Source organism: Pieris napi, chromosome 5 (assembly GCF_905475465.1).
Source record: "Pieris napi chromosome 5, ilPieNapi1.2, whole genome shotgun sequence".
NCBI lineage: Eukaryota > Metazoa > Arthropoda > Insecta > Lepidoptera > Pieridae > Pieris > Pieris napi.
The window spans coordinates 8,991,501-9,097,425 of NC_062238.1; the positions used below are offsets into that span (position 1 = coordinate 8,991,501).

The 105,925-nt window shown below is 33.0% G+C and overlaps 4 protein-coding genes and 3 long non-coding RNA genes across 9 annotated transcripts in view; 2 read left to right on the top strand and 5 right to left on the bottom strand.

Moving 5' to 3' along the window:
- Positions 1-4,372, bottom strand: part of LOC125049919 (chymotrypsin-1-like) — a 4,454-nt gene extending 82 nt beyond the window's left edge. The window contains exons 1-5 of the mRNA XM_047649444.1: positions 4,239-4,372; positions 3,360-3,489; positions 1,794-2,037; positions 1,353-1,499; positions 1-340 (exon numbers count right to left, since the gene is read on the bottom strand). The exon at positions 1-340 is cut by the window's left edge and continues 82 nt beyond it. Coding sequence (XP_047505400.1) covers positions 191-340; positions 1,353-1,499; positions 1,794-2,037; positions 3,360-3,489; positions 4,239-4,347 — 780 coding nt within the window. The 5' untranslated portion in view covers positions 4,348-4,372 and the 3' untranslated portion in view covers positions 1-190. The remainder of the gene's footprint in view (positions 341-1,352; positions 1,500-1,793; positions 2,038-3,359; positions 3,490-4,238) is intronic.
- A 26,224-nt stretch (positions 4,373-30,596) lies between these two features.
- Positions 30,597-41,111, bottom strand: LOC125049561 (probable 3-hydroxyisobutyrate dehydrogenase, mitochondrial). The gene is made up of 6 exons (XM_047648931.1): positions 40,924-41,111; positions 37,356-37,538; positions 36,531-36,648; positions 34,816-35,026; positions 31,140-31,296; positions 30,597-30,782 (listed from the first exon to the last, which is right to left on the bottom strand). The coding sequence occupies exons 1-6, from the start codon at positions 41,050-41,052 to the stop codon at positions 30,621-30,623; spliced, it is 960 nt and encodes a 319-aa protein (XP_047504887.1). The 5' UTR covers positions 41,053-41,111; the 3' UTR covers positions 30,597-30,620.
- An 8,543-nt stretch (positions 41,112-49,654) lies between these two features.
- LOC125049512 (sulfotransferase 1E1-like) lies at positions 49,655-89,154 on the bottom strand. 2 transcript variants are annotated; one of them, XM_047648862.1, is made up of 7 exons: positions 89,093-89,154; positions 58,142-58,276; positions 54,831-54,930; positions 53,073-53,392; positions 52,006-52,100; positions 51,460-51,619; positions 49,655-50,860 (listed from the first exon to the last, which is right to left on the bottom strand). In XM_047648862.1, the coding sequence occupies exons 2-7, from the start codon at positions 58,230-58,232 to the stop codon at positions 50,724-50,726; spliced, it is 903 nt and encodes a 300-aa protein (XP_047504818.1). In that variant the 5' UTR covers positions 58,233-58,276; positions 89,093-89,154; the 3' UTR covers positions 49,655-50,723. The 2 variants fall into 2 exon arrangements, with proteins under 2 accessions (XP_047504818.1, XP_047504817.1); XM_047648861.1 differs by lacking the exon at positions 89,093-89,154 and adding an exon at positions 71,343-71,585.
- On the top strand, positions 61,576-62,279 carry LOC125049514. The gene is made up of 2 exons (XR_007117015.1): positions 61,576-62,042; positions 62,196-62,279. It is a non-coding gene; the product is annotated as an uncharacterized LOC125049514 (long non-coding RNA).
- Positions 65,076-65,658, bottom strand: LOC125049516. The gene is made up of 2 exons (XR_007117016.1): positions 65,301-65,658; positions 65,076-65,144 (listed from the first exon to the last, which is right to left on the bottom strand). It is a non-coding gene; the product is annotated as an uncharacterized LOC125049516 (long non-coding RNA).
- LOC125049513 (sulfotransferase 1E1-like) lies at positions 84,765-97,660 on the top strand. 2 transcript variants are annotated; one of them, XM_047648864.1, is made up of 9 exons: positions 84,765-84,863; positions 89,513-89,597; positions 90,019-90,153; positions 90,417-90,516; positions 94,524-94,686; positions 95,511-95,637; positions 96,412-96,506; positions 97,040-97,217; positions 97,507-97,660. In XM_047648864.1, the coding sequence occupies exons 2-9, from the start codon at positions 89,513-89,515 to the stop codon at positions 97,620-97,622; spliced, it is 999 nt and encodes a 332-aa protein (XP_047504820.1). In that variant the 5' UTR covers positions 84,765-84,863; the 3' UTR covers positions 97,623-97,660. The 2 variants fall into 2 exon arrangements, with proteins under 2 accessions (XP_047504820.1, XP_047504819.1); XM_047648863.1 differs by lacking the exon at positions 84,765-84,863 and adding an exon at positions 85,290-85,420.
- Positions 97,661-100,788: 3,128 nt separating this feature from the next.
- On the bottom strand, positions 100,789-103,017 carry LOC125049602. Its single transcript, XR_007117033.1, has 2 exons — positions 101,791-103,017; positions 100,789-101,702 (listed from the first exon to the last, which is right to left on the bottom strand). It is a non-coding gene; the product is annotated as an uncharacterized LOC125049602 (long non-coding RNA).
- Positions 103,018-105,925: the final 2,908 nt, after the last annotated feature.

Below are 105,925 nucleotides of genomic sequence, written 5' to 3' on the forward strand. Positions count from 1 at the left end.
TTTATTTAAAAAAAATCAGATACATATTTTAATCAGAGACATTATAGACGCTATAAGCGTTAATTTAAAAATTTAAAATAAAAATTTGATTTTATAGTCCAAGTTCAGTGATATTAATGCAATGTTAGATATGAAATGCATATATTTATATCCATATATGTTCTTTAGTTTTTGGAAAGGTCCTCGTGGTCTAGGATTTTACCACGGTGTCAAACATCCAATTCAGCATTGATGACATTCGGGCATTTATGTCTGGCTGGCTGGAGTTTGAAGGCCGATTCGATGCAACAATTACTCCAACTAACGATCTCTTTTCCAGCACTGGGCCGCCAACATCACTCTAAAAGTTATAATAAAAATATATTTATTTTCACTAATCTAGGAAAAGCATAAAAAGTTCTGTTTATGAACTGAACTTAATTTATTTTAATGTTGCTTCCGGGATGTTTGCATCAAACGCTTTAAAAGTTTGTTCATCTAACTTAGTTACTGAACGGAGCAATAATCTATGGACGCATTTTTTATCTTTACTTTATAAAGTACTTGTAATTTTGTCAAACCTAGACTACTTTATATCAAACAATGTAGTGTTTCAAACGTTCTTTGACTTTATAATAACAAATAGTCATAATTTTTGAAGTGTGTGACATGTGAGTATAGGTTGGGTAATTAATATTAAACACGTGTTATGAAAGGTAATAAACTTCAAAATTTACTAGAAATTTATTAAATATATGACCCCCCATATAGACACATTTCTCGGAACAAAACTTGTGGCATATCAGTCATGAAAATCGGCTAACAGGTTTTACTATGCTTTATAGAAACCTACCACTCCAGTAGTAGGCCGCGCGTACCAAGATTGGTACGCGAAGCCAATGAAATCAAAAAACACCCCAATTTCAATAGAGAAGACGGCCTAAAATTGTCAAACACCTGGGATCCAATAATATCCAAATTAAAATCTCAAGATAAACAATCCGCGAAAATAGAGGACACCGTGAGCCATTTCTGCCAAAACCCTCCATCTTTTAGTCGATACCAACTCCGGGGAAATAAATACAGATAATACAACTTTTTCTACAGCTGTGATACTTTTTGACATTCAACACCTTTTGTCTTCAGTCACCGTAACCACGCACACTGTAAAGCACGTGAAACGTCAGAAAATTTAAAATTATGTAAAATAATTGTAAATTTATAATATACATAACTTCAATCCGGTAAAAAAGTGTTTTCTTTAAAAGGAAAAAAAGTTTTTTCTTTTATTCGTAGTATGTGGCTGCGACCTAAAACCTTGAGTCTTTTTGAAACAATACATTCGAATTTAAAAAAGGCTTAAAACAACTTACAAAATATTCCCGATCCTTATTATAACCAGAGTCATTTTCGGTACAGATTACGGAGTCGGGTATAGATGTCTTCAGTTTCTTGCCACAAGCATTATTTGAGAGAGAAGTTACCATTTTAGATTGCAATAAACCATTTGGACTTCTGTCCTGCAAAATTCAAAAACAAAATTTGTTACTTATTTCATAAGCTTCACTAATGAGTAGCATTTATAATAAAATTATATTTTAGGAAATAGATAGGAGATAGGAGACCAAAACGTGTAACGTAACGTGGTAAACTCATTATTAAAATAAAAAAAAATCGATTTCTCTAAAACCATTTTATGCATATATATGGATCGCAAGATCCTGCTTTATTTCAGTATTTGAACTTTACTGAAATTATTTGGCAAAGTATTAAACTGTAACTTCGTTACTTCGATTCTCAAACAAGGAACTTACACCTTTCAGCTTCCATCCAGCAGCCGTCAATTCTTTTCCCTCGCCAATTAGACTTCCTGATACACCAACTGGATTTACTGTTCTCTTATATTCCATGTCTTCGGTTTTTAGCAGAGCGGCCGCATATTCATACTTTTTACTATTGTAATTTGGATGGATTTTAATTTCTAATACCTTATAGGCATCTCCTTTTTCATTTAAGTTAACTGTGCCTATATGAATAACCAGCGATTTAGCTTTTAATCTAAAATAAATTGATTATATTATTCCCTTAAGAACCTTCGTCGGTAGCACCAACATACAACCGGGCTACTTAACTACTGACTACTAACAACTGCTTAAATAGCCTTAACTTGACTAGAAAATATTAAAATAGCAGATTATGAGCCTGAAAGTCCTTCCAAACAAAGTGGTGTTTGTTATTATTAACTTTTAAAATATTTCGTAGTGTACTGGGATGGAAATCTGTTATCAGAAAAATAAAGTGTAATTCGTTTTTCGTAACATAATACTTATTAATTTATTTGTAAATATGTTCATATTACTTAAAAATATAGATGTCTAAATATTTAGGTTTCAGTGGTATTTCTATCTATACTAATATTATAAAGAGGAAAGGTTTGATTTTTTGTTTGTTTGAAATGAATAGGCTCCGAAACTACTGGACCGATTTCAAAAATTCTTTCACCGTTGGCAAGCTACACTATTTCCGAGTGACATAGGCTATGTTTCATTTTCAAAAAAAATTAGGCATGCTTACTAAAACTTGAATAATCTAACCCAAGGTGTAAAAAAATAAACTAAAAACTTCCTTCAATCGTGTGCGCTGCGAAAACTATTAATGATAGAACAAAATGATGTATTACAATTTTTCAGGACACATCACTATCTATAAAAATGTTGCGACAGCATGTCTCTATCTTTTATAGTTACGTCACAATAAGCGTCCTTTTATTATTATTTTTTATTAAAATACCACCGCTAGAAAAGGCTCTTTATTCGTACCTAGGTATTGATCCTTATCAAAATAATTACCAACGTTTCACATAAGCTACAATTTCATGGCATAACCACCAAAAAGCATGGTAGATTGGTGTTCTCCTGCCTTTTCTCTTGAATAGTTTACTACTATGTAATATAACAAAAATCTTAGCCACAGCAACGCTTGGCCGAGTCTACTAGTAATATATATATATTTAATTTAAGTTTGACGATTATTTAAATGATCCAAATTCTTGGGATTGATTTGCTCCAGCTCAAATATATATGGCTGCTCTGCCTTACAATTTGTAAGACTCAAAATTTGACGATTAAAAAGAGTGTCGGAGACTTTCTTGCTAGTTCTTCTCACGCGGCGTAAGAGCTTTTGACTTGCGAATTGGTAGTAAATGTAAATTTCTGTTGACGTTCATAAGTGTATTTGGTTACCTTTATAAATAAAGTTATTTTGAGTTTGAATATATTTATGAAATATCATTACAACTACAAAAAAATAATGTCAATTATCCTTAAAATTCAGGAACTTATAATAACTCGGATATTTTTATTTATGGTATATAAACTTACCCTTCGACACAAAGGGCCGACGTCACGATGTAGTTTCTGAACACTATGTTTCCAGCACATATATGTTGATTATCTTTCCTAATAGAAACTATGAATGCGAATCTTTTGGGGTTGACTTTCTCAGCCTCCACTAAAACAAAATATTGCTTAGGAAACTATTGAAATGAAAATTAAACTAAATAGTAATTTTGTCTGTGCATTCATATGTTTGTATACAATACGAAATTACGCTAGCTATATTATATGTATATAAATTACCTATTAATTACCTTTTTTATAATTACCTACTAATTAATTATTTTTTTTCTTGACATCAGAGATCAAAGCAAGAAATCTTAAAACGTGTTCAACGTTCTTATATTTGATACATTACGATAGCTGTACTGTTCCTGAGTCATCAAAATACTTTTAATAATAGAGGATTTTTGTGTTACTCTATATTAACCACTCGCGTAAAACAATTGAATATAAGGGAAATAATGAAAAGTTAATTGCTATGTAACGAATGAATGCAATGTAACAGCCGAACCAGGCACTCGGTTATACATGTCTGGCTATACTTTCTGGGCGTAACTCCGACAATTTAGGAAATCGCCACGCTTATAAAACTAAGAAAGCCTGAGTGAGCAAAATGACAGCCTTGGCTCGTACAATAGTGATCATATTTATAACATACAAACTAAGAAGAATTTATACTAAACAACACTAAAGCAGTAAAAATATAATAAAAACACTAATAAAACTTAAAATTGGTATACTTATATTGGTCTACTCAATCAAATTAAATATATTTCTAAAACGATAGAACCTATCAGTTCTTTTGGAAATTAGTACATTTGAAGATTGCACGTATGAAGTGAAGCCAAATCTTTCACTTACCCAAAACACTCAGTATGAAAATTGCAAAAATAAATTTCCACATTTTGATTGTGTGGTGTGGTTTTACGGCCTTGTAACAAAATGATAACAATAGAGTTTTGTAGTTCATTTTATAGTCTGTTTAAATGTAAAACGTTATTGTCTAATGTATTCATTAGTTGATATTATTAATTACTTATTTTATCTTATTTACGGGGTGGGCTGTTTTTATACTCGTAACTTTTTGGGTAAGATAACGCTCATAGTCTAATAGGCTACTACTACTACATCTATGCCTACGGTGTTTGATTCGTATAGCAAAAAGCTACTTGAAAAATGTTTCCCCATAACCCATACTTTCTGGTTTCATGATATATTTTTAATAGGCGTTTAGGTGATTAGTAATCTGTTTCAAACGCCGTCGACAGTTTGGGTCTAGGCATGCTGAATTCCTCACGACGTTTTCCTTCATCGTACGTAAAACCTACAATTTCTGGTTTTTGTAGTAAAAACTGTTTATTAAATCTCAGATTTAACTAACTATACAAATATTAACATTAAATTTATGTGGTCGTACTATTTTTTTTAATTATGACTTTGGAATGTTCAAGTTATTTTATTTTTTATTCATTAATTTATTTGCCAAACAAAAGATATAATATTTAAACTTACTTACATACTACCTTAAACACACTTATATTATTACTACTTAAAAAATAAAAACATTCATCATCAGTCTCTGTAACAGGTTTAACAAATATATCCAGTTCTGGTGCAGAACTGAGGTAACAGTTATGCCCCAAAATTATAGTCGGAATTGGTGACTGCTGGCGGAGGAGAGTTCGTGAGCTCCACTCAGACAGCAGGGCATGTCTGAAATACTTTCCTGGCACATACACTCTAAGCCAGTTTTCCCAACGTAGGGCCCTCGCCCCACAGGGGGGAAATTAGATTGTTAAGAGGAATTTGAATTTCAGTTTTTTAAATTATATTATTACGTTATGAAAATTTACAAAAAAAATCCTAGTAATTGCGTCCTAAAACCTACCAATTAAGTTTCTTAATTGAACAATTACATTTTTAATATTAAAAATTATGTATGCTACATACCAAGAATTTTAGATAGGCTAAGGTGGCATAAAAACGTTTGAGAAACACTGGTCTAAATAATGCTGGAAGCAGGCCCATACAGTCTGTTTATCACCTTAAAACATTTAGTCCAAAGTAGATTGACAATTGCTGTCTCCGTATTTCAAGAGATTCATACTCCAACGTCTCCAGCAAAAACGCAAATGGGTACAATACCCGTAATAGTATTGTATTGTAGTAATATTTACGCTGGTAATGTTGCCTTTAGAACCGTTTTTGTACTTTTTCAACGCTCCTGACTAGTGCAGCATAAAATTACGCATAACGAATCCGATGCACTTATATGCAGGATTATAATAGGACCTATTTTCTAAAGGTACGTTTAATGTAACGAAATGTAAATAAATAAATAATTGGAAGGCCAGTGAAGCGAGAGCCGCAATTAGTTGGGTAGTTGCTTGTAAATATTTTCGGATAAGTGGCGCGGACCATCAAATATTGTATGCTTTAAATAACCCTGACTGAGGCCATCTTTTATTAATTAAAAAAAGACCCATTTACACTCAACAATTATTTTTATTGGTTTAGAAATGCCAAAAAGTACAAATAGAAAGGCATAATTTCAATTTTTTACTAACTATACATACATTTTTATTTTTATACTCTTTATGACCTGATAATTATATTGATTACCTTGTTACAGAATCGAATTCATTGTCTATGGTTTAATAAATTACCCAAATACTACAAAAATAATTCATATGAATTATTACAGAATTCAATAGCATTTAAAGGCTGATAAAAATATCCAATCTAAAAGTTTGTTAAGGTTAATTGTCATAGAAACCTAACAGATGCTTTCATTCACTGCCTTCTACGTGTTGTTCTCTCTTCTGATCGTTTTAATTATATGAATATGATAGACTTGTGTGTTACAGTAAAACATCCTGTATTCCACAAAAACCTACTAATTATAAAATAAATTACATCTTTATCAGTAAAAGATAATGAAGCAATTAATAAATAACTATATACTTTTTCTAATTATCAAATTGAAAATTAAATTTTATGAAAATATTGTTTTAAAAGGAAAGAAGGGAAAATTTTATCCCATCTATAACACCTTCGCTTATTTAAGTAATAATGTGAATATTCCCGGTCTGTTGCAGTCTTTGAAAAAGAGATACTCGGGTAGCCTTAACTTCTCCGACACTTTGGTCATATTTATATGTTCGCAGAGTGAATTGTGTATATTATATGTTCATTATTATATTTTATTTTTCTCGACATAATCGTATTGGCATAGTCCATACCCTTATTAAGCCATTATGTCCTAGACGCCTTCGTTATTTGTTAAAACAAATAAAATAAAATAAAAGTCCAAGTAAAAAATAAACCAAGTTGTTTACAACTTAGTTTATTTTGAGACCCCTGGCGGCAACCAAAATAATTAATTACATTATGAACTAATGTATATATTTTTGTATACAGTACCTACCTAAATAATTATATTTGTAACAATTATGTTGTGTTTTTCATTAATATATGGTTTAGTAGTATCATGTTTTCCTTAATAAATGGATATTGCGAGACAAAAGTAATAAAGCTTTAATTCGATTCTGTAATGCCTGAGATTAGCGAATGATTTAAATACTAGTAAAATTCAAGAAAAGTGGACTGTTACCACAGTTACAATTTATGTATAGAAAATTAACTAGTCCAGTTAAATCCGAAACAAGAAACCGACGAAGTTAAAACACAGAACGAAGTTAGAACAGTGCTAAAATTTAATGCGAAATTCATTTAGGATTCCAAAAGTTTCCAACTGTTTATTTTGAGTGCTACTTTTAAAGTTAATCTTACTAATGCAGTTAAGTTTGGCTCTATAAAAACTTTTCGCAAATAGTTACAGTTAGTTCGGGATTGTGTATAAAAAAACGTTGACTTAAGTCAAAGATTGCAAATCTTTAAATATCAAACCGAGAAGGTTTCTGTTATAAAATAGATAATAATTGTTCAATGTTTGTTTTATTCCATAATAATAAAGATTAATAATTAAGCCTCATTTATTCCTTGAAAAATTAACAAAATATACATATAATATTTTTTTTTCAAGGACCTCCTATTGAGTATAGGCCTCCTTCAATTGGCTCCATCTCTCTCTGTTTTGAGCATTTTTCTCCCAATCCACCTTCCAAGAGGGCGACCACGCTTTCTTTTCCTGGTGCCCTTTCCACTTTGTTACCCTCTTTGTCCATCTGCCATTGTTCAATCGAGCGGTATGGCCCTCCCATTTCCACTAAGTTTTTAGCAATAGTGCATCAGTAAGGTTATTGGTTTGGCAAACAAAGGTTTGTTTTGTTCCTTATTCTTGTACTTCCATACAAGAGGAAAAACATTTTAACTTGCATGCAAATAGTATTTGCGCACAAAATAAATCTATATATAAACTATATAGCTATATTGAGCTACAAGCTATCGTACAAAATCTATTGTATGCTCCACACAAATCCCTTCTGAAAGTTTTAAATGAATTTACGCATATAGTTTTGTCCGTGTAATTTTGTCGTCGCTCTATCCCCGGATGCGCTTCTAATTTAGACGAGAAATTAATGAGTTTAGTTTGCGGTTTTGTACACCCGTGAGTTATTGCAGTTTCTATGAACTATCATTTAATATTTTCGTAAATTACGACATAGATTTAGCCTGTTTATTCACTGGTATTTATTAGAAACATTAAATGCACGCTTTAGCCGTCTCCATTTTGGTCACGCAATTTATTACTGATAAGTCATTTAAATTCTCAAAAATTATTAGAGGTTGCTTTGTGTATCTTATTTTATATAACATATATATAAATTTTAACATTTGCTCAAACGGTCAAGGAAAACATCGTGAGGAAACCGACATGTCTGGACCGATTTAAATGATTTTTTGTGTATGCGTTTGAGTGGAGCCCTGGATGGTTTATATTCACAAATCTGCAGTCGGTACTTTCATACTTTGAAATATCATGCAGGACAACGTCTGTGGGTCCGCTAGTAACATATAGTATTAAGTTGCTAATTTTGTGATTGGTTTTTCTCTTAATGAAGAACCCATGAATGGATTATTTTAATGAAAGAAACCAAATGAGCAGGCCTCACTAAGTGACCTGCACTTGTAAAAAAAGCGCCAACTTTTTCATTAAGTCACCAAATTTGTGATGGAATATGGCTTATAAAAAAAGTGCATGCGTACAAAGTACACATGTCAGAAGTGAAATTTCTTTGGCAAACCAATTTTTAAGTCATGTTCAAACTTTAGATTTCCGAGACTTAAAGGGAGGGAAAAAGGAAGATATGTTAGGAATTTAATTGTCATTAAAATATTAAAAGTGTCGAAAATTAATACAAAAATTAAATTTATTTCTTCGATGATAAGAACACGTGGCATTTTTAATTTACAATTCGTCATTTGAGATTTCAAAAAAATATTTTGCATATAATATATAAAATACTAATAGTATTTCATAAATTCTCTTTACGAAATTTTAATTTTAAAAATAGGTAAATAATTCTATATGGTAATTTCGTCGGTTCGGTAAACAAAAGAAAAAGACAATTTAAAATATTACGACAGTATAGTTGGTTTCAGTCGATAATAGAGGCCGTGATCGATGTGAAAACTTTACAAACAAAAAGCTCAAACAAAGGGATGTATTGGAAAGAAATAATCTAGAGAGCAACTTCTGTCGTTAGCGCTTCGTAACTTTGCTCGTATTCCAACTTGCGGAGTTAACCTTTCTTTGTTTATTTTATGAAGGTTAAGCAACAATGCGCTTAGTCAATTGATAGATGGGTATAGCTAGTTCTCACAAACTTTTCCAGTTTTTCAACACGTTCATTGTTCTGTCAACACACCATGTCACCTGTAATAATGTTCTATGTCTCAGAAAATTGGTTAGTATATACGAATTCCTTTTCTTTCTTATCTAAATAGCAATACCTATTTTATATTTCTTTACGTGTGATATGCAAAATAATTTAAAAAGTAATTAAACTGCTGACGTAAATAATAATTAAACAGAGGACGCTAAATTAAACGGAAATTTAAACCTAATTGTAAGTGTTTATTTTCAGGTATATTCATTATTCTAGGGTATTTAAACTTTATTCAGAACAGTGTTGCATTAGTGACTTCATACGCTGAATTCTCTAATCACCTCTCCTCGCTTCTCATCTCTCTCATCACATCGCTGTTGATTCAATCCTCGGCTGTGCACCAATAGACTTTCTATGTAAGAATGTAGGACTCCTGAAAACATCATGAGAAAACTGACATGAAGACGACGGCGAGTGTCAGACACAGAAGTCTGATCATAATCAATGGTTTCGAAACATATATACAGAAATATAAGACCCAGACCTGAAAGGTTGTATCACCACTGTTTTTTGAAGTTATACTTCTTTTGGCGCGTTAGGGAAAAATGATGAGAGTAAATTTTTACGATGCGCGCGTCACAAAACCCAACACCCTGAAGTTAGCTATAGTCAACATTTTAGTTTTTTTGTAGATATACTTCTTTTGGCGCATTAAGGAAAACTGATGAGACTAAATTTTTTCTATTGTTAGTTAGAGAGAGAGAGTTAAGATAAAATTTTTGAAAAGATTTTTATCTTGTCACGCCAAAGAAGTATAACTTGTAACGCGTGTGCATAATACACACACGTATTTTTTATATCTAATATATAAAATTCTCGTGTCGCGGTGTTTGTGGTTAAAGTCCTCCGAAACGGCTCGACCTATTCTCATGAAATTTTGTGTGCATATTGGGTATGTCTGAGAATCGGACAACATCTATTTTTCATCCCCCTAAATGTTAGTCCACCCCTCAATATTTTATTTTTATTTTTAGATATTTTTTTTGTTTTTATTTTTTTATGATACAGCATTAAAAAATACATACAACCCCTAACTTTCACCCCTATACGATCAACCCCTATTTTTTATTATAAATGATATACATGGCAAAACGACGTTTGCCCGGTCAGCTAGTAAACTTTATAAAATTGTAGTGCTCATAATAAGCTGGTTATTAATTTACTTTAGAGTGTAGTGCATCTGAGCCGAACTAATTTAAACTCGATACAAAGTTGTATGACGTTCATAGCGGGTTGTTTAGAAACAATATTACCAGCTTGCTATTTTAGAAAATGTAATGGCTACGGCTGTATCTAGATAACATAGAAATACTAGAAGTGAATAATTTGGCGAAAATAAGTAATCCTACTGTAATTACAATCAATCTATCCATCCGTGACTAGTCACGGAATTAAAAATAAGAGCCGACACTTTTAGACCAAGCGAAATTTTACCGAAAATAGCCATCTAATTATCTTAAACGCTAACCCGGCTTAGCACACACATTCAGGACCCTGAAAGCCTTAACCCGGGTCATATTTTTCGGGTTATATGACATTCACATGTAACGTAACTTTATGTTAGTTGACTGTATAGGTGTTTTTCCTAAACAGTTCCAGATTGATTTTCGGCACAGCCAATTTCTCCCATGTCTACTTCTTACTTCGACTTCTACATTTGACTTAAAAATATGTAGGTTTCTGTGCACGAATAAGGACATTTATAATATATAAATACAGGGTAGAAATAAAAAATTTAGCTTCATAAATAAAGGTACGCAACTATCAAGACAGTTTGCTCCACAAAATGCTTTTATACATTTCTTTTGAGCCTTAAATACCCTATTTACTTCGACTGAATTTCCCCAAACTATAATTCAAAACATATGCATGTTAAGCAGCTAATACCGTATCAAGGTTAACAGTTTCCCTTAGTCATTTTAACACAAAAACATTTGTGTTTAACACATTTATTTAATCAGTCTTCATCATTTTATTGTTTTTAAAACCGTTTAACTTTAAAAAGTAATTAATATTTCAATGACGCACAAGGTTTTTTCCAGACAATTAGTTATAATCTACCGCCAATAGCGACGAGCCATTGTAATGGTCTTTTTTTGACGTTCATAAGTGTACATTGTGTTACCTATATGAATAAATGATTTTTGACTTTTTGATGCAGAGTAAATATCTCTATGGTGGCCCCTCGACTTTAAGAGTTTTTCTGGATTTTAATTTCTTGCATCATTTTGGCCTAGACCAAACCAACCAAACTCCTAAAGTTACTTATATCGTAAGTAACTTTAGATCTTAAAAATTTACACTTATATATAGACATGAAGAGCCATAACCATTTACATATAATGCCAAAGTCATTGACAAGTACATCCTATACCAAAGACAATAGAAAGATTTCTCAGTTTTATAATACATTTCTTTTACAATTACGTTCTACAGAAATTGTCTTCGTATACAAAGGATTTTCGCACAACGGCCTAAAACGAAGTGTCAGATATCTGATAGCCAAATTCGAGTAGTACAACCTCCATTTGAGCGTAAAAAACAGAATCAAACAATTTGTTCCACCGATAGGTCCAGCTCTGACAAATTCAATCAACACGCTGACGTGGCATTTCATATTTTCGTCACTGCCCCTGGGAATTGTTTCATTACATGTTATACCGATGGTGTCTGCACATTACGCTGTAACTTATGCGTAACGTTAACAGTACCGCAAGTCTACGACAGATTCCGTTTGATTGCTCAAAGGTATCACTAGTCTAACATGCGACATAAAACAACAGATTTTATAATCAAATTCAAACGAAGTTTCGTCTGAATTTTTTTATGTAACAGGAGGCAAACTGGCCCATGAACGCCTACATTGCCAGAAAGCTGGCAAGTGCGTTGCCGGTCTTTTAAAACTTGGTTACGCTTTTTTCCTGAAGGACCCTAAGTCAAATTGGTTCGGAAATCCTTGTGTGGGCAGCTGGTTCCACATAGCGGTGGTGCTCGGCAAAAACTGCCTTATTTGATTACTGGTTTTTGTTATACTTTTTCATTGCTAGTACTCGTATAGTCTTATCATAGACAAACCTATGTGTTAGTGTTTGTTTAATATTCAATAATAACTACAGCAAGAGAAATTCCGGTAGACCGAGACTGCGTTGGTGGGATGGAGTTGTCAAAGACGTGTACGAAGTTGTAGTCAAGAAACACGAGATAAATTATTGTGGTGACGAAAAATACTTACGGAGTCTTAGCAATATGCTCTGTTTTTCACTTTTTTGCATTTACTGTGTTTTGATACATAACTCACCTTCACACATTTAATCGGGCGGAGTAAACATTAAATATTTCAATAATTAATGATGATTTGAGTTGTTTTAACATTATTATTTAGTTATTTATTTCGTACTCCTCCTATAGATTTTAATACGTTGCGAAATGGCAAAGGTACACGCTAAACGATCGTGCGTAATGTGTTCGCGCCTTTTGAGTATTCAAATGAAAAATGCTTTTGTACCTGCAGGCTGCCCTTGTAAATTGAGATAGGGAAATAGCAGTCTAGCTGTTACCAATTCAATTCCAGCTTGTGTCATTTTTCTTCAAAAACTGTCTCCTTATTTCGCAGGTTCAATTTGTCTTTTAAAGTAGAATATAAATTGTACTGTGTAATGAAGTACTGCCCTGCGAATCTGTAACTCACTTTTCGAACTCACACAGCGGTTTTCGCATCGACAGTCGCTCTCAAATCAGTCGGGAAGCAGTCATTGTTAAAACTATATATTTTTTTTATATATAATATATATGTATATATCTTCAAGGACTATGAGGTTGTAAAATACTTTAAAGTAGTCAAACAAGATAAATTAGAAAATTTAAATATAAATTATCAAAAGTAATAAAGTATGGATAATTAACCAAATCGTTAAGTAACGACCTTGAAAATACAATGTAGTTTTATATTATCTACATTATTTTAGTCCTAAAAATATTTCCGAAAATGATGAAGTATTTAACGTAATAAAATTATCACTCAGCTAGAAAGTTCGACTAGATGATTCCTATAATTAGAACATTTTCCTTATTGAAAGCCAGTTTTCTTTTCAATATTTGTCGCACGTGCACCGTGGTGAGCACATTATGAAAATAGAAATCGCATTCTCATAAGCGATCCTGCTTTATCAGTATTTGAACTGAAGCTATTTACTCATACCATTACATTGGCAAAGTTTTTTGAAGTTGACTGTCTATGGTTTAATTAATTATCCAAATATTACACGGCTAATTCCTATGAACCCTAGTTACTTACACAAATTCAATAGCATTTAAAGGCTGATAAAAATATCCAATCTACAAAGTTTGTTAAGTTTAATTGTTATAGAAACCTAGAAGATATCTGCTTTCATTCCCTGCGTTCTACATGTTGTTCTCTTTTCGCAACGTTTGAAGTATAATATGAATAGAATGGACTTGTGTATTACTGTATAATATCCTGTATTCTACAAAAATCTACTTATTAAAACACCTCCACACACATTTAGCTGACCGGGTAAACGTCGTTTTGCCATGTATATCATGTATAATAAAAAAATAGGGGTTGATCGTAGAGGGGTGAAAGTTAGGGGTTGTATGTATTTTTTAATGTTGTATCATAAAAAAATAAAAACAGAAAAACATATCAAAAAATAAAAAAAAAATATTTAGGGGTGGGACTACCCTTAACATTTAGGGGGATGAAAAATAGATGTTGTCCGATTCTCAGACATACCAAATATGCACACAAAATTTCATGAGAATCGAGGTCGAGCCTTTTCGTAGGAGTTTAACCACAGCGCGATACGAGAATTTTATATATTAGATTGTTTTATAAGGAAAGAAGGGAACAATTTATCCCATCGCTAACACCTTCGCTTATTTAAGTAATAATATGAATATTCCCGGTCTATTGCAGTCTTTGAACAAGACATACTCTGTCTGCTTTAACTTCAGTAATTTACCACTTTCCTTTTATTATTTTTCGTAGCAGAGTCTTTTGGAGTAGTAGAAGCACAAATGTCAAATGCATCTGCAATGCAACTATTAGGATCGGGTAAAATTAAAAGTTTTTTAAGCTACTTAATGATTATTTTTGTGTATTTTATTTGTCTGTCCCCCTAGGGTTATCCCCTTTTACCAAATCAGACATTATAATAATAAAACCGAGAAATGTATGTTATTAGACTTATACTACGTACACATAATTTATGTTTAAAGTGCCTTTTGAGATTTTCTAATTTTCCACTCGATTCACTCTCTGTCCTATTATATAAAGCGATCTCTTTTCAGTTATCCGACTTTCCAATAGAATTGTCATCTATACATGTAGTCACACAATTCAATATTTGTTTAAACATACACTATTTTTATATTATTTATCTGTTACGTTTATTTAGTGCATATATATAACATAGTGCCGTTTAGAAACGAATAATTGAAGCGAATAATCTGGAATTAAAATCAATCAAATGAAAATTTAAATTCGTCTAGTTATATACAAAAAATAAAAAGTTACGTAAATTAATTCCTATTAAATATTTGAAGTACCCATTATTTCCGTATATTTTTCCTTCATTTATAACACTCATAAACGCACTAGTTTTTACTTGTTTAAATATACAAATTTAAAACCAATTTTATTATTTCATAAGATTGACAATAGTTAGGGAATTGTTGGAACTTTAAAAATTCAATACGAATGTTGGCAGATAAAAAAATAATTGCCTTTTCCTTTCACGTTCTCGAACGCAATTTAAATTGGCCAATCAGCGTCACAATTTTTCAACATGGCGGCATATTAGTCAAATGTGTGCACACTTTTTATTTCTGGATACAAAATTCTGCACGTGTGGAAAAACTTCCTACTTTAGGTTTTATAAGGTTTCTCGAATAAGTACGACGCACTATAAGGTTTTTAAAGGTAATTGGCAAATAGGATGGTTTCATACTGACAGCAACCTCATATAGTATTTTTATTAAAGTCAAAGTAATACCCATTTAAAAGTCAAAATAATAAAAAAAATAGCTTATCTTTTTAAACTTAAAAAAAATTAAATTACTAAATTTTTAATTTTGAAGTTCGAAAAAATCAAGGGCGTAAAAATCACGAGAACAACTACCTATACAAATAAAGATTTTTAGGAATGAAAAACGCCACGTATAATGCTACCGAAAGCCTGAAATCACGATTAGCGTTGAGCCCTGCGGCTGGAAACGAAACTTACTTAAGTGGAACAACATCCTTTGTTATATAATTTCGCTAGATTTGTATTTTAAATAAACGTAGGTTATTAATACAGTTGATTTAAGAATGTGATGGTGTTGATATGCACACGACTCAAATAAAACAAATTATCTAATTAAACACACAAACAATTTCTTTTATCAATAGCCATTTAGGAGGAATTTATTATAAACACTCGCACAGAATATCTAATATATAAAATTCTCGTGTCGTGGTGTTTGTGGTTAAGCTCCTCCGAAACGGCTCGACCCGGTCAGCTAGTTATAATATATATATAAGACAAATCCTTTATCCATTAAAATAACATTCGTGGTTTCTGACCGAAATTATTAAGGAGATTAAAGACAATACAAATTAATTCAACAAGTTTAACCATCTATGATTAAATTATGTTAGACGAGATTAAAAATGAATTTATTTAAAATGTATTTTTAATTTACTTGGCAACGTCAAATGTTCGATGCTTAAAATTATTATAAACCATAGCGATAATACTTAGCTCACCTAACCAACGGAAAATAAATTGGCAACAATTTCCAAGACGACGCAGAACGTCCAGCACAAGCCTTCATAAAAGTGGGCGATGGTAGAAATCTACCTCGGGACACATTCGAAACTTTAATCATATATTTCTCTATATATGTAGTTCATTGAAATGTTACAATTTGAGGGCCAAACTGAACATTTGTTAGAGGACGCAATTTTATTTATGGGACATGTAGGGGGGTCAATACAAGCTTAAACCCAAGTTTGTGGGGTGTTTTTTTTTTTTTTTTAATGGCTCTGGCACGGTTTGTGCATTAGCCAGCGTCAAGTATGAGATTTTTATCAATCGTTCTTTTTGCCTTAGAAATTCGATCATATCCTCCATGTACGGTTTAGGCACTCGCCCGGTACCGCACAACCCTCCCAAAAGCCGAGAACAAATTGAAATTAAATTAAAACTTGCCCTCGAACCGGGAACCGAACCCGGTACCCCTCACCTAGCTGCTACTTAATAAGAACGCTAGGCTATGAGGCCCCCATTTGTGGGGTTGGCGACCTTGTCCCCCGGCCGCCATCTTGGAAAAAGGGGTGAAAACACGTTTTTGGCTTTATCTCCTAAATTATCCATCGTACCAAAAATTTGTGGTGACATCTTTTGTGGCAAATCTCTTTGCCTACAATTGTTTCTGTGACTTTTTTATCATAAATCTTAAAATTCAAAAAGTAAAAAAGTGAAAAAATTACCTTTTTTGCTTAATAACTTTTTTCTTTTTATTTTATCAAAAAATGTATGTTGTATAGAGCCCCCCCACCCCTACATATCCCATATGTTGTGTTTTATAACACGTCCACATTATGTAACCTTGTTAAGCAAATAAATAAATAAATAAATAAACATTATAACATAAAACAATACTGTACACATTAGAATAACAATGCAATATAACCATTTTAAATAACAAAAGAAAAACAAAAAAAACGTAGATGCTGGGTTAACATGTTATTATAACATGTTTTATAACATTCAGTGTCCACATTATCTGAAACATGTTGTATAGCAATGTTGTATAACATGTTATGTTATATAGTCTGTACGCACCTTTACATTTCAATAGATGACATAATGACAGAAATAACAGAACAGATACAAATATATTCTGTAAATTAATTTGACTGTGTTACGGAATATCTTCTAAAATTTATTCAAGTATTTATGAGTCAAATATTGACGATGCAAGTCTGCGCACACACGGTCTAATTGATCATTATGGAGCGAACGTGTCCTCGCTCTTTCATTTATAATGACTGATTCAAAATCAATATTAGTACGCGCTCTGCATTTTCTATGTTATGTTGTTGTTTAAGATAATTAGGAAATAGGCTTCGCGTGTACGTAAGCAATTTTATAAATCGCTATAAAAGTGATGTCTACACGAATAAAACAGGACTTTACGATAGCAAGTTTATTAGTTATTGGTCGTATCGTGTTTCTGTGTCTGTGTTAGAGTAAATATACTAATAACATGATTTCAGATTATTGGCCAAGTTATACCATCTCCTTCCACTTGACCGTATTCCAAGACGAGCGGTTCCAATCGTCAACGACCAATCTCTTTCCAAGCGGCTTGATCCCTTGGCGTTGCGTAGAGATGTGGGGGGTCACTTTGCATCTTCTTGATTCTTCTTTTTCTCTGAGTTGTTCGGATAAAATAATACCCGCAGCAGAGTTTCATCATCAGACGTCGAGTCATCTGTATAACCAACTCCACTTCCGTCGTTCCACAACTGAGCGTTTTATAAGGCTTTTGCCGCTCACCACCACTATGTGGAACCAGCTGCCTGAAGAATTCGACTGAAGGTCGTTCAAGAAAAGAGCATACCAATTCTTAAAAGGCCCGCAACGCACTCGCGAGCCCTCTAGCCCTGAAAGTGTCCATGGGCGGCCGTATCACTTAACATCAGGTGAGCCTCCTGCCCGTTTGCCTCCTGTTCCATAAAAAAAAAATATTCTTAACATGTGATTGGTGGAAGACAACGCCGACGTTTTAAAATAAACGTTTTCTTTGTGATCAACACAATTGAAGTCCCTTTATTTCATTATGTGTGTGTGATTCATTACACAAAAAAATAACAGAACAGCATCTTGAAGACTGTGGCAGATAACCTGTGTTCGCCTATCATGAAGCATTTTGTGCGTACACTTGTCGGTTCAGATCAACGAGTGTATGCATAGAATGTTTCATGGGTTTTTATGTTTAGCTTTTTAATACTAATATACTAACACTAGTCCGTAAGTTTAAACTAACATAATGATGGATTATTTTATCTGAACACATAAATAAATAAATAATAATAATTATGGTGCTGATTGTTGGTGGAGGTATTTGGCTTTTTTTGCTTGGAGGATATCACAGAAAATGCCATAGGAAATGGATGCAAAGAGTCATCGATCAGAGAGATTTGAGTCATTAAGGTCGTTAAGTTTCTTCCGTCATCAACAGAGGGGGCTTTCCTTACCAAAGTAAATAGAAGAGAGGTGATACCTATTATGTTACGTCCAGAAAGGTTACTTAATCCTAGATTAAGATATTATAAAGTTATGACACAAAAAAAAGAGTAGGTTTTATACTCGTTAATATTAATAGTGTTGTTGTACCTATAAGATACGCCCTTTGGCCTATTCAGGGGCCTATGTCCCATGGTGACTTAATGTGTCTTAAGCGACTTAATATCAAAACAGGCGATGGAAATAACCTTAGGTCACGCTTAATTACATTCAATACGAATGCCATCGCTACTAAAATAATTGTTTAATTATTGTATTTTACCCTTCTAATAATAATTTATCGTTACACTTAAAATAGATACCAGTAGATCTCCAGATACATCAACAAATCGATTGCGGCGATGTATATGTCACCGTAAAATTGTAAACACCGTTAGATTGTAATATATCTCGCGAGATTGTAAACTGTCGAAAGATTGTAAACCTCAACGAACTGCTTACAATTTAAGGTATAATTATTCGGTAGTTATATGAAATTGTTGGGAAGTAAAATTAATATGTAATTGACCAAAGAAGTTTGAATGATAACTAAGTTAGTGTAGTACAATCTACCAAATAATAATACTTTAAATTGTAAGCAGTACGCTGAGGTTCACAATCTTTCGACAGTTTATAATCTCGCGAGATAGATTACAATCTAACGGTGTTTACAATTTTACGTTAACATAATATATACAAATAAACCGTACAATAGGATTTACACAAACGACTTCTCATTGCTAATACAAGAAGTTTAATTTTACATCAAAAACGAGTTGAACACCCTCAAACCGCACGAAATCTCCTAATCCCGCCTCATCCGAGCCATTGGGCCCGCACGCTTGAGTTACAGGATCAATCTATTTTCAATTTTTCCGTGCCCCATGTGAACAAATTGAATGTCTGCCCTATATGACACGGAGTCGGGATTGCTGGTTTTACACTGAAGGGTTCTGATAATATACAATTTGTAACTGAACTTTGTACATATTAACGTTAAAAAAAATAAAGTTACTTAGATTGTGAGTAATAAACACAATGTTTTTGTGTGAGTTGAATTTACATAGTCGATATTGTATCAAATATTATTACACTAATTTTACGCTAAAATTTTATGTAAAGAAGCAGTAGTCGTACTATGAGAAACTAGTCAAGCCCATCAAATCATTTAATACGCAGTAAAGATGCTGTGTCCATGGCGCAGTGTTGCAGAGTTGCGGGGTTTGACCCCCGGTAAAACCATTAATTGCTATCGGAAGTCTTCTTGGTTAAAAATGTTAATGAAAAAACTATCAAATTCATATGGGTTTATCGAATTTCAAGAGAAACTTTTTTTTTAAATCTTTAATCGTGCTTAGTATTATTTGCGTCACTTCAAAATCATTTGACTATCTATAAATAACGAAAAGACCTCTGTCATGGAGCATTGTAAAAGTAAATTGAATATGTCTTTAACATATGATATTTCGCCGAGAAATGAGAATGTTTGTGGATACAGATTCGAACATTTGTATTAATGTTTCAAAGATGAAACCAAAAATATCCCTGTCGAAATCCGAGTCTTTGATAGAATTGATATTGAACATTAACGATATTACAATCGTATGTAAAATTATTTGTTTGACTTGCACATTTTACCTCTTCAGCGTGTATTGTTACAATCAGCTCAATAAATAATATATATTAGAATTAAAATATTTATTAAAAGAAAGTTGTGAATTTTTTAAAGTGTCTCTGAGTATCTTTGTTTTGTGTTTATTTTTACATCCGGGGCTTAAAAATTAAACCTTAAACCATTTTAACATAGGTCACAGATCAGGTTATCCATATGTTCGCTCCGCGATTATGAAAAATACCAAATACTAAGAGTATTTGGTATTTTTATATAGGACAACGAAAATAAACATAAATAACCATCTACATTAAAATAATAAATATAGAAAGAAACTATGAAAAATGCAAAACGCGAAACAAAAAGCACAAGTGGGACTATAACCACAGGCATTAGCAGGAGCACAGAGAAAACAGAGTTCAGAGGATGAAACAAATCTTGTCTATTAATTTGTCCGTTTCTTTGCACAACTGACGTTTTTTCTCATCTCATGTTTTTCGTAATTTATTTTGTTTATGTCCGCAATAATATAATTTCCCATCATATACCATTTTATTTCATTATATATTTCGAAATTTTCATAAATAAAATTTTGATGTTGTCTCTTTTACTTTTTTTTATAATTATAAGAGAAAGCTTATTCCTTGCTGACCACACCGCTCAGATAGGAGCTGCCGATTGAAGAGAGGATTATTAGCTCATTCAAATAGGAAATGATATTATTTAACACTTTTTATCTTGGCCTACGCAGCGTGCCTCAACCCTGAGGTCCTAGGTTGGATCACCGACTAAGCACCAATGGTCAATCTTCGCATTAACCGGTCGGTTGTATGGTGAAGTAAAACATCGCAAAGACACCGGCATGCTAAAGACGCAAAAAGTCGACGGCGTGTATCAGGGACTGATCATCTACTTGCCAAAAACAACCAAATGATCACAAAATAGATACAGAAATCTGAAGTCCAGACCTACAAGATTGTTGCCTATTTTTTTACACACATCTACCATGATTTTATTTTTCACTATTTTTGAAATTAATAAAAATACTACTACATTTTTTATATACATATCACACACAAATTTAAACAAATAATGATTACTACGTTCGTACATAAATAGAAAATTGCATGGTTGCCGCGAATAATTTTTTGTTAGCAACAATTTGCCTGTTCGCGTACCATCGTTTGTCTTATTCCAAAGGAGCTGTAAATCCGTGACTGAAATAACACGAATCATTGTCCCTACTACGTGATTCACTTTATTTACAATCAATATAATATTATTTATTTGAAATTTCCTAGAATTCTCTCTTTTATTCTTTGATTTGACTTTGTTTTTGTAATGTAATAAAATAATGTAATGAAAATTAATTTCAATAAATGATAATCGGTTTGATATCAAGCTTATAATAAAATTTAATTTCTTTCCTTTTTTTGCTAGAATCATAGTCGTATTTTTTATTTACGTATCAATAAACATACCTGAAACGAAGCACTTGCTCTAAATTATTTAATTGGTTACATAATATACGTAGCTGGATCATTGCTACGAACTCCGTGACTCATTTTGGCGTGACAAATTGAACATTCTGAATGCAGGACTAGAGAAGGCAGAGGGTTGAAGTGAAGTGTGTGCGGCGTGCGCTAGATTGCTTGCGCTGCTGGCTTGCCCATAGAGTGCGGAGGACGCAGAGCATCAATGGAGTGAAGTCTAACCCGATTCAAAGATTGTCACACAAAAGACGGTTTTAAAATTGTGCAATGCAAACCGAAGTAACAAGGGTGAAAAATAACATAATAAGATATTAAACACGAACTAACAAGGGTGCAAAATAACAGGATAAGATATTATGTCGTCATCAGTCACGTGTTCATGTAATCGACCGATTCGAGTTTCATTAGTAGCACCTACAAAATATTATAAGTAGCCAAAGCTACATGGAATATGAAATCGCTTAAAATAATCTCGAAGGAACTTTTTAAATACATCATTTTGCGAGTTTTATAACATTGAAAATTTTCTTTGAAATTTCTTTGACTAATCAAATGTTTCTTGTAACAGAATTATGGGAGTTTGGGAACGTTTCGAATAAATTATATGAATGTATGTTATGTTATTGTTACAATTTCAATTTTATTTAGAGTTTTAGTATATTTGTTTTAGACAAGTCTATTGGATTAGTGCTTCGACTTTAGGTTATTTTTTTTTTATAGAATAGGGGGAAAATTCGGAGGGATGCGCACCTGATGTCAAGTGATACCACCGCCAATGGACACTCCCAATCAGAGATGCGTTGCCGGCTTTTTAAGATTTGGTATGCTTTTTTATTGAAGGCCTCTAAGTCGAATTGGTTCGGAAATATTTCAGTGGGCAGCTGGTTCCACATAGTGGTGGTGCGCGGCAAAAACTGCCTTAAAACACGCTCAGTTGTGGAAAAATATATAATGTCTTAATTTAGTTTTCTATTACTCTGGCGTTGATTGATACATCATAGCGTTTTAAGTTACTAGATAAGGACGAGATAGAGATAGATAGAGATAGCTACCATGGCCGAATCTGTCTAAAATTCTTTAGCTTAAGTTGTATGGGAAAGATCGCGAGTCTTGACTAGCAATCTTATCCTACGAGTTTAAGAAAACCTTAAGTTGTAGTTTGTATAAAATAGTTTGTATTTTCACCACGCAGCCAAAAAAAAGAAAAGTAAATCTCCATGGATTAGTGATTGACAGTGTTCTTCATGGCCCTATGGGCACAGGAACAACTATGGGAACAGAACTTTTGATACACCTATCATATAGAGTAAAACTTATATAAAAACACAAAAAAACTAATTCGGTCCACATGATTACAGTGTAGTTTATTCATATCTAGCGCCAATACACTGAAATTTTGATCATTTCTGATATTTCCTTTGGGAGGCCAACTTTGTGGCTGCGAGCCAAATCCGAGAGCTGTCTGATGAAATAGATATGGCCGGTATTTGTTGGCTTATGAGCTTTTTATTAAAACGTGATGTGGACCGCAAATATTTCTATGACAACGGCTGGATGTAAATTTTTATAATTCCTTCTCGAACGGCGTTCTAGAATGTTCTTTCTGGCTTCGGAAATGTTCCCATATTCTTACTCTTTAGCATGTCATTCCTTCCTCGTATCACACCTAGACAATTGACTATGGAATGTTCTTCATCTAAGCCGTATACCGATCCTGAAAACGCCTGAAAACTGTACCATGTGAATAGACTTGCTCTATAACAGGCTGAGAAAATGTTTCAGGCTCTCAGCATGTTTTCTATAAGGATTGTGTGGTTTTATGAAACCACGGTAAAAGTGAAACTTTTTTTCACATTATAGACATTCAACTAAAATTTTTTGGAATAATATTTCATTAAGGGTATAACACTCGCTTTATCAATCTTAATTTTATACTTGGAAAATTGGAATGACGATGGGAAATAATAAAAGTAGACTAAGTCTCCAACTAATATTTTTATTGAACTCTGTGTCTTAGAGAGTACATACACATATTAAATAATAGTGTATACACTACACGGTTAGCTGCTGCGACCTATAGGCGCCGCCATATTGGCGCTGCTATGACGAGCGCCTTTCACTTTATCCCTACTCCGCGGCCAACCGTCACGCGACATGCAACACACAGACGAAAACGTTTGAGGCGATGTAATAAAAGTTTCACTTTAAAAGTTGTGTAATTTCAATTTTACCCTCTAATTATTTTAACCTCTATTCAATCGGTCATAAATCATATTTCACCTTGTTGAAAACGTCTCTAACTTGTAGGAAAATCGATAAACATTTTATTTAACCTGACTTTGTAAGACTATTATAGCCATAATCTATCAGTAGGGTTTTAGGCAAACAAAAATCATCCATGAAAACTAAATAAGTGTTATTGCACTCTTGTTATCTTACGTCGTTTTCTATCAAATCATGTTACTCTATGATAAAAGAAACTAGTTTTTATTAATTAAGTTAATAATATTCGGTGACCGTATGTGGCAATAGTGGGACCTTGTGTACTTTACAAAACTTACGACTTCTCAGTAATTGAAATGTACGCGATTAAGCGCATATTTGTATACAAAATAATAAAAATATTGAGAATTATACAAGGTTACGTAACTTGGTGAAGTTTTAGTTGTTATTCATAAAAATACTTTTATTACGTGAAAAGTAGACAATACTAAGAGATTTATTAGGCTAAGTCGCCATTGCAAAATATAATTATTACTCAAATTGTATTATTTTTTGTATAAGGAATATTTATGTCCAAATTTTTTGAAAGGTTCGAAATGTTATTTTTTTCAATATCTAATTATAAATTAGTTAATTCTGTTTCCCTTCAACAAAATGAAAGTATATTTTTAAAACAAAACCGTTGATGAAACAAAGAAAGTTCTGCATCGGCACGCAACTGAAATCTCAGCAAGTAGTCAGATCACGTGCGTTCTTTTGTCGCGCGCCGCAAAACGTGTTTCGGTGATTTTTCATTTATAGTGAACAATTTTGTGCTTTTACAAGGGATTTTATTGCTTAGACCGTTTGCTTAAAGAAGTTACGTTCACGTTTGGAGTTTTTGTGATTTTTTGGAATCCTGAAGTGTGTAAGAGTATTCCTATGTTGCCTTTGTGTACCTTTATTTCGTCAATATTGAAATATTAAGTAGCACTATAGACAATATTGTATTTCAACAAATTGTATTACAGTTAATGCGGCGCTAAAATATCATGAAATACAGTTCAGCAGGTATATACCTAAAGCCTGCCAGACCAAGGAACAATGCAGCCTCGTTATTTTGTAAAGGAAATTCCGATATCAAGTATTTAATAAATACTAATTGTCTGATAGTACTCCTAAGTTACCCTTATGACGTAAGCTCTGATAATTCATACTTGTAAAGACGTGATACAGAACCTCAGAAATCAAAAACAGAAATCGGAATCTATTAAAAGAAGAAATAATCGGAAGCCTTTATGATTTTCCAATATACTTTTCATATAGAGTATTTTCACTTTCTTATATAACATACTAGCTGGCCTGGCGAACATCGTACCGCCTAACAGTCGATTCTTTATTTTTTTTTAATACTTTTTCTGCTATTCGGGACACCGGTTTAGCTAGTAAGATTAAAAAAAGAAAGTTGATAATACAACAAATACATTATGTCAAAAAATAAAAATTTACCTTTTCGAAACCCCTCCACTAACACTTGAACTTTATGATATGGTATTAAAGTTCAAATTGCTTTTAAATATTATTACGAATATTTTGTGTGGGAATATAGAAAAGTGTTGTTTTTAGACTTTATCACTCAATTTTTAAATTTTTCTCTCCGTAAGAACCATCCTCGTACTTCAAGGAATATTATAAAAAAAGAATCAGACAAATCGGTCAAGCCGTTTTCATGTTATGTCGTGACAACGGAAAACGGGTTTCATTTTTATATATATAGATTATGTACCGTGTTTGTTACCATGGTTACGATGTTATTTCGATACAAAATGAATACAAGCACGTTTCATAAGGCTGATAGAGTTGAGAGTCAAAGGGAAACACACCCGCGCGTAATCCACTTCACACTGAGGCATCATTTCTACGTTACTTTACCTACTATTTTCTGTATGCAAGCATTTAATTAGCCTGTGCTTTTATACAAACATCAAAGAGCATGAATGCAATACTGTATTCACGGAATTGTACTTAATAAGAAAGATATGTTAGAAGTAATAAAATCAGTGAGTAATGAAGATACTTCGTTTCTTTAGTTTTAAAATGTTTACTTAGTACGTTATTGACTATGTATAAAAAAATACTAACATTCTTTAAATAACTGACGTTAAATAATAATGCTTTGTATTATGACTTTATATAATGATTAGTGTTAGTTGCTGTTTCGTACATTTAAAAAAAGTTTTGTAATACGTAAACGTTATGTCTAGAGTAGTCTTTAATTTATTTTAATTTTAAAAACAAGCAATTAATACCTGCAGCTGCGTTTCATCATCGGACGTCAATGCACAATACAAAATACCATCCGCTTCACCTAGACGTCCGTAGCTGAGCGTTTCTTAAGGCAGTTTTTGCCACGCGCCACCATGTGGAACCCACTGCCTACTAAAGTATTCGACTTAAGGTCTTTCAAGAAAAGAGCGTACCAATTTTTAAAAGGTCGCCCATGCATTTGCGAGCCTTCTGGCAATGTGAGTGTCGATGGGCGGCGGTATCAGTTAACATCAGATGAGCCCCTTGTCCATTTAGTTACACAAAAAATCAGCAACTTACGAAGCAATAAACATTTTTGTAAACTGTAATTTTGTTACAATAATCTATTTATATGTGCGAAACAGTAACTAAACACAAGTTATTACAGTCTTTTTATAAGTGCCAAAGGTCAATTAGATAATGAATATAGTTTTTTTTAATTTATTTACAACAATAAGCATGCTCAAAAAAGTAAGAAAACGACATTTCACATTTTGCACACATCAATTACAGTAGAACATAAATGACACAAGCAAAAAAAAATATAGAAAAAACAGGAAAAACAAAAACGCAAATTTAAATTAATACTTATTATAAACTTAAACCTGAGTGATAACACCTAGACGTTTTTTTTTAGAACGGAGGGCAAATGGGCAAGAGGCTCTCCTGATGTTAAGTGGTACCGCCGCCCATGGACACTCTCAATGCTAGAGGGCTCGCGAGTGCGTTGCCGGCCTTTTAAGAATTGGTACGCTCTTTTCTTGAAGGACCCTAAGTCCAATTGGTTTGGAAATACTTCAGTGGGCAGCTAGTTCCATATAGTGATGGTGATCGGCGGACGTCGAGGTGATACGGGTGGAATTTTGTATTCTGCCTAGACGTCCGATGATGAAACTCAGCTGCAGGTATTAATCCAAACAACTCATCTGAACACTCTCCATGGTATAAGGTTAACCGTAAACGTTTTGAAACTAACGTAAGTTTATAAATCTGTGTACCTACTGATAATACTTTTACTTCACTCAGTGATTTGGCTATGATCCAATAAAAATACTACAAAAATTCACTTAAACACGAAAAATACACAAAATTAGAGTTTTTCATAAGAGATTAAGGGTTGTCTTTTCTTGTAAATTATTTTTCGTAGAATTTAGAGAATTGGAAGTCAGTGTCAATGAGTAATGGCAGATCGTGAGCGGAATGCGATTTAAATTTTTCCAATACACTTCGTACATTAAGGGACATTTCGCAATGCATCAAAACTAGATTAATTAATTTTAAATTCTTGTCTACTTTTCCATACATACAAACTCCAAGGGATTCGTTCTGAAACGTACGAGTATAACATTTCTCAACTGCAATTATATTTGGTTTACTCGCGTACTACATATTAAAACATGACTTATTCAGAATTTCCGGCTAGCAGACTAGGACAGGATAGAACAGAATGACGTAAAGAGGGAAGCCTATGTCAGAACGTGACCATAAAACCGGTTGAAGAAAAATTAATAATAGTTGTTCTTTACAAATGATTGGTAATTTTATTTGGAAAATATTGTTAAAAAAATAAAGGCTTTATTTATTTTCAGTCCACCTCTAAACGGTAACTTATTACATTATATACATAAGTCGATGTTTTAAATGCTTTTCAGCTACATCGAGAGACTAAAAAATCATACAGTAGACAGAAATCTTTATTATTGAAGTGAAACTTCTTTATCGGGGTTGGAAAAAAATTTAGTGTAACATTTTTGCGTTACGCGCCATGTTGCTTTTTGAAGTCAAACTTCTTTATCGGCGTTAAAATATGACATATAGTATGTTTTTGACTTTGAAGTTTGACAACGGATTACATTTTCGACTTGAAATTTGCTAATCGCAATTTGCAGCAATTAATTTGTAAATTGTATGCTAGGCAGTGTATCAAAATTTACTGTGTTTAAAGAAATAGTTTCGGTCCTCTAAACTTAAAACAAACCCATTATGGCTCTGCGTACAACAAAGGTTTTATATAAGTTTCACTTCTTACGTGTGTACACCTAGTACACGCACACATTTTTTTTATAAAATTGTTATTAACGCTATCTATCTATCTATTGTTTTAACTATAAAGCGGAACATAGCAAATTCTAATTTTACTATAGATAGCTGTTAGTTATTTATTTATAAGTTAAATAATTTACCACGAGAGTGAAACGATTCTGTATTATTGCAATAAAGTTTAACTGTGAAATGTCAAAATATCAGATTTATATAAATCGTTAAATAAATAATAAATTTGTGATAAATTGACGTGATTATCTCTTTTAAAAGATGATGAAACAATGTCAAATAAGATTGCTTATAATTTGAATAATGCGTGAGCTTAAAAGCTTTCTCCCCCTCAATATGAAAGACCCTGTTTAAAGGTTGAACATTTTTGCACAAACTCCCTTAATTTTCCTTTGTGAGATAGCTTACGTGACTTGAATATTAGCTACAGATTAGATTCTACAGTAATTGCCCAAGTATTGGAATCACCAGTACGTAAAAATATTTTTCTTATTGAAATCTTATTGTATTTTTTCTTTTAAATATTTAATTCTCTTTTAGTTTTTACTTTTGTTTATATAGTAACAACAATATTTCATATAAATGACTAACACTAAATACACATAGCACATATTACACCCTAATTAAACAAAACGTCAAATAGTTAAGAATAATGCATCAGTGATTACGAACTAGTTTTAACATTTTAAAACTAATATTACTGCGTCGATAGAGCAGTGTTGGCCTAGTGGCTTCAGCGTGCGACTCTGATACCTGAGGTCGTAGGCTCGATCCCCGGCTGTGCACCAATGGACTTTCTTTCTATGTGCTCGAACGGTGAAGAAAAACATCGTGAGAAAACCGACATGTCTTAGACCCAAAAAGTCGACGGCGTGTGTCAGACACAGGAAACTGATCACCTACATGCCTACTAGATTTAAAAATGATCATGAAACAGATTCAGAAATCTGAGGCCAAGACCTAAAGAGGTAGTAGCGCCACTGATTTATTATTTTATTACTGCGTCGATGTGAATCTCGAACGTCCTAGTTCTAATCCGAGGAAAAAAAAAATTCTTTTCATTACTCATTAATCTAATGATCTTATTTTTTCTAACACACAGCCTTCTTTCTTATTAAGTAAAATTATCTTGATATCAGTATTAAAAGCACAGGCTAATTAAATACTTCAATTGTTAAAAGTAACGTAGAAAATATGCCTCAGGGCCAAGTGGGTGACATCGTGGGTTACGGTTACATGAATTAATATTAATAGCTTAATTTAGGTAACGACACGTCTGAGATTCTGATCCCATTGTGTGACCGACGTTGTCAATTTGGTTTTAACAAAAGTCAGTTTCATTACGTGTCCTTTACCGTGCTAACAAATGTTATTTGCACTTGAAAACAAAATTCTTTTGTCATCCTCAAAAGTCAAAAGGCAAAACTCATTTATTCATGTAGGTAACACAATGTACACTTATGAACGTCAAAAGAGAAATATGACATTAAATGCTTCTAATTTTACATTTACTGCCAGTTCTCAAATCAAGGGCTTAGAACGGAAGAGAAGAATAAACTCTCCGCCACTCTTTTTAATCGCCAAGTTTTTTATTTTACACAACGTTTGTAAGGATCTGCAATCATTATACCATGTTCCACATGACATCTTAAGTAATGAATAATAATAAAATAAATAAAAAACAAAGATTTGTCCTTCGAAAATTTCGAAAATACTTTTCTAAAAAGTTTATTTTTTAATAGGAATGAGGTTTTTGTTAATTACTGCCAAACATAATTACGTTGTACGTACATTCTTTAAAATAAGAAATCTTTTAATTTATCACGGCAATTAAACATGAACGGAAAAACCAAAGCAATCAATCAACGTTAACTAGCGAGTGAAAGAAAATCCCCACATTTACAGTTTTGGGCAACTCAGCAAAGGGTCCGAATGACCAACCATTTGACTCCCATTTATTACTCGGCCACATTATAAGAATCTTTTGTGTGAGAAAAATATGATTACGACGGAGGGCGCTCCATTGTCCTTTCGATTTTTTACACAAAAAATCAAATATGGCGGCCATTCGCATTCTAAGCCTTCGCGGGAAATTAAAAATGTCGCAATCCCGTGGCCGCTGCCTTTTTATTTGAAATAATGTTGACGTTTGTAAGAGGTTTCTTTTTATTTTTTTATGTCTTGGCATTTTCAATGTTCTCGTAGTTTCAGAGTTTTCATTTAGAAAATATTTAACGGTAAAATAAATATGAGCCTGTTTATTTCGCACTATTCTATTTTTTATTACTTTTTCATTTAACTTGAAATAAAAAAACACTTTTTTATTTATTATATAGCAAAATTTCTAACAGGTAATAGCTAGAATTTAGAAAGAATAATAAGGCAAGGGTCGAAAAAATATAACATACAAAAAATATATATAATTTAATCTACTTTTTAGCAATCTCGTTTTTTAATAACTGGTATATGAAGGAAAAGTCTTTTTCGCCATAACCACGACTCTGTACCACTCGGTAAAGCTGCGTCGCAACAGCTCCAAGTGGGATGGGTGACCGAATGCCTAACGCCATCTGACTGGCCAATTCCAAGTCCTGAAAAAATTAAATTTATTAAACGTTTTTTAGTTAATAAAAACATTTTTACGTTTACTCTGATGTTTATCAAATTATTAACAATTGACATATATTTTACAAAAATCTTTTAAATATTTTATTAGGATTTGTATTACTATCAGAGTTTCGAAATGCAATAGAAATTAAATATGTATTACATTTCGATGACTTTATGTAAGCTTAAACATTTCTTTAAAAAGATCACCGTCAATGCAAATGAATATAACAAATAAACTAACTTTACGTATTTTAAAATATTTAACTTTATTTAAACTGATTTATATGTAAGGCATATTTAAGATTTTGCACCTTCTTATCAATAGTTCTAACACGTACCTTGACCATCAGCTCATTCTTGAAGCCGTTATCATAATTTCTACTAGATGGTGCAGTTGGCACTAAACCAGGTACCGGGCAATAGACTTCAGTAGACCAGGACCGAGCTGATGAATTGTTCAGTACATCCAACAGTACTTGAGGATCTAGACCCATTCTATAAAATAAAAATGGAACTATGTTATGGCCGATGTACGTATACAATGACTAATACAACAGTGAAAATTATACTATGTAACGACGTTACAAACGTTCGTAAAGTGTTTTTTTTTTATGTTACAGGAGGCAGACGGGCAGGAGGCTCTCAGATTAAGTGATACCGCTGCCCATGGACACTCCTACTGCCAGAAGGCTCGCAAGCGCGCTGCTGGCCTTTTAAGAATTGGTACGCCCTTTTTCTAGGAAAGGATATGTCTATGTGTCTCGATGTCTAACACGTGCTCGTCCGGTGAAAGCAAATATCGTGAGCAAGAGATGGTAGATCCCAAATTGTACAGTAGAAGAACAAAGACTTCTCACTTATTGGTTCAAGCCGTACAAAATAAGAATATATCAATCAATACACATTCCTTTTCATAGCAAAAAACCATCTTAAATCTCAGAATAACCCAAATCTCAAGTGAAATGACGACTTTGACGCCTTCAATAAAAAACCCTCAACCCTTTGATTTACATACAAATATGATTGGCCATTCGAAGATACCACTTAAGCCTACTCAGTGAACTTGATATAAAATATTCCTTCACTCAAAAGTATTTCTTCAGGACATAGGGATATAGAACAAATTTCAACACATGATCAGACGGAATTATTTGAATATACTTCAGAGTTCATGTTAGATGGATTAATTTTATTTGAAATAAAGAAGTGCTCTATATATATATATATATATAATTCTCGCGTCATAATGTTCGTTCCCATACTCCTCCGAACCGCCTACTATCTATCTTTTAAACCCCTAAGTGATAAGGGGTTCACCCAAAAAAAAGTTTATTTTATTTTTAGACAATTTTTTATATTTTTAATAATACAGCATACGAAAATACATACAACCCTTCATTTGCTTCTACCCTCTACGATCTATTTTTTATTTGTTAGTTAAGAAGTTATAACTTGAACTCTGAGGTTTATATAGAGTATTAACCTAACTTTCATTCCGGAAAAGTGGGTATATACTAAAAAGTTAGGCTAAGTAAAATCACATTTAGTTCGCGGGGGCAGCTAGTATTTTATAAATAAAAATGAAACCCGTTTTCCGTTGTCACGACATAACATGAAAACGGCTTGACCGATTTGTCTGATTCTTTTTTTATAATATTCCTTGAAATACGAGGATGGTTCTTACGGAGAGAAAAATTTAAAAAATTCAGTGAAAAAGTCTAAAAACAACACTTTTCTATATTCCCATACAAAATATTCGTAATAATACTTAAAAGTCAATTTGAACTTTAATAACATACCATAAAGTTCAATTGTTAGTGGAGGGGTTCCGGGAAGGTAAATTTTTATTTTTTGACATAATGTATTTGTTGTATTATCAACTTTCTTTTTTTTATCTTACTAGCTAGACCGGTGTCCCGAATAGCAGAATAAGTATTTAAAAAAAATAAAGAATCAACTGTTAGGCGGTACGATGTTCGCCAGGCCAGCTAGTATTTTATAAATTCGTTAATTAAACCTGAAATTTACAACACGTCTCTATGTATGAACTCTAAATAGCTGCTTTTAAATAGTAGTATATTTTAATAAAGCAATAGTAGTAGTATATTTTAATAAGCAGATATATACTTTACTTAAAAGATACTAAGTTACTATACTTCGCATTATGCAACGGTAATATAAAATTGACCATTCGTCAAATGACCATTTCCACGTAAACTCGATTGCCGTAGTGTTAGTAGACCCGTTCGGTTAGTAACGTCTTATTACTTTTCATCTTGAAATATTATTTTAATAATTTATTACCTTGATGTATAAGCCGATGTCAAACTCTAAATTACTTCAATCTGAGAGGAAATTGTATTTGTCTGAAATTCTGTCAAATTTACATTTAGATAATAGCTTCTACACAAAACATTTTTAAGGTCTTATACAAACGTAACGTTTAATGTAACCTATTTTTTACTAATCTGACTATTGGTAGCATTGTTTCACTTATGGGGCATCTCTCTAGTGGGTATGAACACAAATACGTAAAAAGTAGCCTTTAAAAAAATGCTAATTGTAATTCCGAGTTTTTTGGAGTAGATTTACTAATGGGATTTTTTTTTTACTCGCGCTTTGCTGTTCGTATAGATCTTTCTTTTCCCTATTTGATTAAGTATGGAAGTAAAAATTTCATTTTTTTTTACTAAAATATAGCTTATGTATATTTTAAGTATACTAGAAGTTTTATAGTGGCATGGTTACTAGTGAATTGATGTACATATATGTCGCACAGAGTTAGATGTCACGATGTTATATACTACTTGTTTAGGGCAGCATAATGATGTAATATTTAAAAGTCGTAAGTATATAAAGTATGACGTTCATGAACTAGATAGTGAAATAAGATATATGACAGTATATCAATTTAGTATCGGTTTTTATTTTCCTGAAACATAACATGAAAAAAAAAAAATAACATGAAAGATAAAACACTGGCTCGTTCAGCTTGATTGTGATTTGTCAACCGCTTTTCTAGTAAACGTCACGCGACACGTTCCCTGGATAACACAAATAACAATCAAGCGAAGTGAACCATCGCTTTATCTATCATTTTTCCAGTATGCAAAGTCTAGGGAACATTTTAAAAACTATAGACGCGCCTAAAAATCGCTGCATTTGACACGCAACGATACAAACACCTAACCCCAGTACGTGACGATCCTACATTTTGCTGTAAAGCTGAGCAAATTAACAATAATGAGGCAGTCACTTGGACACTTGCAAATTACTAACTTCCCCAACCATCATTTGTTTTGACGTGACGAATGTAACGAATTTGTTTCGTCGACTTAATTTAGTTAAATCCCAAAACATTTTGCTCAACGCATTATTTTATTCGTTAATGCAGTGGACAAGGATAAAGAAGCACTTTTAAATGAACTGGGAATGTGATATACAATTATTAATTAATTAAATTGTTTATTAGAAACTCTAACCGCATAGTATAATTAATAAAATGGTATTCGGGAATTCCGTTATATTACTTAAGAGTATAATCCGCTGATTGAGCTTATTATAATAATATTATTCGAGTATAATAAATCCTTGTTATATCAAATGATACCACTTAAGCCGAGCTAACTAATATGAGTATTAATATAAAATGATACTTATATATTTCTCATAAACTTACGTTTATACGACTGAAAATTCCAAGAAGCAACTTAATATCACGCGCCTTGTAAAATGTTCTGAGCAAAAGGTAACACAAAATTATTTGATGCCACATCGCCTAACGATTTTTATATTGGTATGGGTTTATATGTATATACAAAAATGTGTGTACCTTCTTGACGTTTATATTTTTTTATACAGCATATTCGAGGCTTATATTGGACATCTGTAATTAATTATTTTGTGTGATCCGTGCCTACTATAACTTTTGGGTAACCGATTGGAAATTGTAGGTTAGACACCTAAGCTTACTTTCCTGACAACCTCACAGGCAATAATTACAATAATACTTACTTAATACCCATATTCATGCACTCCGCTGTGGCCATTCCAGTAATACCCATGAGCATGTTATTTGCTAGTTTGGCCACTTGTCCCGACCCGATCTCTCCGCAGTGAAACTGCTTGGCTCCCATAGCCTCCAACAGAGGCAGAGATCTATCAAAGTCCTGCTTTCTGCCACCAGCCATAAACGCCAGAGTTGCGTTTTGAGCGCCCATAACGCCTGAAACAAAGATTCACGTACTAAACCCAAGCGTATAATCCGATACTAAAGGTTTTGAAGGGACTAATTCTAGGTATTATTCGAAACTGTAAGCTAGAACACACACAGTTGTCTGTAACTGTATTACACACATCTGTATGCGGTTAATTGAATTATATAATCTTATGTCATTCGTCTTTTTAGCTATTTTAGGAAAATTTTGGACTTCTTGATGAACGGAACAATTAAGCTTTGTTTCTGATTCCACCACACAAATGTAAATATTTCATAATGTTTTGATTTTTATAAAAAAAAAACATATATTGTCTATTGATACATGAGTTATCAGGTTTTCTGAAAATAACAAAAAAAAAGTAACATGTGTGAAAATATTCTACGCGATGCGCATGATTTTACTATAATTTTTAAAGCAAATCGATTATGTATCTAATTATATCAGTATGATGAGGAAAGATATTTTAAAGCGTATTCAACATCTTATAATCCAGCAGAGACATAGGCCCGGCACAGCCATTTGGAAAAACTTCTCTATCATAGAATCTATAGAGACTCTATCGGATTTTCTTAGTCAAAAATACAAATTCAAGGAACAAATGGAATAAATTAAGTAGGTTAAAGTAGTGACTAATTAATTTCAATACTACTACGATATACCTAATATACATCGTGTAGTTTTTCTCGACTAAACCGAAAATAGCGGCTGAAGTTATGAAGTATATTTTACCATAATATATTCATTTTATGAAATGAGAGCAAAGCGACTACGATAACAGAATGCTTTATCAAGACATTGAAATTATCATTAAAATAGAGTAAACATTATCTCACTAAATAACAGACTGTTGTTGATTTTTACGTAATAAAAAAGATTTTTTAATCATCACCTATATTATGTCAAACATTTTAGATTACGTGATCATTATTACTAAAAGTAAAAGTAAAGTAAAAAATCATACATAATGTACACTTATGACTTGTCAGTAAAAAATATAAATATTAATGCTTCTAATTTTACATTTACTGCCAGTTCTCAAGGGCGTAGAACGGGAGAGAAGAACTGGCAATAAACTCTCCGCCACTCTTTTTAATCGTCATTTTTTTTTGTTTTACAAAATGTTTGTAAGGAGCTGCAACCATTACACCATGTCCCATGTGACCATTTGTCCCATTTGTCCTCTATCAGCAGGAGGCATGGTGAAATAGCAGCACGCACTTACATTCTCGTGGGAACAACACGCAAACACATAGTCGAAATAACCAACATCACCGCATACACGAATTCAAGTACGACCAGTCACCACAAACAGCACCCGTTCACGAGCATGACGCATGGCCAGCCATCGACCCCCTCGCCATATTTTAGGGAGAGAGACCCGACGCATGGACGCCGCAACAAGCAATGACATTTAAGCGAGCATGACGATCCTTGACTGTGCAATAGCTGTCCTTTGATTAGCCGTTAGCCTACAATATAATGTGTCGCTACTCTCTAAGATTTCCTTACCTCCAGAGACAGGGGCATCAATAAATCCCTTCCCTTTTTCTAATGAAACGGGATGAATCTGCTTCGGTACATTGGGGTCTACAGTGCTGGAGTCGATTAAAAGAGAACCCTTGGGTGCCTGAAACAGTACATAACACTTTATTCATCTCTTCACTCTAAATATACTTAAATATTGATGCAAATAAAGTGTATTCGTATCAGTATTAAAAGTAGTCAATACTATATACATATTACATATATATAAAATTCTCGTGTCACAGTGTTCGTTCCCATACTCCTCCGAAACGGCTCGACCGATTATTATCATTTTTTATGCATATTCAGTAAGTCTAAGATTCGGCTACTATCTATCTTTCAACCCACTAAGTGATAAGGGGTGTCCACCCCAAAATTTTTTTTTTATTTTTTAGACAAAATTTTTGTTTTTATATTTTTATGATACAGCATACAAATTTACAAACAACCCTTAATTTTCACCCCTCTACAATCAACCCCATTTTTTTATTATAGTAGATAGTTATTTTATTAAACTAAAAAAAATTATCCTAGAAATAATATATAATATGGCAAAACAACGTTTGCCGGGTCAGCTATTATATGTATATATATTATATAAAGATTATAAATGAACCCTCTTCAAGGTTCTAACGTACTCAAAATTATTATGAAGCGTTGACTTTTCGACCTCTTAGAAATGGAGGAATCTTTCGTTCTCTTTATTCTTTCCTATAATACTAAGCAGTGACCGTGATGACACAAATACAGTTCAAATGTTTTGACTTGCAGGTAAATCTCACCATTTGCGTTTTAGGCAAATTTACTTACGTGATCAATTACACCGTCCTTTCCTAGATATGCTTCCAGAACGACTTTGTTGCTGGGTAAAATTGATACAACAACATCAACTCCATCGACGGCTGCAGCGATAGAATTAGCGCTGGTCACACCATTTTTAGCTGCAGCGGTCAACGTTTCCTTCGATGGATCGTAACCACGGACGTTGAAGCCCTAGAAACAATAAAAAGGTCTGATAGGATTCGCCTACAATGTGTTCCGCAAAGGTGCGGCATACTGGTGTACCGTGGTCATTAGTTAGTATGGCGAAAAAATAAGGTAATTTAATAAACTTATCTAATTCTGAGGTAGTATTGCCTTTTATTGACATAACCTTTACACATTTAAAGAAGAAACTTTTAACCGGATTAAAGTTAGTCGATACCAACTCCGGGGAAATAAATACAGATAATGCAACTTTTTTCTACAGCTGTGATACTTTTTGACATCCAACACCTTTTGTCTTCAGTCACCGTGACCACGCACGCTGTAAAGCACGCGAAAAGTCGGTAAAATTTAAAATTATGTTAAATAATTGTAAATTTATAATAATACATAACTTTAATCCGGTTAAAAAGTTTTTTTTTAATTCTGAGGTTTCACTTGCATATCTGAAGGATCTTAGGACATTCGACAAAGAGATGAGAGCAGCCCCGTCAACAATTACTCCAAATTTAGACCATATATACTCAATTAAACAGGCTCATATGTCGCATTAAATATGATTATTATAACTTAAAACTGATTTTTAATTTCCGGTGTACGTCCAAACATTTTAGTTTTCCTAGTTACTGGATCGCAAAAAGTTTGCGTAACACTGGCCTACAATATGTATGTTAACTCATTTAATCTTGCAACAGATTGATTTCCACGTGGTTCTAAATTACAATTAGTATTCTGGTACTTACAACCAACATATTTTATCCATAAATAAATAAATCAGTGGCGCTAAAACCTCTTTAGGTCTTCTCCTCAGATTTCTGAATCTGTTTCATGATCATTTTTAAATCTAATAGGCAAGTAGGAGCCTCCAGTACCCGACACACGCCGTCGCCGTTTAAAGTCTAAGACATGTCGGTTTCCTCACGATGTTTTCCTTCACCGTTCGAGCAAATGTTAAATGCGCACATTGATAGAAAGTCCATTGGTGCAAAGCCGGGGATCGAACCTACGACCTCAGGTATGAGACTCGCACGCTGAAGCCACTAGGCCAACACTGCTCTATATTTTATCCATACATCTTTTAATTTTCATCGCCTTTAAGTTTTCATCATTCACTGTTTCATTAAACAGTTTTTATAACCAATTTTGCTAATACCTCCACCTTAATGTAACGCAAAAGCACTATCTGCATTGTTTAACATAATCTTTGCATAAATTTAAAAAGATTTTAATTGTAAATTACCTTAAAAGGAACGTTAAATTGGTTATGGTTTTGTTCTATTTAAATCTTTTAATGGAAGTGGAATAAAATTCTGTGCTACTTGTATAAAAAGATGGTAAGAGATAAGCAAACTACGTATAAATCAAAGAAATAAATTAAATAAAGAAATTATTAATATTGGACAAATATATTATTATTAGACATATTTTTTTTATATCCTATCTCTAAGAATACATAGAGATTAAAGTAGGAGTTCTTAAACCATACAAAAATACCTTTTCGACGACAACATCGTCCCTAGTTATACCAGTACACATCTAAACAAACTACACGACAATACTTTATAGCAGACGTGGTCTGCGAAGAGCCTGCAATTTACAAAGGTTTTTTTGCTTCTTAGTCATAACATTTCCTATCGAGCCTGTACAGTCAATATCCATACTAACATTCATACCATACCATACATACATCCGTCTTAAAAAAATCTTAATTCTTGTCTCAGCGCTTGCTCTAATCACTTCTATTCCATTGTAGGAATATCGTTTTATACAGAGGAACTTTGAATTATACCTTACGTACACCCGGAATATACTATTTAAATGTACCATGAAAACAGCTTTAACAAAGATTTCCAAGTACTTGAGTAAGCTGAGGTACGTTGCCGCTGTAGCTGAATAATAAACCAATATAACAATGAATAAAGTAAGGTCGGATGATTAGCATAATGGATAAAAACTGTCTAAACTTACACTTTATATTTCCATTCTCCAAACGCAGAATATATAATATCATCGCTTCTTGACATTTTAATATAATTTCGACTGAGCCATTTCATCATGTTAAATGTATTGAATTGAAAATGTAATTTTTAACCTCATTTATATCGTAATATATATAAATTACCCGTCACGTTGTTTGTCCGCTATGGACTCCTACACTACTTAACCGATTTCAATCAAATTTTCACACTGAGTGCAGTTTGATCTAACTTTGATAAAGCTTTTATCTTAATTTATACCCCCAATATTATTTTAATGCCAATTAAGTGATTATTATTTGACAGTCACAATTCTAACAGCTGTGTTGAAAGTACCAACGTTTTACACTAGCTACAATTTAATGGCATAACCACCAAAAAAGCATGGTGGTCCCAATGACTGGTGTTCTCCTACTGTTTCCCTTGAATAGTTTACTACTATGTATAACAAAAACCTTAGCCAACGCTTGGCCGAGTCTGCTAGTATTCTATAAATCTTAAATCATTATTTTTACATTTTATATTTCATACACTGTTTTAATCTATAAATCAAATATTGAGGCAAACGCGAAGACAAGACCGGTTCTCGTAGGACCTACGTTCTATTGATAGTTGACATTTTGTGGTGGTGTGGTTGACGATACGTTAACTTAAACTTTGGTTACTCCATGTGTATTAATACTAGATTAATCCTTGAAGTTTATCTGATCTTAGTATACATTTATTAATAAGGTTACTTTCTAAACTTAGAGTTGTCACATCATATAAGTTCTTATCGTGTGAAGACAGAATTTAATCCTGACATATTTTGTAATTACATCATAATAAAAATTTACATAACATTATCAGTTCTGTTCAGAGATAACAATGTTTATTTTATTTTATAATTGTCATTATTCCGACTTGGCAACAATCCTTTGATTTTTATCTATAAGTGTTTGTTCACAGTTGTAAACGCCTGAGAAACCTTAAACAAGAATCTCTTTCACGTTACGGAGATAGATTAAAATGTTAGATTAAATTCAGCAAACGAAACAAACAGAATAATTCAATTTCATAAACAAAATAACACATTCAAATTGTATCAAGCTACGTCTTTCAACCTTATCAAACCCCAATTGTGCCTCATGCCAGACCGAATTGACATTCAAACACGTAATTTAAAATGTATTAATTCATTTAATCATATGCATAAATGCTACCCGTATATAACATCTTAGATTTAATATCGTAACACAATATTAATTTATCGAAATCCTTATTCAATTGTTTTTTAACATTATATGATCAATAAAAACAAGTTTAGCTATTAACTAAATGTACGAACACAACTTTATATTAAATTTAGATCAATATCGACTTTATCTACTTAAGAAAACACTTTCACTGAATATGTTTCCATACGAGATAATTCTCACCTTTTTGACTAAATTAGCAGCCATAAATCCCCCCATGTTCCCGAGTCCCAGAAAGGCCACATTCTTGTCATTACCGGAGCTGTACGACCGGCTGGTTATCAAAAAATGCCGAGAGACACGCGCCGCCATTTCGAATGTATAAATAACACGACTGCTTGATTGCGCGTGCGCAGTATGACTGGTTCTTGTTTTTAACTGTAGATTGAAGATTCTGACGTATTTTAATTATTATTTGTTTTAATAGAATAAACATGAGGATTATTTTAATGGCTTCAGCTTTTAAAGGGAAATGAAATGTTAATTACATTATATAATCGAAATTAACTTACACTAATTCTAATTCGACAATACTGAGATTTTCAGAGTATTTACTATAACAACACAAAAATGTTACGATGTATTGATATTATTCTTCTTATGAGGCCTCCCCATTACTAAAGGTTGGCCCGTGGCTGTCAGTCTCGTGATGCGTGTTTTGGTCCGCACTCCGCAGTCGCAATACCCGTCCTATACGTTAAGGCCGATTTACATTATCTTAGTATTTAGGAGAGTGCTTTAGTACAACTTGAAAGGCAAGTTCTTTAGTGCTTTAGTGCGTTGCGAGTGAACGTTTACATTTCTTCCAGTAGAGTATCATTACAGCGCCACAATGAACGCGCAACGACGTCGGCAAATACGCTCTATTCTACGCAAAATACCAACTGTAGTTATGGAACAAATAGAAGACGAGATTTTATTCGAAATAAATAAACTAAATATAAATAATAAACAAAATAGCTTCTTTTAAGGCAGTGTATGCCGAATGCCTAGCCGGTTTGTTTTTGTATAAATTGTTTTTAACGTTCCACAAACATTCGTGAACAACATAGTCAGACACAAATTTGATAGTTGTATCTTCCGACCATTTAGCCATCTTTAAAAATCAAAAAACACGCACGCGTTCCACGGCACTTATGCACTCTCCTAAAGATTTGACTAAATTACGTGTTTACACACAACGAGGGAAGGTCTCGGGGGGGGTGCGCGGGCGCGGGAGGGGTATCACTTGTAACAAAAATAAAAAGCGATTCTATTTTGATTCAACTTGAAAGTCAAGTAGAACCGTACTAAAGCAAGTAGCGTTTACATGTTTCAACTAAAGTACTATCCTAAAGCACTCTCCTAAACACTAAGATAATGTAAATCGGCCTTTAGGTTTTACTGGAATATCTTAGGATTTACGGAAGTTCGAGCTTTTACAGTAACATATACACTGTACGTACACAATACAATATCAACATACATTTTTAATATAAAAAAAAACCCTTATCTTTCTTTGACTTTGACCTAGGTTGACCTCCTATCTTCAAAAAAAAGACAATATTCATGGTGACAGGTAATTTAACTAATGGATGTAGCATAATTTTTTCTTAATTTAGTTTCATAAGGTTACAGACAATAATTTGAACTTTCCGATAACCGGCTATCACGTGCTTATCATATTCGTATATTATGTAACATAGCTATGAAGGTCATCATGTTCGTTAAAGGCGTGGCTTGTGTTGAGTTCGGTGGCGTAGTCTAGTCGACAAGTTGAAAATGGTACAAAATAGAGATACTGCTCTTAAAATTATTTGCGATAACTCATTGGATCCGGAATTACGTCTAGAAAAATGTGCCAAAAGCGTGTATTAGCACATAAAAAATTGCAAAAGCCTTTCTTACATTCATATTTAACAAGATCGTGGCATAAAAGTTAATAAAATATTTATACTTTGTTTATAACAATTTTTTTAATTAAAACTTTTACTTTAAATACTGATTCTTTGAAGTTATACTTCTTTAGGCGCGTTATAAAAAATTGATGACAGTGAAATTTTACGATGCGCGCGTACCGTGACACAAAATTAACAGAATGAAGTTGCCGACTAAATCGCTCATTAAGTTGTTTAAACCAGAATTTTGAATGACCATAATGACCTTTGTAGTACTTTTAAAAAAAATAAAGGAGTTTTAATTATTTTTTCAAAGAAATTTAGCAATGCTTTTTCACAAAGACCTATTGTTACTTAGTTAAAAGGTTATAAAACATACCTAGATATCAAATTGAATGAATAATATAATAAAATATATAATTATTATTATGAATATTAATTAATAATTGAATAATATACTAAATTTTTATTTATTAATTATTAATTATTTAATATTTAAAGAAAATAAAGAAAGCCAAAGAAGTATAACTTCTTACGCGCGTACATAAGTACACGCACCCTTAGCATGGGACTAGGTCAATTGGTGTGAATTGTCTTTTAAAAAAAAAATATGAATGTACTTTATTTGAATTACTTTGAAGACGAAATGACGTGCTTAAGCTACGTAAATGCGTATAAAAGTTTATTACAATTAATGTGTGTTAATCTCATTACGCTCAGCCACAATAATAATAGGCGCAAAACGATCTAGCGGTAGGTGCGATTGTGTTGGTTTTATCTTAATTATGCCTTCTTTGTATTTGAACAATGAAACGTTGCTACCCATTATGGATAGCGAGGTTTGTGCCACTTGTTTCAATGCATCATTTAAAATTAAGTACATTTTTAGATTAATGAAAATTTCTTTTCAGAATATTTGATGATACCTTTTCTTGTTCTTAAATACATTTTTCATTGGAGTTTCATTAGAGTTTATAACTGAGGTCAACTAGGACGTGAACCGATTTGCATGGAAACGGGAAAACATAAATTATTAGTGTTGTTTATGACTTAGGAATAGTGTAAGTTGCTAATTAAAAATTGCAAAGTAAGATTAGTAAATGAAGTAGAGTTTTTAAACAAACTTGAGACTTTCTAATTTTATGGGTTACGTTGTTTACAGACTATAAATAACCATTTTTCTTTATCGATTTTGTCGAAATTAGAAAAACTGAACCCTAGTTCACCAACTCATATTACTAGTACATCTCTCGTTTATGCTGGCAACCCTGACACAAAACTATATGTCATTGTCTGTGATAAAAATCATCTCAAAAGTAAAACTACATTTTCTAACACCAAAATCGTTTTTATTCATATAAATCATCAGATTCAAAAGCCAAGATTTTTTTGCCTTTACGTAATAATATGTACCAGCAATGGGACAGTGGACTTATTTTTATTGACTGACCCGGAAAACGTTGTTTTTTCCATGTATATTATTTCTAGGAAACATATTTTTAGTTCAATAAAAATAGGGGTTGATCGTAGAGGGGTAAAAATTTAGGGTTGTATGTAGTTTTAATGGCACATTATAATAAAATTTAAAATTAAAATTTCGTCCAAAAAATAAAAATAAAATGTTAGGTGTGGACAACCCTTATCACTTAGGGGTGTAAAAAATAGATAGTAGCCGATTCTCACACCTACTGAATATGCATATAAAATTTGATAAAAATTGGTCGAGCCGTTTCGGAGGAGTATGGTAACTAACATTGTGAGAATTTTATATACAAGATAATAACATGCCAAAACAGTCAGTCAACCTTAAGTTAAGCAACTTCCACCTTTTTAAAGTCCAAAAGAGAACCCAATTAACGGCTTGATTAATGTTAATAATAAACGAGCCCATGGATTTATTAATACGAACCAAAATTAACCATTGTTACAATCTACCTGGTTCAATGGAGCGGTTAGGCCTTTGTCTTTCTAATTTGAAAGGTGAGCAAATACTATGTTCGTATTCCGTTTAATTTAATGTAGGCGCACGAAATTTCATAGATTAAATATTCATCAGTATTATTGATTTAACTTTAATAATTAATTTAAGGCAACTTCGCTTTCTAGACGTGCGTTCTTTCTATGTGTGCTAAAACCTTCCTGATACGATAAAAGATTTAGAGTCTGTTTCACATGTATGGATAAAGTACCAAATAGCTATGCAACAAATAAATTATTTGGAAGAATTGTGCTATTTGACATTCATCGGTCTCATAACTTATGGACTTTATGTGACGAATAGCGCTATCTGACAGTCGTGAAACGCAACAATAGTGTTTATCCTACCAATAAGTAATTAATAGCTAATTTGGAACTTATGTAGAACTTATCCGTCCATTGAGAAACAGACCCTTAGTGAAAACTAGCTAGTCATAGACCCAAAAATCGATAATATCTGTCAGCCATATAAAGCTGCTTACTTTCCTTTAAATAAAACACGTTAATTAAATTTTCTCTCGCAAGACTCATTTATGTAATGAATTTTAAAATTCAAGTCGGTAGATAATTGACATTTTAAGATCAATAGATACATGTGAAAACTTTGTATTGCGCCTAGAGAAATTTCTTTGTTAGTCTTAACATACATCGAAGTTTGTCTCATGCAGAAAATATAACCAATCAATTTGTAAAGAAAATTGAAAATACTGTATACTTGATTGTTTATATGAAATATATTTAATAAAGATTAATTTAATATAAATATCTAATTAAAAAACTTTATTAAACTTTGAAAAAGCGGCTTGATCCTTTGGCGTTGCGTAGAGATGTGGGGTCACTCCGCATCTTCTACCGCATTTACTACGGAGAGTGTTCAGATGAGTTGTTCGGATTAATACCTGCAGCTGAGTTTCATCATCGGACGTCGAGACAGAATACAAAATTCCACCCGTATCACCTCGACGTCCGCCGTTCCACAACTGAGCGTTTTTCAAGGCAGTTTTTGCCGCGCACCACCACTATGTGGAACCAGCTGCCCACTGAAGTATTTCCGAACCAATTCGAGGGTCCTTCAAGAAAAGAGCGTACCAATTCTTAAAAGGCCGGCAATACACTCACGAGCCCTCTGGCATTAAGAGTGTCTATGGGCGGCGGTATCACTTAACATCAGGTGAGCCTCCTGCCCGTTTGCTACCCGTTCTATAAAAAAAAATGGCTTAATATAATAATAATCTTTATTCATTTTTAAAAATGATGCTTTAAATCGCATGTATAAACAGATATCTAGCTTATTTAGCTTAACAAGTCTTCTGCAAGATAAGCTAAATTTTAGCAATACGTTGACTAAAACATTACTGAGATGTAGCCATCCTACATAGAAGATTTATAGTCAAGATTATTACAAGTTTTGATTTATAGCATCCGTGTTCAAGGACGTACTAAGTTATTGTACGATCTTGGTAGCCCTGAATCTTGGAGCCCTAGAATTTAATCAAGCTACTATTTATATGGTATTTTAATTATTTAATACGTTTAATTTTTCTGCTCGCATAAGACAGTTTTTTTATTCAGTATATGTCAATAATATAAGATTCTACGTTTTTCGTTGCCTCTCCATTACCGATGGTCTGCCGCCACCAAACGTGTGTGATAGTGACGTACGGTTATTTCAAATAAAACTTTTGCTGCTTCATTTTCTTTTACTAGACTTCATTTTTTTTTCTTTTTCTTTCCTTCAACCACTATTTACTTACATTTTATGTTTCCTTCCTTAGCACCAATAAACGTATAAAACTAAATGATTGTGTCTCTTTACGTAATTAGTACCAGGGTAGTTTCTCGCAACCCGATGTTATGTATTGCACTGTTTCATCTTTGTCGGCACATAACCGACATTTTCCATCTATAGAATCATTTAATACGCTGATGCTGGCCTGTCGGCTTGTATTGCAAACTCTACAGTACTTGCTCTCTCTACTGAAGACTCTATACTCATTATTTCAACCAATTAAACGATAGTTATATATCTATATTAGATTGGTGTAAGACTTCTATTGGCAACTGCCCATGAAGATTTTTATTTCGCCGATCGTTATTTTGTTTTCTAACTATTGAATCTTTAATATCTTTAGAACTGTTATCTTAATAATATTAAGACCTGGATGAAATGGAATTTCGTAATAGAAAAGTGTTTATTTCTACAATCAAATTTCATTTTAGGATATTTTCATTTTATTAGTAAGACGAAAAATATTCATATTTTTTAAATACTCCCAAACAATATTTTTCAAATTCTTTTGTTTTTATGTAATAGGAGGCAAACAGGCAAAAATAGGAATTGCAACGCCGCTGGATATGAGTTAGAAGTAAGCGGAGACCCTTTATCGCTGGGCCCCAAGTTTGAGTACGTGAATCTGAAACAAAGTTTTCACCCAACACCGGGGACTGACGTGTAGTGGTATTAATAAAGCGTTTCCCTGAAGATTTTGGAAGATAAATATCCATTTATTACTTGAGATTTACGTCGAAAACGCTTGTGAGCCACTTGATAATGATTACTACATCGTTTGTTAAAAACATAGACACTTCATCATCGAAGCGTAACTTTATATTTAGTAATTGAGCATAATAAAACCTAATCTGAAATTCAAAGAATAGTTTGCGATTGCCTCCCACCCTCCCTTTATAGACAAGTTATATTTATTATGATTCCATATTCCAATTCCAGTTTATAAAAAAGGGGTGAAACATATCTATATGGTGTATATCGCAGGTATACCATAGGTATGGTGCATATCTTTAAGAAGATAAATTCTTATATATAGGGCTGGACAGATTTTGATAAAATTTGTATGAATTCGAAAATGGTTTAGATTTACAATTAGATGGTTTTTACACGCTTTATATTAGCTTCACCTGTATGTATGTACGTATGTAACCGACTCCTTCGGACTCGATTTTGACCCACTTTTAACGGACAGATTTAATTCAAACTTTGCGCACCTGTCAAAGATCGATGACAATCCAATAATCCGAAAAAAAAATGAATACTCGCTCTGTGCCATATTTTTCGTCTATCGAGCAACCAACGTTTTTTCACAATAATACCAGTATTTTTTGTTCATTACCATTTTCAGCCTAAATTAGGAATTATTTTTCACTTTTTAGTTTGATGTGCTTTAAAAGCGTGTTTTTTAGTTTTTTTTAACTATTATTTATTTTGTATTTAACACGTGTGTTCAGGACAATTTTCCTCTTTAGTATATATATTAAATGTTGCAACCTTTCTCCAATTTTTTTTCCTTTCATAACAAGTCATTCAGCAAGAAGGTAGTAAATATGTTTGAAACAATATAAACTAATATTAATTTAATTAAAAACTAATTATAATAAGTCTTTTAAACATGAATGAAAATGATATGTGAGTGTGAATGATAGTGCTGAGTCGTCCATAATTAATTTATAATTATATAATATAACGATAAATAACGTAAATATGATTATTTATTAAACAACACACGCCTTTATGGCTTATTGGTTACATATGTGTAGAACCAGCAGATCCTGAGTTTGATTATCGATAAAACAATAATTGTTGATAAGGAGAGAAGGCTGCTCACCTACTTGCCTTAAATTATATTACAGACGTAAAATGTGGTTTATGTCCGATTGTATCAGGGATATGTCAGGGAATGCTTGGATTATCAGGAAATGTTTTGATCGAAACAATTTATTTTCATACATTTGCCCAATGTTCCTCCACTAAGATTCTAATGTGCGCGGAATTTAATCAGTTTGGAGGGGTGATAAATGGAGATATTATATACTAGTCTAGTCGACAAGTTAAAAACGGAACAAAATAGAGATACTGCTCTTAAAATTATGTGCGATAGCTTATTGGATCCAGAATGACGCCTAGAAAAATGTGCTAAAAGCGTGTATTAGCACATAAAAAATTACAAAAGTTATAGACAATTAAAGATGAAAAAAAAATGGCATTTAGTTTTTTGCCAATATTTAATAAACTATTAATATTTAAGAAATTTCAAATAAAGATTCTGAAAGAAGAGGAAATTTACAATAAAAAACTCCAAGCTCTCGGAACTCTATCTCCATTATTTATAATTTTAATTTAACGCTGAAAATAGGTCTGCGGGTGACATTTTTAGGATTCGCGCGTGGCGTCAAAAGCGACTACGGCACATTAATTAATTAATTTAAGGTATTGAATATTTTTTTTTAAATTTGAAAAAATTATGGTGTGTTCTGAACACTATAATTAATTTATTCCCGTTGAAAATTTTACTTAAAGTTAATTTTTCAACAAGTTAAATAATTGTTAACAAACGAAATTTTCTCGAACGACCGTCTTAATTGTAAGTGAAAAAAAATGTTTAAATAATGGTCGTAAAAATATTTCGCTTCGTAGAGCCTTTCTTACATACATACTTAACAAGATCGTGCCATAAAAGTTAAAAAAATATTTATACTTTGTTTATAACATTTTTTTTACTTAAACAAAAACTTAAAAAATTTTTTTTTCTAAATCATCATATAATCGTTTTTTTATTAATACAAGATATTTATTGATTTGCAAAAAAAAAATTCCCGCCATTTGTTGATAAATTTTTTTTAACAAATTGAATAAATCAATATTTTAAAAAAATTTTTTAACACAACTTTATTACATTAAAAATTTTATGAATTTTAAAAAAATTTTTTTCCTACATAACAATTTTTAATTGTTTATAATCGATTTTTTTAACTTTCTATTGTTTAAATAATTAGTTAAAAAATTTTTTTTTCTAAAAGTCATAATTGACAGTCCTCTATAAAGTAACAGAATTTTTTTTTTTTATCAAAAATTCTATTGTTTATTAACTTACCAAGTTGTTATAAACAAATATTCAAGTATAAGTATTTTCTTTCTCCCTTGTTTTATATTGTACTAAAACTACCTTTTTAACCCTTCTCGATTCAATTTACTAAATAATAATTTCTGAACTCAGTAAAATTACATTTATCAAATTAATATTATATGATACAAAAAAACTGTTTAATTAAATAATAATAATTTTATTCGTGAATAATTAGACAATTATTCGTGCAAACATTTTTTTCTTCTCTTGCATTGAGTTTACAGTTGCCTTCTGTCATTTTAAACAAGACAACTAACAATTATTGTATTTTAATGAGAATAATCACGTGACCAAGCGCATGTCTCTTACAATTTTATATTACGATAGGGAGTCACGCCGATCGCAAAGAATGGTTGTCTCAAAAGAATGACAATATTTATCACCAAGCCAATCAAGGCTCAGCACATTAACGAGAAGTGATCTTGGCCCACGCGTTATTTCTTGAAACTACCCTCAAAGTTTGTCATTTTCAGAAATCGTTCCATTCAACTATATATTATTTATAACGATATGATCGTTACGCTTATACTTAGTTATAAATTTATATTCACATTACAAATACTGTATCATATACTACAATTAATTTATCTTCGCTTCCTGTTTTATCCGATTGGCTAGCAAGAAGATATCTTGTTAGTTATGTCTCTGCAAGCATTTCTTGAGGTTAAGGCGTTGTAACGTTCTTGATTCTGGCAACGTTTCGACATACTTGTATATCTATTGCATAACTTTTTGCAGGAATCCATGTGTTCTGTATTGGCACAGAAGAGTTCGCTCAGCAATACGTCCGCCTATTGCACTCCTTAATATTGTGGAGGAAGGCTGGTGAACAGTTCCTCCAATCTAAAGTGAGGACCCTCGACCTGACCTCGTCTATCCACTGAAAGAACGCCTCTAAGGCCCGCGTGACTAAGGCAGAAAAGTTCTAGATATCCTTACTGGACGGAATAACTTCGTTAGCGCGTTTCAAGGTGTGACGTCATCGCAGTGATTTGTAAGTGCAGATCGCAGCTGTCGCTACAATACCAAGGTTTGTTGTCATCTTTTTGTGCAAACTAAACTAAAATATAGACTAATATAGATAATCGACTCGGCAACACAGCTTCTCTATTGAAAACACCCGTAAAGATATATGGAGTGTGGACTCCATATGCGTAACTCTGGAGTTACGTTTGTCTCAAACATGTATTCTAGATGAATCATTTCTTATTTACAATCTAGAACATTCATTGTCTACAACATATGTTGGGTATTTCAAAGATTGACCTTTTAGTCTTTCAATCATAAATTCTTCAGCCTGTAGTTCCATTTTCGCATCGAAATGTGTTTTCCATCCACCGGATTCACCTGAAATAATTATAATTATGACATTTCACTTCTAGTAGGGACCGCAGCCCGAAATTTTTTACTTAAATTCATATATAAAATTTAAATAATTTAATATAATCGTTTTTACTGTCTTTACTTTCTTTCAATTATTAAGCATTTGGCTATGCAAATTTCAACAGGCGAATAACAATTAAACCTCATTTTCGGACCTCAATAGCTATGTCACCGTAAAATTGTAAACACCGTTAGATTGTAATCTATCTCGCGAGATTATAAACTGTCGAAAGATTGTGAACCTCAACGAACTGCTTACAATTTAACGTATAATTATTCGGTAGGTATATGAAATTGTTGGAAAGTAAAATTAATCTGTAATTGACCAAAGAAGTTTGAATGATAACTAAGTTAGTGTAGTACAATCTACCGAATAATAATACGTTAAATTGTAAGCAGTAAGCTGAGGTTCACAATCTGTCGACAGTTTATAATCTCGCGAGATAGATTACAATCTAACGGTGTTTACAATTTTACGTTAACAGCTATATATTAAACAAAGCCTAAATATTCTGAGTTTTGGCCATTGCCTTAGATATGGGAAAATTAATATAATTTGCTACCTTTTCTAATAAATTGTATATCACTGTCAGTTGAATTGTTAACATTTTTGTTCTTCTTAAGATTTTTAAACGTTAAATGTTCTGCAAGCTTCTGCACTTGTTCTTCGGTTACACTCCTTTGTAGAAATTCACTGACGCCACGTATGCTCATTGGTAGATCCTAAAATTCAATTAATAATTACATATTAATCTGTTATATAAATGATGTCTGATGGATGGTTCAAAAATCATACCCAAACTGAGCCACAATGTAAAATTAGAGAATGTTATACTAATTTTAGTTTTTTTTTTTTTGTTACAGGAGGCAGACGAGCAGGAGGCTAACCAGATGCTAAGTGATACCGCCGCCCATAGACACTCGTACTGCCAGAAGGCTCGCAAGCGCGCTGCTGGCCTTTTAAAAATTGGTACGCTCTTTTCTTTAAGGACCCAAAGTCGAATTGGTTCGGAAATACTTCAGTTTGCAGCTGGTTCCACATAGTGGTGGTGCGCGGCAGAAATTGCCTTAAAAAAGTGAACGCTTTTTTTGAAAGGACAAAATATTACCTGAAGCATATCTTCATAAAACAAAAAATGGAGATTCGGATGATGTCTCTGTTTCCAGGCTTCGTTTGTGTGAGATATAATTGGCATTCCAGGTACTGAAAATAAACGGTAATTTATAGAATAGCTATTATACGATTTTTTTTTATATTATTGGGAAATCAATTTATAGATCCCCGCGCCGTGGTGACGAGGGGAGTGTGGCCCTCATCCCGTGTGGTGAAATGAACCCCTACCCATTAAAACCCAACAGGCCCATCTGTTTGCTATGAATGGGAGGTGCGGTAACAGTTTCCCAACCTAACCCAACCACCATCTATACTAAACCACAATAACTTTAGAATTGACTTTTCTATTTAAGATTGTTGTTGAATACAGACATATTACCATCTTAACAAATAAAAGTAAATCGCAAAATAAAAGCATAATCACGTATTCAGTTATTTATTGAACTCTGAGGAAGGCACGAATAAAAGAGAAAATGGCATGGAAAAACTTTTAAACCAAACGTTGCATATGTTGGTAAGTTGGTATGTAACAAGGTATATTAAGAAAAAAAACATATTACGGCGAAAAGAAGTTCGCGAGAACAGCTAGTCTACAATATTTAGTATAGATAAAAATTAAAATTTCGTCCAAAAAAAAAAAAATGTTAGGGGTGGACAACCCTTATCACTTAGGGGTATGAAAAATAGATAGTAAGTAAAAAGTAGCCAATACTCAGAACTACTGAATATGCATATAAAAATCGGTCAAGCCCTTTCGGAGGAGTATGGTAACTAACATTGTGACACGAGAATTTTATATATGTATATAAAATTATAAATATATTTTTAAGACGACTTAGATAAGGTTTCTGAGGATAAATGGATGGAGACAGCTAACATCCAAATGGGAAGTTCAGGAGGATGCGTCTACCCAAAAGGATTCCATACTGTAGAACTCAAAGAAACGGCAAAAATAATAACTAACGAACGGATTTGAAATGTTATTTTTAACAGTATTTAAAGTGGCTTATAAATAAAATATAAATAAATATAATTAAAATAAATAGATTTTATGAAACTTACGTAAATCCCGCCGGAACGCCTCCCAAAAGTGTATAAACGATCCTCGCATCAGACTCTTTATAATCATTTTATGAAGATAATAATTTGATACCACAACATCTCTCGGATCTCTGGCAACATAGATGACTCTTGCCTTCAATAGATCTGGTGGGAGTAACGATAATGGGAGGTGGGTTTTGATTAATCTAGGTGATGGTGCCTCATCTATATCCTTCCAACTCGGCCGCTTTACCGCCTTGTTCAAACCTTGAAAATTTGCTAGATTCATGAAGTTTATCTTAATCAGCTCGAACGCCACCTCCGGAATTTGTGATGTTAATCTGTAAAGAAATTTCGACCTAAAGAAGTATAACTTCTAACGCGTGTACATAAGTACACACACTCTTTTTTTTATTTTCTTCCCTTTGGAGTAGAGACTCTTGGGCCGTGGGGTTCAAGTGCACAGGCGCTAATTAAAGATTAATGTTAGCGCCTGGTACTCGTAGATAGTACCGGTAGCCCCGGAGCTGGGGTGCTTTCCTCGCTCAACGAATAAGTATCGTAATGCAGCGAGGAATTGCCGCTAGCGTTAAAAAGTCAAAAATCATTTATTCATATAGGTAACACAATGAATGAAATGAACGTGAAAAAAGAAATATACATTATATGCTTCTAATTTTACATTTACTGCCAGTTCTCAAATCAAGGGCTTAGAACGGAAGAGAAGAACTGGCAATAAACTCTCTGCCACTCTTTTTAATCGCCAAGTTTTTACACAACGTTTGTAAGGAGCAACCATTTCACCATGTTCCACATGACATCTTAAGAAATAAATAATAATAAACTAATTTAAAGGTACGCTGTCACAGGGAAAACCTTTTTAATTTTTGAAGTGAAACTTCTTTATCGGGGTTGGAAAAAAATTTAGTGTAACATTTTTCGGTTACGCGTCACATGTTTCGGTTACGCGTCACATTTGACCGTTACGCGCGTCTTTTTCTCGTCCCTACCACGGTTGATTCGAAGAGATTCTAAACCATTAATAACAAAAAATTATAATAACTATAACAATGATACTAAAAATTATATTACAATTTATGAAATTCTGTAATAATCTTAGTGGTAATAAGGTAAAATGAAATAATTTTATTATTTATATTCAAGTCTGTGATATTAAAAGCCTTTTGTTAAACTTTATCTAATTTAACTTTATTTAACCAATTTCTGTAAAGTTAGTTGCATATAGATAATTTTTCGAAAAATAAGGTCATAAAGAAGTTTCACTTCTAACGTGTGTACACTAGTACACGCACATTTTTATTTTATTTAATTATTATTATTACTATGCGGGTCAAGAAAATTGTAATATTGTTATATAGTGATAAAATTTATTCTAAAATAAATACGTATAAACTTTAATTACATTAATAACCGATGTATCAGTCGTCATTCAAATTTATCCTGATTTTAAAGCGAAAAACAGCTCCGTAATTTCAGAGTGGTATTTGTATCTGCGTAACATTTTATGTATAAAAGCCTAAATCCATCTTATTATACTACATACATTCATTATTTTTCATTGCAATTTGAATGTATTGACGCATATTTATAATTAGTCATGATATATATAAAATGTATCACATTTTACCCTGCCAAAGCATTTTGTATCGCTGAGAAATTATACACATGATAAGCGCGTTAAGTAATATTATCTAACAACCAACATAAAACTTTATTACTACAAATAAAAATTATGTATGCATATAAAATAATACTTACTCTAACATAGGAAATCGTTCATACAGAGGAGATTTTTTCGATGCTTCGAAGTCCAAACCATTTTCCAATAACCACACCATTTCTTGGGTCCATGTTGTTCCTGAAATTATGAAACGCCTTAAGATATATCTCCTCTTTGGTTCGGAATTCCAAATTCAATTTGAGATTCGAAGGATTTATGACGTATAGTGCGGCGGTGTCTCAAAAGGAAACATAGTGCGTTTTTGATGCCAATGTTTTTCCTCCTGGATATATCAGAATGCAGAACAAGCCCCGTGGACGGCCGGACACCAAAGTTGATAACGAAGTATTGAAGGCTATTGTGGAAGCGAATCCATCCGCCTTCAAAGATTTTATTGATTCCCGTGCGGGTTTTTGAAGTTATACTTCTTTAGGCGCGTTATGAAAAATTGATGAGTGTGAAATTTTACGATGCGCGCGCACCGTGACACAAAATTAACAGAATGAACTTGACCACGGAAGATGCTACGGCATTGGACATAATTGAAAAACAACATTCGAATAATAATAGAATTTATGTTACACTTAATGTAAGAGAATAATAATAAATATTCATTTATTTAATTTTTCAAATGTAAACTGTATAATATAATAAAGTATTGACTATAATGACTCCTTTTCCAATCTTTGATTATTTAATTGTAATTAATTATTTGCATGCAATCAAAAACTATTTTTGATAATGCCAAAGAAGTATAACTTCTTACGCGCGTACATAAGTACACGCAACCTTTTTTTATTAGTAAAGAGATCAATGAACTTCCTATAAGATGGTGAAAGTACATCGTAGCAATGGTACATACTTTGAATAATTAAATATATTTTATTATAATATCTTATATATTATTTGACCATAATTGTCTTTGACACTAACTAGCGCTTGTAGCGCAACCAACGGGTTAGGACATTTTTATAAGCCTTCTATGCCGTCAAGCAACAATTGATTCCATATAAAATTCTAGTGTCACAATGTTCGTTCCCATACTCCTCCGAAACAGCTCGACCGATTCTTAGGAAAATTTTTATGCATATTCTGCATGAGGAGTCTGAGAATCTGCTACTATCTATCTTTTAAACCGCTAAATGTTAAGGGTTGTCCCCTAAATCACATTAAGGAGAAACGGGGGGGCAGCTAGTCTAATATATAAAATTCTCGTGTCGCGGTGTTTGTAGTTAAACTCCTCCGAAACGGCTCGACCGATTCTCATGAAATTTTGTGTGCATATTGGGTATGTCTCAGAATCGGACAACATCTATTTTTATCCCCCTAAATGTTAAAGGTAGTCCACTCCTAAATATTTTTTTTATTTTTAGATATTTTTATCTGTTTTTATGATACAGCATTAAAAAATACATACAACCTCTAACTTTCATCCCTCTACAATCAACCCCTATTTTTTTATAATAAATGATGTACATGGCAAAACGACGTTTGCCCGGTTAGCTATTTTATAAGATTCCTATAGCGTATACTTTTCTTTGGTATGAGTAAACTAATAAATTTTCACAAAACCGTACTGATAACTGTTAACAACGTCGATATTGTTGCCACGGACATAATTTCGTTGGTTTCAGCTCTCGCTATCAACTTTATCTAAATCAACGGATTTTACCAAGTCACTTCGATAAAACATTATAACTGAAGTGTTATTATGTGCCTGAGTGGCACAACGTCAGCGTGTATATCATGTCTATGTTAACGTAAAATTGTAAAAACCGTTAGATTGTAATCTATCGGTTATCGGTTATCGGTATTCGGTAGATTGTACTACACTAACTTAGTTATCATTGAAACTTCTTTGGTCAATTACAGATGAATTTTACTTCCCAACAATTTCATATAACTACCGAATAATAATACGTTAAATTGCAAGCAGTATGTTGAGTTGACAATCTTTCGACAGTTTACAATCTCGCGAGATAGATTACAATCTAACGGTTTTTACAATTTTACGGTGACATCTACACATTCACGTCCAATATATTAATCAAATTCTACTTAATACTACATCTATAGTACAGTCATGTGTTGTTGTGTAGTACTTATCTAAATTGATTGTATTTTAAATTTATTATTACGTCTCACTGGAGATATATTGAATGCTTCTATTATTATTAAACTTTCTTGCGCTGGTACTTTGTTACCTCTCATAGCGAAAATGCCTAACCTAATTTTTGTATGCAATTTTGATTTTGTTCCATTTATCTCTCAATGTACGACATACACGGGAACTACATGCTCAGATGTCGCAATCTTGAGATCGCGGTAACAGCTCTTACAATAAAATTGGAATCATAAACGTTATAAGTTGTTGCCAACTGTCTCAGAAATGGTGACGAGCGTTCATCCAATTCATTCATTTCTTCATTTAAAATTTTGTTATTTTATTTTCATCAACCATATATTATTGATTATTTTTCCGACCCTAATGTCGGCCAATAGAATTGCACCATTCGACGTCACGTGGTACAACCTACATGGTATTATACTGAAATTTTTTTGTGAAAATTTTCTCTGGTCGTTGCTTCAAGAAAAGTATTAAGTAGTTGTTTTATTCATTATGAAATTCTTATTTGTTAACTGTACATTTCGTCTCATGGTGCAATTCTATTGGCCGACATTTGGGTCGGAAAAATAATCCCCCGAATACCACACGAGCTTCAAAATTATCGGGCATTTCCCTCAAGGTTCCCTGCAAACAAATATAGTCGTCATGACGACTATATTAATTGTTTGCAACGAACCTATCGGGAAATACCCGATAATTTTGAAGCTCTTGTGGTATTATAAGTGAATATAAACATTGAATACGTCAGTATATATATATTGAATACGTCAGTCTTCAGTGGAATTTTAAAATGAAATATTATGATCGAAGATCGCTTTTAATGCTTGAAATTTAAAGTTATTATATTCGGAATAAATCCTAGTGAAGATCTGTCTTTATTGTAATGTGTTACATATCCATTGCACTCCCTTTGCCCCGCATACCCAATACCAGAACCCCTCTTACGCAACTACGTTATATAAGGAAACGGAAAACAGAGACCAGCAGCTTTGATCGGATACCTCACATCGGACCGGTCAATTCTCAACTAGTTAAGTTTATAATATATTTTTCGTGCACCTAATATCGGGCCGATTAAATAGTTATATTCAGTTAAGTCATCAGTAAAAACAAATTTTAAAAAATTAATGCGTTTTACTGATAAGAGCCGGTACTGTAATAACTATCATCGATGTTTAGGTTTGATAATTTGTGATAACGTATATAGAAGAGAAAACTGACCTGATCTAGGATAAGTGACGACCCAAATATCATCTGGCCGGACCTTGAAGTTGTAGATGTATTCAGCGTGCTTTTTAAATGCAGCGGGCATCACATACCCAGTCTTGCCACATTTGATGAATTTTTTTGTGTAACCTGGAAAAAAATACACAGTTCTATATAGGGCAATTCGAAAGTTGATTGTTAAAAATTAATTAATTCAGTTTTGATGTGTGTTTTGTTTATAAGGACATCTTCGCAATAATGAATAATTTTAGAATTAATTTATTACCATATAAACATACATAGATAGACAAATTGAATAGTATATTATTTAAAGAAAACACTTTTTTACCGGATTGAAGTTATGTATTATTATAAACTTATAAATATTTTACATAATAATAAAAAAATCCGACGTTTCGCGTGCTTTAAAGCGTGCGTGGTCACGGTCACGGTTTATATTGTTTATCATTAAAAAATGTATTTCCAATTTTATTTGTATAAAAGTCAAACCATTTATTTAAATTGGCCTATTAAAAAGGCACTTTACAAAGGCAAAATTGCTAGTTAAAAATAATTTAAAATAAAATGACTAGTTGCCCATGCAAATGGTAGTTTAATATGGAGAAGAATGGGAAAGAAACTCCATTATTTTGATATTTATATATATAGACCATGTACCTAGAATAAAAAAAATAACATACAGTCAAAGAAGCATTATTACCTATATGACTAGATTATCAACCAAACCATTAATCGTTTAGTATCGTTAAATATTTACCACGGAGGAGTATCTAACTATCTAGTCCCCAAGGATGTCACCCAAATAGTATAAGTTCGTGCGCAAATTTTTACTAAAATAAAAAAAAAGTATCAGTTGGCTGTAGTTATTATGTTTATCTTCTATTATGTTAGAGGGTAATCTCTGAAGTTGTAGAGCCAACAAAAAAGTCAGCGACACTATACTTCTATATTCTAGACAGACCGGTCTGTCTTTTAACGATCAATACACAAATTACTTCAATTTATTGTTGTTTTTACGAATATCTAGAATGATTGATGAGAAAAGTTTGGGTATAAAACATTTTTAATAAATGTTTCATTCGTGGTTATAGTACCGTGATATTATATAACCTGATCTTTCTCTCTTTAATCGGCAGCTCATGTCTGAGCGTATAATCAAAACGTATGATAGAAGTGCAGACTATAAGGATTTCGTGTTCCGATTCCAAGTGCGGTCTGCCCCCAGTTTAGTTCGTAGTTGGCAGCGCTGGCGTCGTTCTCCGTCTCTCTTGCTCTCGCAGTTAAGATACACTGGGGGAACGTCCGTCTCTCTCGCTCTCTCTTCTTCGTGTAGCTTCTTGTTCAGTTAGGCCGCGGTCTTTAAATCCAAGCTATCAAGGGGCATTTTCGGTCGCAGAAAGTTAGTCTTCAGAGCACGTATCCGTAAGATAGAGGCACAGTTCTTATGCCGGACTATCTGTTTCCACCGGTTTTTATCCAGCGCCTCTCTTATAGCAGTTATATAACCTTTAGCCATCCTGAATTCAGTTTCAGCTTTATAAAGATTTATAGAGAACCGTGATGACGTCATGTTGTTAACAACAGATTAACATAATAACATAAGCAAGTACTTAAAATACTTATCTATAATTATGCGTTTTCCCAACAACCAGATAAGGCGGTACATTGAGTGCTTATGATCCTTAAATCTAAATTAAGTACGTTTATCAAAACAAAAATATTTGTCTTGAATGATATAATGTTGATTTATCACTTTCAAATTGTTTTTTATATTTATCTGATATTGTGTTATGAAAAATGTTGTTTATATTGACCATTTTTTTTTGTAAATATTATGTAAAGCAAAACCTTAAAAATAACACTCCTAGTAGTTCAGTTATAAGGTTCAATTAATTAGCAAGAAGTTGTAATCCAGACCTAATTTTCTTCGAATTCACTTTTAAGACAGAAAATATTCACAGAATAAATTCTAAATAAGTATAAAAAATACGCTTTCCCAAATTGTCAAACTCAAATGTGTCAATCGTGTGATGCACTTATTCATCACCTAATTCTTCTACAGAATTCTTTTATGAGCCTAAAAAGAACTTAATTTAAAAAATAATAGTACCATCAAATAAAGAAAGACAAATGCCGATTTCGGAATGACGCTACCAACTCTTCTTTTTAGGGGAATTAGTAACCCAGCCTAATATTATAGGCGAATACAAGGCCCACTGACTACGTTGGCTTGGGCACGTCGGACGATTGGATCGGATAGTGAAGGAAGCTTGCATAAGGCGGCCAACAGCCCTGAGGGCCAGTAGGAGAGACCAGGTACCGCTGGATCGATACAGTTCAGAGGGGGACCTGCGGCAGCTGTAAGCCAGCAACTGGCGGCAAGTGGCACGGAATAGGGAGCGGTGGTAGTTTGTCGTTTCGAAGGTCAAGACATATTTTGGGTCAAAACCATAGATTCATTTAGGTAACACAATGAACACTTATGAACGTCAATAAAGAAATAAATATAAAATGCTTTTAGTTTTACATTTACTGCCAGTTCTCAAAGAAAGGGTAAAAACGGACGAGAAGAACTGGCAATAAACTCTCCGCCTCTTTTTAATCAAAATTAAAACCAAAACTTGTAGCTGTAACCATTATACCATGTTCCATGACATCTTAAGTAAGTAATAGTTAATTAATAATAAAATTAAATTAAAAACAAAGATTTGTACTCGATCAACAGTAAAATAGGAGCACGCACTAACATTTTCGTGGGAACAACACGCAAATACATAGTCGAAATAACTAACATCACCACATACACGAATTCAAGTTCCACCAGTCACCACGAGTAGCACTCGTTCACGAGTATGATGCATGGCCAGCCATCGGCCCCCTCGCCATATTTTAGGAGAGAGACTACCCAACGCATGGACTAAAGTAAACAGTATGGCTTAAAGGCCGATTTACATTATCTTAGGGTGAGATCTATAGTGCGCACTTGGACTTTGCTCAGACTTACCTTACGAAAAACTTTGCTTAGTGTACACTAAGGTTAAACTATGATTTCGTATTTATAGACATTTTAACGGTGAGATTAAGCTAAGCCCAAGCTAAGACAGAAAATGTCAAAATACAAATTGATGTTTCATTTCATGCAATACTTTGTTTATTATCCTTTAAAAAAGTAAACAATAACAAATATTTAAACATCTAAAACGGTACACATATATCTTCAATTTATTGTTATTTATGTATTCATTTATTTTATTATTGCAATAACTAGAAATTTACGAGTAACCTTTAGAAAATGTATTAATTATTTAAAGATGACAATAATTTTATTACGTAGAACGGATCGCAATGTTTTGACAACAGCAACAGAGCACTTGTATCAACTATCAACAATTGAAAATTTTAAACCACTTTTTCTCTTTTCTGTTTCTGTTTGTATGAGCTTATAAATATAAAGGCTTTGTGACTTGGACCTGGACCAATCTGGATCGTATACCTACTTAAGACCTACGCATTCCCGAAGCACTGTGACGTTTTGTGATTTGGCTTTGTTACATGGACCGCTTGGAAATATCAATATCGAAAGTGACATGATGGAGAGAGAGAGTTCTATCTTCTATAGAAAACATTGAAAGGGTAGGAACTGCAGCCGATATGAATCCACGAATGCCTAAAGTGTTGTATATGTTCGGAACTAATAAAACCAAAATCCTTCCATCCTGTACGGTTAGAATGAATTCAAAAGAAGGAACCGTATTTTGAAACACACGGTATTAAATGTGATCTGACGCTGATCATTACAAACTTGCAACCTTATAACAACAGAGGATCGCCAAACCTACCGCAATTGCAAATACTTATTGCATTAAGGCATAAAAATGCAACTGGATGTTTTCAGGTAATATTGTGTTCATAAATATGTATGGTTTTTCAATTTGATATATTATACCTCTTCTCAAATGATTTTAAATACATATGTTGAAGACTTTTGTCTTCTGAATTTCAGAAACATAACATATATGTGACTAATAATAATTTGTTGACATTACAGATGGTGTGTGGTGATCTGAACAGCATAAGCCAATCTACAGTCTGTTTAATTATAAATAAAGTCTCTGCAGAGTTGAGTAAATTACTTCCTAGATTTGTAAATTTTCCAAGAAATATGAACACAGCCAAAACGAAGTTTGAAGAATTAGGAAGATCTAATACTCACCTAAACAGTATAATCGGAGCTATTGACTGCACCCATATAAAAATTAATAGACCCAAAGGTATCGCTCACTCTGAAGCATACAGAAATAAAAAAGGGTATTTTTCTGTAAATGTGCAAGCAATAATAGGGCCTGATATGGAAATATTTGCTATAGTGACTAGGTGGCCTGGCAGTTCACACGACAGCAGGATATTTAGAAAATGCCTGTTTTAGTAGGTGACAGCGGTTATCCAGCACTTAACTTCATGTTAACAACACTTTTAAATCCAATGACAAGAGCTGACAATATTTATAATTATTCTCAAATAAGAACTAGGCATATTTTTTTAAGGTTTTTCGGAGTGTGAAAAGGGAAATTTCCATGTTTACAGCTAGGACTACAGTCAAAATTGACAAATACTAGTTATATATAATTATAGCTTGTGCTGTATTGCATAATATAGGTATACAGAGAGGGGATGCTTATGATGATGGTGATCTTGCTGACAGCAGAAGTTGAGTAACACAGAAACTAGCATTCCGGCAATCTGTGATTGCACAATTTAACTGGGTAATTTGTTTGGTAATAAAAAATATCAAAACAAAACTTGTTTCATTTTAATCATTTATTTTCTGATTCTTTTTTTAAGTGTAATACATATTTCTAATACTAATTTATATTTTTGTTGAAGAAATTCTATTTCTAACAGATTTTTTAATTTCATATGTTCCACTCCTATCTCAAATTTTTTAGGGTAGTCAGGTAATAAATGGTAGAAGATTCAGGGAAACGAAAATAACAGATGTGAAGCGAGAGACATCGGTTAGGTTATAGTTTGAATTTCGTTGTCACTATAATATGCCAGGGCTGCCAGGTGACATACAAAATCACACCAGTTATTTTTAAGATTTCTCAAAAATGGGGTTTGAACAATTACATAAATAATATAAATAAACAACAATAAATACCATAATAATGTGTAATTATTTTAATTCATGCATTTCATAGGTATTTATCAAGATCATTTATAATTTCTTTGAATTCAAATTCTATTTTTCCCAAAGTCTATGGAACTCCGATACAAAATGGCAACACCGTTCATTAAAAACCGACAAAAATAAAAAGTCCAGTAAAAGATATGATGGTAAAGCAAATGTTAGGCCATTATTTTTGTTAGGCTTATAGTCAAAGTTTTTGGTAAGTCGTCGATTTCGTGGACTTGGGATTAAGCTAAGCCAACACTCGGAGAGATTCGCAGTTTGCTCTATAAATACCGACTGTGTCTTAGCTCGATAGTTAAGTCAGAGCAAAGTCTAAGGGTGAGATCTATAGTGCGCACTTAGACTTTGCTCTGACTTAACTATCGAGCTAAGACACAGTCGGTATTTATAGAGCAAACTGCGAATCTCTCCGAGTGTTGGCTTAGCTTAATCCCAAGTCCACGAAATCGACGACTTACCAAAAACTTTGACTATAAGCCTAACAAAAATAATGGCCTAAAATTTGCTTTACCATCATATCTTTTACTGGACTTTTTATTTTTGTCGGTTTTTAATGAACGGTGTTGCCATTTTGTATCGGAGTTCCATAGACTTTGGGAAAAATAGAATTTGAATTCAAAGAAATTATACATGATCTTGATAAATACCTATGAAATGCAAGAATTAAAATAATTACACATTATTATGGTATTTATTGTTGTTTATTTATATTATTTATGTAATTGTTCAAACCCCATTTTTGAGAAATCTTAAAAATAACTGGTGTGATTTTGTATGTCACCTGGCAGCCCTGGCATATTATAGTGACAACGAAATTCAAACTATAACCTAACCGATGTTTCTCGCTTCACATGTTATTTTCGTTTCCCTGAATTATTACCTGACTACCCTAAAAAAATTGAGTTAGGAGTGGAACATATGAAATTAAAAAATCTGTTAGAAATAGAATTTCTTCAACAAAAATATAAATTAGTATTAGAAATATGTATTACACTTAAAAACAGAATCAGAAATGATTAAAATGAAACAAGTTTTGTTTTGATATTCTTTATTACCAAACACATTACCTAGATAAATTGTGCAATCACAGATTGCCGGAATGCTAGACCTGTAGGAGATCTTTCATTGTTTCTGTGTTACTCAACTTCTGCTGTCAGCAAGATCACCATCATCATAAGCATCCCCTCTCTGTATACCTATATTATGCAATACAGCACAAGCTATAATTATATATAACTAGTATTTGTCAATTTTGACTGAGCTGTAAACATGGAAATTTCCTTTTTCACACTCCGAAAAATCTTTCAAAAATATGCCTAGTTCTTATTTGAGAATAATTATAAATATTGTCAGCTCTTGTCATTGGATTTAAAAGTGTTGTTAACATGAAGTTAAGTGCTGGATAACCGCTGTCACCTACTAAAACAGGCATTTTCTAAATATCCTGCTGTTGTGTGAACTGCCAGGCCACCTAGTCACTATATCAAATATTTCCATATCAGGCCCTATTATTGCTTGCACATTTACAGAAAATTACCCTTTTTTATTTCTGTATGCTTCAGAGTGAGCGATACCTTTGGGTCTATTAATTTTTATATGGGTGCAGTCAATAGCTCTGATTATACTGTTTAGGTCATGGTGAGTATTAGATCTTCCTAATTCTTCAAACTTCCTTTTGGCTGTGTTCATATTTCTTGGAAAATTTACAAATCTAGGAAGTAATTTACTCAACTCTGCAGAGACTTTATTTATAATTAAACAGACTGTAGATTGGCTTATGCTGTTCAGATCACCACACACCATCTGTAATGTCAATGAATTATTATTAGTTACATATATGTTATGTTTCTGAAAGTCAGAAGACAAATGTCTTCAACATATTTATTTAAAATCATTTGAGAATACATAGGTATAATATTCAAATCGAAAAACCATACATATTTATGAACACAATATTACCTGAAAACATCCAGTTGCATTTTTATGCTTTAATGCAATAAGTATTTGCAATTGCGGTAGGTTTGGCGATCCTCTGTTGTTATAAGGTTGCAAGTTTGTAATGATCAGCGGCAGGATCACATTTAATACCGTGTGTTTCAAAATACGGTTCCTTCTTTTGAATTCATTCTCACCGTACAGGATGGAAGGATTTTAGTTGTATTCGTTCCGAACATATACAACACTTTAGGCAAAATTTTCAATTGTTGATATTTGATACAAGTGCTCTGTTGCTGTTGTCAAAACAATGCGATCCGTTCTACGTAACAAAATTATTGTCATCTTTAAATAATTAATACATTTTCTAAAGGTTACTCGTAAATTTGTAGTTATTGCAATAATAAAATAAATAAATACATAAATAACAATAAATTGAAGATATATGTGTACCGTTTTAGATGTTTAAATATTTGTTATTGTTTACTTTTTTAAAGGATAATAAACAAAGTATTGCATGAAATGAAACATCAATTTGTATTTTGACATTTGCTGTCTTAGCTTGGGCTTAGCTTAATCTCACCGTTAAAATGTCTATAAATACGAAATCATAGTTTAACCTTAGTGTACACTAAGCAAAGTTTTTCGTAAGGTAAGTCTGAGCAAAGTCCAAGTGCGGACTATAGATCTCACCCTAAGTCCGCTCTATAGATCTCACCCTTAGTGTTTAGGAGAGTGCTTTAGTACAACTTGAAAGGCAAGTTCTTTAGCGTAGCGTTTACTAAAGCAAGTAGCGTTTACATGTTTCAACTAAAGTACTATCCTAAAGCACTCTCCTAAACACTAAGATAATGTAAATCGGCCTTTAGAACCATAAATACTGTTTATCTTATAACTGTTAATTTAATATAAGTCGCGTAATGGAGAGAGTAAAGTGAAATTTTTGTTCATATTTTGTAATAACAAATGTATGTACTCATACAAGTTTTTACTACAAGGGAATGTCCCATGCAAGCAACATTAAAATAATTGTGCATCTTATGTAGCAGTTGCAATATAATTCGAAGAATTGTAACTATGTTACTATAGTGCAACTATAGGTAACAGTATGGCTTAGGGGCCATAAATACTGTTTATCTTATAACGTTTAATATCAGTAATACGCATTTCAAGTAATTTCAGTACATCTGTACTAAATTTAATTTAATTTACGTATGCTTTGTTATCTAAGATTTTATCTTAAGTATTTATTTTATCAAGAGATTTTAAGATTACTTTAATTGAGCCCAATTTAATTGATTATAATGTATGATATGTACAATGTACATATACAGACACCTGGAAATGTCCGGGTAGAATGCTAATGCAATCCCGAGGGCTTCTTTGATTTTTCGTTGGTACCCGTTGGTTATTGTTCTGCGGAGCATAGTGGATAAATAATAATAAAACGCATGGATATACTTTCAAATCGCATATCTACTGAATTTCGTAACGTACTGAGCGTTGCCCAGGTGTGCTTAGACAATCTCTAAGTTATCAACAAAATAATGAATTATTATTAAAGTAAATATATATACAAAATATCTGTAATATATGTAAAAAAAAAGTCAAATAAGAAGTATATTTAATAATACACAAATATAGAGTATTCACAATATTTTTAACCTACATAGTATTAATAATTATAATTAAAAATTTATTAATTAAAAACTAAAACCAATTGAATATTTTGGTCCCTGCGACAGTGTACCTTTAATGCTGGCTGCATTTCCTCGCTGTATTGCGATACTTATTCGTTGAGCGAGGAAAGCACCAGCTCTGGGGTCACCGGTACTATTTAGGTGCCAAATTAAATCTTTCATTAGCACCTGTGCACTAGAACCCCTCGGGCCATATCAAATTCTTTGTAAGAAAGTTGTAAACTTAATGTTAAATTATACAAGCAAGTCAATATTTAAATGTGTAAATAAAAAGATACACATTCCCAAGCCCGTGTTAGATAGACATAATACTAAACTTTCCTTTGAAATATCGTTAAACCTATTTGAAAAAAAGCTGGGTGTTTTGAGTATAGCTAAGCAGTTTTCAGTCACAAGGCTCAAATACGGCATACTGTTCTTATCTGGCCGGTGCTCCCAAATATAAGCTTCTTAAATCTTTTATTAGCGCTTGTGCACTTGTGTGCACCTTACTCTAGGAGCCAATACTCAAGGGGAAGCTATCAGTCAACCCATCAAAAACAGGAGATGGTGCAATGAGCACGAGCTATCTGTCAACTCTAAAGGGAACAAAAACGAATGTCAAATTAAGCACCGATTATAATTAATATAACAAGATAACGAAAATTTTTTAGTTAACTGTAAGCCAGCAATTGGTGGAAGACAAGACATATTTTGGGTCGCGTAATGGAGTGAGTGAAGTGAAGCTTGTGCATATATATATTGTGTAATAAAACAGGTATCCATACAAGTTCTTACAGATAGGGAATGTCCCCTGAAAGCAAGATTTAATAAAATTGTGCATCCTAGGCAGCGGTTGTCATATAATTCGAAGAATTGTAAATAAAAAGTATTGTTTTTATATTTAAGTAATACAAAAACAGTCGTTATGTATTTTTTTCTGTATCTAAATGTATATTACTAATAGGTATAACCTTCCGATTCTTATCTACACGATACCCTATCGGCCTAGTGATTCATACATACTTTAAACATATTTCTACGTCACGGTTATATCATTCAGATTACTAAAAAAAATTGTATGTAAAAAATACTCTTTTCAACTAATTTTTCTGCAAAATTGAATGCTTTTTTTAGTTAAAAAAAACGTCTTACTTCGCTAATGCATTTATTTTAATCATTTGTTTTTCCAATAGGCAAGTAGGTGATCGGCCTTCCGTGGTTGAATGGTTGGTTCTAACTTCTAAAGCATGCCGGTTTCCTCACGATGTTTTCCTTCACCGTGTGAGCGAGTGTTAAATGCGCACAGAAACAACAACAACCGGGGTTCGAACCTACGAATTCAGGGTTGAGGACCGCACGCTAAAGCCACTAGGCCCACACTGCTGTTATATTGAAAAGATGACATACATAAACATTTTCGAATGCAATTAGAAAGCTAATTGCACAAGTATATACCGTAGAGATTTAAGTTTAAGATGTCAGGGGAAATGTTAAAAATATATTGGAGGTGCATAATGAACACATAAATACAAAGTAATTTTTTAATCGACTCCAAAACGTTTAAAATTTGACGAGTATATTTGAAAGATTTTAGCGGAGTCGAACAGCAACTCATCCTAGCAACTCGACCTACTTTTTTTACTACTGTGATTGTGTGTATATTTAGAAGTGTGATCTCCTCCTATACTTTAGTGATTTCAATATTTAGTTTATGTATGCGGTCCCAAATTTGCTACATCAGCGCTACGGATATAAAAAGAACTTGAGAAGATTCACTACGCTATAATTACAAAGGACCTTAATATTTTCTTAGGGTAAGATTCAGAAACCAACTTTACCCGAACTCCCGTAAGCCAAAATCTAATAGGTTTTTGTTTGATATTTAAGATACTTTTTTTTGGACTAAGCAGTCAAACAATATTTATTAATTGCGCGTACAAATTTACTCAGAGAAGCGCCATTTCGCGTGTCTTGGGCCCCCTGACTAAATTCACAAGAAATGCATTATTTACGTTTATAATTAGTTATAAAAAATAGGTTTTATGTTTTCTTCTTTTGTTTATATTATTATGTTTTTAGATTAATTTTTATATTAATAAATTTTCTATTGTGTTAGTATTCAGTTACTGTAAAAACAGGAAATAAGAAAATAAATAAATTTTCCTTCGATTTTTTTATTATTACTTTATAGAAAAACGAATTAATAAAATTACACGAGGTCATAATTTAATGGAATTAGCGGTATTCATTAACCACACACAGAAAATTATTGTTATCATTGAACATTAATGAACGGTCTAAGTGGAGACGTCACTCGGAAAAACGTTTTAAAAGTTTCGGGCAATCATCGATACGACATTTAGGTATAGGTATATCTATAAACCCATTTGAAAAGACTTCTAATATTTTTATATAGTTAAATATAACTATTGTTATATTTGACAGTGATAAACACGTACTGTTTATTCAATATCACCGTTGTTCACGTTATCTATAAATTACTGATAATGCGATACCGAATTTGGCAATATGTTTCAAGGATACATTCAACAAAATTTCAATATAAAACCTCCTTGGTAAACGTCGATTTAGCAGTGTACCTAAAATTGTATTGTATCTCTTAATTGAACCCCTGAATCTGTAGGAGATTCTCGAAATTTATATAATAACTACATTCTTATAGATTCTTTTGATGAAATTATTAAGTATTACACAGATTTGAAGATAACCATTTGTAATTTGACCTAAATAAAACTTCTTAATGCAAAGTTATTACATTACTAACAAAACTTGATTTTTCGTTCTTTTCAGCTGTGGGAGTCTTTTCAATAAACACGATTTGATAGAAACTTAAGAGTACTTAAGTCGAAAGAGTGCAAATAGACTCACTCAGATTTTATGAAAGCGGTAGAAGACTATGCGTTGAGGAAGTTTTATCTGTGCTAACCGCGAAAACCATAGACAACATTAATTTAATCTACATAATTTAACCACATTGTTAACTAATTACAGTAAATAAAGTAATCCAGCCCAAAAATCAACGATAAGATACTTAGAGATAAATAAAAACCTATGTCAGTTTTACAATAAAAATTCTCCAGAATTATATGTCAACAAAAATATATATCGGAGCATGGCGCTACTGTCAGCTGCATACTAATAATTTTCTTTAAAAATAATGACTATGGAATCACCATTACTATAGCATATTGAATAGGAGCTATTTTACAGTCATAGCAATATTGGCATATGAAATAAACTACAGTTGTTCTTACGCTGAAAATCGTAATAATGTTTTAAGAAACATTTAAAAAAAATGGGTAATATTAGCAACAAAAAAACAAAACACGATCACTGAAACAAAAGACTTTTGCTTATTTCTTAAGATATTTATAAGATTATCTTAGAGTGATTATTAGAAGCTTTTTAACCCTTTAAAAATTAACGCCAAACAGAATTTGAGTATCCAAATATGATAAAAAGTGGATTTTGGATTTTTTTCAAATCCGTCATTGTTCTACGATCATGACATTATATCTTGTTACACAGAAACTTACATTTGAGTGAAAATATTGATCTTTGTGACATACTTATGTAATAAACAGATTATAAGCTTTATGTAATGTTAGATTATTATCTAATCTCAGGCGTGCCAGAGTACATCTTATGAATGTATGTTACATTTTAGATTTTTCATTCCTTAACCATTATTATCATCCATATTATATCAGTTATATCAGTATATCTGATATATCCATATTATATCAGTTATACACTATATGATATCGCGAATATGTTACATATATATAGTAATTAATGAATTTAATGTTAATGAATAAACATGGGAGGTAAGAAATTCGGAATTATTTTCTTTTATAAATGTGTTTAAAAATCTCTATAAAAAACACACAGCAATTATTATAAAATAGGTATTAGAAGCTCAGTTTAACTAAAATCGCTTTGTAAATTTAACTAGTGAAGCTTGTAACAACTAAATTTGATAGTAAAAACTGCTTAACTTTCACATATTAAGTTGACAATGGAAAACAGCAGACAACTAGGAGCTAGAAAATAATAATTATGTATTTGTACTTACCGTATATTATTTAACTAAAATTACATTACAAACTCAAGAACTGGCGTAAAATTACATTATAAAAACAAGAACGCGTCCAAACATAGCAAATTTTATAAAATAATTGCGGGCCACCGATGACATGAAGACAGAAAATTGTTATTCACAAATAGTTAAAAATATGTCTGGAAATTTTTGTTTCGCAAATTCAAATTATATTCGTTATTTAAAATGTTTTGGATTGAATTAAATCATTCAAATATCGCTCCTCAGCTGAAAAACAACATCCAAATTATACACCAAACATACCAATCAAACACTTCTTGATAATTTTATCCTCTTCTGGCGACACATCGCGGATTTCATAAGGTACCTCACGCCATGGCGCCATAGCTCTGTCCACCACTGTCGTTTATGTCACTGTCGAACACAACCTCACTACGTGCACTTTAATAATCAATATCTAATCTACGATCGATTCTACCGATAGCACCAATTTTCATACAAGCAATTATTTCAAATATTTTGTCTATGAATAATACAATTTTTTACACGACTTGTGTAGGTGAGTTTTAAAATTGATCTGAATAAGTAAGACACGGTGACGTCAAAATACGTGAAGGAAGGAAAAGTAATGGTTTGATTTGCCTCGTCATTATCCAACGAATTAAGAAAACCCTATAGTAGGAATGACTAAAATGTTCCCTAGAATTTCCTGTAGTAGCTAAAATTATTGTTTTTTTTATAGAAAAGGGACAAGAGGTTAAACTGATGTTTGGTCGCCCAATTGTCCGTGGCATATTCGCGCGTGCATTACCGGCCTTTTAAGAATTGAAGATTTATGTCATATTAGACCAGTGCCGATAATTTTTGAAACCAAAAAAAATTACAGTAGGATGAAACCCATTAGAAAAGCAGGGGAATATGATCAAAATGAAAGGAAAAATAAATTACGGTCGATCTGAGGTCGGGAAGGGGTAGGGGGGGAGTTTTAAGGGTAAAAAACGGTTTATCTCGATTTCCGGCAAAACTAAAAGTCCTATCGAAGAAAGTTAAATGGCAAAGTTGTAGGTAATAAAAAGATCTAAAACTTTTGTATTCACACATTTTTCACATAACCTCAAAATTGGTGTGAAAAATTCAAAAAAACAAGTTTTTGGTTTTTTATTTTTATCTTTTACAAAAATTTATTTTTTTAAACGAAATTTGGTAAAAACTTACCTTATTATGTCCCAAATATACTGTAATTTATTTGATTAAAAATATTTATTTTTTCACCTTATTTTGGAATTAATTTCGAAAAAACACCCTAATTTTCAATCGAAAATTCTGACGTCAAAATTTCAGCATTTTTCAAAAAGTTGGTATGCTTTCAGTTCGTTGAAATCTCTACTTTCCTATGGTAAAAAAATATATATATATTACCATAGAAAATCTTCTCAGAAAATGCAAAACATCGTATGCAGTAACGCCCAGACCCGTCATACCCTTCCCTACTTCTCTATGAATGTTCTTAAAATTATAATCAGATGCCTATTTTTTACTATTTTAAGATAACTTATATATATACCTGAGTGACCTTAAAAAAAAAGTTTAGCCTTTAGATGGGCTAAAATTTTCGTATTTTATAGAGAAGTAAGGAAGGGGATGACAGGTCTGGGCGTTACTGCATACGATTTTTTGCGTTTTCTGAGAAGATTTACTATGGTAATATATATATTTTTTTTTACCATAGGAAAGTAGAGATTTCAACGAACTGAAAGCACACCAGCTTTTTGAAAAAAGCTGAAATTTTGACGTCAGAATTTTCGATTGAAAATTAGGGTGTTTTTTCGATATTAATTCAAAATAAGGTGAACAAATAAATATTTTTAATCAAATAAATTACAGTGTATTTGGGACATAGAAAGGTAAGTTTTCACCAAATTTCGTTAAAAAAAATATATTTTTGTTAAAGATAAAAATAAAAAACCAAAAATTTGGTTTTTTGAATTTTTCACATAAATTTTGAGGTTATGTGAAAAATGTGTAAATACAAAAGTTTTAGATCTTTTTATTACCTCCAACTTTGCCATTTAACTTTCTTCGATAGGACTTGTAGTTTTGCCGGAAATCGAGATAAACCGTTTTTTACCCTTAAAACTCCCCCCCTTCCCCTTCCCGACCTCAGATCGACCGTAATTTATTTTTCCTTTCATTTTGATCATATTCCCCTGCCTTTCTAATGGGTTTCATCCTACTGTAATTTTTTTCACTTTTTATTTATTTTGAAGGCTATCTGCACTGGTCTATATAGGCTCGGTTCTATTTTCAATATTCTTAGAATAAAAAAGATAGCTTAATTCATGTTTATTATTACTAATACAATAATAAGAAATAATTTAGTTAGAGAAAATAATATAATTAATTACACGAAAACAGTAATATTCGCATAAATTACATTTGTCGTTTGTATCAATTAATTAAACGATAAAATGTTACTAATTACAATTTAATTAATGTATGTAGTTTTGTTGTAGAGTATTCAAAATTATTGTATCGATCTACATTCTTAGTTAAATGATGTTTAATATTAAAACCACTTGAGTTATAGAAGGGTCGTCTGGTTCGCTAGCATAATATAAAAAGTTGTCAACACAAGTAATACTATTTTTATTTACAAATATGTTCTATATATTAATAAAGGTTCAGGACAACAACATAGTCGGGCAAAAAGAAACAATTTAAAATAGCCAAAGTACAAAATTCTTAATACATTAGATATTTTGATAGCTCACAAAAGACAAGAATCAACTTATAATTGGTTTGCGTATTAGTTCGTAATAAACATACTTGCGGTTTGGTCGTCAATTAGAATTTGATGTAATGAAATCGCCCGTTCAGTCACGAACATGGCGTATAATGCATATGCGACGAGTGACTTCCAGCAATTTTAATCAGAGACACAAAGACTATTAATGTCAATGAACATTGGCAATAGGATTTGAAACCAAAAAATCGAGGTAAAATTAGTTTAAATTCGTGTGATGATGAAAAGACGTTCGATGTCCAAACATATTTATTTTCGTATCGATTTCTACGAGTATAATAACACTGAACTATAAAAATATTGGAACGTAGTTCCTTATCGCGCGTTGTGAAAGGGAGCTAGACGGAAAAAATTCTTACGAAAAGTTGTCACGACACTTTTTTGCTATTTGCTATTGTAACACCGGTTCTCGTCCGATCACCGAAGTTAAGCAACGTCGGGCGAGGTCAGTACTTGGATGGGTCACCGCCTGGGAACACCTCGTGATGTTGGATTTTTTTTTTCGACGTAAGATTGCTGTCGAGAAAATCTATCATACTGTTATGATACCAATTAACATATAAATTTATCGAAAGGCATTTCGTTCCATCCGGGTGTCCCTTGACACCTCTAAAGTTTTATTATGATACGAGTTCGGTGGCGGATATGTTCAGATATATTATGTTAATGACACACTTTGTTTGACACACATTAAAATATGAGCGTACAACTAACATAAAATTAGGGGTAGTGGGGTTGCGATGCTAACAAAAACTAACTTGGCATATCTAAGGGTTCATAAATCTAAGTGACACTTCAATACAAGTATAGTCGACCTTTTTGGACATTAGCGGAAACGAGAATGTTGTATTACAATTTATGAGTGTGAAAAAACTAAAGTTCTGGCTTCAAGTTTACAAGGACGTTTACGCTTCTAATTATTAACATAAATATATATATATGTAACTTAACTAATGTTAGGTTACATAGCTCACGATACATAATTAAAAGAACGTCCCAATTATTATTATTATTGAAATTAAACTCGTTTTTATCTTTGCTCTACATGTTGAATTTACAATGCAAGTGATATGTTGTTGTTGGTTTGGTTTAATAAAATTGTATTACGTTTTAATACAAATATATGTAGGTAATTCAAAATTTACCGGGTCATCTAGATTCATATGAACATACTTTATCAATAATTCCTCTCTGAATCAGTTTCAAATATATTTTCTAATTTCTTGAATCCGAAAAAGTAAAAAGTCATAATTCATTTAATCATACAGGTAACAAACACAATGTACGTCAAAAAAAAGAAGCCAGTTTTCAAATCAAGGGCGTAGAACGGAAGAGAAGAACTGGCAATAAACTCTCCGCCACTCTTTTTAATCGCCTGGTTTTTTTTTACATCTGAAACCTCTTGGTGTGCAGATAAATAAATATTACTTTATGCTCATAAAGTAACGGCTTAACGCTTAGTACTTTGACATATTCGCATGAACGGGATACAAACAATGACTGATTTACAATAACAAATATTATAGATCGGTTCGTGGCTCTGACTGAGTACCTTCATATAGAACAAAAAAATGGCAGTTGAATTTTAAATTATTGCTTGAAGTATATAAACTATCATTTAGTGGTCAAGCTAGGTCATGATATATAACGAAGCATGACCCCAAGACGTGGCGGCTAGCCAACTGTCGCTGTTCTTGTGAAGTGTGAACTTGCAGTAAATATGTTGTATATAATTTGTCATACACGGCGTCGTCACATTAATTTTTAAGCAATTCTTTTGGCGCGTTAGGGAAAAATTGTGAGAGTAAATTTTTCGATAAGCGCGCACACCGTCACAAAAAACCTACACCCGCACACCGTCTCAAAAAAAACCGACACTTTGAAGATAGCATAGTCAACATTTTAAAATAAAAAAATGTCAATTTCTTTAATTACATATGTAGAAATATTTTTTGTGATATTAAAAAAAACTTTATTCAGCTATATAATGCGTTATAATAAAACTTTCAATGTATTAAATAGCTTTTTTCTATTGTTAGTGTCGTTTTTTCTACAAACGTAGAATAAGGCGAAAGATTAAAAATTTAAAAAGATTTTTTTCTTTTTACGCCAAAGAAGTTTAACTTCTAACGCGTGTAAGTACACACACGTTTTTAGAAATTAAACTATTTGTTAACACCATAAATACAAAAAAAAGTCTGTATCTTATCTTGACAAATTTTTCTAAGTCCACTCCACAACCAGCTACGATCCGTAGGGCGCCAAAAACGTAGTCCTTGCAAAATAATATGATTGATTTGGCACACTTAAATCTCAACACCTTACACTAACACCAATAAGAAGCCTGTAATAGTCATATCGGTTATTCGGTTTATAGAAATAAATTCGCCTTTCAACACGTTATTTTTACGAGCATATGAGAAAAAACGGTGGCGCCTGTAGTCTCGGCCTGAGATTTCCGTATCTGTTAGTTTATCATTTCTTTTTAGATATACATGTCGATATGTGAAATATCGTTTTGGATGTATGAAGAGAAGTACATTGGTGCACAGCCGTGAATCGAAAGCATGACCTCAGAGTTCAAAGACGCACGCTCCAATATTTACAATCAAAATCAACGTTGACGTGATTCTTGTAATAATTCTACCCGAACATAATAATAAGTTTTACGTTAGCTGACATCCTATAATTAACTCAATTAAAAACTTTTAGTGCAATTTTTAGCTTCTAAATCTTTTATTCGTTTTGAAGCAAAATAGTCGAAGAATATTTGAAGTTTCAAGTGGTTTCTGTTAGGAAATCGGATGAGTGGAAACTACTGTAAATTAGTTTGTGAAATTGGACATCTCTAGTGGAAATATGGACTATGTCCAAGAAACTTGAGCTCTGAAAGTTATCTAAATTGCTTCGGCAATCTTGGACTTTCAATAGCCTTTAAAAAAACATTTCGGCATGTTGAGTTAGCAAGAAAATATTACTACCTTTAGTTACTTTTATTTGCTTGAGAAAAGTGGAATGAACTCAGACTAATGAGTTTGTAGTCGAAAGAAATGCAAACATTAAGGTTCTTTTGCTGAATTTGTGAAATTAGTTTTTCTGATTTATCACACGTATCAGCCAGTAACATCATATTATCAGGTCACTAAGTGCATATTTCGTACATTACGAATTAATTTGTAAAAATAATGATATCGTATGGAGTAATTTATATACATTATTAAAATGATATTACATAACGAAAAAAAATGTTAGACAATAAAGAAACGGCCAGCGGTTTCTTTTTCAACGGCTACCGTTACTAAGTGTTTTAACATAAGCGTGCTCATAAGAAAGCATGGCCAACTAGAGTGAAATTAAAACAGGCTGTATTAAATAGAACAGGCTGGGCTACCCAAAGGCCCTTTGCCTCAGAAATATGATCTTTACCAGACCTGTACCAATACTACTGTCGATACATATAGTATTGGTAATTCGACGTATTCCCATTAGGAGGTGATAGGCGGTGACTATGCATTATGCGAATGCGAACCATTTTTGAGTTGTGACCTGTGACGGAGTTTACTTCAATGTCAACCCCTTCCTAGTGGGAGTGCCATTTTGTTGTCTTTGGGCTTTAGCCAAATGGGCAGGCACGACCGGGGCAGTACCACTAACTCTCAGAAAACGGCGTGATGTGATGCAATAAGTTCGACTTATTCGAGACAGAGGTCGCGGTGGAGAATCCCCATCTGGGCTTCCTCCATCAGGACGCTTAGCACCCGGTGATGGATGCACAGGAGGGGGGGGGGGTGCTCCTATTATAATAGCAATATTCATAAGTGCTCCCCTCACACTTTTAAAATATTTTCCTTTAGTTTTTATAATTTATGATTCTCCTTTCTTTCTTCTTGTTTATTACGTTGCCTATAAATAAATTATAAATAGTCACCCCTATCACCTCCACACGGGAATACAATGAATTACCAATGGCTGCGAAGCTGAAAAATTTGTATTATATACAATTGTCTTATTATGCCCATAATGATGTGTAAGCATGTGGATAATAGTATTGCAATTAACAAGGAGACGTACGGCACAAATCGCACAACAATGGGCGCTGATTACACGTAAGTAATTAATTTGGTATTGTCACAGTATTCTGCAAGCTCATAGCTGCATAAATCAGTGCTTACACTTCAGTCATATATAAATAAATAAACAAGCCATTTTATTAAAGGACAAATAGTAATTTAAATAAAATTTCATTTATAAAAAAAAATCATTTACTTAGTAAATAATTATAATTACAACCGTGAATAGTTACAAAACGAGTTTTAGTTAAAAGTATAAAGGGAAAAAACATAAAATACATTTTTTTCATAAAAATATGGGCACAGATTAAATTACGCACGCCGGGGTTGACAATTCACACAAAGAAAAATATTTATAAAGAAAAAAATATCGAAATGCCATAATTTAAATATTTTATTGAAACCCTCATTTAACATTTATTTTTAATTTCTAATTTAATTCTATTGTGAGCAAGATAGTATTAATAAATATTTTATAAGTTCATATAAGACGGTAGTCTTGACAAATTTGAATATCGCGCCATATTTTTTGCTATTCATGTTTGTGCCAGGCTATAGTACTTTTAAAAATATTTAATTTTAAAGGTTGAGGGTGAGCACGAACATGGAATTTCAAGCAAATAGTTCGCTAGCGGAGTCTCCTTCTCCTGTTCCGCTAAAAGTTAGCATTTAATTAAAATTCTTTGTACGTCTTGCGAAGGAATTTCATTTATTAAGTATTTTATAACAATATTACTAATATTAAACTCGAAATGGAATGCTATGGAAGCATTTTAGCATCGCCTTTGCGTTTAGTACAAAGTAAAGTTATTACTAAAACACGATTCGTAGTAAACTTTTATCTACAGTATCTAAAAAGAGGTTACTTGTAGCGTATTTTAATAATTCAGGCGAAAACATACTTCAGCTGTCACTGTAATGACATTTAACACAATGCGCGCGAAACTATACGTCAATATTATTAGTTAATAACAAATCATAATTTAAACTAAATAATTAAATGCGTAAAACGATGATTTCCAATTTGTATAATCCATCAATATCAAAAGTTATAGCTTTATTGGCGTAGCGTAAGATCACGTTGGGTACAAAGATTAAGGAATATCCTACTTGATAAGGTAATCACACCGCAGTTATTGAAATAACGATGTCAAACGAAAATTATTTAGATACAGTATGTTATTCATCATATGAGTTATATTAATAATACATATTTTATATTTTTATATTCTTTACACACAGATACTTATAGATACTTATAGTACGTAGGCTATAGTAATCTAATATAGATTATAAAACGTGGACTAATGTTAGTACTATTTGTTTTCATAGACAAAAACATATAAACCGACCTATTACAGACACAATAAAGTTTAGACCTTGTTAATGAGGCCAAAAAAGTTGTGGGTATAATATGTTATAAATAAGCTAATAAAATGTCAATATTATAATATGCTCCAAATCCTTTTTCCCGAAATCGTGAAAGTATCGTGAATATTAAATTGCGAATGAAAAAAAATAACTAACAAATATCAAAATTTAAATAAAATAATATATATTTCAATACTTACGGATTTTTAATTTAGAATACTTTTAGATAAATACTATCGTAGAAACATGCCATACCCAACTTTAAAAAATGAAACTACCGATGTTTCCTTATGTTTACGATGTTACACTATGGTCATTAATCATCCAGTAACCGTTTTTACAGATAATAATATATTTTAGATTCTATACCAAATTATTCATTGACTTGTGACAAAATTTTCTTAAAAATATTGTCTAGGGTTCGCTACAATTATTCAGACAGAAACATGACTCAATTTTGAATAGTCACTGTGGCTCATCCAAATCTTATCAGCAGATAAGGAGGATCTGAATAACTTTTGATATAAATATCGAAGTATATGGCTTCGATATAAGTATATATTGGTATTTATATAAGCAATAAATACCAATATTCAAATTTTTATTATGCAAAATATGCGTCAGTCTATCGCTTAGATGGAAATACTTAGCGCTGCAGTCTCAAACAACAAATTATTCATTAACATGTGACAAATTTTCTTAAAAACATTGTCTAGAGTTCGCTACAATTATTCAGACAGAAACATGACTCAATTTTGAACAGTCACTGTGGCTTTTCCAAATCTTATCAGTAGATAAGGAGGATCTGAATAACTTTTGATATAAATATCGAAGTATATGGCTTCGATATAAGTATATATTGGTATTTATATAAGCAATAAATACCAATATTCAAATTTTTATTATGCAAAATATGCGTCAGTCTATCGCTTAGATGGAAATACTTAGCGCTGCAGTCTCAAACAACAAATTATTCATTAACATGTGACAAATTTTCTTAAAAACATTGTCTAGAGTTCGCTACAATTATTCAGACAGAAACATGACTCAATTTTGAACAGTCACTGTGGCTTTTCCAAATCTTATCAGTAGATAAGGAGGATCTGAATAACTTTTGATATAAATATCGAAGTATATGGCTTCGATATAAGTATATATTGGTATTTATATAAGCAATAAATACCAATATTCAAATTTTTATTATGCAAAATATGCGTCAGTCTATCGCTTAGATGGAAATACTTAGCGCTGCAGTCTCAAACAACAAATTATTCATTAACATGTGACAAATTTTCTTAAAAACATTGTCTAGAGTTCGCTACAATTATTCAGACAGAAACATGACTCAATTTTGAACAGTCACTGTGGCTTTTCCAAATCTTATCAGTAGATAAGGAGGATCTGAATAACTTTTGATATAAATATCGAAGTATATAGCTTCGATATAAGTATATATTGGTATTTATATAGGCAATAAATACCGATATTCAATTTTTAATTATGCAAAATATGCGTCAGTCTATACCTTAGATGGAAATACTTAGCGCTGCACTCTCCGAAAATTACCTTATAACTAAAATTAAAAAAAAATATGATTTATACTTTTATTGATTAAAAATAGTTAAAATGGTTATTGATTCTGATCAAAATAGTAATTAATTTGCTTGTTTGCGCATATATTTTGCAAAATATTGTCGAAGTTTTGGAAACGTTCTTTAAAACTACGCTTTCGTAACATTAATCTGTTTAATGCATGTTAACAAATTGTTAGTATTTAAGAATGTCTTGTGTGTTCAAACGTTCAAACTTTGTAAGGTCACAATGAGAGGTGATATCATAACTCCTTAATTGCCCACAAGAGAAATACTTCAAAATTCTTGCGTGATACAAGTGAAGGAAGGACCATTCTGATGTAACCACTGCTTGGGCCCAGTGGCTTGAATCTCGCTGTTGGCTGAGGGCCTTAACAGCTCAGATTTGTCGTCACGAACTGTTATTTACATACAAATTTAGCTTTCGACTTTCTACATACACTACTGTTAAGACATCTTGACCAAGCTTCGACCTCGGCCTGTTTAAGTGAGCATAGTGAGATTGGGCTCTTTCCGGCGAGACTTGGACATCGGCTTGGGTCGATTCCCCCAGTGGATAAGGTTGAACAGTAGGATATACGCTTAGCGGCCGGAATAATTTCGTTAGGGCGTTTCATTATATGTTGCCATCGCAGTGATTGTAGCCATTGATTGTAAATGTCACTATACTCCGATTTTTCATTCCGTAGAATTCTGACATTTCATAAGTGTTGCTACTAAAAAAGGTTCTCTACTGAAAGAGGGACAAATTTGACCCATTTGAGGGCAATAAAAAATAAAATGCTACGTATTTTTTATATTTTAAATACAAAAAGGTAAATCTAAATATTTACTTACTCAAGCGACCTAATACAAAAATAACCAATATTTCAATATCACAAAAAATATATCGAATTAACTTTTATTATTTTATTTTATTCTTTAGCTGGCACCTCTGCCTACTGATTCCAGGTTTAGTAAACCTTTTTACAAAAATAAAATGTTATCTGTACTACTGTTTGTGACGAAAAATTATCACTCGCCGTTAAACCTTTTAATGTGGAGCACCGCACAATAAAATGGATACATTCACTAACAAATACTCAGATGTTCAGACTCGTATTGAAATTGAAAAAAGTGCCCGGCCAAAAAGGTTTGCCATCTCTGACATGTCAAAAAATGATAGCTATCAGAATTCTACGGAATTAAAAATTTTAGCTATAAACATAAGTGTTAAAATGTTGCAATGACGTTAAATGCACTATTATTTTCGTGTAACATAGGTAGGCAGACCTTTACAAAACACAGACAACGACCGCAAAAACCCCTTTCCTAGCACGTTAGATAAGAGAAATAATTAATGTGTGGAGGACTCTAGACTATTAAATGTTTGCCAAATTCTCGTTATTTTAGCACTTGTCACACATTCATTACCTGTGGCACTGGAACTTCAAATATTTGATTACTCCTAACTCAAGAAATTGCTGTTAAAAAATGTGCAGCATCGATTCTCGATATTTCGGGCTGCTGCATAAATGTCTCCAATCGATCTCTATAGTCGTCAAATTTGACGGTTTGGTCTAGTGGTTAGTACCCCTGACTGCGAATCCATGGGTCCCGGGTTAGATATCCGGCTGAGACGAACATCGATGTGATGAGCATTTGGTGTTGTGCTTAGGTCTTGGGTGTTTAAATATGTATTTATATGTCTATCTATCTATAAAATGTATGTATATCCGTTGCCTAGTACCCATAACACAAGCTTCACCAGCTTAGCATGGGACTCGGTCAATTGGTAATTACACCAATTGTCTTGTGTATTGTCTTTAAAAAAAAAACTTTTCCAGTTCCAGTTCCAGTACCTCAGTAGAGAGTTTTGGAACTTTATAAGTTCCTTACGAACGTTATCTTAGCGGTGAGAGATCATATATCTCTATTTTCGCTTGTGTGCTAGAGGAGGGAGAGTAGAGCTTGATAATGCCTACAAGTCAGTGTATATCTAATTGTTACTACTATATACAGGGTGGCCAAAAAGTCGTGGATCAAACGCAAATATGAGGTCATCAGCTGCAAAAAATTAACTTTTTGGCCACCCTGTATATACAATACAAACCAGAATTTTCTATAGGGTTTCAACTTTTGTCTTTGTAAGTAATCAGTTATTTATTACTTAGACTTGAATTTCCTAAAAAGCTTTCGCAATCAACATAAAACATTTATGTATAGCATAAACACATATTTACAGTAATAAATACATTATTAATTGAGTCAAACATCCGCTGGGGAATGCGCAATGCCATTGTCCTTTGACAACCGAGATTTAATTTATGTCTAGCATCTCATTCACACATTACAAATGTCCGGTTGGTAAGAAAGAGACTACACTATTGAATGCACACACACGGTTGCAAAAATGTTTGCAGAGTAAAGGACGACCTATAAATAATATTTATAATATTGTGTTAGTTTTTCAGTACTTAGTAAATGCTTGAAAATGCTTAAAATTTATTTACATCATACTTTTGTAAGTAACATTATACTCACTAAATATTGCACCAATTTAACTTAAGTAATCTCTGTATGCTTTTTTCGAATTGTATTAACACTGTGATTTTTTTCATAGAACGGGGCAAACGGGTATGAGGCTCATCTGATGTTACGTGATACCGCCACCCATGGACACTCATACTGTCAGAAGTCTTGCAAGAGTACATAGAATTGGTACTTACCAATTCTACCTACCTACGCTCTTTTTTCGAAGGACCCTAAGTAGAATTGGTTCGGAAAAACTTCAGTGGGTTTCACATAGTGGTGGTGCGAAAACTGCCTTAAAACACGCTCAGTTGTAGAACGATGGACGTCGAGGTTATACGGGTGGAATTTCCTATTCTGCCTCGACGTCCGATGATGAAACTCAGCTGCAGGTATTAATCCGAACTACTCCTCTGAATACTCTGCGTGGTAAATGCGGTGGAAGTTGTAGACAGACCCCGCATATTCTTCGCATCGAACAACAATCGCTCTTCGTCGCATACGGTCAAGAGGAAGTAGCTGGTACTAGGGAGCTCCCGACCAGAGGTGAGAACAATACACCATGTGTCATTTCGCCAATCTATCGATCAAATAAGTAAGACGATGAAAATGTTACCCACGTGATCATATCAAAGAGAGTTCTTCTGACAACTATGATGCGAAGATCTATAGAATTATTAATTAGTGTGTAATCTCAATCTGTGTTCAATGCACAGAATATGTGTACAATTTATTTTGATTATATAATATAAACAAAGATACTTTTAAACAAAGACAACCAATCAAATTATAGTAGCTTTAAAGTTTTGAAATATAATGTTAGCTTATAGTTAATTTTTAAATGTTAATTATTGTTATTAAAAAAATAAAACGTAAGATTTACCAAATAAATAAATAAACGATATAACGAAACTCGACTTTTCCAAAAAATATGCTACATAAGTACGAATTTAATTACTAAACAATAATATTAGAAAAAGATTTATCATTTATACGTATAACTTTCACAGATCACAAATTATTCTCCACTCTATAAATCTTTGATTACGACGTTTCAAACAGTAATGGAGTATTGAAATGTGAAACTGACGTTTAATTTTAAATCTATATTTTTGCGCGGTCGTTCTGTAGCGTGGATTGATTTTTAATATTAAAAACGTTAAAAGTCATGTTATTTTGTATAAACCTAGATCTAGATTTAGATTAATATAGTATAGCTCCTAAATCATAAATAACGAATAGAAAACTGTAAATAAAATCTTGAATTTCCTTCACGCTAAGTTTTATTTACACTTGAAACCAAATCAGAATGTTTTTAATCAAAAATATTTATATAGAATAGTTGTAGGTGCTTCGTAATTTTTCTTTTACTATGATCGTAAAGTAGACGTAATTGAATAAACATAGTCTGTACACTGCAATACGATTTTAGTATCTAAGTATCAATCGAAGTGAAACTTAATTTTTTATTCATTTGGTAAGTTCCCCAGAATCATCTTTTTCTATTTTCTACGTAAAAATCTCTAATCTACGTAAAAATCTCTTTCTTTAATAGATTTTTTAGGAAATTACGTTGTTTTTTATAAAGTAAATTACGAATCAGTAATTATTATATTATTACGCTTTGCTTATTGTAGTGTTCTTCAATAGTGAAATTTTTTTCATCGATAAAGAGGATATTTCTATGCTTTTCACCTGCGTACCGCGTCAAAAGGCGTTTTCATCGATCAACTCTCTTTAATTGTAAAGATTGATTTAGGGCGTGTCCTGTATATCGTCGATAAGCACCTGAGAGAGTCCTAGCGGAAATCTTAATTTAACGTTTAACGTGTTCCAAATTCAAAATTATTAAAAGGTAGATAAAAAGAAAAAAATCTATGTAACAGTATTTATGGATATTTCAAAGTATATTAAAAAGAATACTTAAATACACTGTCGAGTTATAGGTATATAGACCTCAGGTATCTTGTACCCATATAAAACCTGTATTAACAAACAGTCAACATAGATATCCGCTCAAAAGAAGTCGTACAGGTCAGTGCATATATTTTTATTTAATCATTTGCATTTAGTGACAAGTTTTTAATTCTTCCACGATTTGATTTGGATTTAAGTTATTTTATCATACTTCTCTGATATTCAATGTCTTCATTAATACATTTGTTGATACAAATAAACGCAGTCATGATTTGCCGATACTTTCATTCTAAATAATTACAGGACAAGATTGGTATGTGACGCAATTCTTTTTTTATTTTAGATTATTGTTTATGATTAAAAAAAAAGCTGCAATACTAGTTTAATTATGACCCTAGCAAACAGATTGATTTATTATTAATATTAAATAATAAAAATTTATTTGTTACAAAGCCGCCATATCATCAATTTTCTACAACAATCGTATAAAGATATTTAATCTTATCTTGACAAAGTATGCAATAATGTATTTATCTCTGTTATGAAGATAAGTTCGCTGAGTATATTTTCTTATGAAATTTCCTTAAATTCTTGGAAAAATATTTCTGAACTTACTTGGGAAAGCCCAAGTTTAAAAGATTATAAAAGAGACCCATCTAAAAGTGTCCTAAGCATATTATTCATTACACAAAGTAACAAAAGCACCCATTGTCCTTTCGTCACTGATCATTTTTCTTTTCGAAGCAAATCAATGACCACCTTTATGCCTGTCATTTAATACTTACTATGCATATACTATTTCACTATCGATAAACATCAGTTGCTCTTTTAGTGAAAAATAATTTGGTTGGAATGGAATTAATAACCTAAAATAACCCTCTATTCCTATATTCCTGTATCTTAATTTAAAAAATATTGAATAATTCGCTCCATAGTAGCTTATTATTAAAAAAAAACAAATACACCACTTCTCGCAAAAATCGTCGAGCGAGTCTGCTTATATTGCCGAAGCCGCGCTCAAATTATTTAAAAAATCCATTCAGTATGAGGGTGTGGAATTTTTTAATAACTTACCCTCTAAAATTCGTAATATTAGCGTATTTAGTCAATTCAAAAGAGCATTAAATATACTTATTAGAATGAGCCTAAAGGCCGATTTACATTATCTAAGTGTTTAGGAGAGTGCTTTAGTACAACTTGAAAGGCAAGTTGTTTAGTGTAGCGTTTACTAAAGCAAGTAGCGTTTACATGTTTCAACTAAAGTACTATCCTAAAGCACTCTCCTAAACACTAAGATAATGTAAATCGGCCTTAATAGACTAAAATTGGGATAGCTGATGGCGACGCGTATCTCGCTCGTATATTTATATTATCCTAGCAGACCGGCCAAGCGTTGCTGTGGCTAAGGTTTTTTTATATTACATAGTAGTAAGTTATTCAAGGGAAACGGTAGGAGAACTTATGTGAAAGGTAGATAGCTTATGTGAAACGTTGGTTTTACATAAGCTATCTACCTTTCACACAGCGCCATCTGTTAGAATTGTATCAAATAATAAACAAATATTTGCAATAAAATAATATTGCAGGTATAAATTGAGATGTAAGCTATCCTATCTTTTAAGTTAGATCAAACTGCACACGGTGTGCAAATTTGATTGAAATCAGTTCAGTAGTTTAGGAGTCCATAGCGGACAAACAACGTGACACGTAATTTATATATATTAAGATTAAGTTTCTCATGTAAATAAAAATACATTTTTTGTAGTGAGAAATAAAGTTCTTTAAACATATATTATGAAGCGTCTTATTCAAATTTGAGCACAATTAGCAAAAGACAATTAATTGTGAATTGCACGCGTCTCAAGTCGACATCGTGACGTTTAGTTTATTAAGAAGACAATTTCAAAGGAATTCCCCTCTCTTGTCCCTGTTTGATCTCTCAAGCATTAATCGACGGAATTTTACCTTGATTCTAATTAAACTCTAACAATTCTTAGTTACGTGGCACCTTCATATAGTGATGTATCTGTTAATTAAGGCTGGTTATATTGTATTTATAAAAGGGTTGTGTTGCATGTTTATTTATTTATCACTTACATATTGCGCCCACGAAGATCTTTCTTAGTAAAAGATGAAAGGACACTTTTTGTATTACAATAATCATTATATTAAGCATATTATATGTGTTATATGATTATGAGTTCTTATATCACTTAAATAATACACGCAAATTGTCAGTCTGATAAGATACAGTTAATATATATGCACTTAAAAGACTGGAAAAACCAACTACACCAATTATTTCACAATAACATTCAGTATCAACAAAAATTCCTTGACTGAGGCGTGTAATATAAAAGTACAAAGCAGCTAACAAATGTGTACAGAGCGAACAAGTTATGAAATTGCGAATCATAAATCATGGCGGCCGTCCATGTTAAATGAGTAAAGAATTAGGTTCTTCAGATGTTATAAATAATAGTTAAAAAAAACTAAAAAGCACGCTTTTAAAGCACATCAAACAAAAAAGTGAAAAATAATTCCCAATTCCTATTTTTGTTCATTACCATTTTTAGCCTAAATTAGGAATTATTTTTCACTTTTTAGTTTGATGTGCTTTAAAAGCGTGTTTTTTATTTTTTAGTTAATTTTTTTTATTTTTTCATTTTTTTTATATCGGATTATTACATTGTCATCGATCTTTGACAGGTGCGCAAAGTTTGAATTAAATCTGTCCGTTTCAAGAAAGAAGTGGGTCAAAATCGAGTCCGATGGAGTCGGTTACATACATACATACATACAGGTGAAGCTAATATAAAGCGTGTAAAAATAACACGTTTTGAAAAGTTTTGTAAAAAATCATTTTGCCATGAAATTCGTTCAGCGAATTTATTTCATCTGAAAATGTTTACATAAATGCAGTTCCACAACAGATGCTGATGTAATATGATAGCTGGTCTAGCCTAAACGGTTGGCAATACTCCAGTTCGGACAAAATATTGTAGTCGCGTCCAAAAAATAGTCTCATGACAGGATTATTTACAGTACGATAGTTTGCTCATAAAATGGACTGCATCATTACGTACTACAATAGTTGGCAGTACTTAATTTTCTGTATGCTTTTGATTTACGCATCTATTTTTATTTTTTCATAAAATATGAGAGAGCGGTTTCTTATTTCAAAATACTGTAACATTCGTAGGAATATATCAGCTAAGTGGACAAATAATATTCATTCTAATTTAACTCGAAGGCATGTACAGTAGAAAATCTGATGTCGAAAACCTTCAAAACGCCAAAAAAGTGTTTTGTTCCCTTCCATTTGAAGCCAAAACCTCGATTATTGGAAAAAAAATCAATTAGTCGAAATAATCAGTCCAGCGAGCCCTTTTGGTACATATTTTGCATCTATAACTGGAAGCATAGGAGTTCGAGATACATAGGAAAAAATTAAATTGGACCCATGTATCTCGAATAAAGCAATGTTTTACTACACAACTCAATACTATGAAATTTATTACGTCTATTGGTCGAAGAATATGTTTGTATTTAGAAAATAATTTTATCATCTTAAACTTAAACTCCTCCAGAAGTCGAGAACTCTATAACTCGATATTTTTGGCGTCTCCCTTGATGTTCTACTGTATTTGTTTGAACACAGAACTTGCCATGTAATAAATAATTCTGCCAAACTAGTTGGCTTCCTGTGACAAAAGGCGATACAAATTTTCAAACCAGTTTTATTGGTCCAAACAAATAAAAATAGAATTACTTTAAAATTCAACTTACCTGTTATCTTCGTCAATTTGAAATCTATATTATTGAGTCGAGCAACAATCTTTCCTCTGCGCTGCCGCGCAATTAGCTCTTGGTAGACAGACAAGAGCTACTTGCTGAGACATACCTCCGGATGTTGGATTGTTGAAAAAATAAGAGTACCGAGAGTTTTTGACGCCGGCTTTTTCTCTCGGCCTACACTCTCTGTCTTCTTTGCCGATGAGTAGAGATGCCTACAAAATCAAATTTAATGACGTGGGATAAGTGATTCCTGCGTCTTATGTTCCATAATAAACATATTTTTTATTTATTTTTTATTAACGAAGCTCGTTATAGCCCAGCCCGTCTATCAAACAAAATTATAATAATTAATTTTAACTTAGTGTCAAATTACGAAAACTATCTATAGTTGAAATAAATATTTTTTTACAGATGATGGCGGAGAGAATAAAGTTCCCATTTGAAATCAATAATGTCACTGAGGAGGAGGATAAAATTGTGAAAAAGTATTACAAACGTAATTCTTGTCTTGATTTTTAATATTAGAAACTAAAAAAACCTTTCAATATATATAAGTACGAGTATTATATTACTATTTGGAGCTGAATTTTTACAATATTAAATTTTAAAAAAAAACAGTTTTTCTCTCCCTGCGTTTTAACACTTCCTTTAGTTTAGTACATATAAAGTTCATGTCTTTTTAATGATGGATTAAAATAGTATTTTTTTCCAAAGTGAATTATTTTATTATTTATTTGTATAATCATGATCGTCTCAAATACGCCAATAAAACTACTGCCATTACAACGCTTACCAGTTATTAAATATATTTTAAACATATTAATATAATTTGTATGTGTTTCGTTAGTGTGCCTTTTAAAATAAAATAAAACTAAATAAAATAAAATAAAATAATATAAAATAAAAATATTAAACAGGTTACACTCGCCCATTCGTCAGAGTGGGGCCTCAGGGGTATTGTTGGATGGCAGGCTATGGAGACAAGGCCGAAGACATCTATAACCTCAAGGTGCGAACTGATGACATTTGGGTTGTGTCATTCCCACGCTCTGGTAAGAGAAGAAAAGATTTTAATATCGTAGATTTAAAGTAACATAAGATGTTTATAAACAATTTTTAAAAAATAAAATAAATCAGTGGCGCTACAACCTCTTTAGGTCTTGGTCTCAGATTTCTGAATCTGTTTCATGATCATTTTTTAAACCTAATAGGCAAGTAGGTGATCAGCCTCCAGTGCCTGACACACGCCGTCGACTTTTTGGGTCTAAAGCATGTCGGTCTCCTCAAGATGTTTCCTTCATCGTTATTTTTACAGGTACAACATGGTTACAAGAGCTGGTTTGGTTGTTAAATAATAACTTAGACTATGACGGCGCTGCCGCTACATTGCTGACTAAACGATATGCGTTTATTGAGTGAGTAGAAATTAAATAAATATTTTATTTATATATTAACCGGTTTCCCTCACTATTGTATATGTGCCCGTCAGTAATGGGTACTTTTAACTTATCCCCTGTAGTATCTCCTAGATTTGGTCCAGGAATGTACGACAAGGCTTACACAACCCGATTTCACCATCCATGGTAGCCTACTTGTTAACCGCTTTAATATTGAAAGTAATTAAGTGACATAGACTACTGGTAAAATATATAATTTAATCGGAAACTAACGGAAACGGAATTTATAGTGCAGATAAAATATTTTTTCTATCAATATTCAATTCCTCGAAACCCTTTAAAAATAGATATCCTTAGACATTTAATGTCACTAAATCATGCCGATTTAAACAGATATGCTTCAGCTACACACGCTCTACGCCCATTCTCTCTGTAATATTATTGTTTAGTCTGTAAATCTAAAGATACATATATCAGAATGAGCCTAGTAGACTAAAATTAGGACGGCTGATGGCGACGTGTATATTAAACTCAAACTCAAAATATCTTTATACATACAGGTGAACAAGTACACTTATGAACGTCAAAAAGAAGTTAAATTAATTGTAAATGTACATTTACTACCAGTTAGCAAGTCTAGGGCGTAGAGCGGGTAAGAATCTCAAATCTCGTTCGTACATATTAAGTTTCTCATGTAAATAAAATATTTTTTTTTGTAATGAGAAATAAAGTTCTTTAAAGATATATCTTTTACTAGGCGTTTTGATTTTAATTCATATTAGTTCATTACTTCAACAAATCAATAGGATAATGAGCGACGTAGATAAACAACTTTCGTATATTGTTGTATCATTGCATTGAGTTGACACGATAATATGAGGAAGGATCTTGTGCGCTTCCTCCAACCTATGGAATGCTACTGGCCCGAAGAACCCCATTGACTGGGGTCAAGATATGGTTTGTTATGATAGATTTGTATATATCGGCCGGAATAACTTCGTTCACTGTTATGAAATCGCAGAGATTGTAGCCGTAGATACGAGTATTATCTTCATATTTATAATTCTACTGTACGTCACTGAACTACTAACATATATAGTGACATAGCCCCTTTGAATGTTTGTATTTTCATTAGATTTAAATCTGATCACACTGGTCAATGGTTTGAATTCCAATTAAGGAAACAAAAAACATGTAAAAAGAAGAAAATTGTGATAACTCCTATTACAAATGACCGTTTGGACAGATTTAGAGAAGCATTGGTCTATAGAATGCCATTTCTGTGTGGCAACTCATCCCCTAATAATTTATACAATACTTTTTTTGGATCATTTATTGATGAATTCAAGAAAGTATTTACTCAAAAGACTTTATTGGTCTCTGAGAAAACAAGTTTCTGTGACTGGGCAAATGAGGAGTTACACAGGAAAAGGTTAAAATTATATGAAATCTATGACGAAATGCAATATAACACTAGTGTGGAATTTAGGGAATATGTTAGGTTGTATTCAAATAATTTCAAAAAAGATTGCAAAACTGCAAAGTCTCAATATTTAAGTTCAAAAATAAAAAATAGCATGGATAAAGTAAAAGCTACCTGGAAAATAATAAATGAAGAATCAGGTAAAACGTCTGACAAACGAACTGATTATATGTTAAAAGTTAAAGGGAAGTTAATAAAATCTGACCCAGAGGTAGCTTCTTCTTTTGAAGAGTTCTTTACAAATGTACCACTAAATACGACCAAGTCCCTAGATTCTTCACCTGCTGCTGCGATCTCATTGCTAGAAAAATGTGTACCTGAATGTAATATTAAATTTCAGTTTAAACATATAACTTGTAATGATATCGTTAAAACTTTTAAGCTTATTAATTTAAAAAAAAGTAAAGATATATGGGGTATGTCAACAGTCATTTTAAATTCCGTTATTAATGTAATAAGCTCTGAATTGTCTATAATTTTTAACAGCTGTATCGATTGTGGAGTCTTTCCGGACGAAATGAAATTAAGTAAGATTACACCGTTGTTCAAGGCAGGTAGTGAGTCTGATCCGTCAAACTTCAGACCTGTTTCCGTGCTCCCTGCGTTGAGCAAAGTTTTTGAAAAGATAATGCTAGACCAGCTTTCTTTACATTTTAATAAAAATAAACTCTTACATAATAAACAGTATGGTTTCACTAAGGGTCGCTCCACAATCGATGCCGGTGTGAAGTTGATTTCGGACATATTTAACGCCTGGGAAGAATCATATGATGGAGTCGGCGTCTTTTGTGACCTGTCAAAGGCCTTTGACTGTGTTCATCCTGATATACTCGTTGGAAAGCTTCAACACTATGGCGTTGATGGCAAAGCTTCCAGCCTGATGAATTCATATTTAAAGGGAAGGATCCAAAGAGTTCATGTCAATGGAGTCACCTCTCCGGGTTCGCAGGTATCAATGGGCGTCCCCCAAGGATCGATTCTCGGGCCTTTCTTATTTCTGATTTACATAAATGACCTCCCATTCTTTGTCAACGAAGTTCATGAGATGGTATTGTTTGCTGATGACACTTCACTTCTATTTAAAGTGAATAGGAATAACGTATTATTGGACGATGTAAACAATTCTATCTCTCGTATAGTTAACTGGTTTAATGTAAATAACTTATTGCTTAATGAGAATAAAACAAAATGTATTAGATTTACAACTACTAGCGTAAAGCGAGATATTGGTAACCTGAAAATTAAGGACAGTGAACTAAACTTTGTTGACAAAACTGTTTTTCTAGGCATAACAATAGATAGTAAACTCCAATGGGGCCCACACATAGAGACTCTTTCGAATAGGCTGAGCTCTGCAGCATATGCAGTAAAGAAAATCCGACAGTTTACTGATGAGGACACGGCTAAAATTGTGTATCATAGCTACTTTCATAGCGTTATGTCGTACGGCATTTTATTGTGGGGTGCTGCTGCAGAGGTTCAATCCATATTTGTGCTGCAGAAGCGGGCTGTTCGGGGTATTTGTTGTGTTTCTCCGAGGGAGTCGGTACGGAATAAGTTTAAGGAATTAAATATTATGACACTATCTGGTCAATATATTCTTGAAGCCTTGTTGTATGTCCAAAAAAATATAAACGATTTTAAAACAAATGGTGACTTTCACCAGTATAATACGCGAAATAGAACTAATTTGAGTGTACGACCAACCAGGCTCCAAAAGATAAACCACTCCTTATATGGAAATTGTATTCGTTTTTACAACAAACTCCCAAGCGCAATTAGAGAATTATCACTAAATAAATTCAAAGTCCTCGTTAAACGAAAATTAATCAACAAAGCTTTTTATAAATTTGAGGACTACTTAAATGATCCTAATCCTTGGGATTGAATTGCTCCAGTTCAAACAATTTGTATGACAATACTTGGCGATTAAAAAGAGTGGCGGAAAGTTTCTTGCCAGTTCTTCTTACCCGCTCTACGCCCTTGACTTGCGAACTGGTAGTAAATGTAAATTTACGATTGGTTTAACTTGACTGTTCAAAAGTGTACTTGGTTACCTAATTGAATAAAGATATTTTGAGTTTGAGTTTGAGTTTGAGTTTACTCTTAAACGGCTTGACCGATTTGAATGAATTTTTTCTATGCGTTAAGGTGGCGCCCCGTATGGTTTAGATTCAGAAAACAGCCCGGAAGATGGCGCTGCAGTCGGTATCTAGGTTATTCATCTATACTGCAACTAAACAGCTGGTGTTTCAGGTCACGAATAGCTTAACTGCTAGCGTCTGTTGAGTGTTCAAGTATTACGTAACGTATTTCGGGAGAGGGGGGGGGGGGTCCTTTTGTTAAACGTTACGATGCGGGGCGGGGATTAAATTACCCGTTATTGTTAATATTTTTTTTCGACTTACTGGGTACTGAAAAACGTTACGGCAAGTTATATGGGGGGGGGGTGTCAATAATCTCCAAAAATTGCGTCACTTAATACTTGATCGCTCCCTAGAGTAAAACTACTTATTTCCGAAACCAATAATTTATTTTATAGATATCCAACTCAAGCGCCTGAAATTATGAAAAGTCCACCTTCTAGCGGCCACGGTGCTACGGTTTACGATTACCAAGACCTGCATACTCTTCCGTCTCCAAGATATGTGAAGACACACGTTAACCTCGACTTTCTACCACCTAAATTGCTTGATACTGCTAAAGTAAGATAGTGTTTAATACATTACCAAATTATACTTTCAATAGTAAGTCGAGAGGCACGCCCGACACGAAGACTTCAATTGCCAGATAGACAAGTACGGTAAATTTAGGGATAAGATTGAGGATCGAAACTTAGCCTTAAGATGATGCATGTCAAAACGTGAGTTTAATCGCGTTCTAGTTAGAACAATTGTCGTATGTAACAGTTGTTACATACGACAATTGTTCACGGTATACTATAGAAATACTAGCTGCCCCCGCGAACTTCGTTTCTTCTTAATGTGATTTTACTTTGAGTACCTTTTTAGTACATACCAACATGACACATTTTGCTATCTATCCTAGAAACTATTCGGTTTTCTGGAATGAAAACTTTTTAGGTTTTTCTGTGATTTTTTCTCTATATAAAACTCAGAGTTCAAGTGATAAGATTTTAATCAACAAATAAAAAATGTATTTTTGTGTGCGTATCAAAAAAATAATAATAATAATTTTTTGGGGTGGACACCCTTTCTCACTTATAGGCTTTAAGTATAGATAGTAGCCGATTTTCAGACTTACTGAATATGCATAAAAATTTCATAAGAATCGGTCAAGCTGTTTCGGAGGATAATGGGAATGAACATTGTGGCACGAGAATTTTATATATATATAGAGAGGTAATTACAGGGTAGAAAGTGGTATTCTGTTTTTGAATGCTTAAAAATATGTTGTGAAATAATTGTTTCGACTACAACTAAACCATAAACATAGACGTTCACATAATTTCAAACTTCGAAATTAATTTGTCTATGATTTATTTATCTACATATAATAGTGTTATTAGGTGTTCTACGTCGCTCGGGACCCTCGTGACGTGGTCGTCTCCTTCCACTTCATGCACAAACTGTTTAGATACTTCGACGAGGGTGTTCAGTTCAACGAGTTTTGGGATCTCTTCAAAAGGGACTTGTGTAAGTCAATACTAAGCGCCAAGAAGTTTCATTAAAATAACCTAGATTAAACCATTTAATCATAGTACGAAATGGTCTATATATCGGAAACCATAGTAAAAAAAAGCATCCATTTGTTTTATTCGCTGCTTAAATACAATTTGATGGAAATAGACAAACGTATTTACTCAAAACAATGCAGTACCCTGTATGTTTATAAGACGAAGATTGGTTAGTTATTATTTATATAAAATTACTAGCTGACCTTTTGACATTGTTTTGCTATGTATAATATTTCTAGGAAACATTTTTTTAGTTATGTATATAAAAATACCTATCTACTATAATAAAAAATAGGGGTTGGTCATAGAGGGGTGAAAATTAAGGGTTTTATGTATTTTATTTATGCAGTATCATAAAATAAAAGCAAAAAAAAATTTCTAAAAAATTAAATAAATTTTTGGATTGGACACCCCTTATCACTTAGGGGTTTAAAAGATAGATAGTAGCCGATTCTCAGGCTTATTGAATATTCATAAAAAAAATTCATTAGAATCGGTCGGGCTGTTTTGGAGGAGTACGGGAACGAACATTGTGACACGAGAATTTTATATATTTGTTGCCATATACTTTATACTCATAACAATTTCCACAACTAATCAAATACCACTCTTCAAAAGATGATTAATCAGTAAAATATTGTCACAAGAGTGATTGATACTATTGTTATTCATGTTTATAATTGAATTAATATTAATTGATTAAAAGCATGAATCATTTACATATATGTTTCAGTGATGCACATGCCAATATTCCCGCATCTAGAAGAAGCCTGGAAACATCGAGACCACCCCAACATGATGTTTTTGTTCTACGAAGAAATGCAGAAGGTGTAATTGTAATTTAATTATCATTTTAATATAAACGTTCTATGGTCTTTCCAAAGACTAATAGACGATAGAACAGGGGCAAGCGGAGGATCACTTGATGTATGTATAGTGATACAGTCGTACACGCACGAGTGCGTTGCGGGTCTTTTTAGAATTTGTACGCTCTTATCTTGAAAGTAGCTTAATTTAAGCTGGCCATAGACGGACCGCATGTTGCAGACAAGACCGACCGCACGGCGATCTGCAGTTTCCATACTAAATTCATATCCGCAATACACGGACCGCTCGAGCAGTTCCTGAGCAAACCGCATATTGCAGACGGTCTTGACTGCAACATGCGGTCCGTCTATGGCCCGCTTTACCACGCAGAAATTGATTCTTATTCTTGCACTGTTCGTATTTGGATTGTGTAACAAACACAGAACTATACCTTTACACTAACCTTTGAAGTAATAAATTAAATAATAATGTAAACGTCTTCTTGAGAAGATATCAAAAATTTGTACTTATTGTCGTCAAACTTTATTTTTCAGGATTTGCGTAGCGTCATCGACAGAGTTGCGGAATTCCTTGGAAAAGCGTACTCAGATGAGGAAAAGAATAAATTAGCTGACCATTTGAACTTTGATAATATGAAGAAACATACTCCCATATTAGAGCATGTGACTACAAATGACAACAAGGATTCAGAAATGAAGTTTATGAGAAAAGGTCATTACAATACGTTAAAAAATTACAGATACCGGCAAACATCTTGAACAAATGTCCTTGCCTGCGCAGGAGCAATTTTCAGGTATCACTGGGAGGGAGGGCGGCGGGAGAGTGACGTGTCGATCGTGTGGTTGGTAAATCAGTTGACGTTTGTGTCTCGCGCTGCGCAAACTTTCCCCCACTCCCTTGTTTATTGTTCAAGATGTTTGCCGGTATCTGTAACATCTTTCGTTCAATCACACTCAAAATCGTCATGGTTTTTTCATTTGTTTTATATTTCATCTTTTAGGTAAATCCGGTAACTGGATAAACTATTTTGATACAGAAGAGTTGCGAAGGGAAGCCGAGTTATACATGGAAGAACATCTCAAGAACACAGATCTTCGTTTTCCAAAAGTTGATTAAATATACCTTTTACATATAGTATAGTAAAAAAAAACGTTTAATGTTTTTAATTTGAGAACCTATCATGATTATGACACACAAGTGATCAACAATAAAAAAAAAATTGCGTGCGTACAAAGAACACATGTCAGAAGTGAACTTCTTTGTAGATTAATTATTACTAAGGTAAAAGCCCCAATAGATGATCATGTATCAGTATATGATCACCCCATGTATTTGTATATCTATATATCTATCTATATATAATACGTTGACAAGTTTTTAAGAATTGTACACTACACGAACGAGCTGCTTTTGACGTGAAAACGTCTAATAAATAGATGAACGCCGGCTGCACGCACAAAAGAGCATGACTCATTGTCCCGTTACGCTCATTGTACACTTACGCCGCTACTATTTCGCCTTAAAGGACATTAAATTTGAAATTAACATGCATCAAAATATATATATAATATACAGTTAAAGTATATTTCAATTCATAAAATTTTTTATTAGATTTTCATTGAATTTTAACAAATTCGAGTGCGTTTACAAATTCCCCTTAAATAATTTATGGCGGCCCATATGGCGGATATTTTAACTATTTATCTGTAATAGGTAGATTATACTTTATTAATATCTCAAAATACATAGATTATGTGTAGACAAACAATCGACACTAGACAATGACAGAAAGATGTTATTCGCACATTATGCAAACTTTTTGTACTGTGTTCTATTTTTATATAGATTTTTCTTTAAAAGCAATATTTGATTGTGTAGGCTAAAAGAAATTCAACAGTAAAACAATCTTGCTACATTTATAATCATTTATTTTCGATTTAGCCATCCTGAATGTTTTAAAACCACTTGTAAACTGCAAACAGGCCTTCAATTCTCTGAAACTTTAAAATGGCATATTTAAAGTTTGTCAATACAGCGAACAGTTGTAAACTCATAAAGCTTGCAACGACTGGAATAACGCAATCTCGCGAACAATGTAAGGTCAACGACAACTTCATGAATTTTTAAGCGACCCGGTTAACTCGGACTTCGTGAGTAGTTAAATCCACTTTCAGTTTATCGAAATTTATACTATACATAGTGTTGGCTATGTATAGTATAGAATATATAGAAACAGGGAGTTTCAATCCTGTGGTAGTGCGTTCGAACTCCAATAATAAATTTTTGCTTTCTGAGCGCGATTAACTAAACATAGATGAAGGTTTAGATCTATAATTTCACCAAGTCGTACTTGGTCAAAATGGTGATTTATGGCTTATGGATACTTGCCTATAATGAAAAATTATGAAAGAAATACGTTGGGATATTTTATTATTATTGAGAAAGGGGATTTCCTATCAGCCTATCAGACTCACAAATTTATTAATAAACGAAGTTATCTGGTTAAAGATTTTCAAAATCGGTTCAGTCAGAGATTACCTATCTACTAGAACTTCACACACCTCTTTATAATATTAGTACCTATATATAAAGGAAAAGGTTCTTCTAAATACAGTCAAACAACGTCATCGGCTGTAACGACTATCGGTTTTTACGACCAAATATAAGTAGTCCCTTCGATGTCGTTATAACAGATTTTGATTGTAACACCAAAATGCGTTTAACTATAAAAATGTTCCGAAATTACGTACGTTAGAAATTTTGGATGACGGCGTTTCCTATACTATTATTTGTTTTTTTTTTTAAGAAAAAGGGGGCAAACCCGCAAGAGGGTCATGTTAAGTGATACCGCCCCGCCCATGGACACTCTCAATGCCAGAGGGCTCGTGAGTGCGTTGCCAGCCTTTCAAGAATTGGAACACTCTTTTCTTGAATTAAAATTGCCTTAAAAAACGCTCAGTTGTTGGAGCGGCGGACGTCGAGGTGATACGGGTGGATTTTCGTATTCCTCCTCGACGTCCGATGATGAAACTCAGCTACAGGTAATAATTAATCCGAACAACTGAACACTTCATGGTAAATGCGGTAGAAGATACAGAGTAACCCCACATCTCTACCCACCGCCAAGGGATCAAGGCGCTTGGAAAGGGACTGATCGTTGACGTTTCGTACCGCTCTTCGTTGAATACGGTCAAGTGGAAAGAGTTCCCGCCCAGATATGAGAACTCTAAGGCTATGTCCAGATGGCAAAAACTTGACGCGCGTTTTCAAATCGCGCGACTAGACATTGTGGTAGTTTCATACAACTGTTCACATGAGCGCGCGGTAACGCGCGTTAACGCGCGTCAACGCGGCGCTCAGAGAAAAAGTCTCTAGACGCAGGTGATCGCGCGTTGACGCGCGCTTTGATATTAATGTAATGTCCGTTTGCTGTTCAGATGAGCGCGCGCTTTCATCGCGATCGCATGTAATTTTGTTAAATTTCGTAATTATATTTTGTTCTCGCATTTAAAATGAGTGAAATTGAAGATATTGACATCGACTTACTAATCGATGAAGTAGAAAAAAGGCCAGCAAGTTGGAATATAGCAAATTTGTATAAAAAATATAATATAATTTGTATTTTTTTTCAAAATTGGATAAACGCAATGTGTACGTTTTCTTTTTCTATATTTTTTTATATAATATAACCACAAAATATTAGCCTCTTCCACGTCCATTTTCTACGTTCTACCGAACTAGACTGACGAGTACTCTCGCAACGCGCGATAGCGCTCATCATGTGAACGCTCTTCAAATTTGATGGCGCGTTGACGCGCGTTAACGCGCGTTACATGTGAACATAGCCTTAGAGAGAAACGGGCCAAATTTGCTTAAAGGTAAAATGAAACGATCATTATTATCCATTTATTTATTTTGTAAACTCGTACACTTGATCTAATCATCAACCGTTTACATTCGCACATTAGTGTCTGAAAAAATGTCGTATTGCGTTGTAATAATTGCCATAATTTAAATAATTTAAAACAATCACGCAGGAATCACATAGCATTCTGATCATAACAATCAGCTGTAATATAGGCGGTCAATTAAACCTTTAATTACTGAGCTATTCTTACAACGCAATAAGACTTAATACAAATTGTAACATACGCACCATAATTGACTCGAAAAAGCATAAAGTATTGCATACAACATAAAAATGTATAAACGTTCATATATATGGCACTTAAATAAAACTGCCAAATTTTGAAAATATTTCCCCTAAATAAATAAAATTTTAAATGGCAACACTAAATGCTTCATCAAACAATTTCTCGTCTTGGTAACCTTTATAATTGTACGGTTCCTGGGTCATCAGGGGTTCGAAATAATAGAATAAATTGAACTTACTCTATATTTATCACTCGCGTTATACAATAGACTATGAGCGAAATAATAACTATTATGTTAATTGCAATCTAACAAACAGAGAGAGTGCCTACGTCTGGCTATGCTCCCGGGGTGATACTCCTATGACTTAGTTAATTACGAATGACTGCATAGTAACAGTCGAAGAGAGTGCCTGCGTCGGGCTATACTCTCGGGGCGTGACTCCGACGATTGTAGGAAATCGTCATGCTTATAAATGATCAAACTGTACAGCCAGAGCGCGTACTTACATAATAAAAACATCACGCTCGTGGATGATTGGAATGTACGAGCCCTGGCACGTACTTATAAAAACATCATGGTTGTAGATGATCGGAATGTACGAGCCCTGGCACGTACTTACATAGGGAATAATTAAGCTTATAAAACTAAGGAAGCCTGAGCGAGTAAAATGTACAGCCTTGGCTCGTACATACTCCCCCAGGCAAAAGTGCAAAATGTACAGCCTTGGCTCGTACATACTCCCCCAGGCAAAAGTGCAAGATGAATATGTAGTGCTTTACAAGATGATTTCATCATATGCTTAACAGTCTCTAGGTTTATGCTAACACTTTTAATCACAGCACTATCACTAACACTAGGACCGATACCGCATGGGCCCTTGCACTACCTAACCGGAGTCCGGTCCCGGGTGGCTTCTCCTGAGGCCACTGCGAGACCGGCTGCTGATTCTGCCGATGCTACACCTACTGCTCCGTGACGTCTCCTGAACTTTATATGATTGTAATGTCCTATCCTCTACCTGTCTTGAGCACATTCTGAGAACTATCATGAGCATACAAAATATATTACAGGTTTGGTGAATGCAACCAATATCTAGGTTAAAAATAATTGTTGTAAAATGCAACCGTACCTCGGTAATTTGATATCTTGCATAATATTATTCATTGTAGTTGACGTCTTTCACAGTAGGTCATTCCACTTGCTAACATATGATATTTTGCTGAACTGGCATTCCATTCATTGTTTATGATATTATATTAATTATCGTTTTTCACTTTATAAAATGATTTATGTTAATTGATGTATGTATAATTTAATATAAAGTTTCGACAATGTATGTTATACATAAATGGAACTGAACATACGAAACATAGTCTCTGGTTTGTATGCTTAAAGGAATTTTAAGTATTATTTTATATATGGTGCTTTTCTTTCTCTTCCTCTGATTACTCATATTTGACTCATAGGATTGCATAACCGAATAAGTTTGCTGTATGTTATTTTTACGAAATCCTGAATCGGTGAGCCTGCTATATTGCGGAACGATAACGTTTCGCAATCTTCCCCTTTTACGAAAGACATTACCTTTCTTTCTGAACTTTCCTTTTGACCTTCCTGTAAATTCCTTTCTAATCTTAACACCATTTTTTCTTCTTCGAAATTCCTGCTTTTTCACGAATGATTTTTGCTTATTTTTCTTGCCTTTGTTGATAGGCAAACCATTTAATTTGCGTGTAACCTTTTCTGATCCATGCGAAAATTTGCCATAACTCTTTCTAGTTCTAATGCTTTTGTTTCTTACAACTACGTCGGACCCTTGTGTTAAGTTGCGTTGCAAATAGGGTTCCGTATACAATTGAATCGTTGCTTCTAACAAAGGCTTAGACAATACTACGCTGCTATTTAAGTTTTTATTCTTCTTATAAGAAATAGATGAAGAAAAGATTTCTTTATCTTCTGTTTCTTGCTTGTCTTGTAGGCATTTCATGCTTTTGATAGCCATGTTAACACGATGTGATTTATCTTCTCCGCTCACTTCACAACCAAGTTGCGTTTGATGATCTGTACTATGGTTTAGGGTCTCTCCTACCCCGGAGCTGATGCTATGTTGCTCCTTGCTGTAGTCAGTTAACGACTGTGCTACGCTTTCTGCCAATTTGGATAATTCTCCGCCTTGATAATTATCTGCATGTATACTGTGATTAACACTAAGACCTATCGGAGTCCAGTACCGGGTGGGCTCTTTGGAGTCTATTCCAAGACTGGCTGCCACTGCTTCCGCCAATGCCACTATCGATGTTTCCTGCTGCACATCAGTGGTTTTCTGTATTGGCATCATTGCTATGCCTGATGGTATCTGCTGTATACTGTGATTAACACTAAGACCTATCGGAGTCCGGTACCGGGTGGGCTCTTTGGAGTCCACTCCGAGACTGGCTGCCACTGCTTCCGCCAATGCCACTATCGATGTTTCCTGCTGCACATCAGTGGTTTTCTGTATTGGCATCATTGCTATGCCTGATGGTATCTGCTGATTGTTACCACTTTCTGCTAAACCTTCCACCATTGCCGAAGACGAAGAGATTTTCTTGTCCGATTTATATTGAAATGATTGCTCTGCTTGCGTAGAATTACAATTTAAATTTGCATTTCCTTGACCTTGTGTATCGAAATGCGTTGACAGCGAATTTTTGCTGATGCTAAAATTTGATGAAGTTCGCTGTTGTTTTGCAATTGAATCTTTCCAGGTTTGATTATTACCTGTTTCCAAGGCATATAAGAAATTTTCTGAATTATATGAATAAAGTACCGGTGAATCCATATGCGTTTCTAAAGAATGTAATTTGAGATATATCTTTCTCTTTTGGCGCCTACATATAGCTTCCTTCTCGTAATATATATTTTCATACTCAGAGTAGGATCCGCCATGATCAACAAGTATGTCGATATGGGTTTTAAAAATTAAATCCCAATGCCACTTTATTTCGTCTAGCGCTCCTTCAAGTTCATCTTTGTCGGATTCGGAGTATACATTTGATAGTTCAAAAATCTTATCAAGCGACCTAAATAAATATGCTTGTTTGCGAAGCAACTCTTCGGTTTTTCTTGAATGCCTGATGGTTTTCAGACCGTCGGTAAACGAAGCTTGGAATAAATTCTCCATTATGCTTAATATAATAATTAACTAAACGCTTTGTAAATATTGCATTATAAATTCTTAAATGCTTATACGTGATAAAATGCTCAATGAATGCTTCACATCATTCTTAGTAAAATTATGCTCACAAATGAGATAATTCTCAGAAGTATAGTGCTCAAAACAAATGGAAAGGACTTACTGTAGATGCCTCCGTATGTTGAAGATTGACGTCCGTTGCCTTCTTCTAGGTTGAAAGGACGCTGATATACTTTTTGACCGCTGTGGGTCTTTGACAATGCTGGGAGCGGACTCACTGTCGCTTGCCTCCCTATTTGACCGCTGTGGGTTCTTGAAAATATTGGGAGCGGACTCACTGTCGCTTGCCTCCCTATTTGACCGCTATGGGTCCGTGAAAATATTGGGAGCGGACTTCCTGTCGCCTGCCTCCCTATTTGACCGCTATGGGTCCTTGAAAATGCTGGGAGTGGACTTCCTGTCGCCTGCCTCCCTATTTGACCGCTATGGATCCTTAAAAATGCTGGGAGTGGACTTCCTGTCGCCTGCCTCCCTATTTGACCGCTATGGGTCCTTAAAAATGCTGGGAGCGGACTTCCTGTCGCTTACCTCCCTTTTCGACCGCTATGGATCCTCCTTCTCCTTGCTCTCCTCTTTTCTATTGATGCGGATGATAATTTCTTACTTGCTTGACGACCCAACAAACCAGCAGTGGGATGTTTTTCCACGGCGCCGATCTTCAGGATGACGGAGAAAAACGCGAACGCGATCAACTGTACGCGAAAGACCCGCTATTCCCGGATAGCTCAAAGGACCAAAATGTACGGTTCCTGGGTCATCAGGGGTTCGAAATAATAGAATAAATTGAACTTACTCTATATTTATCACTCGCGTTATACAATAGAATATGAGCGGAATAATAACTATTATGTTAATTGCAATCTAACAAACAGAGAGAGTGCCTACGTCTGGCTATGCTCCCGGGGTGATACTCCTATGACTTAGTTAATTACGAATGACTGCATAGTAACAGTCGAAGAGAGTGCCTGCGTCGGGCTATACTCTCGGGGCGTGACTCCGACGATTGTAGGAAATCGTCATGCTTATAAATGATCAAACTGTACAGCCAGAGCGCGTACTTACATAATAAAAACATCACGCTCGTGGATGATTGGAATGTACGAGCCCTGGCACGTACTTATAAAAACATCATGGTTGTAGATGATCGGAATGTACGAGCCCTGGCACGTACTTACATAGGGAATAATTAAGCTTATAAAACTAAGGAAGCCTGAGCGAGTAAAATGTACAGCCTTGGCTCGTACAGTGCAGATTATACTAGAATACAGATAACCCAGATTTAGTATGCTAAGCTGTTGATGGGCTAAGTGATTGATTTTTGTTACAAACAGAATTTCTGTTTTTATTAAAATACAAAAAAAAAAGTTAAAGTCATGATATAGGGGCTGAGTAACATCTTATTTCCGTATCTGATAAATAAATCGTTCCTATCTGTCAGTTTCAAATGCGTATGTGTCAACGCACTTTGACAGGTCCATTTGACGGATAGGAATCGCTCAGTTTGTATATTGACAACTGGATAAGTATCACAAAATTTTCTTGTTTCTGTTTACAGAATGTGAAAATAAAAGATAATGAAAAAATAATTTTCTCAATAACATCATGCTTAGCAGACTCAACCAGCGATATTGTATATGAAAAATTTAACTGAACGCAACATTGCGACTAGCAACGTATATTGGTATATTTCTAAAACATGATAACTGTCTAATTATTTAATGAAGATAATAAATAGTGTGCATTACTTACATTGAAAACCGTGTATAGATTATAAATGCTGTACCTTTGTCTCTGGATATTTCAATAGACAATTTTTAAATGGCAAAGCTACAGCACTGATTGCATAGGTTTGTCCATAAAATCACACATCCCTCATTCTTAATGTTAAATAGAAAATTGTACACTATTTTACAACAGATAAATAATTATATAAAAACGCAATAAATAGCTTATACACTTTGGATAGCGTATTCTTCCGTTAGCGTCACTCGAAGTAGTGTAGTATGAATGGTTTTTTCTTTTGACATAT

Bases quoted from the DNA above. Each gene is read 5' to 3' on its own strand.
- LOC125049561 (XM_047648931.1), bottom strand. From the start codon at position 41,052: ATGGCGGCGCGTGTCTCTCGGCATTTTTTGATAACCAGCCGGTCGTAC. The intron at 35,027-36,530 runs GTAAGGAAATCT...TCTTTGTTTCAG, and splicing joins TGATGCCCCTGTCTCTGGAG to GCGTTATGGGCGCTCAAAAC. The intron at 30,783-31,139 runs GTACGTGTTAGA...TAATTTTTTCAG, and splicing joins AGAATGAGCTGATGGTCAAG to GACTTGGAATTGGCCAGTCA.
- LOC125049512 (XM_047648861.1), bottom strand. From the start codon at position 71,424: ATGGCGCCATGGCGTGAGGTACCTTATGAAATCCGCGATGTGTCGCCA. The intron at 54,931-58,141 runs GTCAGTTTTCTC...TCATAATTTCAG, and splicing joins CGTCACTTATCCTAGATCAG to GAACAACATGGACCCAAGAA. The intron at 52,101-53,072 runs GTAAGTTTCATA...GTTTATTTTCAG, and splicing joins GGCGTTCCGGCGGGATTTAC to TACCTGGAATGCCAATTATA.
- LOC125049513 (XM_047648864.1), top strand. From the start codon at position 89,513: ATGATGGCGGAGAGAATAAAGTTCCCATTTGAAATCAATAATGTCACT. The intron at 89,598-90,018 runs GTAATTCTTGTC...AATATTAAACAG, and splicing joins TGTGAAAAAGTATTACAAAC to GTTACACTCGCCCATTCGTC. The intron at 95,638-96,411 runs GTAAGTCAATAC...TATATGTTTCAG, and splicing joins TCTCTTCAAAAGGGACTTGT to TGATGCACATGCCAATATTC.